We start from the raw sequence: 144,179 nt of genomic DNA on the forward strand, positions 1-144,179 counted from the left end.
CTTGTCCCTCTGTATTTCCCCCTGATGTCGCCAGGTGCCGGTAAACTATAACAGCAACCGGCCACGTATCACACCGATGTTAAAGGACGTCTTTTTTCGTCTGTGTCTGACACCACAAGTCACCGCCCAAGTGCTGGATTTCAACAACGTCGGAGTGAGACTAGGTTGACACATACTAGCACACTATGTTGTTATTAAAATAGGGTGACTGACTTTTGGTGTCACACAGGACAGGAAGAACAGTCTCCCGGGTAAAAGTCCAGAGTTTGATTGACCCATCCACTTCACCTCCCACCTGCCCAACGGTCACAAAGCTTCTCACTCTTCATACTACGGCAGTTGCGTGGAGCATCAAAAAATGTTGCCTCCTGGTGTGCCATAACACCACTAAAGGTTGCCACCTGGGTGTATTGGTATCCGACACTGAGGGCCACTGAGAATGAGTCAAGAATTATCACCCAGCTCTACAGCTAAAGAGATTTTTACCCTATTATTTTGGTCTTATGGCCCAAAGATTAGTCTTGTTTCCAGCAGAAGCACCAGTTGTCAGAATAAAATGTCAAAATAAAGCTCTGGAAAAACCTTGCACAGTGGACAAACAACTTAGCAACTAGCTGGTAAAGACAACGGATCATAAAGCAATCTAAAGGCCCACACTGTATACAGTATGTTTCTCAGGAGTTGGTGGAGACACACCTGGAGCTAAAAGGCAACTGTTCAGGCTGCGTCTTTGCTGGGTGCTGGCATTTATTTGCCAACACAATAGCTACAGTCACTTTATAAGGTGATGATGTGTCAGAGCTGGGGGTAAGGTTGAGGTTGAGGTGGCGAGCTAAGTGCAAAGGGAGTGTGATGGATCCAGTCAGGGTGTACAGATGGAGTGAGAGGCTGCTGTGTCAGTGCCTCATAAAGAATAAAAAAAGCCACTGAGGCCATAAACTGGAACAAATTGCTGTAACATCCTATAATATAACACAATTCAATAGTCCTGAGATGGACAACCTCATATAACATTAAATTGTTACTGAGATGGTGCCGCGGAGAAGCCATGATATGACTATGATAATTTCTGAGGCTGTGGAGAGTGGATGCTTTAAATTATTTTCTTTCAAATTAAGTGGCTCTGTGGTGTCCTCACATCCCGCCACCACACCCTCCTCCGTCTTCTGTTTCTCCCCATGTCTCCTGTCTCCCTCTCAGGCCCTCTCTTCCCTCTTTATCTTCTCAGGATCTATAGCACCCAGTGAGATGACAGATTAGTAGGAGAGAGGCTCGCTCACGCCTCCCTCTAATTGGAGTCTCCTGAGTTGTTGGCTCTGTCTGCATCTATCTCACTCACTGTGCTCAGCCAGGAGAGAGGGAAGAAGCAAAGTTTGGCCTCAAAATATTTCAGTAAATCCTTTTTAAATCTAATATCAGCCTGAGTGTCACAACCTCATGAACGGGAAAGGTCAGCATATAAGAGGTGCTAAATGGACCTGTATGAGTGACAGGGTTACACCTGTGTGACAGATAAGTTGGTAGTTGGTTCAACAGTTTGAAAGATGAATGGATACCAGAAGAAGGTAAATGTTAAATGAAGTGTATGTTGTGTGTGCAACAGGCCTTAAAAACCTCTTTACTATTTAGGCTGTCCTATGACTTCTGATCTAGCGTCACCAACAGGTTGACATTTTTGGTTTTTGAATGTTTCAGCAACGACTGAGCAGAATGTCATGTAATTAGCTGTTTTTGGGATAATTTGTCATTTTTAACCAAATAAAAGTAAAACAAGTCACGTTCTCATCAGCCCCATCGAGCAGCAACCACTGCGGCTGAAAATTTAAGCTAATGCTTAAGTGACAAATACTGCAGTTCTTATAATGGCCACTTGAGGCTGGCTCCAAAAGCGAGTCAATATGCATGTTAAAATGGCAACACATTTTCACTCCGACCTCGTCACACATCGATGTTTGGCCGTGGACTTTCCACGTCCAGATACAACGTACAAGGTACCCTGGGTCTATTGGTTGTTGACGTTCAGGGACATGTCAATTCAAGTGTCAAGTTCTGCCTGTTACATGCATTGTCTTCTTTCAAAATACAATTCAGCTTTCACAGGAAATGTACCATTTGCATACAGTCTCTTTCAAAATAAACGCACAGCATTGGTACAACACCGTGATTTGACTTTTTTTTTTTTTCTCCTTTGGTATAGGAAAAAATAACAGGGTTTAGCTTTGAAATCTTATGGGATGCAAACACTGCTTAGCAGGGTGAAAGACGGTATTTGTTTAACTTTCGTCTTGTCCCAGCGCATTTTCCCCTAATGGCAACTGGCCATGTATAATGCCAATATTAAGGGATGGGTTTTTTCGTCTGTGTCTGTTGCAGAAGTCACTGCCGAAGCACTGAATTTCAACAACTTCAGAGTGAGACTGGGTTAAAAATGCTCAACGTTAGCCCAAAAATAAACACGCTTACAGCCTGGTACAAAACAGTTTTGGTCTGGTCTAATTCCTCGCTTCATGACAACTGTGCAGGGGTGAATTTTATATAACTCACTCATTTGAATATTATCAAGGCTTAAAGTTAAGCATAATTAAGGGTGTGGCCTTATGAATGTTATCTGTAACATTTTGGTCACCTAAAAGAGTCTTGTTTAGTATCTGATTGTACTGACAGACCCTCTAAAGAGGGGAACTGCCCATTGGTCCGACATCCCATTGTTCCGACCATATTAAACCCATTGTTCCGAAGTCCGTTCCGAAATCATCATGATGCCCTGTGGTTAAGGTCTGGTTAGGTTTAGGCACAAAAACCACTTGGTTAGGGTCAGGAAAAGATCATGGTGTGGGTTAAAATGAAAAAGAAAGTGACAAACATATAAGCCGTGAGCCTGCTTCGCCTCAAGCCTTTCCCAGCTGTCCCAGAGCTGGTCACGGTGCACCATCATGGTAGAAATACGCCCGCCAGGAGCCGTTCAGCACCGCGGACCGTCGGACTAATGGGATGTCGGACCAATGGGCTGTCGGACCAATGACATGGACCCCTAAAGAGGTGGATGTTCAGTTTACTTGGGAAGTTTGTTTTGTTTTAGCAGTTTTAAGCCTGTTTTTAGCTAGTGAAAATAAGCATTAGCATTAGCATAATTATAGTTAACCATAGCTGTAAATGAACAGTCCTAACCAAGCTAGCTGCTAGCATTAGAATTAGCTCATTCTGGCGCCAAAAATTCAAAATGGCAACAGCCAAAGTGCCAAACTTGAGGCTTCAAAGTGGGAGTTCACAAACAATTGGGTGGCATCACAGTGGCTACTTTAATTGTTTCATCCAGTCTATGTGTTTAATGCTAATTTTAAAGAGGAAATATCATGCTAACATGCTAAGCTAAGTTGGTGAACATGGTTAACACTATACCTGCTAAACACCAGCATGTTAGCATTGTCTTTGTGAGCATAGTAGCATGCTAAAGTTAGCATTTAGCAAGTCTAGTTCCTTGTTTAGCCACAAATATGATATGATGTAAAGTTCTTGAAATATCTGAAAGGAACAAGGGTACTTAATATAGCCTACTGTATGTGAAATAGCTTCACTAATAAGACTTATGCGCAAGAGTACATATGTGTTTCAGGGGTTTGAATAATGCACAACAGCTCTTTTGTTTTCAAAGATCTAGAACGAAGAAAAATCACCTAATTATTTTTATATAACCTCTTTAAATTATACTAAAAACTCAGCCCACATTTATTTAATGTCTTTGTCTACCAAAATTAGCACGGCATCATATTCCACAAGTTGTTGCATGTTTTGCATTGGGAGAACAAATAAGATCACAAACCACTGCCTCAGAAATGACCACAGAATCCAACATAAGCAGCTCCATAATGTTTTGCATTCTGAGGCATTCATCATGTGATCATTCATTGAAAGCTATACTTGCCTTTTGTAACTTTTTAAAATTCCACAACATGTCGTAACGGTGACCAGCACATTTTACTAATCAGATTTCACAAAGCACATTTGGCATCATTAGCTGCATAGGGAGAACAATCCTCCATCAGAACAGGGCTGAAAAAGACAGACAACAAGAATCTGGCAAAGGAGCCGAACTTCTTCCTCTGCCAGGCAGGAAATACACAGGGGTGACACACAAACACGGACACAAAACACACAAACATTCCTCTCTATCTGTGTGGAGATAGAAATATATATCCTGGATACACACACACACACATACGCCAGACACACACGCTTACACAGAGAGTCTCGAAGGAGTGATGAAATAGATGAGAAGAGGATCCACGGTGAGCCTGGAGGACTGGATAAATATTGACCTGAATGAATGAGGTCTGTCACAGTACATAAAAGGGCTGTACACTCACTCTAACACACTCACACAAACACACACACACCGTCTAACCGACATCCACGCCCTCGAAGAACCTCTCGGCCTCTAAACTACACCTGCACTTCTTTCACTGCTCGGCCGTGTATTTTAACGAAACCTGGAATCAATATTAATATTTATGGAGAAACTGAGATTGCTTCACTGGAAGTCGTATAAATAATGCAAGTGGCTGATATGTGTCAATGCCCACGTGCTATTGCATGTGCCAGGAATTCAGCCAGCCCTCAACCCCCCCTAAAAATCTGAAACTTTTAATGCTTGCCTCAGGTGCAGCTACTGGTGTATCAGTAAAAAACAATATGCAATGATGTTTTTTTCTTCTGTAAATATGACAGTGGTGTATTGCTGCCAACCTACAATTAGTCTGTAGTCCATTTGAAAGCCAAGAAATAATAGATAAGAAGAGCGGCTGACAGAAATGCTTCATGGTGTGTGGGGAGGAAGATGCATTAAAATGGTTCATTAAAATAATTGCCGTGTTGGGTTGGAAGCAGCAACGTAATGCAGAGTAGGATTGAAATAACATTTACATTTTGTAATCTTGTTGCACTTCTTTGAGAAAACTCTGAGGAGGTTTCTGAAATCCTCAAAACACTCGCAGTAATATTTGTAAAAATGTTGTGTAGTCATAAACATATAGAGACATGTTGTCGATAGTGTGCACAGCTCGTGTTGAGATTGTAATGAGTGCATTTTTAATTTCTCCTGACTATTTGGGATCAGTAGGACCCAATAAGTGAAAAAACTGAACATTGTCAATGATATTTAAGTCCCAGTGTCCTGAAACAAGACAACAATAAAGTCCCAATGTCTTCAAGTGAAATGACAAAAAGTCCCAGTGTCTTTCAGTGAGACAACAATAAAGTCCCAATGTCTTCAAACGAGACAATAAAGTCCCAATGTCCTCAAACAAAACAACAATAAAGTCCCAGTGTCCTCAAACAAGTACTTGAGTAATTAAGAGCGTCTTAGCTTGTTACTGTCATTAAAATTGGTCAAATGTGTTGCCGTATCAAACTACAAACATTATTAATTATAAATAAACAAGTTATAACCATTAGATGTGATCAGGTTTTGGACCTTGTCCACATTTGTGTCGGGATCGGCTGCAGACTGACTTGGCAGAGATGGCTGCCATCTCTTTTTACATGGATTAGTGTAATGTGCTCTTACTACCACTAGATGGCACAAAAAGTGTCCATGAACGAGGCCAACAGGTCTGAGTTAAGCAGAATGAAGTATTAGGTCAAGTAAACCCAAAATGTGATGTCCTCATATGAGGACACAGGGTCTCAGGAGGATATTATTTTGATTTAACCCAGTTTATTGTTTTTATCATTATGATTTATTTGCTTCTATTTTATCTACGTATTTATTTATCACTTCTATCCTGCATAAACATTGTGTCAAACCTGACTTAATCTCTGTTTTTACTTCCTCATCTAAGGCACATCCCCGTCCTCACAAACACACAGGACAAAACATTCTGCGTGCAGTAACAGGGACTGTGAACTGCAGTGATAAACCTACATGCTGTCCTTACTTTATATATTTCTTTGTGACCTAAGGTTATTGAATTTTCAGATTTTCAACAACACCAAACCAAGATCCAAGATGGCCTCCAAAGATACCCACGGTCTGGGCCTCTTCATATCAACTACATGCTACATATAAGTCAATCCTTATTTATTTTATTTATTATTTTTCCTGCCTGGTGTAATTAAATTCAATAAATTTAGTCACAATAAATATTCATTAAGATAGCATCAAGTTTATTGCTGCAGATCGCAGTCCATGTCGCTGCACACAAATTGTTTTGTCCTGTGTGTTTGTGAGGACGAGGATGTGCCTTAGCTGAGGAATTAAAATCAGCAGAGATTAAGTTAGATTTGACAAGTTTATGCATGATAAAAGTGAAATCCACCTTAAATAAAAACGTGCTGAAATTGGGTTGGGGTGGAGAACAGACCTTTTTCACTGCACACACACGTTTGACATGTCAAGGCCGGAAGAACACAGGTGAAACTAATTTAGTTAACGAAGGCTCTGAATCCATTAAGTGTCCCAGTAAGCCATGAAACTGAGCCAGCATGCACAATACAGCACACTGAAGCTCAGCTTAAATGGATGGATTTCAAATGTAATCAGTTACACCTGCATTTTCCCAACTATGACAAACCAAACTGTGTGCTGTGAAAAAGGTCTATTGAGTCAAAGGTTCCTCTGATCAGAGGTTACTCTGGGGAGAAATAAAAGGGAAGGTGAGGTCAGAGTAAATGATGCAACTCTAAGCAACAAGAAGCTTCACCATAGTTTCATATTCATCTGTCAAGACGGGGCAAACAAACCCTGGTGTGTCCAGCACACAAACATTTAAACTCACACTCACACATGCTGGTGCAGTTTATTTAGTGATAGTGAAAACAGGTGTGCATCATTAGGCTCTCTAAGCAGATGGCAACTGGACACCATCAAGTGGGGGAGTAAGGGTAAAAGTCGTCTGTAGTAAATAACCTTCTACATAAATCAGTGTGTGTGTGTGTGTGTGTGTGTGTGTGTGTGTGTGTGTGTGTGTGAGAGAGAGAGAGAGAGAGAGAGAGAGAGAGAGAGAGAGAGAGAGAGAGAGAGAGAGAGAATGTCCACAGGTGCATTTTCATGTACGCAGCAGCTGAGAAATCTTAAGTTATTTTTCCTTTGATTATTTTGAGTGCTTTGCAGAGGTTCAGCCACCCCTGTGCTTACCTGAGCAGATGGTACATTCCAGTTTAAGTAGACGAGGCTGCTCTTGCAGTCAGACCAGAATCCACCTAGGGAATGGTACAGGGAGCAGGGAACAGGAAACAGTGTGGCTAGGGTTGTAAAGCAGTCTAGAAAGTTGCAGGCAATGTCTGTCAGCATCCTGTGGGTGTTTTCACATTTAGGGCCTGTTTATTAGTGATGGTGAAATTAAAGCTTCATGAAGCAGTGAACCTCTTTGACACAACTGCTTCAAGAATGACACGCTGCTTCGAAGCATTTCATACAGTCAGAAGAGTGACATCTGCTGGCTGTTTGTCAGAACTGCATCTAAGTGGAAGACCTGGAAAAGCCTGTAACGAGGCCTCGCTCTCGGTAGTCACGTGATTGTGGGCGTGCGGAAGCAGGGATCGAAACACTGTCTCGGAACACTTGAACTTCAAAAGATCGACACTGTGTCGAGCAAACTGGCTCGAGCGTAACATCACTACTGTTTATATGGCTCTGTATATTTCTGAAAACGGGTATTTATCTTTGCGTTTGCACCTATCATTTACACATAACTGGCATTTTTCTCGAAGAAAATGGAGATTTTAAAAAACGGCTTCCAAAGTGAAAATTTTTAAAAATATCCGTTTCCATGGGGACGTGTAAACAGGATAGACGGAGATTTTGGAAGACGATGACTTTGCAACCCAGTTCACGCATGCCCATTAGGCGCCTGGGAACCACAACAACAATGGCGGATATATGCCGGGTTGTTTAAATTATGTTAGCACTTTTGGGACTACCTACGAGCTTACACATGAACTTAGCACTGCTGCATCAACATCAGCGCACAAAGACGTCTGCTGTGCCCAATATTAGTAAGTGCATAGCAGCTAACTATGCTACATAAGGTTAAAATGTAGTTCATCATTGTTTTTATCACTAGCGCCAAGAGGAAAACAAATCACTGTGCATGCGCAGAACATTCTTCTATGGTGTTTGACATATGGCGTATCGCCACCTATTGGCCTGGCATGCTAAGTGCAGCAAAAAGCTGCTGTGATCATGTAAACCCAGAATTTTTTTTATACGGGATAAATAAAAATCCATTTTTATTTGTATCGGTATCTGTGTAAAGAAGGCCTTAGTCCTTTTTAAACAAACCAAACTCAGAGCTCTTAAAGTGCACCAAAAAGTGGAACAACAGAAAAGGGACTCAGTTCTTTTTGTGTTCACACTATAGCCTATATATAATATATATACTGACATAGTTTTGTTTTTACTTTGACGTGGCAGACAGTGTAGACTGTTGCTGTTTGATGTATTCTACATTCCACATTTGGAGACGTGCAGTGTCTTCCATGGACCGAACTACTCACGACTCATCCTGCGTCCTTGCAAGCATTACAGGCTAAAGTAGTTTCATCTGATCTTTCAAGCACCCAGTGCAACAGCATGTGATCTAGAGGGCTAAATAGGGCCAAGTGTGAAAAACCCTAACACTCTTCTCTGCTGCTGCTTGTGTTATTTCACCATGTAGTTTATGAAACAAGAATATAATCAAACACCATTTCCTGACTGAGAGATCAGTCCCATTCCCCAGCAAACCAGCTGGACAATCGAGAGCTTCTCCTTTTTTAGTTGTCTACTCCTTTACATGGTGTTCTGAGTAATATTGTCTGTCAAAACTCTGACATTATTGCACTTTCCACATGGTACCACACTATCAACATAATACTAAGAAACTATTGCAAGCCTTAATGTGAAATTTCCGTGACACAGAAACATCTGTTTTAGTTACAACACTAAAAGGATATGGAGTCAGGTTTTATCTGAATGTCTAGACGGTGTTTTGCACAGAGACGCCGGAGGAGTTCTGGCAGGAACAGACAGTTCTGAGGGAACTATTAGTGCGGACAGCAGCTCTAATTGATTTCCAACTATTTGTGGACTGTTTTTAATGTTTCCGCCTCCAACACGTCTGTAGATGTGCAGACGCTGTGTAGAATAATGTATCAAAACAAGCAACAAGTTAGATGTGCAAATTAGCACAGACGTCTCCATGGTTATTTTGCAGCAGTCGGGAGCTAGTTGCAGAAAATGTAACCAACTAATCTGCTGCACCGTGGCTTGGCAGTGACAAACATTAGTCCAATTATAGGCTGCATGTGGCACCTGCCGCCTTCAGAGCTACCAACTAACTGTTGTGGGTTGAGGAGCTGGTGAGACTCTTTATTCAGTCTGGCAGATATTAATGACATAATCAAAACTTTTTTCATCTGCGTGAGGTTGAAAAACGGGATAAAACTGGGAAGACAAAGGCGTTTGTGTGATTTCAGAGGTTTTTTGGCTGCAACTTCACAAAATCAAGTGACAATAAAATAATGGAACAAAAGTGTGCTGAGCTGTTTACCTGCTCTGAGCAGGGGGACAGCTGACCACGCAAGACACACTGATTTTTGGCACCGAGATTGCAGTGCACTGCTGCGCTCAGCAACCAGCGCCAACACAAAAAGCCTCTGCAAGTTGGTTTTTATATACTGAAATCTGGCCTCTTGGAGACTAAATCAGAAGTAAAACAGAGAAGGGATCTAGTATGCTTGTCCTTGTTTTCTGTCATATATTTAATGTTACAATGTCAAATGTTAAAAAATGTGGCCAAAGTTTCACATAATGAGGTAAATATATGTAAAAACCTGAGGCTTCAGATGATTTCCAACTTTTTCTTTTTCTTTATTTTATTTCCAAGATAAGCTGATGTCAGCTCATGACAGATTTCTTATGGTCATGTGCTCCTGTGTGTTTTTATGATGTAGCCTGCCCTGCCACATGCTAAAGTCAGGGACACATGTACTTTTGTTTGCTAATGTTGTTAGTTTTTCCCTGTTTTTTTGTTTATATTCCTGCTGGAACATGTCTGTTTTTGAAGATTTTGGTTAAGAAGCTCTTATTGGTGCCATTTATGGTACAACGTGATGCTTTATGGTAAATTCCCCATCTGAAAGTACACTGCTACGTGTAGCTACGTGCTAATATTAGGGAAGCATGTTTCCAGCCTTTTTTATTATATTTTCAATATAAGCTGACGTCAGCTCATGACGGATTTCGTATGCTCATCTGCTCTGGGTACACTGTGTTTTCATGATGTAGCCTACCCTGCTACGTGCAGCTACATGCTAACATCAGGGTAATGTGTAATTAATGTCTCCCTGATGTTTGTTTTTATTCCTGGTGGAGCATGTCTCTCTGTGAAGATTTTGGTTTAAAAGCTTATATTGGTGTTTTTTCATTGTAAAAAGTGATGCTATACAGTGATTTCCCCAGCTAAAAGTACACTGCTACATGTAGCTACATGCTAACGGAAAGGAAATGTAATCTTGGTTGCCAGTGTTGCTAATTTCTGCTGGATTTCCGGTCATACTCCTGCTGAATTATGTCTGTTTTTGAAGATTTTAGTTAAGAAGTTATAGTGGTGTTTTTTTATGGAACAAGGTGATACTACACAGTAATTTCCCCCCGTCTAAGACTACACTGCTACATGTAGCTACATGCTAACATTAGGGAAACATGTTTCCAACTGTTCTTTATTCTATTTTTGTATTCTTTTTTCAAGATAAGATGACGTCAGCTCATGGCAGGTGGTCATCTGCTCCAGGCAAGCTTTGTGTTTTCATGATGTAGCCTACCCTGCTACATGCAGCTACATGCTATAGTAAGGGAAATGTGTAATTTAGTTGCCATTGTTGTTAATGTCTCCCTGATTTTTGCTTATATTCCTGCTGGAACATGTCTGTTTGTGAAGATTTTGGTTTTAAAGCTTATATTAGTGTTTTCCATGGTACAAAGTGATGCTGCACAGTAATTTCCTGGCTGAAAGTACATTCCAACATGTAGCTACATGCTAACGTTAGGGAAAAATGTTAATCTTAGCTGCTGATATTGTTAATTTCTCTCAATTTTGGATCATATTCCTGCTGGAACGCGTCTGTTTTGTCTGAAGATTTTGGTTAAGAAGTTTTTATTGGGGTTTTTTCATGGTGCAAGGTGATGATATACAATAATGCCCCTGCTGCAGGTACACTCCTACATGTAGCTACATGCTAACATTAGATAAACATGTGATCTTGGTTGCAGATGTTGTTAATTTCTCCCTGATTTCGGATCATATTCCTGCCAGAACATGTCTGCTTGTGAATATTTTGGTTTTAAAGCTTATATTAGTGTTTTCCATGGTACAAAGTGATGCTATACAGTAATTCCCCAGCTGAAAGTACACTCTTACATGAAGTTACATGCTAACATCAGGGAAAAATGTTCATGTTGGTTGCTGGTGTTGTTAGTTTCTCCCAGTTTCAGATCATATTCCTGCTGAAACATGTCCAGCTGTCAAGATTTTGGTTTAAAAGCTTTAATGGTCGATTTTTAGTGGGAAAGTGCTACTGTACATTCATTCCCCATCTGAAAGTACAATGCTACATGTAGCTACATGCTGGGAAACATTATCTTGGTAGCCAGTGTTAATGTCTCCAGGATTTTAGATAGAAGTGCAGTTAGAAACTTTATTTGTGATTTTGCATGGTAAAAGTGCTACTATACTCAGCGACAGTCATTCCCCAGCTGCAGTGACGATGCTGAGATGCAGAAGACCAGGAAACACTGATCAATCAGAGCAGAGTGGGCTTTTTCAGCTGTTTTTTGAACAGTAAATCATGTAAACATGTTGACTATGAACCTGCAAATGAGCGTGCCTCTAACTCTACTGCCTGCTTACATGTTTAGGCACATACACACTTACATACTGCATCGTGATGGGAAATCCCCAGCCTGCTCATGAAATTCTAATTTTCTCACTGTATTGCATTCATCAGTTTGAGTGTTTTAATGCTTTAGTTATCCATTATCTGGTACTGCTGTTCCACAACACTGGTTTTAGCTCCCTAAAAAGACAATTATTTTCCGGAGGTAAATAGGAGCAGGTCATGTAGTGACACAGTGACTGTGTGTGTTTATGGATGGCAGCACCGAACATCTACACCGAGAGTTATTGGGTGCAGCAGAGTGGTGTTTATAGATATAAAGCCCATCTGTACGCTCCAGGACACACACTCACACAACGACTCGCTGAAGTGCCCTTGAGCAGAATACTGAGCACCTATTTGCTCTGTAGGGTATTATCTGGAGCTGACCCTGACCTCCCTGCTGAAGGGGAGAAAGTTTACAAGCATCTTTCTTTAGCTCGGGTGATAAAAAGAAGGGGGATTGCATTTAAAGGTATTGATATAATCTGCCTCACTTTTTAAGCAACACTACCATCTGCTGTTGCCATGGTGAGAACACACTTCAGTTAACATGCCAAGAATTATCTTGGGATTTTTTATTTGCAGCTGATAAACACAAATCATCTTGGTTTTACCCGTTCACTTGTACTGCTTAATGTAATGTGGTTAGAGGCTGCAGGTATCTTAATCCACATGAATCCTCCAGCTCACTGGGTCTTTGCCTGCCTCCTCTCCAGGGCTCTCTGTAATCCCTTTAGAGCTTTTATTAGTTACAACACAGTATTTATTTGATTCCTCTGCATAAATCTTTTTGGAAACAGCAGATATTTACATTCTAATTGTAGAAGTAGTTAATTATAATAAAGTCATTAGAATGAACATTGCAGTGAAGGCATCACTCTGTCTCTGATTGGCTCACCCTGACATTCCAACCCTAACCAGTCTCACTCCTCTTGCCCAAACCTAACACCTAACCACCCCAATGAATAAAGGCAATGAGTACCAACCAGTCATTCACATCTTTCTTCCCAGTGGACACTAACTCTGCAGCTGGTTTACAACATTGTGATGCTGCCTATCCATGCTTCCTTAGTTTGAACAATAGGTTCATTAGAGATGATCTGCGTCTCGCCTGCTGCAGCAGGAGGCGGTGACAAAAAGCTGACAGTTTGCAGCAGACTTGAGTCTCTACAGGAAGTCACAATAACACTCACATCCTGTTAGATCTGATGCCGATTATTTAAAATGTTATCAGACTCATATCAGTTTGCTCGCAGTATACAATTGTTTTGATTATGACAGAGTAGCCTATTACAATGCTTTACAGGCGATCTGTAATTTATGTTCATGGTTCAACCTCCATTTGACATGAACTCTCCTGTAAATCAGCATCATATGAGTTTGACCTGTCCCCTCCACTACACAGGCTGAATAAATTGTGTCTGACTGAACAAAAACACAAGACAACAGCTGTCATTACAGATCAGTCAGATACAGTGAGGGCTTCACATCTGTACACGTGTTATTTTAAACATCCTCACATCCCACTGACCACAACTAGTCTTTGTGATGTTAAATACTTCAATAATTAAAACAGTCCAGTGTTAATATACAATAGACTCTGTATAGTTTATGATGAATGTATTTAGTCTCTCTGATGACTAAACTTCACCATCAGTCACACAACATGTTTTCTGTTCACAGAATAAACCTTCAAATCAGACGAAAAACATCTAAGTCTCTGAAATTCAACAAAAATGAAAAGTTTATCTAAAACGTCATATTGCTGAGTCAAAATCTAAGGCAATCAGCTGTTTCCCATCATGCTCTAGGTCTTGCAGTCGGTACAGAGCAACTGTGTGATGGATGTGATAGACACGATGCAAATGACTCAAATTAGGATAATTAAGCGACACAAATGAAGTGAGTAGTGCTATTTCAGATCATACACTTATTCGGGAATTGAAAAATCTGACCAATCAGTATTGAGATCCTCTGGGGACATATGACGCAGAGGACGTATGATGCAAGTTATTTGTGTGCATCAATCAATCAATCAATCAAACTTTATTTATATAGCACTTTTCATACAAACAGAATGCAACACAAAGTGCTTTACACAATAAAAGCACACAGATGTGGACCATAGTTAAGAAATTATGCCTCACCGTGGGTTTTTGTTCTAACTTTGGGAATGACTAAAAAGCCACTACCAGAAGACCTGAGGGTTCATATGATAAAAGCAAATCTGATAAATAGGTAGAAGAGCTTTATAAACCAATGAAAGGATTTTAAAACCAATTCCTAAGCTCACAGGAAGCCTGTGCAGAGAAAATTGGTGTAATGTGTTCTCTCTTTCTGGTCCTTGTCAGCACATGTGCAGCTGAGTTTTGTAATCACTGTAACTGAGCAGTGTTTTTCTTAGGAACACCAGAAGCAAGTAACACAAAATATTCTAGCATTCAAATTGCATTTGGTGCATTAGAGCTGTCTGCTTGTGATTCGATCGCCCAGACGTACAGTACAGGCGAAAAGTTTGGACACACCTTCTCATTCAATGCGTTTTCTTTATTTTCATGACTATTTACATTGTAGATTCTCACTGAAGGCATCAAAACTATGAATGAACACATGTGGAGTTATGTACTTAACAAAAAAAGGTGAAATAACTGAAAACATGTTTTATATTCTAGTTTCTTCAAAATAGCCACCCTTTGCTCTGATTACTGCTTTGCACACTCTTGGCATTCTCTCCATGAGCTTCAAGAGGTAGTCACCTGAAATGGTTTCCACTTCACAGGTGTGCCTTATCAGGGTTAATTAGTGGAATTTCTTGCTTTATCAATGGGGTTGGGACCATCAGTTGTGTTGTGCAGAAGTCAGGTTAATACACAGCCGACAGCCCTATTGGACAACTGTTAAAATTCATATTATGGCAAGAACCAATCAGCTAACTAAAGAAAAACGAGTGGCCATCATTACTTTAAGAAATGAAGGTCAGTCAGTCCGGAAAATTGCAAAAACTTTAAATGTGTCCCCAAGTGGAGTTGCAAAAACCATCAAGCGCTACAACGAAACTGGCACACATGAGGACCGACCCAGGAAAGGAAGACCAAGAGTCACCTCTGCTTCTGAGGATAAGTTCATCCGAGTCACCAGCCTCAGAAATCGCAAGTTAACAGCAGCTCAGATCAGAGACCAGATGAATGCCACACAGAGTTCTAGCAGCAGACCCATCTCTAGAACAACTGTTAAGAGGAGACTGCGCCAATCAGGCCTTCATGGTCAAATAGCTGCTAGGAAACCACTGCTAAGGAGAGGCAACAAGCAGAAGAGATTTGTTTGGGCCAAGAAACACAAGGAATGGACATTAGACCAGTGGAAATCTGTGCTTTGGTCTGATGAGTCCAAATTTGAGATCTTTGGTTCCAACCGCCGTGTCTTTGTGAGACGCAGAAAAGGTGAACGGATGGATTCCACATGCCTGGTTCCCACTGTGAAGCATGGAGGAGGAGGTGTGATGGTGTGGGGGTGTTTTGCTGGTGACACTGTTGGGGATTTATTCAAAATTGAAGGCACACTGAACCAGCATGGCTACCACAGCATCCTGCAGCGACATGCCATCCCATCCGCTTTGCGTTTAGTTGGACGATCATTTATTTTTCAACAGGACAATGACCCCAAACACACCTCCAGGCTGTGTAAGGGCTATTTGACCAAGAAGGAGAGTGATGGAGTGCTGCGGCAGATGACCTGGCCTCCACAGTCACCGGACCTGAACCCAATCGAGATGGTTTGGGGTGAGCTGGACCGCAGAGTGAAGGCAAAGGGGCCAACAAGTGCTAAACACCTCTGGGAACTCCTTCAAGACTGTTGGAAAACCATTTCAGGTGACTACCTCTTGAAGCTCATGGAGAGAATGCCAAGAGTGTGCAAAGCAGTAATCAGAGCAAAGGGTGGCTATTTTGAAGAAACTAGAATATAAAACATGTTTTCAGTTATTTCACCTTTTTTTGTTAAGTACATAACTCCACATGTGTTCATTCATAGTTTTGATGCCTTCAGTGAGAATCTACAATGTAAATAGTCATGAAAATAAAGAAAACACATTGAATGAGAAGGTGTGTCCAAACTTTTGGCCTGTACTGTATGTTAATACCAGGTGTAAACACGCTGCTTTCAGAGGTGGGAATGACGTCACAACCTAATTGCTTGAGTTCCAGAACAAGAAGTCGGAAAACAGAGATGTTGTTCGCAATACCACAAGCCAGGTTAGCTATTTTCAGCATTATCAGTTGATGACAACAATAATGCTGTATTTTGCCTGGCAAACACCGTAGCAACACGTCCACAGATGGTAGCTGTGCTATGTATACGACTGTTTTAATGAGACACAAATAAGACAGAAGTAGCAATAAACAATTCTCTTCTGTTAATGTGCGGAGCAGCCATATTGGATTCTGAAGTCAGTGTTAGTGAGGTTCCTCTAGCTTTCCAAGTCTGATCTTAGAGGATGTTCCAGTTGAAATTTTCAGCTGGAAACTTCAGACTACACCAACAGTCTGCATACTGTCTCTGTCCGTGGTGCTGAAGTACTGACACCCAGGCTGTGTCTCTCTCCATGGTGCTGAAATATTCAACTCCATAATTTGCCCCAAATCACTTCTTTATTCATTAACTAGCTATCCGCTACCTCTTTTCATCCCCCACGTTTGGAACACTTGTGATTCAGTGTCACTTTGACTCACCCACTGGCAGGCGTAGTGTCAAATAAGTGTCATCAACAGATTTGTCAGTGAAGTAGTGTAGTGTGGATACCACCAGAGTATCCCAAACACTCTACAATTCTGTATTTAGTTCTAGTTATGTTCCAACTTTATTAACAAAATGCTTTTAGGTATATCAAACTCTGAATTTGAAGTGTCCGTGATGCTGATTCAGTATGATAGTGACTCTGTGCACATAAACAGGCGACACGGCATCTTTCAAATCATTTATTTCCTCCATAAAATTAACTGTCACACCTTTAGGGCTGAAAGCTGTCAAACAGTTAACTACTTCAAGAATTACTTTCCATGTAAAAACATTCGCAGGAAACAAAGGCATTCATTTGAATCACAAATAGCTCATTGTGTTGCTGGAAGACAAAGCTTTGTGGTTGAAAGGCTTCCAACGTAACCAAACAACAAACAAAGTTTGTTTAAATTCAACAGAAGGGACAGCGGGGAAGAAAGGAATAATGTTCCCTCATTATCTCCTCAAAACATGGATGAGCAGTTCCATAGCACATTTTGTTTGAAGTCCATTTCATAATTACAGTGAGGAGTCCAGGACCAACTCTGTGCACAGGGATATGTGTTGGAAATATATATACATTTACTCTGTATTCTGCAGGTGAGATTATCTCAAAGTCCTGTGTTCGCAAAGGCACATTGTCACTCTGGAGAAGTCACGTATCAGGAAGTTTGAGAGTCATTTTTACAGAACTTTGGAAACAAAAGAATCACATATATCCCAAATAAAATACTGTGGGTTTAACAAGGCTGTGTTTTCCTCTTTTCTTTGACTCACCAGAATAAATGTTGGCATTGTACATTTCTGAAAACCCCAGATATATAACATTTGCACTTTATTATGTAGCAGATACATTGAAACTAAAATGCTAGGGTTAAAGTGGGAAACGATACTTGCTTTTGCTGCCACAATCACAGCTAGAAATGCTGCCAATGTTACTCTAAAAAGATGCCAGTTTTGGTGGCACCTTCATGACAGGAAATGCCTCCCATGTGTCACTAAAATCAACCGGTGTTGGTGGCCTTATAATGGCTGGAAATGCTGCAGATCGTTAAAAAAACAACCCATTTTGTTGTCTGTAGGACTCAAACGACAGTCTGCAGCTTGGCAGCCATCACACCTAGGTGTCACACCATCCAGGCCTGCTGTAAGGGGGGTCAAAGGGCACAGATGACTCCAGCCCATGGGCAAGGGGGGCCCATGAAAAGGTCCACGGTCGTGGGGTCAAGTACAACAATTTACTGACTTACAGTAAATCACTGACAATATGTGATTTACATTATACATATTTGCATGATAAATACGTGTATTTTCATCTGATACTGATGATGTAAAAATGTGAGGCGAGCTGCTGCCTGATTCGCTAAGTCAGAATGCCTTAAGAAAAATCAGGGACCCCTAATAGAAACATCAGGGTACAAAGAAAGGTGGGAAGTGAAAGGAGGAAAGAGGCCACATGGCTGGCAAAAAACACATGAAGAAGCAGCAGGTATGACGGTGAGAAAACCTGCTCAGTCGGGCTCAGTTTTAAAGCTACAGTAAAGACGTGTATCATATTAAACTAGAGGACCTAAGGCATCCATTGGTGCAAACCATGTAAAGCTATCTCATTGGAAAGGGGGTCAAATAACGCTCCAAATTTGTGCTAAATGTTTGCGAGGGGAAAAAGGAACACTCGATTCCCGTCACTAAAGAAACATCTAAATAATAGGTAGTATGAATCATACTAATTTAATGTCATGTGGTTTGCAGAGACACACAATGCCAACATTTTCATTTTCATTTTCCCTTTGCTCCATCTTCTGTCTCCTTTCCTCCTCCCTTTTCCAGGTGCCCTCTGGTTTTATAGTGCTCCTCTGGAAGGTTCCTCACCTTCTCAGCTGCCTAAAAACACACAAACAACAGTGCCAATTTTTACCCTGTTAAAAGACAAATAAAGGGACAGGGAGTGAATCCAGCTGCATTGTCATTAGTATGCTGGGAAAGGGTCAGCTTCTGATGGCCTGGGGTGAAGCAAAGCCCCGAACACATATCAGATCTCACTGCTTAACAAATAAACAACACAAAAATTCAAGAGACGTCCCCGAACTAACAGCCAAGTTTAGTGTCTTAAGTGATGACTGCGAATCTCCACCATGTGGGAAAGAATAATGTGTATGTTAAATCATTCACCTGTTCAGGGGTGAGGTCTCTCTGCTCCAGGGCCAGCATCTCATACCCCACCATGAACTTCTTAACTGTAGCTGAGCGCAGCAGAGGAGGGTAGTAGTGAGCGTGCAGCTGCCAGTGAGAGTTGTCTTCCTTTAAATGGGGGCCAGTCGGGGCTCCTGAATGAAGACAGGGAGACGTCAGACTGGAGACACAGATCCAGTCAATCAGAGGGGGTTTTACAGCCTTCAATATTATACCTAACCTGCTTGTGATTGTCTAGTAAAATAGTACACCAGACATATTTCTCGTCAACTGTTAAAAAACTGTTTTATCAGTGTGCAAGGTATATTAAAGTATGGGTAACCATAGCAACAATACTTCTTTTTGTGTTGGAAAGATGATCTTTTTAAATACTCTCAAATACATTTGAAGTTGGCGCCACATGATGAGAGAGAGAAAACAAAGACAAAAATCTCATATTACAGCCAAACAGGGCACTAAAATATGTTTCCAAAGACATTTCAGGCGAGAACCAGGCAACACAGTACCAGAATCCTGGTTTATATTTGATCAGCACTACCCAGATTTACAGTTTGAGTTTAAGAGAGAGGGGCAGGTGTCTCTGTCTTGATCTTCTTCTGTAATCTTTGTGTCCGTGATGGCAGGTGTAAAAAAAATGCGGAAGTACAATCTCTAGATTGAGCAACAGCAGTGGAGCCAGAAAAAACCCACCAGATGACGCATTTGAGATTTGAGAGGAGGAGATCTGGGTGCTTGTAAGATTGAGGGAAGTTTACCTCAGTTCATTTACTGATGATACAGAGCTGGTTGAAAATTGGCAACCTTGCTGAGCAGGAGCCCCATTTACAACGGCTAGATCTTGCTGCAGCGGCCGCAGGACAGATTCTAACCCACGGGCCTTCGCTGCAAAACCACCCCCCCCCCCCCTTTGGACCTAATCACGATTTGGCTGCTTTTAGACCTACAGTCGTCTCCTTTGGTCCGAATCAGGGACAAAGTTGTATAATTGCCTAGAGTTGGTTTGTGTTCTCACGGCAGCATTTACAAGCGGACCAGATCAAATGCCTTGTGTGAGAAAGCTGCTCTTGATTGGTCAGAATTTCCATGTGGCAAAAATCCAGGAAGTAAAGCAAACGTTGAAGAAGAGTATACTTGCAAGATAAATGTGACACTTTCTAATGTCACAATGGAGGGACAACTACGCAGGTTGATTTTAGCGCTGCTCATCGTGGACTATATTGCTGTCATTGTTCATTTTAGTCAAACCATACAGTTTGAAAACGAGGCGCGGCTCCAACTAGAAAACAATGTTTTGATGCATTGGATGTGCTGAATGTGCATATTAAGGCAGTACAGGAGGAGGTGCACATTAATAATCCTCCAGGACTGTAACATGCTCATGTTTAACCCAAACAATGTGTCATGTGACTGCAGATCGAGTTTGAGACACGTTCTCACCACAAACCAACTGCACCAGAGTTCGTTTGTAACCAGACTGAGACCACCTCTTCAAGAAGGTCTCGGTCTGGTTGTTTTGGTGCACACCTGCCCAAACGAAGCGCACTGAGGGGGCAAACAAACTTGAGCTGGACTGAACTGAAACAAACAGCAGAAAAGACATGTGGCCATGTAGACACACACACACACACACACACAAACAGATTGACAGGACAATCAAACACTAAGAGCTAATTAAGGATATGCATGGCCTGGACACAACAACCTCATTTGTCTCTCAGCCGTCCACACCACATGAACAAGGCCCTCTGCTCATTAACGCCTTTAGGCTGCAGACCAGACAGCCCCCTATCAGGTAGCTAACAAGCTAAATTAAAGAAGCAGCCAGTGTTGACTCCGAGGGCAATAAAGCAATGAGCGTAATACAAAACACAGATTGTATAGTGATAAAGTAGTTTGTGTGAGGAGACACCCATGATCCATTCTCTCAGAGATTGTTTGTTTTATATTGCAGCCGTTGAGAAATCTGCACTCTGATTAGCTGGCAGGGGTCCACTAAATTCTGGTAATTGGACAGTATAACCAGGCAGCACTGATGCAGGTGTTTGCATTCGAAATGAATGCATCAGTATTAGAGTGTAGGCAATCAGCAGCAGTTCAGGCTTCAGTGGTTTGGCTAAAGAGCTCTGAGGTTGTGTTGTTTAGTTTGTGTAGGAGATACTGAAGTCGCCGGCCAAATGTGAGGTGGACAAATTTGATTTCAAACCTGTTTGTGGGAACGTGGATGTCCAAATCAGGTAATGCTGAGAAAAAGAGACACAGTTCCCTCTTTTTGTGGGGACTATCTCCTTGTCTGTCTGTGTTGTACAGAATATAAAGAACTCTTTCAGGCATCTGCATTCAGTAAGTTTTCCCTTTCATTCGTCACCACCTCTACGTCTATCTTCACAAAACTTGCCGATTACCGCTTGGAAAATTGCGCCATTACACAACTCCCTAAATCCTCTTGAGAGAGCGTCATTACCACAGATACATCTCCAGTGATTTGCGACTGTATTTAACATTTAAATACCGTCTGTTGCCCGTGTTGCTTTCTGATCTTAGTGGGAGGTAATGAGGTGATCAGATGAAGAAGGAGAAACATGTTTCCTCTTTAGAAAATACAAAAAGAATTCAGAAATAGATCCCTGGAGAAGCTGCATTCACAATAAGAGCTATTTCTTTGGAGTCAGTTTCCTGACAGCGGGGGCTGATGAGACACAGATAGAGACGACGGGCGGTCGACATAAAGGAAACTAACGGATGGGAAAAGGAAAAGCAGGAACAAAGGAAAAGACTGAAGAGTCCAGATAAGGGATGAACAGAGATGGAGCCTGCTATTAGGAGACGATTACACTGGTTTTAAAATGTTTCTTTGGGTGTGTTTGTTCTGCTGCATGTGTGTGAGTGTATCACAGTGTATATGTTAGCATAAAGTTACACATATCCCTGGACAGGGGACAAAGTGTAACTGATGTCTCACTGAGAGACAAATCAATGTCCTCCTGAGACCCGAGCTTTTGTTTGGTATGCATTTTTAATTTCTCCCGACTGTTTGGGATCAGTAGGAGCCGATAAGTAAAAAAAAATGTCCTGTCCAATGTCCTTAAACAAGACTTATAATAAAGTCCTGATGTCCTCACACCAGACGACAAAGTCCCACTGTCCTCAAATGAGACAACAATAAAGTCCCAATGTCCTTAAGCGAGACAACAATAAAGTCCCAATGTCCTCAAAGTCCCAGTGTCCTCAAACAAGACAACTATGAAGTCCTAGTGTCCTCAAATGAGACAACAATAAAGTCCCAGTGTCCTCAAACAAGACAACTATAAAGTCCCAGTGTCCTCAAACGAGACAACTATAAAGTCCCAATGTCCTCAAACCAGACAACAATAAAGTCCCAATGTCCTCAAAGTCCCAGTGTCCTCAAACAAGACAACTATAAAGTCCTAGTGTCCTCAAATGAGACAACAATAAAGTCCCAATGTCCTCAAACGAGACAACAATAAAGTCCCAATGTCCTCAAAGTCCCAGTGTCCTCAAACAAGACAACTATAAAGTCCCAGTGTCCTCAAACGAGACAACTATAAAGTCCCAATGTCCTCAAACGAGACAACAATAAAGTCCCAATGTCCTCAAAGTCCCAGTGTCCTCAAACAAGACAACTATAAAGTCCCAATGTCCTCAAATGAGACAACAATAAAGTCCCAGTGTCCTCAAATAAGACAACAATAAAGTCCCAATGTCCTCAAATAAGACAACAATAAAGTCCCAATGTCCTCAAACGAGACAATAATGACATTCCAATGTCCTCATACGGGACAACAATAAAGTCCCAGTGCCCTCAAAGTCCCAGTGTCCTCAAACAAGACAACAGTAAAGTCCTAGTGTCCTCAAATCAGACAACAATAAAGTCCTAATGTCCTCAAATTTGATGACAAAATAGTCCCTATGTCTTCAAACTAATACTTCCTAATCAACAGTGTCTCACCTTGTTACTGTTGCTAAAATTGGTCAAATTTGTTGCCATATCAACCTTCAACCATTAGATGTGATCAGGCTTTGGACCATGTCCACTTTTGTGTCGGGATCGGCTGCAGACTGACTTGGCAGAGATGGCTGCCATCTTGTTTTTACATGGATTAGTGTAATGTGCCCTTACTACCACTAGATGGCACAAAAAGTGTCCATGAATGAGGCCAACAGGTCTGAGTTAAGCAGAATGAAGTATAAGGTCAAGTAAACCCAAAATGTGATGTCCTCATATGAGGACACAGGGTCTCAGGAGGATATAATGAATATCTGAGTCCATATATCCATGATATTGCAATGTTATGTCCCTAATTGTCTGTCTCTCTGCGTCCCGGTCCTTCATCCATCCAGTTAATACACTCAGTAATGCGCTGTGTGTTTTCCTCCTGAAGGAATAAGCAGGTAGCTTTATCTAATCCATGATTTCCCAAATGACTCAAACACCATCCAACCACTTGCATCTCCACACTGCCACTAATAAGCCGAGCCCAAAAATAAAAGCTGGCTGCTTCGAAATGAGTTAAAATAAAGCACAAACACAGATGGGGAGATAAGGCAGCTCATTATGTGCGCCAGGTCTGTGTATGTGTGTGTGTGTGTGTGTGTGTGTGTGTGTGTGTGTGTGGATGAGAGCGTGTGTTTCCAAAATAGATGGTCAGAGTGTGCAGTTTGAGTATGTGTGACAGACACACTGTGTGTTAAAGCACAATGCAACACATCAATTATAATCTCAGCAGTCCTCTTTCCCTTAATCCCCCTTGATCATGTTAAAATAACACCATTAATTTGGGAGTTGAAAGTTCCTGTGCTAATTAAAAAAAAAAAAATCAGTGGAAGTATAGCAACAGTCCATTAGGATGGGCAACATTCTACATTGCCAGAGGATCATGAAACTGCTTTTGGCAGTGAATATTTAGGGCTATTTGTTGCAACAGCGGGAAGTAATAAATTAATTAAGTAATTAATTTAGCTCTTATTCACACTACAGGTGGTATATTAAACTAAGAGATCCACGTACTGCAGGGTACTATCTCTGAAATGTTTTGAACTAGGGGGCAAATGTGAATTTAAAAAGTGTTTTTTTGTTTTTTGAGAGCTAACACGCCTCCACATGCTGCTGTGTGAGAGATTTTAGACAGGAAATATTAGCCGTGGGTGTTTGGAAGTTAGGGTAGGGGCGTACTTCTTTTTGCTTTCAGTGGGTTGTTGTAGTGGCTGTAATGGGTGAAAACAAATCTTTTTGAACAACTCTTTTTGGGGTCCCAGGTCAGCCTGTCGAAGGTATAGTACTCACGAATCCCCAACTATCCCACTCACTGTTATCGTAGGGCACTGCTGACATCGTCTGCTACAGTGAGCAAATGAGAGGCGACTGAATCAGACTTGAGTTGAGACCTCCACTGCCTAGGCCAATGGGGCATTCTTGTGGTCGTCAGATGGTAGTTCTTCCAACTTGGGTGTGTTCATAAGCTTTAAGTTATAATGAGGAAACAGCAGAACATAGTTTGGCGTCTAGACATTGGCCTCAAATGATATATTACAGTATCGCAAGATGATTTTACCCCCATTGATAGATTAATGCTATGTTTACAAGAGATAAATGTATGGATGTTAAACAACTCCCTTCAGTTGATCAACGACAATACTGATATATTAATATTTGGGGCAAAAGCCCAGAGAGAGCAACTGTCTTTACACTTTCACTTCATACCAAGGACCAGGTCAGAAACAATGGGGTTATCTTGGAGTCTGACCTCAGCTTTGAAACACACATTAGAGACATCCCTAAGCTAGTCTAGTCTTTGGCATTTTCTGTGCTCTTTTAAATGTTATTTATTTTAAATATTTTGTATTTTATTGTTGTTGTTGTCTAGCTGTTAACCTGTCACTTTTTCTGTGCTTTGATTTGAAATATCTTCCCCCCTGTAGCCGTAGCCTGCAGTTGGATGCTGGCTGGACGTGGGGCTCAAAGAGCGGGCAGCAATACTGATGCAGGGCAGCTGCAGTTTTGACAAAGCAAAAGGTGAGCTGGGAAATTGCTGCAGCTTAAATAGACCGCCAAATTGGGAGGGTGTGTTTGTCGATAACATCAGCTTGTTCTAATTCCAAACTTGTCAGATACCAGCGCATAAAGGCACCTTTTGCAGTGATATGATATGCCGGGCGGCGTCAGCTTGTCACGCTGCCAGCAACAACGTTAAACAAAGAGCTGGAAAGTTCCTATAGAGCAGGCAGGAGGGGAGGTGGATGTGTCAACAAACCCAGGACTTTGACCCTGGAGCCCGCTGTTCACTTTTGATCTGAGTTTTAAGCCAAACCATTGTGTTTTCTTTTCTAAACCTGACCATGTGCTTTTGTTGCACAAGGAAATAAATGTAAAAACGAGGTGTTTTACAACATTCTAAGTGTATCATGAAAAAGACATAGCATTGAATGAGCAGAAACTGAGTACATTTCCTGTGAAAACAGAAGTGCACTTTGAACAGACATAATGCATGTTACAAGGATGAATTGATACGCCATCCTAGCACATCAACAACGGATGCAGGACGTCACCTAGCGCGTCCTATTCAGAGGTGAAAGTTGGCTGATAAAGTGGCGATATTTGACGAGTTGGGAAGAGAATACACTGGCTCCCAGTGTGTTTTAGAATAGATTTTAAGATGTTACTGATTACTTTTAAGGCTCTTCATGGTCCCACTCCCAGCTGTATCTCTGACTTTTTAATACAGTACACGCCAGTATGCACGTTGAGGTCCTCAGGCAGTGTTTGTTGTCAGGACCCCGAGGCTGTGGAACAATCTGCCCGTGGAAATCAGGTCGGCCGAGTCAGTGATCAGTGAAGTCCCTTCTTAAAACAAACTTTTATCAGAGAGCCTTTCCGGATTTTACTTGAGTTGTAAGTTAATTTAAACGGTCTTTTATTTCCTCAGTTTTTATATACCAAAGTGTTTTCATCAGTTCTTCGAAAATTTGTAGTTTTCATGTCTTGTCTGTTTTAATTACTGACATGTAAAGCACTTTGTAACCCTGTTTTTCAACACACAGAGAAACTGACACCATATTTTGCCAAAGTATCAAAACTCAAAGGTTTAAAAGGTTCAATAATGGAAAGAAACATCCGCCCATCACTATACTATAGCTCAGATGTGTTAAAGTGATGCTAACATATTGTTAGTCGTTTCAAAGTTTTCAATTTACCTCTTGTTCTGACTACTTTGGAAGATGTTTCTCCCCATTTCTCCCCCAGCCTTGAGGAAAGAAATCCCCTCAGAATATAAGGTGGACCAACTACCTGCTTATAACCTTCAATACTTAACATGACCTACGAGTTTTAGTCTCCATCTAAAAAATAAAACAGACTTGAAGATTAAAGCCAAAACTTAACAAGAGATCTGTAGGAGCCTTCACCACGGGCAACTTTAGACCGAGATTTTACTTCAAAGATTTGATGTCTGATAAAATAAAAAGAAGAAACTAAGTCGATGACTGTGTCCTCTCATACCCTCTGTCCTTTCCTCCTCACTAAAGTTTGGGCGCATCATCTTTCTTTTTAAAATCTTTCATGTGCGCTTCCTTGGAAAGAAAAAAAAACATTCTGGCAGCAGCAAGTCAGGGACTCAGGTGATGAGTGTTTACACAGCTACAACGCTTCATTCTCTATAATGTACCAGAGACAATATAATCAATACAAATTGTCTCCCTTTAACAATCTTAAATTTAGATTAGTCTCCTCATGACTATGGAGCTGTAGACTAAATTGAACAAGATTAATTTCAACCTCGCCGTTAGTCCTAATTAGTCAGACTCCGTGTACACCTCATTGGCCTCAGGCTGTTTATGAAAGATGAAAGAGATCACAAAAAGCCCATCATTTGGAAGTGGAGGTGTAAAAATAAGCAGTCACCAGAAGAAAATGTTGGCACTGTACATCTCTGCAAACCACTGATATATTATATTTGTACAGTACAGGCCAAAAGTTTGGACACACCTTCTCATTCAATGCGTTTTCTTTATTTTCATGACTATTTACATTGTAGATTCTCACTGAAGGCATCAAAACTATGAATGGACACATGTGGAGTTATGTACTTAACAAAAAAAGGTGAAATAACTGAAAACATGTTTTATATTCTAGTTTCTTCAAAATAGCCACCCTTTGCTCTGATTACTGCTTTGCACACTCTTGGCATTCTCTCCATGAGCTTCAAGAGGTAGTCACCTGAAATGGCTTTCCAACAGTCTTGAAGGAGTTCCCAGAGGTGTTTAGCACTTGTTGGCCCCTTTGCCTTCACTCTGCGGTCCAGCTCACCCCAAACCATCTCGATTGGGTTCAGGTCCGGTGACTGTGGAGGCCAGGTCATCTGCCGCAGCACTCCATCACTCTCCTTCTTGGTCAAATAGCCCTTACACAGCCTGGAGGTGTGTTTGGGGTCATTGTCCTGTTGAAAAATAAATGATGGTCCAACTAAACGCAAAGCGGATGGGATGGCATGTCGCTGCAGGATGCTGTGGTAGCCATGCTGGTTCAGTGTGCCTTCAATTTTGAATAAATCCCCAACAGTGTCACCAGCAAAACACCCCCACACCATCACACCTCCTCCTCCATGCTTCACAGTGGGAACCAGGCATGTGGAATCCATCCGTTCACCTTTTCTGCGTCTCACAAAGACACGGCGGTTGGAACCAAAGATCTCAAATTTGGACTCATCAGACCAAAGCACAGATTTCCACTGGTCTAATGTCCATTCCTTGTGTTTCTTGGCCCAAACAAATCTCTTCTGCTTGTTGCCTCTCCTTAGCAGTGGTTTCCTAGCAGCTATTTGACCATGAAGGCCTGATTGGCGCAGTCTCCTCTTAACAGTTGTTCTAGAGATGGGTCTGCTGCTAGAACTCTGTGTGGCATTCATCTGGTCTCTGATCTGAGCTGCTGTTAACCTGCGATTTCTGAGGCTGGTGACTCGGATGAACTTATCCTCAGAAGCAGAGATGACTCTTGGTCTTCCTTTCCTGGGTCGGTCCTCATGTGTGCCAGTTTCGTTGTAGCGCTTGATGGTTTTTGCGACTCCACTTGGGGACACATTTAAAGTTTTTGCAATTTTCTGGACTGACTGACCTTCATTTCTTAAAGTAATGATGGCCACTCGTTTTTCTTTAGTTAGCTGATTGGTTCTTGCCATAATATGAATTTTAACAGTTGTCCAATAGGGCTGTCGGCTGTGTATTAACTTGACTTCTGCACAACACAACTGATGGTCCCAACCCCATTGATAAAGCAAGAAATTCCACTAATTAACCCTGATAAGGCACACCTGTGAAGTGGAAACCATTTCAGGTGACTACCTCTTGAAGCTCATGGAGAGAATGCCAAGAGTGTGCAAAGCAGTAATCAGAGCAAAGGGTGGCTATTTTGAAGAAACTAGAATATAAAACATGTTTTCAGTTATTTCACCTTTTTTTGTTAAGTACATAACTCCACATGTGTTCATTCATAGTTTTGATGCCTTCAGTGAGAATCTACAATGTAAATAGTCATGAAAATAAAGAAAACGCATTGAATGAGAAGGTGTGTCCAAACTTTTGGCCTGTACTGTATATTCCCCCATATCATATTAACATTCTCCAAAGTGACGTACTTCTGATTACATGAATATGAGCTGACTTCGTCATCAGGAGGTGGAGGAAAAAAGGTGGATGGTGTGACATCTAGGAGAGACTGCTGCCAAGCTGCAGATCAGTGTTCAAGACCAACAAACAGGGCTGTTCATTAGCGAGACATGGGTGGCATTTCCAGCAGCTATTGTGCAACCAGAACTAGTTCTTTTTTAGCAGGACATCCAGAGCATTTCCAGCGGCGACTGTACCACCGAAACCAGTTCTTTAGCGAGACACTGGTAGCATTTCCAGTGAGACAGCAGCATTTATAGTCATGACTACACCACCAAAACTGGGGATTTTTTTGTGAAATATCTGTGGTATTTTCAGCAGAAAACTGAAACTGGATCTTGTTGATTTTTAGCAAGACGTGTTATTTACAGCAGCAATTGTGCCATCAAATAGTATTCTAGACATCTGCAGCATTTCCAGCTGCGATTATGCCACCAAACCAAGTTGTTGTTTTTTTTTAGCGAGACATCCATGGTATTTGTAGCCACAGTTGTGCCACAAAACAAGGGGTTTATTTAGCAAGACATCCGAGGCATTTACAGCATCAACTGTGCCTCCAAAAGCAGGTGTCTTTTAGGGAGACTGCAGCATTTCCAGCTGCGATTGTGACCACCAAAACAAGTTTGTTTTGGCGAGACATCTAGGGTTTTTTTCAGCAGCGATTATGCAACCTAAACTTGTTGTTCTTAGCAAGACATCAGCAGCACTTCCAACGCCGACAGTGCCACCAAAATAGGGGTTTCTTTTAGCAAGACATCAACGGCATTTCCAGTGACAGCTGTGCCACCAAAAGGGTCCATGTCATTGGCCCGACAGCCCATTGGTCCGACATCCCATTAGTCCGACGTCCTGTTGTTCCGATATGTGATTATACTAGGCTATACTGTATTTGTATACCATAGAGGATCAGCAAATGCAACAAAAGTAGGCTACTGGTCGAGATACAAGTGTCATAGAGAAAAGAGAGTGAAACACCATAACCTCCTGTTATTAACTCTGGGGTCCAGGTTGTGTGGGGAGCTCTCCGCGGTGCTAAACAGCTCCTGGCGGGCGTACTTCTGCCTTGATGGTGCGCCGCGACCGGCTCTGGGTCAGCTGGGAACGGCTTGAGGCGAAGCAGGCTCACGGCTTATGTGTTTGTCACTTTCTTTTTCATTTTAACCCACACCATGATCTTTTCCTGACCCTAACCAAGTGGTTTTTGTGCCTAAACCTAACCAGACCTTAACCACAGGGCATCATGATGATTTCTGAACGGACTTTGGAACAATGGGTTTAATATGGTCGGAACAATGGGATGTCGGACCAGTGGGAGGTCGGACCAATGGGCAGTTCCCCCACCAAAAGCTGGTGTCTTTTAGTGAGACAGTTGCATTTTCTGCCGTGACTGTGCCACCAAATCTGTGGTATCTTTTAGCATCAACTGTACCACCAAAACTTGTTTTTTAGGAGGATATCCGCGTTATTTCTAGCAACAATTGTGCCATCAAAACAGGGGTTTTTTTCAAGACAACTCCCCACCATAACCAAGTGCGTTTTGTGCCTAAACATATCCACACAATAACCACAGTGTTGTAGAAATTCAAAGTCTAAATAAATAAATGTAACATATCCATGGTTTGCAGAAATCTACAACATCAACATTTATTCTGGTGATTGGACTGACAAAAAGGCAAAACAACCGAAGCAAAAATAAATTGTTCACAGCACAAAAGCAATGATCTTAAAGTGAACAGCACTTGGTGAGGAATAGGTATACAGCCTGATGGATGGATTTCATCAAAACTATTGAGCAGGTTGCCCCTGATCATTTATCTCTGTTGAAATAGTGCAAATGGGATCCATTAATCTTAAAAGTATAATTTGTCTGATTTATGAAAGTTCTCTTATTTAAAAGCCAGACAAACTCTGAGACAATTACACTTTATATCTGGACTAAAGTAAGAGTCTACAGCCATGCTGGGGCTGTACACAGGGACAGATATAGTGTTTATCATCTTAGCTTCATGTGTTAGCATGCTAACATGAGGTAATTAGCACAAGAATAGGCCAAATATCTGTTGGAGAAACCTGCCTTATAGTCAGAGTTGTCTTGGTGGTGCATCTATAGCTCCATGCTGCAGTGTTTATGTTCCCAGGTTGTGCATCAGTCTGACTAAGAACGCCTCAGTCAGTGAGCACCGAGGTGTCTTGTCTCTGAAACAACTCAGCGGAACACGACTGCTGCAGGGATTGAACCTGCAACCCTTTAGCTTATACAAGGATCGCTCTGACTACTCAGCCGCGATGACACCACTCTCCTTTCTGTCACACATCACTCATCGCATCACTGCACTCTGCTAACCTTTGTTCCAGTTTGAACCTGCTGCAAGGAGTCTGTCTGACAACACTCACAATAGGTATTTCCCTCACTGTCTCGGCACAGGTAAGTATCAGTCAGTGCCTGCACTGTGTTTGAGATGCACAAGAGGAACAGCTGTCTTGACAGCAAACATCTTTCTGTACAAGGCTTACAGCCTTTGCATGTTTGTGCCAGCTGCTTCTTAACAGGAATAAATGAAATGAAATGAAGGCCAGTCAAACACTCGCCTGGACATAGTTAAAAGCAGATTAATCCCTGCATCTTGACTGTTGTGAGTTATTTTAAAGCAGATTTGGGATGTTATAGTCAAAATCAAAAGGTAATTTGGCACTCATTGCAAAGGTGACATCTCACAGCATTGTTTGTGTATTTGCTCGCTTATTCACTTGCTCCCTGTCTTGTACTGGTTTTATCTTTTCCTCTGACTGCAGTGTTTTGCTTTGATGCAAAAGTACAGGAAAAAGGGGTGCAGGCTCCAAACATACAATTGTAAAAAAATAAATAAATAGTCAAGCTGAGCAAATTCAAGATGATAAACTGCAACAAACACTGATCTGTCTTGCCTAAGAAAGGCAAAACGCCGAAAAAAAGGGGTTGGGTGACCAGATTGCAATCAGATAGTGCTTGATCACACCCAAATGCACTGTGGAGAGATTGTTATCTGATTGGCCAAACCACCTTCAGACGCGGTCAGGAACGCATTGTGACTACATTAAACATAAGTGTAAATGCAATTCCGTTTTCAATCCACATACATTAATTACATGGGCAGAAATACATGACCGCACGCGACTATTCCAAACCAGCAAGTTAACAGCCATCGACCAGTTAGCAAGCTAAGCTACTAGCAAGGAAGCAGTAAGAATGAAGCTCCAACGAAAGATCAGTCAGTTTCATGCTCAGGCTGTACGTTTTCTCTCTCACCCTGCCATACACTCCTTGCATATATGCTCACTCACGATCTCTAGTTGTCATTGTCTGGGTCTGTCAATTGAGTCATTGACTGATTCACAATCAACCAATGGCACAGCGGCACACCTTCTCTGTCAGCCTATCATCTTACTGCTCCCCATTTAAAATATGGTTCTTTCTCTGCCATAGTTCTATCTTGCTGCCGTCCTGCTCACCCTCCATCTCCCCATCACCACCTAGTTTTTAGGGATTCATCAGCCTCATCTGCCTCATCATCCATCAGCCTCAGAGTCATCAGCCACCTCCCCATTAACACCTAGGGCTGTAGTTTCGCAGACCGGGCACGGCGGGGGTGCAGTGCACCTGCGCTTCGCCAACTGGGTGTGGCCAGGCGGATTTTGTAAGTTTGGCACACCGTGTGCCCTGGCGCAGCTACTCCTCTATCCCACCTCCATCCCTCCTACCTGCGCACCAATCAAATGAGCCCCTCTCCTCGCCCTTAAATGCGCCGCGCAAAGGTGTAATGAGAGTTTACTCAATTCGCCATTGCAGAAGAGAGCAGTAGCGTCAGACAGCCAAACTTCTCCCAGGAGGAAACTTATGTTGTGGTCCGGGAGGTCTGCTCGCAGTGTCCGAATATACAGAACTGCGAGCAGACCTCCATGGGCTGATGATGCAAAGGTAGCCTGGGAGGAGGTCACCACAATTGTAAATCAATGTTGCGTTTCTCTTGTGCGCGCGCACGTGCTCTCTCTTTCTCTCTCGCAGTCTCACTCTGTTTCTTTTCTTTTGACTTTTCTAAGATGACAGATGCTGAATATATACTCCCTATCTGATGCTGTGGCTGTTTGTGGTTGGCTGAGAGGGATGTGAACTCATTAGTTTGCAGCTGTTTAATCAAATCAGGTTGGGTTTCCATTACACGTGCCAAACGGTGCCAATCCCCTTTGATCTGACATCAGATGTGACGGGACAGTCGATACAGAGATACATTTATGTGCTGATTGCAGATAGTTGCATTGAATAGTGGTTTTGTGGCTATTTATTGCATCGTTAATGTGCCTGATATTCTGGAAACCTGCCTGTGAGGTTTTGGTGACGTGTGCGCACTGTCCGCTGCCAAAACTTCGGCTTACACCGGCTGCGCTCCACCTGCGCTGACAGTAGACCTGGTTTCAGATGGTGAGCTTTTAGCGCACCTTCGGCGAAGCCTTTTGGCACGAAACTGTCACTGCGCCAAGCTGGATCTGTCGACACCTTCCCCTGCTGTGCTGCCACACCCATCTCAGCGCACCTCAGTCTGCCAAACTACCAAACTGAGCGCGCCTCGGGTTGCGCTGCTCGAAACTAGCTCTGCACGGGGTTCGCCACCCTGCGCTGCGCCGGGAAACTACAGGCCCTAGTCTTTACGGACTCATCAGCCTCATATGCTAAACAGCCAGCAGCCTCAGAGTCATCATCCACCACCACCACCAGTGTCTGGACTCCATGGAGGGATTTATCCTGCTGCCGCTCAGATGTCCCTCCATCACAAAATATGTCCCTCTGGTGTCCAAGCGCCAAAGACCTCTGTTAAATCTTAATCAGCACAAATCATCCGTAATCTGTACACCCATATTCTGTATTAAATATTACCTTCACTTCACTCTTCTGTCTCTCCTGATTGAAATGATTATGGATATTCAGGACATATATGTGGATGGAGTCAAGATGAGACCAGTGTGTGCTTTCAATTTGGTCCAATAAAAGTATCCAAGTGAAACTTACAACACAGCCATTTATGAAGCAATGGTTAAGTAAATGGTGGAAAATGGCTAGAACCAATCTGATCTCAAAGTAGACCCTGGAGACACATCTTAACACCAGGTGTAAATTTAAGCAGACTAAATTATATCTGGATACAAGATACATTTTAATGCAAGGTGTAAGAGGGTCTTACAATGCTTATATCCCTATAATCTAGTTCACAGTCACAGAAATTACCTGCAATTGACCTCCAGCTCACTAAATCGAGCATTTGTTAACTTAATGTTTGTTCACTTAAGTGATGCTCATTGAGATCAGAATTTAAAAAAGGTAACCTGGATTTAAAAGAAAAATGTTGATAAAGGAGATCCCCATACAATATCTAATGACATTTTAATTGACATTTTTAATTATTAAGATTCCTATAAAGCCAGAGGTACATGACATTCACATCTCTGATTTGTCAGTTATTTCTCAAAATCAAAAAACAGGATTAAAACTTCTCTCAGCACCAGAGGCCGGGCTAAGTTCAGCAGACGAAAGCAAAACTTTCTGGCATTCGGCCTAAGATGATTATTGCATTTTTCTCGGGATATATGAATTTGTGAGTCATATCCTGAAAGAATAATCCAAACAACACCTGAAAGGACAGGCAGGAAAAGACAAATAACTCTAAAGTACATAACTCACATTAAAAGGGAGACTGTTCCTCCTGGTGTAAAATATCCAGCAAAATTAAAAGATGGGTTGTGTATGTTAACATTGAAGACGCTCTGATCAATATTTCTTATCAGCAATGGATCAATTGATTGTGTAAGCATCAATTGGTACAACACCTAAGTTCGTAACTAGCTGTTGAACACAGAGGAAAATTCAGCAGCTAAAGAGCTTGATATTTCTCTCAGGAGCTGGTAGAGACCAAAACAGAGCTAAAAGAAAACTCAATAATGGATTAATTTCTATCAGGTGGAGAGACCAACGACTCCAAATGAATGCTAATGTTGCTACATGTCTGCTCAGTGTGCAAATGAGCCTGATAACAACTTGTTAACCCCGCAAATCACGTTGCACACTTTCTCTGTCTCCCCGTGTTAATTTAACTGATGGTAAAAGCCTAGAATTACACCACGAGTGCTCTTAACCTGCGAGAACTGCTGCTTTCCTTGGTGGTGATGTGCGAGACAAAACATGAAATATGCTGATGTGTCTGAGTGAGCATTGAAGTGGTAATAAGTGGGTGGCATCAAAGGCTGGAGTCTCTCATCTGTCAATTTATTACAGCAGAGATGACTGAAATGCAACAGGAGTTATGTAACTTGCAGGGAACGCACACCGCACATTAATGCGTCTTTCCGATGACTTGGGCAAGCTAATCAATATCCGTATGTAATATTAATGCCATTCTGGTGCATAATAGAAGCCAAAGTGAAATTATAAAGACTTGGTTCAATGCTAGAAGTCTTTTAAAATCCTTTTTTTTTGCAGATTATGACACTGCCTTCAGACTACTGGGAGTGGAGCTCATTCACATATCAAACCGACTACGCGAATTCATTTATAGCCGGCCTGATACGTGAGCAGCCTCCCGTTTGTAGCAGTTATTTGTTTTCCAATCCACCCACAGATTTACATGCATTTAGATTAAAACTATCTTAAATCTTTCCCACCATCTGCCCCTTTCTCCTTCTGTTGTTCTACCAAAGAGACTTTAAACAGGTTATCAGAACTTTTGTTTTGTTTTGTTCTGAACCCTCCAACTCTTTCGTCTTACCGTGCCAGCCCATGGAGTACGGGAAAGAGATCTCAAACAGATTGTCGTACTTGGTCAGCAGTCGCTTCATGATGTCGGCCAGACCTGGTGAGAGGAGGAGGACGAGGTGGGTAGGGAGAGAAGGAGATATTGTTTGTTAGTATTGTTAATAATGAATGACGTGAGGAAAGGGAGCTGAAGCAGAGGGCATGTCAGGGTAAAAACCAGCAGATATTAACTTAGAACGAAGAAAAGACTGTGTGCATCAGCGGAACACTCAGTAAAGCTGTGAATTGAAAACAAGATGAAACTTTTATGATTCTTGATCGGACATGAAATATAAAACAAAATGCCTGAATACATGAGGAATGAGTCAGACAGATCAGAGACAGAAAAATAAGGCACACAGCTGAACACATACAAAGACAAAATGTCTGTCTGACTCTCGAGCCGCCAGATAAAGAGCATCAGGTTGGAGATTCAAATCAAAAAATGTCCTTCATTTATCATTTATCACAATTAAGAATGAATTAATTATAAAGAGCAAATAAATCGTAAAAATTTAGGCTCTACAAAATGTATTTTTTTCTTCTTTTTTTTACATTCAAAGCATATATCAAGCATCAATAAAGCTTTGAATGAAAAAAGGTCTCAATCTGAAAACAGTGATTCATCGGATTCAATGAATCAGTCTTTGTGCTCGGGTTTCAGCTTTGCCTCTTTCTTGTGTTTCCCGTCTCACTTTCCTAGTGTCTCAAGTTTGGCTGAATCCAAATGTCCGGACTTCACTGCACTTGCAGACTTTGCGGGCGCTTTCACGGGAAGTCTGGGAGTGCTTAGCGTTGTCCGAATCCACAATTTAACCAGTCAACAGGGGGGGCACATGTGGACTTTCTGCAGACTTCCACAGAGTCCACTTGGGGTGCAGACTTCAGCAGACTTCACTGATTTATTTACCCACAATTTATTGCAATACAGATGTGACGTTGTGGGTTTTTCATTTGCCGAAAAAAAAAAAAAAAACTATGATTGTGTAATATAGTTATTGATAGTTAGGTCTATTAAAATGTTACTTGAACTGTGTGGGCCAGAAATAATACTCAACCACATCATGATACAGAGGAGTGTCTGGGCTCAGTCTTAGATATAGGGTAAGGAGCTCAGACATCCTTAGGGCGCTTGGAGTAGAGCCGCTGCTCCTTCGTGTCAAAAGGGGTCAGTTGAGGTGGTTCGGGCTTCCAGGATCCTCCTGGGCGCCTCCTGTTAGAGGTGTTCCAGGCACGTCCCACTGGTAGGAGGCCCCGGGGCAGACCCAGAACACGCTGGAGGGATTACATGTCTCGTCTGGCCTGGGAACACCTTGGGGTCCTCCAGGAGGAGCTGGAGAGCGTTGCTGGGGAGAGGGATGCCTGGGGTGCTTTGCTCGGCCTGCTGCTCCTGCGACCTGGCCCCGGATAAGCGGATGAAAATGGATGGATGGATCATGATACAGAGATATGTGTAGGCTGCAGAGGGACTGAAATGCTAGGTGGTGAAATATGCTAAAAATCAGCCGTTTGCAGTCTCCCTCGCAGACTTTACGTGATGACAGTAAATTCATCACACTACAACTGAAGTCTGCGAGGGCTCAGTCTGCAAGTCCAGATTATGGACATTTGGATTCAGCATCTCTGTCTCTGTGTGTTTGCTGGGTGTGGCCTCCTGGTTCGCTCCTCCTGCCGATCCTCCAGAGTGCCAGCAGCTGGTGAACCTGCACACCTGAACCACATCTACAATCAAGCCACTGCAGTATAAAACCCCGGCTCAGACATCCAGACATCCATCGTCTCCTTTGCCGTACAGACATCAGGGCCAACTTCAAGTTTTTCAACACTTTGTTTTTTGTACTTTTGGGCATCAATTCACACTTTGTTCTGTGTGTCAGGTTCACCACACCAGCCTCAACCATAACCCTGCTGAAAACCATCTGACAATACTCAGAGAATTAATGTCCCAGTGATGAGCAAACACTGTTCTTCCAACTTTGCCCACTCTTGATTGATCTAATTCTCAATGGTGATTAATTGATTCCTGAATAATCATTAACACCCCTACATTAGACTTTACCCTCAACAATTCCACTTCTTGTTTTAACCGCTGTGGGCAAACTGAGGGCAAAAATAGTTTCTGGCATCCACTGCCTGCAGCATCTGATTTTGATTTGTTATTCTGTGTTGATCCTTCAGTGTGAAACAGTGGTAATGGGCCGTGTCTCAGAAGACACCTATCGTACCAATCCGTCTTATCTATGTGCCTTGGGCTTCACACCGCCACTGCACAATAGCTCAATCAGCTAAACAGACTCTCAGCTGTCAACACAAGTCTCTGCAACGAGCCCAGAGTTGATTCACAGATGCAGTGAGGTTTGTCCTTGAGAAGGAATCTCACCAGATCCCCTCCATCTTAAGAGAGCTATTCTCTGGCAACAACAACAACAACATCTGCTGGAGTCATTTAAATACAATAATGTTCAGGAGAAATGGAAGTGAATGATAGTTAATAACCAATTTATTTAATGATTACCGAAGCATTTTATTGTTTGACAAAACATATTATATTAAAGGGGGTGACAGCAAACAAATACATGCAACAACTATAAACTTCAATGTGCTGCCATAACTTTACCACATACACACACACACACACTCACAGGAGGCCCCCTGGCCAGGAACCAAAGCTGCAGGTTCCCCACTGAGCCACTGAGTCACCTTAAACTGGTCTTAATTGCCTTAGCGCTCTCTCAGTCACTCACTCTGTCAGCATCTTCACACACACACACACACACTCACTCTCTCTCTCTCTCTCGCACACACACACACACACACACACACACACACAATCACCATCCCTCTCCTCCGCTGTCAGGTCAGTGAGCCTGAGGACATGTCGTCGTGGTAACAACAGCGTCTGGTAGGGCCACGTCGCCCAATATGGAACCACCGCCAGCCAATCAGAACTCTCCACCACCACACGTTCCTACAGAAGAGACACAATTACGATGTTTTGGATTTTTCGGGGAAGTGGTATTATGCATGTTGTGTTCCAGGAGTAGGAGAACACGTCTCACAGTCACATTACATTTATAATAATGCACAATCTACAAATCCAGCCTGAAGTCTGATTTATAGTAGGACGTTTGACACTTCTGATGAGCGTTTCTCGACAGACATTACGTATTTTCAACACTTTTCTGTCATGTTGCGCACCTGAAGAATTTTGTTATGTCATGGACACTGTCACATTTTGTCACACAGTGTGGTAAGACACAGCGAGCCTCTCTGACACATCTACTTGAGGTTTGTGTGTCCCAGTGTGGGCAACACAGGGCCACATCTAGTGGACCAGATCATCAAAATGGTTGGTAGACATCAGAAAATAACAAATCTTCTTGTCCATGTCCTACATTTGTTGGACTAAGACTTAAGGTGTGTTCCAAATCCTATACTTATTCTATCCTTATACACAATTTGGACATACTACTTTCTCATCACATTATGCCCTGAACTTTGACCCTCTTGCTTTTGTATCTGTTACCTTGGAAATTAAAAAAACGTTGCAATTGATGTGGTTTAAATTTAAAGTTATAATTGCACAGATTGTGGATCCTAACATATTATATTTCTGACAGTGAAATTACACCTGCAGCTCTCTGTCACTGTTATTTTCGTAGGTATGTCCTTTTGTTGATTGTGATATTTCTGATTATTTTGTTCACTTAAACAATCAATATTACTTTTATTATTATTCCACTTGTCATTAGTTACTTGAATGTGCTGTCATCTGTCATTGCGACTTCTGAGAGCTGTTAAACAGCTGTTGATGTGTTGTCAAGCTGTCATCTGTTTGCGGCTCAGAGGACCGTGGGTCAAAAAAGCCAGAAAAGCATGCTGACTTACATACTGCAAAATCGGACCGGATGTAGTAGGACATCCTGGTATTTTTGGCAAACTGTATTTGACATACTATGTATTGGGACATACCAAATCTTTTTCTGGCATACTACATAGTATGGTAGTTATGGGGGTTAGAACACACAGATATTCATCCTGTAGCTCCCTTGTTTGGCCTGATGGACGAACTGACCACCTTATCTCTTACACTTCTGTTGTCCTTTTCGATCTGGATCGATATATAGATTTAATGATCAATGCCCGAGCCACCTCAACTGACCCCTTTCGACACGTAGGAGCAGCGGCTCTACTCGGAGCTCCCTCCGGATGTCCGAGCTCCTTATCCTATCTCTAAGGCTCAGCCCAGACACCCCATGGCGGAAACTCATTTCCACCACTTGGATCCGCAATCTCATTAATTCGGTCATTACCCAGAGCTCATGACCACAGGTGAGGGTTGGGACATAGATGGACCAGTAAACTGAAAGCTTTGTTTTCTGGCTCAGCTCCCTCTTCACCATGACGGACCGGCGCAGCACCCGCATCACTTCAGAAGCCGCACCAACCCGCCAATCCATCTCACGCTCCATTCTACCCTCACTCGTGAACAAGACCCCAAGATACTTGAACTCCCTCGCTTGAGGCAGTAACTTTCCCCCAACCCGGAGAGGGCAAACCACCGGTTTCCGACAGAGGACCATGGCCTCAGACTTGGAGGCGCTGACTCTCATCAGCCTCCTGGGCGCACGTCCCACTGATAGGAGGCCCCGGGGTAGACCCAGAACTCGCTGGAGGATTACATATCTCGTCTGGCCTGGGAACGCCTTGGGGTCCCCCAGGAGGAGCTGGAAAGTGTTGTTGGGGAGAGGGATGTCTGGGGTGCTTTGCTTGGCCTGCTGCCCCCATGACCCAGCCCCGGATAAGCGTATGAACATGGATGGATGGATGGATGATCCAATATCATCAATGCAAAATGAAAACATTGATACATATCATCATCTTCAGTATATGCTTTTATTTTGAAAGTCTGTACCGTCATCAAAAGCAGAGTGTGTTAAATGGGCAGACAATATCATCTCATATTGATCCCAGGTCCCTAAATCGCATGGAATCGAAATCGTATCGTGGCAGACTTTGTAACATCTGCAAAAATCGTATTGTTGTCCATAGAATCAATATAATACTGTGATGACCCCAGTGATTTACACCCCTACCAGCTGAAAGACAACGAGAATCTTTGGCAGAAGCATAAACTGAAAATGTTACGCAGCTCTTTCATTTCTGCCAAGTGACACTCAAAGTGTGTCAGACTTGCACCTATTCGTCTCGACAGGGGAAGTATATTTAAAAAGATAATGTTACATTGTTTTAATATTGTATTGTAAGACCAAACCTAGTGCTGGTTAAATGTCATCAGCCAGTCAAGTGGCGACCTTTGAGAATGGACAGGGAAGACGAACAACTGACAATCGACATTCATGGCTCTCAGAGGATGAACCCAACTGACTTTCGTGGTGGCGCTAGAAGAGGTGGCTTTTAGAACGTTACCACTCAGAAGAACTACAATGGCAAGGTCAAAGCATAATTAGTACTTACATCTGCTTTTTGCAGATCTCAGAAGTAAACTGCTGCTTTCTAAACCTCTTTAGAATCGTTCACATCAATGGGAGCCAGTGGACCTGACCCAGAAAATCTGAAATTAGTGTATACAATCTGAGCATAATGAACATCATCCAGCTAATTGAGCTCATGAACACATCTCTTCAGTGAATCTAAGTTCTTAAAAACCAGTTAGAGCCATCTTAACAGCCAATTTACCAACTACAAACCTAATATTTCACATTAGAGAGGACTGCTGGTCCCAGAACCATCTGCTGCTACGACTCATCTCGTTTCATGATTTTGCTTTGCCTGTTTTTTCTTCAGTCCGTCTCTTTTTATGTCTGCTGTTTTTCTGACAGTCCTTTAGATAATTACTGTAAACTCTTTCAAAGCCAAATGTTGATTAAAACGCTGATGAAATGACCATACTTCAGGAACATTTACCCACGTACATCATAATGAACGCACAAAAACAAACAGGGAAAGACAGCGCACACATGAACTTGATCAGACCGCTCTGGCTTATTAAGTCATCTCACAGCGTGTACTCAGACAAGAACAACATGAATCAAAACAGGGACTAAGTCTGACAGAGAACGCTCCTACTTTGCAACAAACTGAGATCAACGTGGCAATAAAACAGGTCAGTCAGAAATAGCCTGTTGCAGGAAGAAGCCCAATTATCATAAACTGTTTAAATGCAGAATGTGTCAGAGGCTGGGATTTAACAAGCTGATGAGTGGGCACAAACACGACCTGACCTTGGTATTACAATCCATCAGAAATAGATTAGCTCAGTGTGTGTGAGTGTGTGTGTTTGTGTGCTAAACAGCAGCGGTAGGAGTCTGATGAAATTCAGTTCCATATCAATCTCAAAACACCACCGACAATCTGTCTCTCTGTCTTTCTCTTTGCATTGGGTTTCCAGCAACTGCACTTTAACATATATTCCCCAGCACAAATCCACATGTGCCTCAGTCTGATCATGAACTGAAATGGAAATGCTGGTGTGCAGAGGCCTCAGAGCACAAACAACAATTTGCAGCAGGGTCGATCGTCCGTACAGTGTAGTCCTTAACGCTGTCTTAATTGATTTTTTTTGGCCACATGGGGGCAGAAGACCCTCACAACAAGCTGGTAAACACACAGTCCTGACAGATAATCATCTTATAAATTTGTTATGGCAAAGGTGTTCGCAAACAACGGCCTGTTTACACAGACAGCAGATGGAAAGTAATATTGGCATCCATATGATTTTGGCCACCGGATGAATGCAAAGTCAAATATTCTGTTTCCTTCAAGCTAGCTGTTTGGTGCTGAGCAGGTAGCATAAAGTGGATTTATCACAGCTAGTGTGCTAAAAAGAGTTGTCAGGTGCTGCTCTTGTGCTATCTTGTCAGACAGGGGGCCAATTAACGCCCCAAAGTTGGAATAAATTTTGGCAAAGGAAAAAAAGAATACTACCTTTCTCCAAAATGGTGTATTCAAATATTTCTGCATACTGAGGTCCCTAAACAGTCTTGGAATTGCATAAGCTGGGTCTGACTGGAAAACTGAGGGTTGACAACCATATGCTCTTAACTCTATGTCAGTTCAGCACGCAGTTTATCCAATATATGATTAAAATAGCCCTTAAGATTAAATGAATAAATGAAGAAAATATGTTCAGCCTTTTTGTTAACTCATGATTTGACAGTCTGATTTAATACCTTTTTTAGTAATATCTTCAGTTAATGTTTAATCATTCATTGGAGGGCATTTTTTGTCAGGGACAAATATGACTTCCTCTGCTTTTTGAAATACAAGGTCTTGACATATAGTGGAGATAAAATACACATGGAAATATGATTAATTGGATTATATTCATAGGGAATATAAAATTTTGCACAGTGACACCATTGTGATTTTGTTTAGTGATTTTGCACTACTGACCCCCCCAGCAATGAGTGTGGATGAGGTGCCCACTTAGGAAATATGAGCCCGGGGAGACAATATTTTCCAAATGCCTGGCCTGAGAGGGGACTTCATAGCAGCCCTTTGGCATGATCTTTGTGTAAATAGGGCTACTGACACATCAGGCAAACATTTACCATAATCAAGTACTAATGTTAGCTCCATGTAAAGTAAATTGAGTGATGTTTCCCAGATAAGGCTGCGCTTGTCTGCCTTGATGCAGTTTACATGATTGTATAACTGCTGATTCTCATTCCGGCCTTGTTACATATTGACGTTAAGTCGTGGACTTTCCATGTCCACATATGACGTGCAAGGGATCCTGGGTGCATTGGTTGCTGACGTTCTGTTTTCTGTTTTTGCAGGAAATGTACAGTTGAATACAGTATCTTCCAAAGTAAAAGCACTGCGTCTGTGCAACACTGAGAATTGACGCTATTTGTCCTTTAACAGCAAAAGCACGTGGTTGGGTTTAGGAAAAAAGAACAGGGTCTGGCTTTACAATCTTTTGGGAAGCAAACAGCGGCCTCCCGGGTGAAAGTTGGTGGTTGTTAGACCCACCCAACACCCCTCACACCCACCCTATTCGAACTTCTGCTGCCTTAACTTTTGTTGCTGTCCTACCGTGTTTCCTCCTGACGCAACTGGGCCCTTTTAAACAACAACAACCAGCTGCGTATCATGCCAATGTGAAAGGTGGGCTTTTTTCATTGGTGTCTGACACCAGAAATCACTGACCAAGTGGCGGTTTTCGATGACTTCAGAGTGAGACTGGGTTGAATAAATCGCCACCATGATTAACTGCTGGGACTTACCTTTGATAGTCTGTAGGAATAACTAATTTATTGCTACTTCTGCTAGCTCATCGGGAGTTACACCCATAAACATTTCTACAGTGGCACCCCTAGCATTAAAGTTGATCAGAAAATTCTCATTGTTAGATGGAAACGTGCATACTTTACATATTAGTCGGTGGGCTCTTTTAGTTTTAGATGTATCCTGCCTTTTTTCATTTTACTTCATTTTTCCTATCCTGCATTTATACAGTATGTCAGTCGACTGCATTAATATATGCTTGTGCTGTTCTGTGTGAACAGTATAAAAACTAATTAAAATCAAAAAACTGATTAGCAGTAAGCATACACCAAAGCAAAGAGAGAGTGTTGGGGCATCCCGGGCCATAAATCTCCCAGAGGTTTGAACAAACTTGTCCAGGCATTAGTGCATAATTAAGGCATCTACAGGGAATGCTGTGGTGTTTAATAACTGTGGAGGAAAACATCGAGTAATCTAACTGAATCCCAAAGTGTTCACTTCTCTTAATGAACTGTACTTGCAGTATAGGATTCTACTTAGTGCCTGCTGCAATAAGACTTTGACTAACAGCTTCAATTTCAGCATATATTTTTGAAACAAAGAAAATGAGCATGGAATAAAAAGGAGGATCTGTTGACACCATTATGTATGACATTTTGTGTTGTTATTCAAAACACTGAGTTTACATATTACACTTCCTTTCAGCATTTTTTTCTGGTCAAGATTTCAGCTGTCTCAGTCATCCTCCGTAACCTTCCTCACAATCTTTTCTCACCACATTTGTCCTCTGCTGCCTTTAACAGGATTATAAAGGAGCAGAATGAAGATAGAAAAATAAGAGGGAATCAGGATGGAGGAGGAGGAGGAAGAGTGGAGTGAAGAGGGAGAAGGAGGAAGAGGAGGATGTTCTAAAACAGACACCTCACAGACTGCAAATCCCAAAGAGTTTTATTCAATTAGCTTAGAAAGTTTTTGTTTCAAAGTCAAGAGTGTCACCAAGGAGCCGAACCCCAATTCAAACTCCTCCAAACACTGCAGTGTGCCAATTTACGGTCCTAACCCTGGGTCAGAGAGACAGAAGCAAAAAAAGAGAGACACAAACACACACACACACACACACACACACACACACACACACACACACACACACACACTAGTGGACAGGAACGAGTAGTTTAAGGCATTCTTGCAAACACACACACACAAAGACGCACACACACACACACACACACACACACACATACTTGTGCTGATTTTATAAAGGTCAGTCCCCATGAGCAGCTGTCTAGGAGATTCAAGTGTCTTCTCTTCTCTAAACCTTAATGCTATCCCCCCTCTCTTTCTCACACACACCCACACACACTCCCAGTGGAACAGGTATCAGCTCGCTCCCTGAATGAATCAGTGGCTGTCTGATTTCTCTTTCTCTTCTTACCTCCACATCTGCGAGACTTTGAGTCTTGCTTCTCTGCCTCCTTCTCACTTTGTGCTCAAACTCCATTGTTTTTTTGTTTTTTTTTTTTTTACTGTACCATCAAACCCATTCTCCCTCTTCAACTATTCTTAAAGGTAACTGAAATGCTTTTCTTTTAGTCACTCAAATGAATCAGCTTTAATTCAAGTGCAGAGACCCTACTCTTGAGACAGACCAAGTGGATTTCAGCTTTGTGTGTCGCGGCTAATCAGCCAAAAATAATGACGCTGATTTGTTGCAGATTTGTTGTGAGAAAGAAAAACAGCAAAGTAGTTGCAGGTTTCACTTTGTCCCCACTTTTTTTCAGGCTACTAATCATTTTGTGCTGTTATAATGTCTAGTGTGAATGCTAAACTCTGTAGTTGCATACCTGGTGTAAAATAAAGCTGAAATGATGTTTGATTCATTGATTAGCTCAGCCAATATCTGACCAGTAATTAATTTCATAGAGTCTCCACTGGTCGCCCAGCCCAAAAATGGTCCAGGGTGTGAATCTGTGAACCCTAGGATCGTGAAGGCATGGCCCACCTTACTCTGCCTTAGGCTCCGATCAAAAAGAAAGCATTTTGCAGGTGTTGCCAGGCAACCACCCCATCACGTCCTTACACTAACCTTCTTGTGTACCATTTTTCTACCGTTAAAGGGATAGTGCACCCAAAAATGAAAATTCAGCCAGTATCTACTCACCCATATGACGAGGGAGGCTCAGGTGAAGTTTTAGAGTCCTCACATCACTTGCGGAGATCCAAGGGGAGAGTGGGGTAGCAACACAACTCTACCTAATGGAGGCTTAAGGTGCCTCAGATTCAAACGTCCAAATGTGTTTTTAGCTTGCGCGCGAAACCAGCGAAAAAACAGAGTTTTTCCAAACAACTTTTTATGTCGGGGCTTCAGGACACTTGGATCACTACAGACGAGCAGTATGGAGATATTTTGTGGTTTCAATTATGTGTTTTTGGACATTTGAATCTGGGGCGCTGTAAGCCTCCATTAGGTGGAGTTGTGTTGCACTAACAGTCTGGTTAAATCAGTCTGGTTAAATAAACACCTGCAAAAATATACTTGCTGTTGTTTGCTTTTCAGGACTTTCTCTGACACAAACTTTTAACGAAATGCTAAAAAGTAATAAAATGAAGGCTTTCTGTTCAATCTAAAACAGATGTAAGAACGTGCATACACAAACACAGCACAAGAAACAAAGAGTGACATCAAATGCTCATCTATAACCTGCCATTAATACTAAAACTCGGACGACTTCGAGGTGGAAGCCTAAAAGGTAATAGAGGACTGCAAGGACTGTGTTTATCTCATCAAGAGTAAAGTGGCTGCACATCTGATTGGCTTATCACTGATAGACAAGTGAACCCAGTTTCAAGAGGAGGTTTAGTTGCGAATATAACCTGAGATTAAGTGCATCACATAGTAAAGTATCAAAAAAGCCATGTCTCTGAGGGAGCAAAGCAAAGAAGCCATGTCTCTGTCAGGTCTAATTCTCCTGCAGAGACTTAGTTCACAGCCTCCACCAAATGTCTGCTTACTAATTAGACGTTTGCCATAAAGCTTAATGCGCTCAGTGCTCCGTTAGCCGCTGCCTTTGATGGTTACTGCTGCTGATGCTCCGCACACACACGACTGGAACATCACTCTCACACACACACACACACACACACATAGTTGGTTCTCCTAATATTCACGCAGGTTAAAGATGGATGCCGCAGCATTATGCTAATGAGCATCTCTGCTGTCCAATGACACGCTTCACCGACTGAAAGACAGGCGGTGTGCTGATAGGAAAAAGGAGAAAGATGAAGTGAGAGAAAGAGGGGGAAGCATGATGGGGAAGGTGGAAGAGGACGGATGAAGGGAGAGGCAATGAGGGCAGGCACGGTGAGAAAAACTCTCATATTTAGAGACATTTAAAACGTTCCACCGATGTTTATTATAAACTATTATCACACAGTTAGCTGGAATGACTCCCCATGGTCATCAAATCCAAATTTTAGTGAGGTAATCCATTTACCAATTTAAAATAAGCATGTGCCTTTTAAGCAGCTTCTATTGGTTGATTCACTGTGTCTGACCTTTGTAGACTGGGATGCCAGATTTGCTGCATATATTAACTAAAGCGGACCTAGATGAGACCAGAGAGACCGAAAACTACAACTTTCTGAGGGTAAAATTTACCTCAAATGTTCTTTAATAAGATGAATTGCCGGTAACACTTTACTTGAAGGTATCTACGTAAGGGTGACATGACACTGTCATAACTATGACATGACACTGTCATGAACTTGTCATAAACATTATGTAATGTCATAAATGTTTATGACTGCAAGTGTCATTTGGTTTTTGTAATGACAAGTTGACATTGTTTGGGTTGTCTTGATTATGACAACTTGACATTAACCAGCATGACATTACCAGAAGATGTCTTTGTCATGACAAGTTGACATTAAGCTTGTTTGGGATGTCCTTATTATGACAAGTTGACATTAACCAGGATGACATTACCAGAAGATGTCTTTGTCATGACAAGTTGACATTTAATTTGTTTGGGATGTCCTTATAATGACAACTTGACATTAACCAGGATGACATTACCAGAAGTTGTCTTTGTCATAACAACTTGACATTAAAATTGTTTGGGATGTCCTTATTATGACAACTTGACATTAACAAGAAATGCACCTCTTTTTGTGTTTATGACAAGTTGACATACTGATTGATACAAAGACATCTTCCTGTTATGTCATTCTGGTTAATGTCAAGTTGTCATTATAAGGACATTCCAAACAAATTTAATGTCAAGTTGTCATGACAAAAACATCTTCTGGTAATGTCATCCTGGTTAATGTCAAGTTGTCATAATAAGGACATCCCAAACAAATTTAATGTCAACATGACAAAGACAACTTCTGGTAATGTCCTTATAATGTCAACTTGACATAATGATTATTATAATTAGTCTTATGCTTCATGATATCTTAATGACAAATCATCAAAATGGTACCACTTTACTTTAGGTCAAAGAATGTATTCATTACACTGTCATAATGGTGTCATGACAGCCAGTTTTGTGTCGTATCCTGCCAGACATCTATCCAACCGAGTGTTAGAATCAGTCTGTAACCTTGCGCATCTAATTATAATAATCATTATGTCACCTTGTCATAAACACAAAAAGAGGTGCATTTTTTGTTAATGTCAAGTTGTTATGACAAAGACATATTCTGGTAATGTCATCCTGGTTAATGTCAAGTTGTCATAATCAAGACAACCCAAACAATGTCAACTTGTCATTACAAAAAACAAATGACACTTAATGACAGCAGTCATAAACGTTTATGACATGTACATAATGTTTATGACAAGTTCATGACAGTGTCATGTCATAGTTATGAGAGTGTCACTCTTATGTAGATACCTTCAAGTAAAGTGTTACCATATTGCCTTTGTGTTTATACGTATATGTCCGTACCTTTTTCTCAGCCTCTTGTCTGGCGTATTGCAGCAGCAGCGGTTCTCCATATTTCTGATAGTAGGCTCTCTGACAGCGATCTGACAGAGCCGGCTCATTAGGCAGGAAGTTGCTGGCCCACACCTACGATATCACAAGAAGCAGGAAGAAGATGGAGGAAGACGTTGATGAGACATAACAGAAATCTAGAAAACCTTGACATTATGTATGTGTTTGTCTGTTTAGAGAATTAACGTGGTAACAAGCAATCTGCCCACATTTCCCCCTCTCCCCTGATTTCAAATGACCTCATTAAACCTGTGATTTAATGGGGTTATTTATCAATACTATTCAATCAATGGCTGTTTCACAGGTGCAGGGATTTCTGAGTTTCAAAACTCACTTTCATTTTCCCATTCGGGCTTTTTAGATTGATAAATGAGTTTCCCCCTGCAGCCGCTGGCCTTCATTTATTTCAATACAGTGTAAAAAATCAACTTGCAGACACTAAAATGTAATTGAGATAGGTACTTCATCACAGCGAACAGCAAGGGGCCATACACAGGCCCTGAAAACACATTTTCTCAATCAGCTTCTCACTGTGAGCGTTGGGGTGTTTAAGTACACAAACGCAAAAAATTCTGCCAAACTTAAAACAGTTGTGGTTATTTCACAAGATGTTTTCTCTGTCACTGGTTTGAAGTGGATGGGGATATGTTGGAAAAAAGTTGATGTCTCTCATTTCCATGCATCAATCATGATTTAGCAACATCTGAGTCAGAATCAGTTGTTGGGTTGTTTGTTTGCTGGCGAGCGACTGTCAATCAGATCTGAGCAAACCTCACCCACACAGTCCTGATGAAGCAGATTAGCAGAGGTTTCACTTAAACTCTCACTAAATACCACGAGGAAGTTAAGTATTATAGAGAAATGCTTAAGATTTAAAACTAAGATTTAAGGGGCTTTAAAGGGAAACTTCGGGACTTGGTATTTCGGTAAAACCTGGACCCTATTTTCCTTTGCTTTTGTGCCTACAGCCCAGTTTCCACCGAACACTGTCGGAATGGTACATAGACCCTCTGCTGAAAAATCAACCAACACTGGACACTCTTAGCTTGCCACAACTACCATCCAACTCTCAGAGAGCAACAACATCACCGACTTCATGTGGACAAAGGAGTGAAGAATGAAGTTGAGGAATCTTTGGGTGAAGCAGAAAGGGTGGCGTTAACTTGTGACGCCTTGACTTCAAGGTCAGTGGATTCATATGTGACTATAACGCCACATTATCTCACAGAGGACTGGAGACTGCTGTCTCACGTTCTCAAAACTAGAGCAGAGCACGAAGGTCACACCGGTCCAAACATTGCACACCTCCTGCAAAATGCAGTACAAGAATGTAACAGACAACGCTTCGAACATGGGTGTTAAATCTGCCAATAGTCCAGTTTGTCAGGTGCACGCAGCATTTCTGACAGGTTTTATGATGGTGTTGGTCAGTCTGTCTGCTTTGCATCCCATTTTGCTGCAGTAAAAGTCATTAGAATCAGATGAACAGACTGACAACTTTATCTTCTGAGGTGAAATTGATGTTGACAAAGTTTAGTTTACAGTTGGGAAAAAAAGATAATTAATCACAATCTATCGCAATAATATCGTATTGTGAGTGACTGATACTCGTGTGGGAGACCCTACACTTGTAGCCTATGCCGTTGTGAGCATTTATACTTGTGCGGTGGTGTGTCTGTGTCACTCTGCAGTTACACCTCCACAACACTAGTTGGCAGTGGGGTTTCTGTGAAGTGCTGTAAAGTTTAGTTGATTCAAAACACACATTAAACACACATTAAACATGGCTCAATAGAGACAATTTCAAACACAAGTACACAAATCAGCTTCACTATAACTTGCAGCATTCACAGACAAACACTTGTCTTTATCTGGACACGTTTTCCAAACAAATACAACATGCTAATGTTTTTAGCACAAGTCTATGGCATTTTACATTGTATAAATTAGCCAAGCGGCTAGCGGACTTTTCCTCTTCTCATATAAAACAAGGGACAACAGCAACATTTAACAGGTAGTGATACAAAATTCAGCTCCATGACAACTCACAAGGTTCACTGACAAAACAACTGTCTCATACTAAACATGTTTTCCAAGTAAATACAACATGCTAACATTATTAGCACAAGCCCATGGAATTTTACATTGTATAAATTAGCCTAGCGATCAGCAGAGATTTCCTCTGCGCATATGAAGCCAGGATAAATCACACACAAGACTTAACATGCTATTTTTGTGGAGGCTTTATTGTCTTCACAATTTATTGTTTCTTATCTGTGAAATTAAAGCAAATAAAAGCTTTGTTTCCACTGAGGGAAATGGTTTCAGCTTACAGAAATAGACAGGAGGTCTGTGTCACTGCGACGTGTAGTTACATTTCTGGGAAGGTGCACGTCAGGCTACTGCGTAGGTTCTACGTCGCCGCAGAGCCTACACCGTAGGTATGGCGTTGATTCGACGCAGAAGTATAAATCCCACATTACCTGCTCTTTCTGGACTTGTTGGCCTGCACTGTATTGTTATTGTCTGCCCACCCAGCGCCCATGGAAACAGGAACCCACGCTCACTGATCAAAATAACTTCCTGATTGTTTAAAGCAGCTGTTTTGATATCTAACTGAAATAAACACATTACTGAAAGTTTCCTCTCATCAGCCACCAACCGGCGTTCTGCGGCACACAGTATTCTCTCTAAATGAGACGCCTATATTAACCGTGATTGGAAAAAAATAAACATCCCTGGAGAAAACAGACAGTCTGATGCTCTAAAACAGATGAGATGCTGTCCGTCAAAACATTCATCTGCGTTAGAGCACTGCACTTCATTTTCAATCACGCTTTGGGGAAAAACACTTTTAGGGCTGCAGAATTAGCTTCATAATGCACTTCTACTGCGTCTCAGAAAGCCCTTTATGGATAACAGTGAACATGATGACAGGCATTCAGATTATTTATGTTCACATTTAATGGTGTTTTAATGGCTGTAAAAGCAGGGAAGGAGTGGCGAATGACTCTAACATGTAACTACTGACTGGCTGCTGCATGATTAATCACTACCTGAGACAACAGTTACTGGGGTTTTGAATGGGAGGTATTTACATAAGGGTTTATTATGATTAGCATCCAAACTAATGCACACAAGTTTATGCAGGAATGCAAGTGTGCAATACATATTCATGCTCTGGTGAGTGAGATCCTCCCCGGAATTTTGATTAGTCATTGCTGCACTGAGGAGCAAAGCTGTTTGTGTTTCAAACTGACAGTGGTCTTTCTTTTCCACTCTAGATTGGTTTCTTTTTAGTATTTGTGAATACTGCAGGGTAGGCATGAATTTAAACGGCTTTCAAGGGGTATTTTTGCCCTTTTGTCTTAATTTTTTAAAGAGATTTCGGGGCTTTTAAAACAGAGATTTAGTGAAAGTAAGATATTTGTGTCACCAGGAGTAGGTTTTTCCAATTATAATATCCCATCGCATGAACAGAGTAATAATCAGAGGCATTCTCTGCTGCTTTAAGGAGCACTGCTTCAGGCTGCATGGCAAATTGTTTTCTGATTAAAAACTCCTCCACTTTTTCACCCAGAATGCAGTGCAGGAATCACACTGTCACAGGCCCCTACAATTATTTCTCTCTCTCTCTCTCTTTCACAAGAAGCCGCATTAACTTCACGGGGGAAAATGTAAAATAAAGGGTCCTCTCGATGATCAAGGAGCTTCATCACTTTTTAATCCTGACGCAGTTTATGAGTGTCCTGCTGGCCTTGCCTCTGGGGCTCATGTCATATAGCTGTATCGTCCTGGGTTTAGAGCCATGAATAATACGTAACAAAGCAAATCCAATAAAATATAATCTTTAAAAAACGATGGGCGTTATTAGTGTTTGTTGGTGTTTTTGCCCTCGGCCTTGGTGGGATTTCTACACAATTACTGCACTGGGAGCAGAAACCAGCTCAGCGTGATGTTAATATTAATGATTTCTGAGTGTCGGCTAAAGGCTGCACCGTGGTTATGATCCTGTGAAGACAGAAAGAGACAGACAAGGTTAATGTGTGAGCTATATGTGTTAATGCAGTATATCTGCAGGCCTCCAGACATCTATAATAGTGTGTGTGGATGTGTTTATGCGCCTGCCAACATCTGTAGCTGCGGCTCTATTTGTGCAACTGTGTTTTTGTGTACACAGATCTCTCATCTATCCAGCAGCAGACTGTTGATTCTCAGAGAAAAGTAAAGATAGCACACAAGAGAAAGTATAAAAGAGAAAGTATATACCATATTCCCACAAGACCGAACTTCAGATAATAACAGTTTTAACTCTTAAAGGTATGGTTTGGATGTTTTGAAGTGGGGTTGTTTGAGGTACTTATCCATACCATAGTGCAGTAGATATGGGCTGGCACGCTCCCCGTTTTGGAGAAGCAGGCAGGAGTACTGACACCAAAGCTAAGCAATAGAGACAGAGCACATCCACGGCTACTCCAGTCCTTATGTCGAAGTATCCTTGGGCAAGACACTGAACCCCAAATTGCTCCCAATGGCTGTTCCATTGGTGTGTGAGAGCTTTTGAATGGTTACTGAGCAGCAGTTGGCACCATGTATGGTAGCCTCATCCACCAGTGTGTGAATGTGACGTAATGTAAAAGCACTTTGAGTGGTCAGAAGACTAGAAGACTAGGCTCTACAAGTGCAGGTCCATTTATCATTGACGTGCATCCCCCCCGTGGTGGGATGCACTACCAATATGGTAAAGAATCCATAACTAACTTTTTACAAGCTGCCGAACCAAATGGTGCTGTGGCCGTCAAATGCCGCCCCCAACACACATTGGCAGCGGCGCGCAGCGGCACCGTCGAGTGTATTTCCCACCCCAGCCCGCTAGGTAACGGAAGAAAAAGAGGAAAAACTTTAAGGCAACAACAACTTGGATTTCACCTTTGAGTTTCTTATCAAAATCATCTTATTAAAAATTTGAAAAACTTACTAACATTAAGCATCCCTTTGAGTTGATACTACGGCGGCTGAGACATACATAAAAGGCTTTTCTCGCAGCGCCGGACGCGCTGGAAATAGAGCAGTGGGCTGGTGCCAGTGTGGGTTTGTTCATAGAATATAATGGAGGCGGGTGTTTTGACGAGCGGCGTATGGCGGCGGTGTGTGTTGCACTTGAGCCTTTCAGCCACAAGACATGAGGTATTAGCAGGAAGACACTCAATGCCTACGTGCAGCAAGCATTTTGCTAACTTGTCCATAAGAACTGTGGAGGTTGATGCTAACTAAGCTATGTAATGCCTATTTTGATCTTAGCTAGCTTAAATGATAATATTACCTGGTGATTGGATAAAATAGTTGTAAATATCAAAGTATGTCACAACTGGCCATTCAGTGGGATCATAGTCTCTATATACAGACTCTACATTCAGTGAATGTACAGTCTGTAGGCAAACCCCGGAGATCTTGCCTCTGGAAGAAGAGCGGAAGAGCCCTGGTTTCTGGTTGTAGGCTGTTTGTAGTCCGTGTGACATTGACCAATCATGTTTGAGCTGGCTGCAATTGTTACCAGGTTAAACGATCCGTGCAGTGAACTAATGAGGCGGAACATAACTGGCGTCACTGCAAACTCTGAATCCATCGCAATGGTTCAGCATAGTTACTTATATATAAACTGAAATCGGAAACGGAAATTCGCCTCCTCCTCAGCCGATGGGTTCCTAGAATGGTGGGATCATTACTCCAAACAACTTGACTTCAGGTGTCAGACACAGGCAAAAAAAGCTGTCCTTTCATGTGGGCGTGATATGCAGCCAGTTGCTGTTATTCTGTAACGGTGCCTGGTAGGGCTGCAACGATTAGTCGACTAATCGATGACTAATCGACTACTAAAATAATCGGTGACTATTTTAGTAGTTGACAAATCGGTTTGAGTCATATTTCATAGAAAAGTACTATTAAAGTACCCCAAAATACTCTTATTGCAGCTTCTTACGTTCAAATATTGGCAGCTTTACACACTCTCCCATGATGGTGAACTAAAACCCTTTGGCGTGAGAACGAAACAAGACATTAAATGACATCATTTTGGGGTTTGGGAGAGACAGACCGACATTTTTCAATATTTTAACACATTTTTAGATAAAATGATTAGTCGACTAATCGAAGAAATAATCGACAGATTAGTTGACAATGATCGTTAGTTGCAGCCCTAGTGCCTGGCGGTGTCAGAGGGAAACGTGGCAGGGCAACAACACAAGTGAAGGTGGGAATAGTCTGAATGGGTGGGCAGGAGGCGTGGTGGATGGGTCCAACAACGACCGACTTTCACCCCGGAGACTTAAAATAAGAGGTGCTCAGCGATAGAGGTGCACATTTGAGGGTCTTTTCATCCTGAGAGAAAGCTGCAGAATTGGTACATCATGACAATTCATAGTGTCATTGTAGGCACTTTCATTACTTCAGTTGTTGCAACCAACCAGTTCTGAGAACGATCCTCTCCTCACATAACCAAATCAGGTCATCTGGCTGAGGTCACGTCAGGTCATCTACACTATAATATTTCCCAGCTTAACAAAAATGAGTATGAGCTTAAGTGTATGGTGTATTTAGAGTATTTTCACTGCTTTGTCAGACAACAATTCGGACAGGGAAATGAAGCTGTTACATCGCACTCTTCAAAGCCAGACTCCATTGAGAAAAACAGCAATTTAATACTGCAAAACACAGGAGCTGCTGGTGTACTGCTGCCTCAGTCAGTTACTTCGTTAGTGCTATTGTGTGACTTTGGCATTTAACAGGGTTAGTTCAGATTCGCCAAAGTCACACCACGACACTAACTAACGATCTGATAGCAGCAAAGGTGGAAAAGCAGCTCCTGTATTCAGTGAGCTAAAATGATAACATGGAGTCTGGTGGCTCTGACACAGCCACAGCAGTACACCGCTTAGCGTCCGTATCGGCACTCCTGACGCTTCTCCAAACTGGGAACGTGCCAACCAACATCTGCTATCTGACTGTTGAGGAGTAACCTGCACAACCCCACTTCAAAAAACCAGAACTATCACTTTAACAACTATTATCTTAACGTCAGCTTCACTGTGTTGCTCCTCTACAGTGAAATACAAACTCAATAACCATCTGCTCCTGCAAGGCAAATGTTTCCACACAACACATTCTGAGCACTTCACAGAATTCACACTGTTTATACTCTGGATTACTTATGTGCAAAAGACGATCACTCTTCCAGAGGCACAAGTTTTTCCTTCCTCCACTTACAGAAAGATACATACAGCTTTGTCCCTGCGAGACCAAAGTTATCAGAGGCAACGCCGCCTGCAGAACATGATTAACATTTTCTGTTCGTTATTCTTCAAAGATTTAGATCTCTGCTTCGTGCGCTCTGGCCTGGAGGGGTTGTCTGGCTGTACACGCACACATTTACTCAACTCTTTTCTTGGACTTTGATGTCTTAAGAAAGGGAAATCTGGACTGCAGGAAAAAAGAAACAAAACTGCTCTAACTTTTTAAAAGCAGCATCAAAGCCCAGATCTAGGTTTGATTTTGTGTCTGAAATTCTTGCACAGTGGACCACATGAAAACAAAACACACATTTTTTGATCTTGTAACATTGATACAAGTACAAAAGAAACTTTGACAGCACCTGAATACATATGGTGTAGGGTTTTTAAATCGTCTTAATCAGGAAGTTGTTTGTTGTACAGTGCTTCTGTCGTCCTCTACCTTTTTTTTAAGCAGCTTTCTGCAGTATATGATACAGTGAGTTGAATCCATGTTATTCTGAGGTCACATACTGCCCTCTGCTGTTTATTTCTATATTACAGCCTCACTAGACTCCACTCAAATGTATTTTTAAGGCACATTTAAAAACCAAAGTGCTGTACAAAAGGAATAAGACGCTAAAACGCTAATGAATTAAACTAGATTTTGAGCCTGGATTTCAAAAAGTCATTGAAAGGGGACGGATCTGATTGGGATTGGGATGCTGTTCCACAGTTTGGGGGCAGATACAACAAAGGCACCATCACCCCTGAGCTCAAAGCTGGAGCGTGGGGCAGCCAGGAGCCCCCGGTCAGCTGACCTGAGGGACCTGGGTGTCGAATACGGTGTAAGGAGAACCTTAAAATCAGTTCAAGCCTTAGAAAACGTCACCTTTGTTTCTACCTGTCCCGCAGGGAGCCAAATATTTCAGTCAATCCAACATCCTGAGGATTTGAAATGTCATTGATCAACTTAGAGAGGAGGAAATCATCAATGCAATTAGCTGCAAAACTGCAGAGTTACAATAACACCTTTAATAAGCTCCTCACCTCGGAGGCTGCAAACTTTCTTGGTTTGTTTTTATGTTTTATTTTTGGTCAACTTCTCTAACACTGCTGCTGTATCTGTGGACAATAGGGCATAAGTAAGAAACTATTTTTTAAGAAACAGTGCGACATTTTGGGATTGAGACATAAACTGTAAATTAGAAAACTTCAGAGGTGTTAGTTGGCAGTTTCTTTTTCTACTTCTCCAAAAATATCAACCTGTTTCTTAAAGTTTTGGAAGAATACTCAGTGAAAACTCTCAGGATTTTACTGCGTGCTGCCTTTGACATGAACGAGACCTGAAGGGTTTCATGTGTTTAACATGTTATATATTGTTTTCTGCCTTTATCTGCAATTAAATAGTTTATTATTTTTCACAAATGTTGAGCAGTGGAACGTGGAATAAAATCGGCGTTTTTTTCCAAGCAGGGGTCGAACCGGGAGATCAAGCACTTAATCCAATGTCCGTAATCAAGAATCAGTAGTCAAAGAGTCCAGAAATAGTAATCAAAAACCAAGCACCGAGCACAGGAAACAAACTCACACTCCTTCTTCAGCGGAAACGGAAACGTGATCAACGTGATGAACCAATAATGTTACAACCAGTGGTGTAATGTAATGTAATGAAGTAATGATTCTTTGTTACAGTACTTTTGGGTTGCACAAAACACCTCAAGTTTGCTCCTTAAGTGTGACACTTAAGGCTTACATTAAATACCTTAACTGACCGGAAAGATCCCGTTGCATAAAATGATGGATGGAAGAGGGCAGCTTTGGAAATGGTCACAATCATAAATTGACTTCTGATCAAATTAAGTGCAAAATCACTTGCTCATTATTAAGCGTGTCCTCTTCTCGAGATGCCTTAATTTTCTCATTACTCTCCATAAACTCAACCATGTTGCGGTTAAGATGGAGTCAGAAGTACTTTATGTTTTTGCCTTGGTTTCTAGGGTTCTTTGTGCAACAGTTTTAACAAACTAAGCAATTCCTTCATTGAAGAACAAGATAAGGAGTAGTATTTTAAGGAAACCTTAAGGAACAGACTTGAGGATGTTTTGTGCAACCGATTTTGTTTTCAAGGGATCCTTAACTCAGACTTTAAGGAAAATCTTAAGGAAAATCGGCCCTTGCACTTTGTTTGAGTTCTTACATTTCTGTTGACTTTCACATTTACTCCATTACATTTCCCCTTAGCATCTTAGTTACTTACAACAAAAGGGGAAGGAAGGAAGAAAGGGAGGACAGATGAAAGAAGGAATAGGAGGAAAGGAAAAACTGGATTTTGTTCAAAGTCAAAGTGCCTTTATTGTCATTATATTGAGAACAATACAACAAAATTAAAAGTGCTGCTCTGTTAGGTGCCAGATTCACATATCTCATCTCATATCATACATACATAGATAAATAAATAAATAAATAGATAAAAAACAGTCAATAAAACAAGAATCTTGCACATGGAGAAGAGTCAATTATTTGTATTGCACGGAAGGAGCATTAGTGGTGTGTGGTGTGTGTGTTATTGAGTCTGTCGGAAAAAAGCTGTGATTGAATCTGGTAGTCGGGGTTTTGAGTGATCTGTAGCGCCTCCCAGAGGGCAGAAGGTGGACCAGATGGTGACCAGGATGCGTACAGTCTGTGATGATGGTTGAGGCTCTGCTGAGATAGCCGTTACTGGCGATGTCATCAAGGGAGGGGAGTGAACAGCTGACGATTTTTTGGGCAGTTTTATTACCCTCTGCAGAGCCTTCTTGTCCATCGCACAACAGCCAGCATGCCAGACTGTGATGCAGTACACCAGTATGCTTTCAATAGCAGAACGGTAGAATACCACCAGCAGCTGTGTATTCAGACCGCCCCTTCTCAGAAGCCTCAGGAAATGCAGACGTTGTTGAGCCCTTTTCACCGCAGCCGTGGTATTGACAGACCAGGTGAGGTTACTGGAGATGTGGATGCCAAGAAATTTGAAATTCTGAACCCTTTCCACACATTCATCCCCTATGAATAGTGGAAGATGTTCCCTGCTGCGCTTCAACTTCCTTTAAGTTATGAAGCAGACCTTTTTCTTTCTTGGAGTGTAAGATATGTTCCATTTTTAAGATGGTTTATACGTTACAAAGAAATAAACTTCATAGTTCTGACTGCTTGCTTTTTTATTGATAGCATTTATTTGTACTTTTACTTTCAATACTTAAAGGATAACTTCGGTATTTTTCAACCTGGGCCCTATTTCCCAATGTTTATGTGTGCGTATGATTCATAGGTACAACTCGTTCTAAAATTGGTTCAGTATTGAGGGAGGTGGATGCAGCCAGGAGCCGTGAAACGAGCTAAAACAGTAACGGGGGCAAATGCGTCCCGTATAAGTTTGCGCATTAAAAGTGCTTTTTTTCGCCACTGACCAGTTCAGATCGCCAGTGCTATCTCTGTAAATAGCATAGTAAACGTTTCGAACATTGTTTATATAACATTACCTCCACTGTGTCTGTAGCTCTCTCTACTCGTGGGACAGCCGTTTTCTTGAGGAAGAGGTATTTCGGGATTGGATGTCTTCTCTTCTTCGGCTGGCAGTAGTCATCTTGGGAGAAGTGAGCACTGCAGACCCGATGGTCTGCAAGGCGCAGTGTCTGCATAGGAGTGTTAGCATCCATTTGTAGCACAACTAGCCACAACTTCAGCATCTCGCCGTCCGACAAAGGCAGCCTATGAAAGCTGTACGGGGTGTTGCGCGACATCCTGTTCTTGCAATTCAGATAAGCACAAACACGAACCATTATTTTCAATCAATGCAGTAAAACTCTCAACTGTACTCCGGGACAACCAGCACCACTCTGAGTGGTGCTCAGCATGGCTCCTCTGTTTTCTTCCGGCAACAAGCAAAGCTCTCGCAAGATGACGTCACAGCCGGGAGGAGGTGAAGGGTCAGGGAAATGCTTAGTATGCTATCTACAGAGATAGCACTGGCGATCTGAACCGGTCAGTGGTGAAATAAAGCACTTTTATCGCGCAAACTTACACGGGACGCATTTGCCCCCATTACCGTTTTAGCTTGTTTCATGGCTCCTGGCTGCATCCGCCTCCCTCAATACTGAACCAATTTTAAAACGAGTTGTACCTATGAATCATACGCACACATACACATGGGGAAATAGGGCCCAGGTTGAAAAATACCAAAGTTATCCTTTAAGTATATTTAATATAACAAAATTCCTTTTGATACTGAAGTGCAGGCCAGCTACTTTAAGACTCACTCAAATAATATTCCAATCGGTGACTGTTACTTCTACCAAAATCATTTTCTGGTGAGATTTTACTCAAGTACTATTGGTTTCCACTCACAGCAGCAACCAATCAGAAAGCAATCTCACTACAGTGAAGTTATGAGCAAAGTAATGGGCATTGTGTGTTCCTGCAAACCACAGATATGCACATTATAAAGGGTTTTTCATAAAAATGAATCCAAGTTGTGAGGATTATTTTGTGGTGGACTTTCTCAGCACTTCAGAAAACACACAGACTTCGAGCAGCTTGTATTACTCTCAAGCTAAAAGCAGGCATTTTCATTTCTGATGGGCCCGTCTTCCTGTTCCTGTTTGACCATATCGACAGTGTTGCTGTTTAAAATCCAACACATCCCTCTGTCTGCTCCAACCATCCTGTTATTGTCATTCTCCCTCCTGATTGTGCTCTCTCTCAGCATCAGTCTGCGCAGTGACATTTTGACAGGAAGCGTCTCTGAGTTGTTAGTTTTATCTGAATCACCTTGCTGAATAGGCAAACATCAAAAGGCAAGAAAATGCCGTAATAACAGCGAGATGTGGTTACGCATTTAAAAAAACATCTGAAAACGGAGAAGTAGCAGACACAGGCTTACACTAAATGTGACAACGGCGCACAGGCATCTGTGATTTCTGAATGTGGAGGCAATTAACAGCCTCTGTGCTGAGACTCGTCTGCCTCAGAACTTTAAATGAGTCCTTTTTAACACATCCAACCTGACTGTCACAGCCAATCTGAAAAGCAAGGATCTTAGACGTGCAAACTGAACCGGTGACATAACACGCAGCGTGCCAACATGTGATGAAAGCATTCCTATTATATCATGTTAATGCTGCACCTTGAAAGCAGTGGTGTTGGAAGACGCTTCCAGTGTGTGTGTTCATGTATGTCTATATGTCTGAACTTGATGCTCGCACTTCAAGGACATTTAACTTATTCATGTGGTTGAAATCACTCAGTGTTTTTAAATTTGCGCATTTGTGCAAGTCAAATGTATACTTTGTGTGTTTGTGCATGTGTGTGCATTTGTACCTGACAGTGAGGATGTGGATTTGAACAGCCCATCATGGCTCCTTTGTTCTCGAAAATCTAAAGGGAGAAAATAAGAGAAGTTAATCCAGAGTTTAGTTTGCCCTTTTGCTCGTACGTAGAGTGACAAGACTAAAGCAAAGCAAATCTAAACAACTAAAGAGATAAGAACAGAAGAAGAAGGTGAGCAGTCCTTCAGTGGTACGCTGCACGTCAGCGCTGTTGTCCTCCATGAGTCAGAGGTCAAAGTGGACAAGTCTCTTTTCAGGACTCCTGAATAGAGCGAATCTTTGCTGATGCAGACGCCCACAACAGGAGGGACTGGGAGAATGGTGCTGTCCTTGGTGCTGATGTTTGGATCGTAATACTGTTTCAGTTCCCCTGCAGCAGCTGTGTACGCCTTTGTTTTTTAAGTGAGAATTTTTAGGGCTCCTAAGCAGTGGTGTAAGGTAGTTACAACGGGCCACAGTGCACGCTACCATGCACATATTGTCTTGTCACATGATCAGACACTTGACATAGGATAACATCAACATACATATTACCCAACAATCATTATTGCCTATCTGTATATAACAAAAAATACCAAAGGAAAACAAGAAATTAGGAAATTACTCATTTAATCTATCTATCTATCTATTTAAAAACAAGCGCAGTTGACTTAAGTGCTGTACAAAATAAAAGACTACACTACAACCACTACAGACAACCAAAGGCAATATATATGTACGTTTTAAGATTTGTCTTTAAGTGTAAAATGGAGGGGCTTCAAGAGCTTTGGAGGAGCCACTGCAAAGGCATGATCTCCCTTAGCCACCAGCCTCGAGAAGAAAATCTTGGGGGATCTTTGGGGATATTTTGATGCGACACTGCTCTCAGGGCATTTAACACATCCCGCCAAAAGTAAAAATATGAATGTGGTTCCAGTTTGTGTGGGCCACATTTTCTCCAACACTTGTCTGAATTGGATAGAGCCCACTCTGCTGTTACTTGTAGAGTCTGAAAATATCTCGTTATTATTTTTGCCATTTAAACTCTCCCAAGATACTGGAATTAGTCAACAAATGTGCCTCACTACAAATTTCCCTCTGGTGTCTGAGTTCATTTCATTTGAACACAGGCATATTTCTAAGGTGGCAGTCACTCACGAGGGCCCATTCTCCACCCAACACATTGTCGGAGGGCTCAATCTCTCTATGGGCCCCCCACCTCACTGGCCCTTAGCGCAACCACACTGCCTGCTTTGTCGATATTTACACCCCTGATCCCCAGATGCAGCACCTTGCTCTTGGACGGTTCAAAAGATGCATGCATTTACAGATATTTTTCTCTATCAGAAATTAATTTTAATTTGCAGTGATGCAGGAAACAATATCATAAGCTACCACCATCCAAGTTAAAAGAGTGGAGATGGTTTCAAGTTGAAGAATATGAGGTAGAAATGTAATAAAGTGGGAGGTCAGGGTGCAGAAGGAAAAAAATATTCAGTAACACTGAACTTGAAGGTATCTACATAAGGGTGACATGACACTGTCATAACTATGACATATGAGCATGTCATAAACATTGTGTACATGTCATAAACGTTTTTGACTGCTGCCATTAACTGTCATTCTGTGTTTGTAATGACAAGTTGACATTGTTTGGGTTGTCTTGATTATGACAACTTGACACTGATGAAAGTGACATTACCAGAAGATGTCTTTGTCATGACAACTTGACATTACATTTGTTTGGGATGTTCTTATTATGACAACTTGACATTAACCAGAATGACATTACCAGAAGTTGTCTTTGTCATGACAAGTTGACATTAAGCTTGTTTGGGATGTCCTTATAATGACAACTTGACATTAACCAGGATGACATTACCAGAAGTTGTCTTTGTCATAACAACTTGACTTTACATTTGTTTGGGATGTCCTTATTATGACAACTTGACATTAACCAGGATGACATTACCAGAGGTTGTCTTTGTCATAACAACTTGACATTACATTTGTTTGGGATGTCCTGTTTATGACACTTGACATTAACCAGGATGACATTACCAGAAGATGTCCTGGTTAATGTCAAGTTGTCAGTAAACGGACATCCCAAACAAATTTAATGTCAACTTGTCATTACAAAGACAATTTCTGGTAATGTCACTTTCATCAATGTCAAGTTGTCATTATAAGGACATCCCAAACAATGTCAACTTGTCATTACAAAAACAGAATGACACTTAATGACAGCAGTCATAAATGTTTATGACATGTACATAATGTTTATGACAAGTTCATGACAGTGTCATGTCATAGTTATGACAGTGTAATGTCACTGTTATGTAGATACCTTCAAGTAAAGTGTTACCAAATCTCCTTTAATTTTTGTCCTTTAGTGAATGATACGTTTGAGCAAGTTGAAATACACACAAAAACAGTCTAATTATCCCCAAAAATGCAAATTCATTTAAAAACTACAACAGTGTAAAGAAAAAAGACACTGGACAGAAGTCCTAAAAAGCATTTTGGTTGGAAATCAGCAATTCCTGGCTGTGCTACAGACATTAGACGCTGAGCTACAGAGGAACCAGATGGATGTTTAGAGTAATATGAATAAATTCAGTTTGGGATTTTGTATCATTTCAGCAACTAAAGTGTAGTGATTCGTTTATGATTTTATGGCTCTATGTTGAGCCTCTTCAACAGTAATGGCCTCTGTACGTCAGACATGTGTACTTCAGCATCCAGATTCAGCTCAAACACCAGTCTGTACACTGAATAATATATCATCACCAGTTAGGATGTACATCAGCTTCTGACCTCTGAATCTATCGACAAAAACACGGCCTCGTTATTTGCTGTTTTAAAATTCCCAGCATGTGATATAGGAAGAATTTAATTGCTTGTTGTATAAACTTCGACATCTTATCCACATCTTTCTCTCCTCTCCTACTGCTGCTGCTGCTGTTTGAATTTGCAAGTTTGCCAAGAGGCATCATTAAAGTTTTATCCAATCCAATACAAGAAACATTAAAATGAAAAATTGGAAATAGCAGACAACGGCATGATCAGTGACGCTCTAAAAGTTTACCTGCTGCAATTTTACAGGTGTCCAGCCCTGGGAGGAATTACATCAATAATGTGTGGACAGTAATAGGAATGTGTGTGTGCGTGTCCCTTACCTGAACCCAGGGGTACGTGGCGCCCAGTTCTTCAACAAGCTCCGCCCACTTGTCAATCACCTCGACAACCTCTTGCTTTTTCATGAGAGGGAGGGTGACGTCAGACCAGGGGTGGAAACACATGACCTTACTGAATAAGAGATAAAAGAAGAGACAGAGAGGATGGAAGGCGAGATGTTGAGGAAAAAATATATATATATATATATATATATATATATATATATATATATATATATATATATATATGAATATTTTAAAAACTCTCCTTCTGTGATCTGAAACCTGGAGCGGGTGCCATCTTTTTTAATTTTCAAACACTTCAAAGAAGTTGGAGTTTCAGCACTTTGCTCATTGACACCTTGACAATAGCGTCAGAACTACATTTCTCTCCCTGCACCGATCCTAGGTGTTAAAACCAGGGAATAAAAATCTATTTTGAAAAAACTTCACCTCTCATTCTGTCTTTGGGTGTTTATTATTTATTATGATGTTTTTTGTTATTGTTCTGGCTGTGGTTAATAAGTGATGAATGTGTGCTGTTGTCTTGCCAAAGGTGGTCCATGAAATACAGGTGTAGTTTACAAAAGTAAAAGTAATAAAATGTAGGATTGTTTCTGTATATCTCTAACACCCAGCAATGAGTACAGTGAAATTACTGATCTGCACTTGCAAGAGACCACTTGTCTAAACATGTATAGTTGACGTCTTTCTTTGGACTTTTCGTTGAAGCTCTTATTGGTGATGTTTTTCAAATTAAGCGATAAATGGCTACACTTAGAGAACAGCAAGTCTGGCAACTTGCTCTGAAATACAGTCACAACTAAATGAGACCAAACTGAACATATGAAAGGCCAACCACAACTGAGAAATACAAATACTTCAATTACACTCACTGGCCACTTTATTAGGTACACCTTGCTAGTGCCAGGTTGGACCCCTTTTGCCCTCAGAACTGCCTTAATTCTTGGTGTCATAGATTCAACAAGGTGCTGGAAACATTCCTCAGAGATTTTGGTCCATATTGACATGATGACATCACACAGTTGCTGCAGATTTGTCGGCTGCACATCCATGATGAGAACCTCCCGTTCCACCACATGCCAAAGGTGCTCTATTGGACTGAGATCTGGTGACTGTGGAGGCCATTGGAGTACAGTGAACTCATTGTCATGTTTGAGATGATGTGAGCTTTGTGACATGGTGCGTTATCCTGCTGGAAGTAGCCATCAGAAGATGGGTACACTGTGGTCATAAAGGGATGGACACGGTCAGCAACAATACTCAGGTAGGCTGTGGTGTTTAAACCATGCTCAGTTGGTACTAAGAAAATCTCCCCCACACCATTACACCACCAGCAGCAGCCTGAACCGTTGATACAAGGCAGGATGGATCCATGATGCCAAATTCTGCACCTGGTGTGGTCTTCTGCTGCTGTAGCCCATCTGCTTCAAGGTTGGACAAGGTGTTGTTGCTTCAGAGATGGTCTTCTGCAGACCTTGGTTGTAACCAGTGGTTATTTGACTTCCTGTTGCCTTTCTATCATCTTGAACCAGTCTGGCCATTCTCCTCTGACCTCTGGCATCAACAAGGCATTTTGGCTCACTGGATATTTTCTGTTTTTTGGGACCATCCTCTGTAAACCCTAGAGATGCTAGACCAGCCCATGTGGCACCAACAACCATGCCACATTCAAAGTCACTTAAATCACCTTTCCTCCCCATTCTGATGCTCGGTTTAAACTTCAGCAGGTCGTCTTGACCATGTCTTCATGACTAAATGCACTGAGATGCTGCCACGTGATTGGCTGATTAGCTCTCTGCGTTAAAGAACAGTTGAACAGGTGTGCCTAATAAAGTGGCCGGTGAGGTACTTGTTATGAGATATACTTTAGAACCTTAGACGTAGATTTAATGGCTGATTGGTTTGAGAAAATGTGACACATGTCCAAAGTCAGAGCATCCGGTTTATATGTCCAGAGCTATACTGATGATATCCACCATCATATCTGAACATTTTGTGCTGAATTCTGTTAAAAAAAAAAAGAAAAGGAGGGAGCATGACTAACTGAAAAAACACAGCTCCAGGGTGTAATTATGTTTTAACCACTTTGTACAGACTTTAGAAGCGTGTGTATTTAATCCACGTCCTTGTGTGTATGTTTGCTCTCAGCCTAGCCTGTGGTACTCGGGGGGAAATCAGCTCGACTGTCAGAGTCAGAAAAATGAAATTTCTATCAACAGACAGGCTCCTCCTAGGGCCCGAGCAGCTAGTATGTGATCAATAATTGAACATGACTTTGGTGTTTATGCTGTGAGCAAAACTGAATAGTCGTGTTTATGAATTGTTCATGAGTATGATAGGAACTACAAGCACTATGTCTGCGTGCATGTGTGTGTAGGGGGTGTTTGGACCTCCAACGAGCACTACAGGTATAAAACACACGTAAGACTAATATTGGATTCATTTGATGGTACTTGATGGGTACGAACTTCATTCAAACATAGTCCTCAAACATTCTATTGACACTGGATTAAAGAGGACTAAGACGAAGAATCTGCGGCCGCATGAGCAGCTCAGTGAGCAAGCAAAAAAGTGTCGAAGAAGTGTGGGTTTAATAATGTCTTAAAGACTAATAACCAAGGTTTTCAGAAACTACATAATTCAGTGTCACAATAAGAAAGTGTTCTAAGCAGCACACATACTAAGTAATGATCAAATCTACAGCAAGAAATTAGGGCATCACTTTTGATTCTCATCTGAACTTTGAACCACATGTCAATAATCTCATTAAATCCTGCTTCTTCCACCTAAGAAATATTATCAAAATTTAATTAGCTGTGTCCTTTCCTGATCTAGGAAGGCTTACTCATGCTTGCATTTCGTGCCTCGACTACTGTAATGCACTGTTTACATCCATCCTTCCATTTTCATCCATTTATCCGGGGCCGGGTCACAGGGGGGCAGCAGGCCAAGCAAAGCACCCCAGACATCCCTCTCCCAAGCAAAACCTTCCAGCTCCTCCTGGGGGACCCCAAGGCATTCCAAGGTCAGATGAGATATGTAATCCCTCCAGTGTGTTCTGGGTCTGCCCCGGGGCCTCCTACCAGTGGGCTCCTACCTGGTATGGTCTCCCAAGGCAAAGTGGTCCCAGGGGAGGGGCCAGACTAAGGGCCATTCCATAGTCAACGCACGCAACGCAAACAAGCGACGCAAGCAACGCACTTCCTTTCATAGTCAACACATTGAATGCAAGCGACACGGGCGACACTTGAAACGCAAGACATCGCTTGTGCAATGGGGTAGCAGAGTCACCGGTACATTCCAGCTAGCTAATACTGCTGTAGCTAGCCAGTACTGCTATTTCATTAGAGTGCCGGGTGCTAGAACTGTCATATAAACGGGGATGTGCCAAGTTCGCAAAGTTTTTCCTTCTCGCCCACCATATTTCATATATGCTTCTTCTGTGAATAACAAAAAGCGGTTAATTACAAGTATGTCGCTTGCATTATCACCCCCCCTGGCAATGCATGGTATTACACACGTCGCTGCGGGTTAGGTTAGGGGTAGGGTTAGGGTTAGCGTATCAAAAAAATGGACAACACATTTTGTGACGCAAGCACGCATCATGGTGGCCAATGCGTCTCGATGCGTCCCAATGCGTTCGCATCTGCGTGCCTTTGTGTCGACTATGAAACAGCCCTAAGAGCGATTCAAGACCCTGATGAAGCGGACAATTTGGACCTTGAGCACCTCGCACCCCGTGAAGCCAGACCTGGTGTGCTGATCCCTGGTGTCGCTGAGTGGCTCTGGGGACGTTCCACCGTTTACATGCCTCAGTAAATCCTCAGTAGCTCGGCTTCAGTTAGTGCAGAATGCTACAGCTCGTATTTTAACTGGGACAAATCGTAGGTCACACGTCACCCCAATTCTCACCGTCCTGATTTTAATAACTTTTAAAGCTCAGTATGGTTTAGTGCCGAGTAATATAGCTGAGCTTCTGACTACCTATTCAAGACGTGACCTAAGATCCTCAAGTCTATCCACATTAGTTCTTTTTAGATTGAGGCTGGCAACTAAAGGAGATCGGGCTTTTGCCATCAAGGCCTAAGACTCTGAAATTCTCTGCCTGAGGAGATTAGGCTGGCTAGCACATTACCTGTTTTTAAATCATTGCTCAAAATGTATTTTTATTGGAAAGCTTTCCCTTTTAATGCCTGATTTGTACTTGAGTTTAAAATCACCTAAAACTAGGAATCATTGTGTTTTCCTCCCCTTAACCCGCTCAGATCCCCTGTCCATACCTATAGACATAACTTTCTGTGATTACTGTCATCTGACTCCACCCAAGTGCATAATGTTGGGTGTAAGTGGCAACCTCCACAACTGAAAAACTAAGCCAACACGTGTGCAAAAAATTGCACTTCCTTGACTGTCTACTCAAGGCTGGCTCCAGAAGCAAGTCAATCGTCATAGACCCTCATTTAAAATGCCCAACTTTACAGCAGAAATAAACATGTTTACAGCCTGGTACTACAGTTTTGGTATTTGTAGCTACTTTGTCTAGGAGCGATGACTGCACAAGAGATGAACTGTTTATCTAACACACCAATTTGCATATTATTAAGGCGTAAAGCATCACCACAGTCTATAAGTCAGATCCACCCCTCGCTCCTCCACAGCTCCACGCTTTTATCCAAATATTGTCACTTCTGGCTCCAACAATGGACTTAAGGCTTCGAAATGGGAGTCAACACACCAATGGGCGACGTCAAGGTGGATAGGTTCATTGTGGTTGGATGCAGTTTAGAATCAGCTGTTGATTTGCAGAGAAACATCCCTGAAAGAACTCAGATTTTACTTCAGTAAACTTCAAGAACTTCAATGTGAAGTTCACCAACTCACGTGAATTTTCCCTGAAGAAAATAAAGTTGCATAACAGCTCCTTTGGAGGAAATTATAAGGACACTTTTAGGCCTGTAAGATAAAGTCTTAATCTTCTTTTACAGGATTTAGGATCATTCTGCTGAGAGGGAATGTGTGGCTGAGAAGAGGTGATTCGATAAGTCATTAGGAATTTTCTCACCTCTTCCCTCACTCCACCTCTGTTATGTATCCCACAACACAAATCCCCTAAATCCCATTTCCGATTTTGTTTTCCCTCTAATTGGTTCTCTCAATGTTGCTGCAGGGCAGAAAGCCTGAGTCCACCTTCCAAGCTCCTCTGTCTTTGAGGTGGCCATGAGACTGTGTGGACCGAGCGCACTGCAAACAAGAAAAACTGCACAACCACCACTAGATCATGAAGAGAAACAGCACACAAACTCACATGGACTGAATCTGCGAGGGAGAAAAATATCCTGAAATGTAACAATCGATACAAAGACAGCACAACCTGTCCATTGGTGCTGTTTCTCTGCTTCATTACTCTGAGTGCATGTGGCAAGAAATAACTGACAGCCTCTATGTCTGCCAACACGGGATTCAAACACCGAGTTCGGTTTTCAACCAGCTCGTGCAGCAGTGTTTTGATTAAAATCTATTATTCAGCCGTTGTGTAACTCTGCTGTCAGGCAGACTCATCAAAAGTATTCCCGAAATGCGGGACTGTTAAGGAACATCTTTAAAGATACAAAAACAGTCGTCTACACACTGACGACCACGTACCTTTGATGTTATATGAACTGGGAATGGGTTGTAAGTGTGTTTGAAACTTCACTTACAGATCAATGGCACAGTGAGAACCATGTGAGGTCAAGTTTCAAGAGACAGAAAACTTTATTAGCAAAGTTTTTGTGCGGCTTAGCTTGTGTGGATGTCGTAATTACTTACTACTGTGTATTGTGTACGCAAGTGAGCACTAACAGATCTCTAGCACTCCCTTGGGACGCTGACCACACTTCAGAGGCTGTAGTGGGCTGAGGTTAAACGCTGGAGTCAACATACTGGTGTCATATGGAACTAGAAGACCTAAGGAATCCATTGGCAGCAACCATGTCATGCTCGCTGAGATGGGAAAGGGGTTAAATAATGCTCCAAGTTCAGCATGATTTGAATAAAAATGTGTTCTATGGGTTTTCATAAGTCTCCCCTTTACAGACATGCCCAATTTATGCTTGTGGCATTGCAGCTTTGGGCAAAAACCATGTCATTTTGCAGTACAATTGAGTTATTTTTGCCTATTGTATTTGAATATTTCTGCATACTGAAGTCCCTAAACAGTCTTGGAATTGCATAAACTGGGTGTGACTGCAAGGCTGAGACTCTTGTGGATCTAACGTGTGATGATGTAAGCCCCCCTATTCGCCATTTCATTGTGGTGAGACCTTTTTTGGGCAGGAGGGTGATGCAGTGGTTAGCATTGGGTTTTCTCCGAGTACTCTCACAGTCCAAAGACATGCAGGTCAATTGGTGACTCTAAATTGTCCGTAAGTGTGAATGAGAGCTATGTCTATGTGTCAGCCCTGTGATAGTCTGGCGACCTGTCCAGGGTGAATCCTGCCTCTCACCCAATGTCAGCTTGGATAGGATCCAGCACCCCGTGACAGAGTAAGCAGTTGCAGAAATGAATGAGACCTTTTTTCTTTAAACAGACATCACTGTACAAAATGACCTATTGTGACCTCTAGGTTTATCACAGCCTCATGAAACTTTACAGCCACTAACAAGAGCACTCTAGCATCCAGAGAATGTTTGGCTTTTATAGGTCTGTTGACAATGAGAGAGCTTCTCAGCAGATTCCAGAACAGGAGCGCTCACCCTCCAATCGGCAAAAATGCTAGTCTTTGGATCTTCAAATCTCTAAATGGCAAAAGCTTTTGACACTAACCCACAGCATGGGTTATTATGTGGTGTTCCTCGAAATGTTGGTGCCTTAATGTGGTATTTTGGAGGTATGTTTGACCATTTTTAACAATTCTCTAGTTTCAAAAATGCTTCTATTTGGCACCAAATCTGTGTAACAAATGGTGTTGTAACTGAGCATGGTAATGGTCATCATATACGTCCATCATAATGTCCTTTCAAACTTTCAAAGTTTGAATAGGGACCTAACCAAAACACAATGTTTATTACATATTTATGACTATGCTATCCGCATGCCTGACTCTCACCTCCCAAAACAAGCCCTGTACTCCCAGCTAGCTGAAAGGAAACGTGCACGCGGAGGCCACGAGAAGAGGTACAAGGATAACATTAAAACTAACATAAAGAAGTGCCACATAGACCTTAAAGCCTGGGAAGACATGGCAAAAGACAGGGTGACCTGGAGAAACCGTGTTCATGAGGGTGCTGCACAGTATAATGATGACCTCCGCCATGCTGCACAAGACAAGCGCAGACTCAGAAAGGAGAGAGCAACCATCAAACAGGCCCAACCCAAATCCACCACCACTGCATTCCCCTGCCCACACTGCACGAGAACAATCGGGTCCAGAATTGGCCTCCATGCTCACCTGAAGATCCACAGGGACCAAGAAGGAGGACAGTCATACTCGACTACAAGTGACCACCAATGATGACAACTTCTATGTGGCATTTAATGTCAAACTGCTATCTTCCCCTTAAGATCCCCTGCCTCCCCTAAAAAAGACTAGGATTAGTCATCTATTGACTATGACGGAATAAATCCAAAAGCCAGTTCCTATAGATCAGAATGCTTGTTCACACTTTTTCCAGTCCAGATTACATGACTGAATAAAACATACACCCAGGAATAAGCAAGCAAGGTTTATCTCTCACTTCCTACTGACCAACACACAAGGTCAGAAGTAAATATCACTGGACTGAAATAACCCAGTCATCATCACATTCAAGCATCCAGCTCCTACAAAATAAAGTGGTGAGGAAACATCTCCATCTGGTGGCGCCACACGGGAAACACACATCCTAACAAATGCATCAATGGCGTTGATTTGTGATTTTGTTTTGCAGAGTTCAAGATGTCCTGAAAACAAGTGGCATGCAGTGCGTTGATTGACAAAATTACCTTCTGCCTAATAGCTGATTATGCCGACGACGATCACAACAACGAATGAGAGCCGCCTCAGCACGGCTGCTCTGATTGCATTCATCAATTCAGATTTAATTAGTCATAAATTTGAATGTATCATAATTATTTAAAAGGAACACTGATTAAGATGCATCCTTGACTAAATTCTAACCACATGGTAATTTAGATTATGTGTGTGTTTAATATTCATTACACTCTAACACTGTATTCTTTAAAGTTTATTTTTTAAGGATGAGGTGCAATATAAAACATAAATGTTAGAACTTGATATATTATAACGGATCTTCAGCTCCTTGGCATGCTGCAATAAGTAATACATAGGGTGTACTGAATCAAAATAATAACTAATACACTTTACACAAATGCTAAAACCTTCACAGCACGACATCACACAGTGATTATTCCTGCGCTGAGTGACAGGCTTTGTTCTTACCAGACGCCCCTGGCAGCTTTAGATTGGAACAATGGATGCTGATCTGAACCTGAGGAGCAAAACAGCAACAAAATTTAATTGGGTGTTACACTTTGAACTGTTCATTAGCTTTGTAATTATAGGAACAAGCACATTGATCCACCTGCGCCTATCAGTCCTGATTGAACAGTTTATCGTGCCTTGAAATTATCTCAAAAATAAAATGTTTGTGCCTGGGATGCAGATGAAATAATTTGGCAAACTTCTGTGTGTATTTTACATTTCATTCAACAGGAAAAGGATGATGTGAAAGTATAAGTTATGAAAGAAAGAAAGATTAATTGAAACAGTTGGACAAATGTTAATGCTTAAATAAATTCTAATTTTACAGCCTCAGAAATGGCACTCACCAGGATCTGGAGCATCGGGCTGAAGAGCGGGGAAGTCATTATCAAAAAGAAAAGTGCTGTCATAGTCTGAATTAACCTGGAGAGCAACAGAAAGACATATCAGAATATGTGGGAAAAAAACAACATAAAATCATTTTTTATTATCAAATGTTTGGTAGCTGCAGGTGTCCATATACGTATCAAAATTGCCCTCTGCATTAAGTAATATAGGTAAATTATGCTTATTGGGAAATGGTTTATTACAGAATAAATATTGACAAACTGCACAGAGACCCCTTGACTGGATGAAACATCTGTGACATCATCTGTAGGTTTCTAAAGGAGTGTATGAATCATAGGTTCACTGCTTGCTGTCAGTTGTTGGAGACCTGCTGTATGTGTGCATTGATAGCATTAAAGTATTTACCTATTCTTACCTTTCCATTTGCACGTGTGTTCCCAGGACAGAGTGGGTTGCGGGGGTCATATCTGGGTATGTGTTCCTCAGGAGGTTTTTCCACCTGACCTGCCCAGGGTCGCTTCATGCGGTGGGCCGATACCAGCACCCAGGTGTCCCGCAGAGGGTTATAACGCAGGTGCTGGTGCTCTGAGGGGTGTCAGAGACATCAGACAAGGCAGTGTAATTACAGAGAGTGCTTGTTCCCTTGAGAAGTGGAATCTACTCATGTGCATGTGCACAGATGTCAACCTGATCAATTGGTCAGTTTATCCTCTTTATATGTTGTGTTAGTAACTACAGAAATTGCTTATGTTTCTTGCTGAATGGTGTTTTTAAAGAATAAATAATTTATTCCATAAGATGTAAAAAAAATTGTTGTGTTGTAGTTATTACACATTAAGAACTCCGACACACATCCACACATCTGTGGGTTATAGAGAAAACTGGCTGCTGTTGCTGCAACTTACAGCAGTAACTGAAGTCACATGACTACACAGCTGTGTGGACTACAAAGCAATAAGCACTCTGTCAATGCAGGACGATAGGCCTGACTGCACTGAGTGGTTTGACATCAACATATATTGATTACAGCGGATTATACTGTCTCTTTAACAGAGCAATCAATATGACCAAACTCCGATGAAAAACATGCTAATTTAATGTTTCTTCTAGTACTGGGAAAAATAGCTAAGGGATAGAGTATCTGTAAAGACATGTTTTAAATGACTAGGACCTAACAGTAAATTCGGCTTGTATATAATTCACTTTGGTCACATATATCTTGGATAAAAGCATACTTAGAGGGACCCAGTAAGCTGACAATATCAATAGAAGTGCCCTGTAGTGTAATGGGTCCATGCGAAGTCCTATAGTGTATCCTACTTATTTTTAAAAGTCTGTTTGTGTGGATTCGGCGTTTAGAAAGTAAATGTTAAACTACCAGATTTTACACTGAGCTTGGAGTCTCCTCATAGAGGTAAACAGCACCTTAAAGCTCCTGATAACCTGGATGAATGAAATTAGCCTTTAGCTCTCGTAAGTTAACAAAGCTCCTTACCTTTTGGATCAAAACTGACTTCTTTGTTGCCGCTCATATCGGTCGATACTGTTTGATATCTGTCACCTATCCGGTGTTGAATAACTGACCCATAAACTCCTTCTGAACTTTAGTTGACAGCTAGCTTAGCCGCCTCCTGTCCACATAACTCGGCCTACTTCCTGTTTTTCTGTTAAGCGATAAAAAGGTGCTCTTTGGGACAAAACCACGCGTGATCAAAAACCTCTTAAAAACCAAAAATAAGGGCGAAAACGACCAAATAATAATAATATGAAAAGTTTTTAAACAAAACTTCTAAAAATGTGTATTTGTTGGATATTATTTTTTATATGTGTATGCAAAATAAATAAAAAACATCTAAAGAGGGTTTTACAGTATACTGGCAACCCTGAAGCTGCTTAGCCTACTCGGCATCCGATTGGCTGAGCAGCCACTTCCCGCCCCCATGTGACCAGGAAGTAGCTGTCAGTTGCCTGTACACCACTCCTCCTCTCCCTATGGCGTGTTGGGCACTACCTGTCTGCCTCTGTGTGCACGTGTAGTGAAATTTGCTGCTGTGTCTCTGTCTGTATCGTTTTGTTTTCAACATGTCTGTAGTTAAAACGAGTTTAAAGCTGTTCCTGTTCGCCGCAGTCACCGTCCTGGCCGTGCTGCTGCTGCGGCACTGGATGGCCACCAAGCAGTACGTTTTCAACAAAGAAGACGTCGCCAAATTAGCCAAACAGTACGCAGGTGAGTTTGGGGATGAGGAGTTATATATATAAACTAGGTCAAGAGCAACTCACAGTTTACTTAAATGCAGATTAAAGTAAGAATACACGAATGTAAGGCGTCCTCCATAACGTTATGCTGTTCTGTCTGTCCTCAGGACAGGACCATGAGCAGGCCTTCTCCAAAGTGGTGGTGGAGCTCAGGAAGAGGTAAACAACCACATTATTTTGCATCAGAAATATATTCAGACACGTATTTGCATGTCAGCACTCACAACTGCAACTAGTGTACTTTCTGTACCAGGACATGTCTGGTTGTTGTTATGTAAAGTGATGAATGAAGTGTCAAAGTCATGATTGACACACATCCAGTTAATCCAGTTATTATTTAACATTAGACACAGTTATGTTCATAATCATTCATCACTCTTCCGAGGCATTTTTTAGGTAAACCTTCTATTGTGAATTTGTGTTATGAAGTCATTAAGTTGTGTTGAGTGTTTAAAAGCCAGCTAATGAAGTGTAACTGAACTAGGTATCCTGGCCACATCCTGCCAGACGAGGACCTGCAGTGGGTGTTTGTGAACGCCGGAGGTTGGATGGGCTCCATGTGCCTCCTCCACGCCTCGGTCACAGAGTACTTGCTGCTGTTTGGTACTGCAGTGGACACAGGAGGACACTCAGGTAAGGAATGAAGAGGGTCGAAAGTCTGTTTGCCTTGCTGTGATTTTGTCCTACTGAATTACTGAGTTAAAAGTTTTCCTGAAAAAGAAGAATCATCCAAATAAAACAATTTTCTCAACAATTCTAGAGAGTACGCTAAAACAGTGTGAGATTTTTTGTCATGTTCGAAATCTCAGTTTGAAATCAGTGGTGTGTGAATTGCAAACACTGCTGCAACATAAATATACATACATCAATGTAGTAGAGGACAACGTTCATAACAGACAGCGAACAACAGCTCTGTAACATCAATAACACTTCAATTTAAAGGTCCAGTTTGTAGGATTCAGGTGGATATATTGGCAGAAATGGACTATAATATAATAAGTATGTTTCCTTTAGTGTTTAATCACCTGAAAATAAGGATTGCTGTGTTTTTGTTATCTTAGAATGAGCCCTTTATATCTACATAGGGAGCAAGTGCTTATCCATGGAGTTTGCCATGTTGCACCGCCATGGACAAACCAAACCCTGGCTCTAGTCTGGATAGGGCCATTCACATTTTTGCTTTGGCCACTGTAGGGACAAGAGCGTTGGAAAAACACTTGGGCCAGTTGCACAAACACCCTAAGTTTTCTCTTTAAGTATGTCACTTGAGATTTAATTTTTCCTCAGCTGAGGGACTTACACAAGAGTGCTGGACAGAATTGCTGAGAAGGTTTCCTTAGTTGAGTAAATATGTTAAGGCATTTACTGCATTGAAAGATTTTACAGTGGTAAAAACTACAGCTACCATGATAACCATTTGTTTGCTTGCGCTCAGACTTGTGATACCTTAAGTCTTTTGTGCAATGGTTTCACTAACTTTAAGGGTTTAAATCACCTGGTCCATTTGTTTAGAGAGGGAGAGACCTCTGTGGATAATTCAGCTCCCAGTTAAAACCTGCTGAACAATGAACACTTGTGGAATTCTAACCGGGAGAAGTTTCAGCTGGTTGCAATCTGCAATCCTCACCACTAGATGTCACTAAATCCCACTAAATCTTACACACTGTTTTTTAAGTCTAACACCTGGGATCCACTGAATCCCTGAAAAGGATGCTTTGGAGGCGGATCCCGGAAATATGCGGGAATACAGATGGACGCGGCTACTATAGGAAAGCTCTCACCACTGCTACGATTAGCTTATCTTCCATTGCCATGTTGTTCCAGAGAGGGAAAGTAAATGAAACGTCACGACAGACCACCACTGAGCTTGCTCCCCATTGGATAGTGTCCTCGCGTCTGACGGGTTAATTTGCATAAATTTGAGCCACGGTCAACTTTTGGATGCGCCGTAGCTGCTCAAACGGCCACGCCACCTACCCAAAATGCTTTGTGGGGACTTCAGCAACAGTTTGACGCGATCCATAGGAAATGAATAGGCATAAGCGTCACGGCGTACACAAAAAACGCCAGTGGATCCCAGGGGTAAGTCTGTAAGAGGTGTTAAGGCTTCACTTTGCTAGGTGTCATGTAGTTTTAAAATGATTCATAAATTACCAGTAGGGCTGAGGTTGGCTTGGGTTACCATGGTTATATGTCTCTAACTGGCAAGGAGGCTCTCATGAAGTGACATGGTAATTACAGCTCAGTGTGTCCGAAAAGATACCTACTACTGTTTATTTACACAACAGTATGTTAACAATAGTACACACACTGGGTACAGTACACAGTGCATAGTATGTGATTATATTTCCTGTTAGAATGATTGTTAATGCAGTAGCTTACAAGATTTAAGGAGGGGCCAAAGCTGTTCCCCTACTGACAGAATAGTCTGCTCTCCTCTGCTGTCAGGTCGTTACTGGGCCGAAATTTCTGACACCATCATATCCGGCACCTTCAGGCAGTGGAAGGAGGGGACAACCAAGAGTGAAATATACTACCCAGGTAATACCTCAAACACATTCTTATCTGCACTTCTTTGTATGTTTTGTTTGTAAATAAATGGTTCTCTGTCTGTCTTATTTTTAATGCTTCACTTCCTCATAAATCTTACTTCTCAAAGGTGACACCATCGTACACAGTGTAGGCGAGGCCACATCGGTCCAGTGGAGCGCCGGGACATGGATGGTGGAGTACGGCCGAGGTTTCATCCCCTCCACGCTGGGATTCGCTCTGGCAGACACCCTGTTCAGCACTCAGGACTTCCTTACATTGTTCTACACCGTACGTGTCTACGTTAAGGGTATGCTGCTGGAGGCCGGTACACTACTTACAGAGGCCGGAGTTTTCTGAGGCTCGGAGGCCTGCACAGGGACAGTAACATCAAAAGTTCGCCTCATCATCACAAACCATTTTACCCCGAGACCACTGACATCTAGCATGGGGGAAACTCTGTACCAGATCATTCAAGTTCAGATACTATACCTGGAACTGTAGACAATCCAAATTTGCATCAGTACACTACATTCAAGTTCTTGCCCCTCGTCAAGGCTGTCTGAAATAAAGTGTTTGTCGCTTTACCCTGTGACATCAAACTGCATCAACAACAGTGCAGCATATATCACTGACGTCTATAAAGGCTGTACCACTCGACGAGTCCCTCAGTGATACTCAGCGTCTTACTGTAAACAATAAGCATTCCTTGGAAAGCTCAGACTGCCGACATCGCCAGTGAGGTCTTCATTAGTTTTTAAAGATCTGGCTTAAAGATTGGAGCCCCAGATACCTTTGTTGCAAGTAGTTTGCCAAAACTGAGATACGTATTCTGGAAATGAGACAGCATTTGTAAAAACCACAGACATATATACGTAGTGTCAGCCCACTGCAGCTATACGTCAACAGCGCCGCCATATTGGAGAGGTCAAGACCAACCTGTAAACAAATACAAGTAAACAGGGGAGCTGCATTTTTTCTGGATTAAAAATGAAACAGTGATTCCAGAGAGAAGCAGACAGAGCGGTCTACAGTGTGTTTGAAGGATATATCCAGGATGTCAAACTGACTCAGCAGCCAAACTATAGGCTACAGATCACAGTGTAAAAGTGAACCACCACATCACTGCTGATCGCCACACAAGACAATGAATATAAAGGGAAACTTTGCTGATATTGAACCAGCTGTGTGGCATCGCCGTGTGTGCAGATGAATCATGTTTGGCTTCACCCTGTGCCACTGGATGGGCAGGGATATCCGGAAGAAGTCATAAACCCCAAAATATTGCAATCAGCTGGGAAATATAAACGTTGAGGTGCTTTTTACCCAGAAAATCTGCAGCTTCCCCTTTTATTCTCATTGCCTCTTCAATATGGCGGCGCTGTTGACGTACGATTAGGCAGCCAATGCGGCATCTATGTTTCTATATCTATCGTCAAAAGCCTTTTGATGAATAACTCTTTAGCAACCAATCCAAAAGCTGTTAATAAAAAGAATAGTTGTCGACAACACATTTGGGGACCAAGGAATCACTTTAAAACAAATATGCAACAATAATTTGGCTTAAAAAACAAGTACAAAATATCTAATGCAAAGCCAAAGCACAGTATTTTATTAGTAAATACTCATTTCATATTTTCATGCATGTGGATTCTCAGTAAATGAGGATCTCTCTGAACATCTAACTTCTTCAACCAATAACAGAAACCAGCATCAAGAAGCATGTTTGCTCCAAAGATAAAACCTCTCCTGACATCCGGCTCCATGTCTTCACTCACCATTGATGATGTGTTTATACTATATATTTTTTTGAAAATGTTGAAAACCTGAGGGGATGTGGTGAAAGAAAACTGCCAGGATGATGTGTGTGCAATGTCCCACTTTTTTTGGCTCAGTATGAGTCATAGTCAGGTTTATATACCAGCTCAGTGACAGCAGTGCTTTAATGATTACAGATACTCTGTCATGATGTGCGCTTAACTGCTTCAGAGCTACTGTGCAACAGATTGCAACTTTCACATTTTTCCTCTCGTCTCACAACTTCAACTTTTTTTATGTTTAATGTACAAAGGTTCTGTCATTGTTTTGTCTTCTCAGAACATTGGTAGAGGGTTATCCATTAAGTACAATTACAGTTGTAGCCCTGTGATGACTTCTTCTCAAACTGTGAAGCAGAACATGTACAGCACATACTGTAAACACTCTATGGTGCTGTCAAACACCAACAGATATGTTATTGGGAAAAACTTTGAGAGGGCTTTGAGAGTTTTGGCTTGGGAAATTGTGAAAAAAGCAGTGTTGTTCTGTACATCAGACCTGTTGTGTAAAACTGTAATTGTACACATTTCATTCATTTATTCATTCATTCTTTGATTTAATGGGATGGATTGAATTTATGAAACGTGATTTAATTCAAAAACTGTATCTGATATATTTCAGAGAGGTGTTGCCACGATACTGGAACTGCTAACAGCACTATACCCTAAAAATGTCAACATTATTAATATTGATCGATATGTATCAATAAAATCAGTATTTATGACAACACTAATCTGATATAGTTCAGAGCAGGGGTTCCCAAGTGGTGGGCCAAGGTCCAAAAGTGGGTCGTGGGTTCATTCTGAATGGACCACAAATGACTTGTTAACATGTCAAGTAAAAACCACACTTTATTTTGACGTACAGTGAATTTCCAGCACACAGCTTTTATTCTGAAGTGCCGTTTCCTGCTGTAGAGTGAGTAACTATCAGACAGCTACGTGACAGAGACAGCAAACTAGCTCGACGACATGACATAACGAAAGTATGATGCCGAATACATTAACCTGTGTGGACCTTGAACTCTTGACGAAGGAGAAATCTGGTGGCCGGACCAGTTGGGAACCACTGTCTCAGAGATTTATGAGCTTAAACAGACTTGGTACAATCATTTTTGAAAATGTAACTGTAGAGATAAACTTGAATAATATTGTGCTCTGACTAAGTGAGACCACTTTGCTGCAGTGTCCTCAGCCTCTAATAATTGTCTGGAACTTTGCACTAGCCCAACTGGGCAGAAACATAATGGTATCCACAGGCTTCATCCTCTACAATCCCACATTGTAATACAGTATAATGTTGAGAAGAAGTGGCAGAAAGTCAATGCCTTGTGGAAATAATATTTCACTCAGAATTGCACTGTACAAGCAAACACTGCTACCAAATGCATTGCCTCCTAGTTCAGATGAAACAGCCTTATTATGCCTGAAGCTGGCAAGGATCATGTCGGGTTTCTGTGGGAGTGAAATTATACTGCACAACCACCCAAACTGGAGTTACTTGGTTTATACAGCAGCATCAGTAGCAGTGTGGTCCCATGGATGGATGGCAAAACATACAAATGTGTCACTGTACCTTAAACGTTGATGAGCGATGTGCAATTTACTGTAAGGTAAAGATGAAAACTGACAGTGCCAGAGGAAATAAATGTTTTTGAAGGAAAATGACACAAGACTGGTTTGTTATTACTTATTAAAACATGCACATCAAATCAAGATTCATACATTTTCATCTGCTTATCCGGGGCCGGGTCGCAAGGGCAGCAGGCCAGGCAAAGCACCCCAGACGTCCCTCTCCCCAGCAACACTTTCCAGCTCCTCCTGGGGGACCCCGAGGCGTCTCCAGGCCAGATGGGATATTTAGTCCCTCCAGTGTGTTCTGGGTCTGTCGCAGGGCCTCCTACCAGTGGGACGTGCCCAGAACACCTCCAACGTGACGGACGAAAGCTTCGGACTCAGTGTGCAACCGGGTTAGACGCAACGTGAAGATGAATTTATTTTTAGACATGCAACAATGTCTGACAACAAAAATGGACTCAGTGTGCAAAGGCCTTTAAACTCAAACCAAACTCCAATCAAATGATAAAACTAATCAGTGCTGATCAAATGTAAACCAAGATTCTCTTAGTTTGTTGCCTGTTCTCACCTATGATGTTTTCAGGAACATCCATCCATTGATCCACTTATCAGGGGCCGGATCATGGGGGCAGCAGGCCAAGCAAAGCACCCCAGACATCCCTCTCCCCAGCAACACTTTGCAGCTCCTCCTGGGGGACCCCAAGGCCAGATGAGATATGTAATCCCTCCAGCGTGTTCTGGGTCTGCCCCAGGGCCTCCTACCAGTGGGACGTGCCCGAAACACCTCCAGCAGCAGGCGCCCAGGAGGATACTGATCAGATGCCTGAACCACCTCAACTTTTGGAGCAGCGGCTCTACTCTGAGCTCCCTCCAGATGTCCGAGCTCCTTACCCTATCTCTAAGGCTGAGCCCAGACACCCCACGGAGGAAACTCACTTTGGCCGCTTGTATCCGTGACCTCATTCTTTTGGGCACTACCCAGAACTCATGACCATAGGTGAGGGTTGGGACATAGATGGACCAGTAAATCAAAAGCTTCACCTTCTACTCAGCTCCCACTTCACTTTGACAGTCCAGTGCAGTGTCTGCATCACTGCAGAAGCCACGTCAAACTGCCGATCCATTTCACGCTCCATTCTGCCCTCACTCGTGAACAAGACCTCAAGATACTTGAACTCCCTCGCTTGAGGCAGTACGTCTATCCCAACCCAGAGGGGGCAATCCACCAGTTTCCGGTGCTGACTCTCATCCCAACGACTTCAAACTTGGCTGCAAACTGCCCCCTTGCATGCTGGAGGTCACGGTGTGATGAAGCCAACAGAACCACATCATCTGCGAAAAGCAGCGATGCAATTCCGATGTCCCCAAACTGGACCCCTTCTTCCCCCCAGCTGCGGCTTGAGATTCTGCCCATGAATAACACAAACAGGATCGGTGACAAGGGACAACCCTGAATCAAGATTCAATTTGGTTTTATTTATATAGCGCCGAATCATAACAAAAGTTATCTCAGGATGCTTTTCACATAGCGCAGCTTTAGTACCAAACCCTTAAATTTAGATCAGTTCATCTGTACAGAGTGATCCATTTAAGGTGCCTTTGTTCCGGCAAAACAACAACAGGTAATTTTGGGTGGTAAACACAAGCTGAGTGAAATAACAAAACTGACCTTATATACTCCCGAGAGTTAATAAAATAGAGATGAGATTAGAGATTGTGGGTAGGTGGAGAGATGCTGCGTGAACAGATGGTGTTATTCAATAAAACAGGCCAGCAGAACAGAGGAGAGACGCATCAGTCCTCATCTTCGTCTGTAAATGTCAAGAGGATGCAGACAACCTGATTTGTTGTCATCATATCCATGAGAGAGGTCCAGGTGATGATGATAGAAGTGTGTGTGTTTGCTTGTCTCTGTGTATGTGTGTGTGCACATAGTGGTGGAAGTGTGTGAGTGTGCATGCCTTAGAGCACATCCTACATGCCATAGCACATGTGGCTTCCTTCCTCCCTGCCTATCTATCCATCTGTGTATGTGTATGTTACCATATTACCCCACGTATAGATTTAATGTCAGCCTAACAGACTAGCCTGACCCCGCTGCCCTCCATCCCTTTAAGCCCTTTAAAGGAGATGTATTCAGAATCGAAGCTGGGCGACCTGCGCTAAAATACCAGCATGCCCAGGCAGCGGCAGCACCTTAATGGGATAGATGGCAGCCTCTTTGACTAATCGCTCGGTGTGTTCCAGGTCGATGATGTCCTCCCACTGCATGTTGGGGCTGTGCAAATAGATATTCTTTAGGGGTGAACACACACACAAACACACAAAGGGATGGATATAAAGAATACAAAATAATGCAAAACAAGATTCACAGTCACACTAGTAAAAAGCCAGTCTGTGTGTGTGCATACACAAACACTCCACACACACTCTCGTGCAGTTAGGCTGCATAAATTGGTGTCACTTAGACATCAGATAAAGGAAACACAAAGAAGACCTGGGCCTTCATTATTACAAAGCTTTAATTTGCTCACAGCAAAGCTCTACCCTGCTCTCTAGTGGACACATTCAGTATCACATCGCTTGATATTTGGGGATAGAAATATTTTTACATTATCTCAGCAGGACTAACATATGACCCCTAAATGAGGCTGAAGTTTAATTTTATTTTTTATTAAATAAAAGAGCTAAACTAAAATATCACAACAAGAATACTATTCATTCATTAATGTTAGAGTTCTGTGTGTAATATCACTCTGCATAGAAAACCATAGAAAAGAAAAATGTATTCAGGGAAGTTACTGTTATTTAATTATAGTTTAATTATAGTTTTGTTATTAAATGGTTGGTTTTTGAGTTTGAAAAGTGAGAGAGATAATGATGATGTTTATTGTATATAATGAAAAATTAAAATAAAATCTTGTAAAAAAAAAATACTGGTCACATAATATTTTTTCTTAGACAAAATAATTTACAGTATTAAAAATAAATCTTAACCAAGGATCTGTCATCACATGTCTTGACCAGAATGTTTCCCCACATACTTTAATTTATAAATGTGTTTGACTTTGTAAGTAGGCATTGAGAGAGCTATTTTATTCTATTAATCTTATTTTTTTAATTTTTTTTTTTATTGGTAAATCTTTGGCAGTTTTGTTGAAGTTTAGCAGTATTTTGCTCATTTCCACTGCTGTTTGTATTTAAAAACATTCAGGGAAACATGGATGGATTACTGAATGGGTCTAACGGGGACAGGCCCTGGGCCCACAGTGTCAGGGCCCTCCTGGACTTTACCTGCAAAATGGTGGTCAAATTAACACCTATCAACCAAGAAGAGACTTAAAATGACCACAAGGAGATGCAAAGGAACTACAAAGAGACACATAACCACTAATAAGAGATACAAAATGACCAAAAAGACACAAATGTACCTTGAAGAGACTCAAATTGACCTTTACATAAATATAAAACAACAACAAAGACATGCAAAGGGCTATAAAAAACAAAGACACAAAATGACCCAAAAACATATAAATATATGTCAAAGGGTCGGAGTAACTTCTTTTAGAATTTTTTTTAGAACAGTTTATAAAACAATAATTGATTCTTATTCCAGAATCTTTTGACTGAAGATTTTCTATAAAATTATTGCTTCTTAAAAAACAGCTTCTTATGTTTAATATTAAAAAGTCAAGCTCTAGTGACTATATAGAATTATAATTACACTCTACCTGTCAAATGAGTTTAATTTATTGATTTTTACTATTATCATTATTGCCATTCACTGAATTACTGATTTGATCCTACTAACTTTTATGTCCTTTGTTTTATTTACTTTGGTCTGTATAAGTCTAAGTCTTCAGGTGGTTTGTTTGTTTTTTTTGTTTTGTTTTTCTTTGTTAGACCATATTTTCATGCCATGTTGTCATGTGTGCTTTGCTTAGTATTATTTGTCTGTAATAAAAAATACAAAATTCCTGCGTCAAGAGTAATGACTTATCATTATTATTATTATTATTATTATTATTATTATTATTATTATTTAAAAAATAAATTAAAAAAAACAACAACACGATTTTGGAAAAAGTAATATGATTAATCAAATAAAATAGCTTTCTAAATGCCTACTTGCAAAGTCAAACATGTTTTTAAATTAAAGAAAATGAGTATGGGATTAGGTCTGTTTGAACATTCTGGAAAAGATAATGGGATGACAGATCCCTGGTTAAGATTTATTTATTTATTTATTTATTTATTCATTCATTCATTCTTGTGTGTATTTGAGTTGCATAAGTTTGAAATTGACCTAAATAAACTAAACTAGTGTAAACAAATGTACCCCTCGAGTCACAAACTGACTATAAAGAAACACAAAACAACCACAAAGATGCGCAAAGTTACCAAGAAGAGACACAAAATCACTTAAAAGATGCCGACAACAACAAACAAGCAAAACAACAACAACAAAAAGATGCAAAGCCAGCACCAAGTCTGTGTCTCACTCCTGTTGTATGTAGAAGAGGTGGTGGGACCTTTTTCATGTCTGTGCCCAGGAGCCCATTGTCTCATGATCCGCCCGTGCAGGGAAATCAAAGACAGTTACATTACACCTGTGTGTACGGGAGCCCCGAGGGACAAACCGCAAGACACCACACACACACACAAAGAAACACAGTGAACACAGTAAGCAGTTGGTGGACTGTAGGAAACTGAGCCAGTATAACCACTGCGTCTCTAACCTGTCAGAGTCATGATGGAGCTTTCATACCAGTCTATGAAAGTCGCCCATCAAGCCCGGGAAGCGGTGAGTCAGTACAGGTTTGGTTTTTGAGTCTGCTAGCAGAGTTAATGGACAACTGTTGGTAAGCTAACAACTTTAAGCTAACTAGCACTACTTGGCAGGGGGGCATGTAACGTTAAATACCTCTGCTTATGGAGAAATAAACCGTCCTATATGAGAGGCAACGTTACAGTAATCATAACCAGTGTCCAGGGACAGGTCGTCGTATGTTAGACAAATGGTTAGCAGCTAACAAGCTGTCACAATTAGCAGTTAGCTGGTGAGCTAATCAAGCTAGCAGGTGTTGCACGCATCCTGTGCCACAATTAATCGGCGTCAACAGGTTGCCTGGATACTCAGTCAGGTGGTTGTCGTTTGTGGCAATCTGTCGCCCTCTGCTGGGGATTTGTCTCCGCCCATCCAGGGTGTCTGCTGCAGGTCAAAACAGTCTGACAGTGTCTTAAATTTAATGTTACAACTAAAGGGCTTTAAAGGTCATTAAATAATCTTGAATTTATGAGGTCTTAACTACTACAAACATTTTATCTAATTTCATTTATCCTTGTTTTATTTTCTTTTTGTGAAAACAAGTGAAGCCTTTCTATGTAAAAGTCCACATTTCTGATAGTCATTTTACTTGATACTTGCACTTACCTGTATGTAAAATGTCTGACTTAACTCACTGTAAAACACTGTAATATTATGTAATATTCCTACATAACACTTAAATCTGCACAAGACCACATATGTGCTACTTACCTGCAGTGCTTTCTTCAATAAGTAAAACATGATTTGTCCAAAATTCTGTCCTAAATTTGGTGAAAAGGTGTCTTGAATGGGTCTTAAATAGCATTAAATTTAACTGTCTAATACCTGTATTAGTGTTGTCACAATACCAAAATCTTTGTTTCAGTACCAATACCAATATGAATTTCGATACTTTTCGATACTCTTCGGTACTTTTCCTAAGGAAAAGTCCTTTTGGATACAAACCTTTAGAACAATAAATAGTAGGGGTGTAATGGTACCAAAAAAATCATGGTTCGGTAAGTACCTCGGTACAGACGTCACGGTTTGGTAACTCAAATGTTCCACCAAGTTTGTGTTGTCTCGTGTTGTCTCCCTTTGCGAGGCAGACTTTCTCTTGTCTTTTTTCACGTGCGCCAGCTGCGAATGTTGATACAGGTGTTGTCATACACACCACTTGTGCAATCTGTGCTCCAATAGGAACAAGGAAGGTGTTTGTGTGCATAAATGACTAAAATAAATTAACTAAATTAATGAATTGAATCAATTTTAAAGTACCGGTATTTTCAAAATGCAGTATAGTACCGTTTGACATTTGGCAGACATTTTGACTCGTTAAACGCGGTAGTTGTGAATTCATTTTATTAATGGTTCCGATTTTTGTACTTCTTTTCATAGTAACAACTTTAAATGTACCACGTCTTCATCTTTTCAACTGAAAGAGAAGATTATTTAATAAGGGAGCTGTCACCACAAAACTCTAATGAAAATGAAAACTTGTTTTTGATTTGTAAACTAAAACTCAACCATTTAATTCAATAGAACTTCATCCCAAAGGAAATTCTTGTGCTGGAGAATGCAACAAATTACAGGCTCACAAATTTCAGTAACAACAATTAACTTTCACAAATCAGGTATCATCCAGTAGGTTCCCCTGGTCAGGGTCACACTCCGGGCAGTGGTTCTCAAATGGTGAAATGGTGTGTTGCAGCACACTGGTGTGCTGTGATGCCAATCCAGGTGTGCCGTGGGATTTTGTGATAACCACACTTATTATTGCAGTATTCAGCTGGGCCTATACAAGAAGTTATGAATGAATTTTTAAAATGACTGAATCAGTATGTTGTGTGCACTGATTTCCTAATAGAGAGATGAACTCTAGCTCTTTCACAGGGGACCTGTTTGTCGCCATTTACATGTGGGAATTATTTTTATGTGTGTGACACATCAAAAGCCCTGATTGGCAGCCAGGGTGAGGGATGATAACATTCAAAAGGTGAAGGTCATGAGTGGGACGATGGATCACTTTATTGTACAGAGCAAATTACAACCAAGCACCAGCGAAGAAGACCTACCACTAACAGAAAAGAAAGAGCAAAAAACTCCCAGTAGACAGTATCAAAAAAGCTTTTATTTTGTTTTATTTTTATGTCATGATAAGAGGGATAACACACGTTATAAAAGCCATTGTGTGCACATATAAACACAGGTGTGCCTTGAGATTTTGGCTGACCCTTTGGTGTGTCTTGGACATAAAACGTTTGAAAACCACTGCAATAAAGCATGAGATCTAAATATTAAAAATATACAATATATAAAGTGTTTAAGGAGTAAGGAAAGGACAAGAATAAATGAACTAAAACAAGGACAAAACTGAGGTTCTAATCATAGGTATGTGTTTTGAACCCCAAGTGAAAAACATGAAGACTCGAGAAGACGTGACTACTGTAATGCCTTGTTCTCAGGCCTCTCAAAGAAATCTTAAAACACACTTCAGATGATCCAAAATACAGCAGCACGTCTGCTCACCAAGACTAAACATTGAGAACACATTACTGCGGTTTTTAAGGCTCTTCATTGGCTTCCTGTTTATTTTAGAATTTATTTTAAATTTTAATCTCTACCTCTACTAAATGTCCCCCAAAATAGAAGTAAAAAGTACAGTGATGCTGCGTTGTGTCGACATTACTGCAGCAGTTGTGTGTGAGTTGCTGCTGAGTCTCCGTGCTGAGTGTGTTGTGTTGTTGTCCAACAGGATGAGCTGAGGACTGAGATGAGGAGAAAGAGCCTCCTCAGCCTCATTTACCACCACCTGCTGGGGCAAGGGTCAGTATGAAGTTCTGTGCTGGGACACACGTGTGGTTGATGTGTAGTTAAGTCAAAATGTACATATTTTATATTTAGCTTGTTACTTAGAGTAAAAAGGCATGTTGGGTTTGTTTGCTGCACACAAAGGATTTTTCAAACAGGACAGCTGTTAATGACGTGAGATTTTGCAGGTTTCAATAACTAGTTGTTGCAACAGAAGCACAAGGGCTGTGCCAGTTTATATCTGGTCCATTGTGACAAGCCACAGAAGGCCATATGTGTGTGTCGATACAGAAAGTGTCTGACTGTATCTGCCACATGCAATCCATCAACACAACTCAATAAATCTAAATCATATCAAAGTCTCCAGGCTCACAGCACAAGGCAGTAGACTTAAAGTAGTTGACCTTGTGTTACTTGTTGATCTTTTCAAGTAGCGTGAGTGCATGTCTGTTAGATGTTGTGTGTGTGTCCATTCACCAGCTACGTGGCTGCAGCAGTGGCCTTGGACCAGGAGACTAATGGAGGTGTGAGGAGGTTCGAGGTCTGTGACAACATTGATCTGGAGATGGTGCTGATGGAGTACGAGAGTTATCACTACGTCAAGTTCCAGAAATATCCCAAACTTATCAGAAGAACAGCAGAACCAGGTATGAGACCTGAAGTCATATCTCCGACTCAGTGCGATAAACTGGCTTATTGGCTTATCTGTATTATTGGGATGTACTGATTAAATCTTTTTCTTATGTCAAGGTGAAAACAGAAATGCAAGAAGTGGTGGAGTAAAGAGGTGAGTCTCTCCATCTCTCACACCAGCTTTGTCAGGGTGTCCGCGGGGTCTTAAAAAGTATTAAAAGTTGATAAATCAAATGTCGGAAAATTAAGGCCCTTAAAAAGTATTAAAAAGTCTTAATCGCGATTTTATGAAGTATTAAATTTTCTTGGCATTCAAGGTTTGACAAAAAGTATCCATGAATGTACAATTTATTTTCCTCCTCACGACTATTACAAACAACAATGTGTAGGTAGGCACACTCAGAGTGCCACTCGGGGCCGTGCACGTACCTGTGCGACATCACGCGACGGCACACGTCCAGGCGCCAAACAGAGGAGCAAAAGACAATAAATAATCCTTCTCATCTTATCTGAGTTCTGTTGTATGTTTGTGCTCCACAGATTTAATTGCAAACTACAGCTGTTTAGTAAGTTAAAGATGCGTTGCTGCTAACGACAGCAGGTCTTAAGGTATTTTTGGAAGGTCTTGAAAAAGTCTTAAAAAGTTATTGAAATTAACCTCAGGATTCCTGCGTATACCCTGTTTGTTATTTCATGTTCAGGACTTAATAGTCATACACTGTCCATACATACTGAAAATATAAATGACATGATAACACAACATTAACAACATTGTGATGATGTATTTAACGAAGCATTGGACTGATCTAACAGAGGTAGTGAATAAGGTCTGCTGTGCTTGAAAGTGCATGTATGATAGATTAATTTCAGGGGGGAAAAATCTCGCAATGCTAGCTCCCATAATTTCTTCAGTATATTCCATTCAGTTTTTTCATGTGTAATTTATATTGATTTGATTTTTTTTATTTTGTGTCATGCACACTTACATGCACCCAGCCCTCATGGGTTTACAAGACACCAGTACAATGATGTTGCAGTAACAATCCAAAGTACATGTTATTTAACTGCTCAGTCCAGAAACAGAATACCCTGCCTTCTATCCCAGGCATGGCAAAGAAACTCAGCAAAAAAAAAATCCCTTTCTGAAACAAAACTCAAATTTTTCATGATCATCTGCCAAAAATAAATCAACATAGATAGAGGCAATTTTACCGGAAAGTACATTCCTTGTATCGTCATATACAGGACAGTAAAACAAGAGGTGAACCTCATTCTCAGCTTCACCTAAATTACACAACAAACAAATTATGTCCATAGATCCTGTCCAGTCTCTAACATCCCTGAGTGCAACTGGGCACACAGTGATCTTTTTTTTGTTTAGATTATACGTCACGTAAGCTAAAAATTGTTCAAATAAAATATTAATTTCAAACAATGATTTCCTAACCCCAGGGATGACAGCGTGAGGTGTCCCAATTAATTCATTTAGTGAGTCTCTGATCCGACAGCTTCACAGGTCTATTCCACAGCCGGAGCATTTGACATTTATGCCTGATGTTTGGAGGTTCCCATCCCATATCTCCACTTATGGCCAAAACATGTGAATTTATGGACACCCAGGAAGGATCAGATTGCTCTATAGTGCAATGTGGTACAACTTGTATGTTCGTGGAAACCCAAAACACCAGAGGCATAGTCCGACACAGGACACACGCATGAATTATAGAGTTTCTTTTTACCAACATGATCTTGTTTTTCTTTTTAATCACCTCCACCAAGGAGGGTATTTTTTCAGCTCAGTTTGTTTCTGTTTGTCTACAGGATTACAGAAAAACATCCGGCCTGACTTTAATGAAACTTGGTGGAGGGGTGTAGCTTAGATTTAGTAAATTTTATAGTGGATGTGAATGATGGGGTAGAAAAACAAAGTATTTTTCACTTTGTTAACTTTGTGAGATTGGCATTTATTCCACAAAGGCCAATTGTCCTAACATCTTAAAATCAAGTGAAAGGAAGTGAAGTTTAATAGTCAGAAAAATAGCCTGTGACTTCATAACACAATGCACATTCAGGGAAAGCAGTACTCGTCTGGGGTTAGTGTACACATGTAGCTGCTCAAACTTCATACAGAGAGCAATCGTTAGGAAACACTCATCTGACGTATCTCTAATAGTTTGGGGAACGTATCCAGACATATATAATGGTTGCATTTGCACATTTGCATGCCACAGAAGACTGGACTTCTAGTTAGCATTCTTGGACAGAGCCTGAGACTTACCATTTTCATTGCCAACGACTGTTTCTATGTAATAGTTTTGCATATGAGAACTAAAGAACTTGAGATGTCTTCTGTTCCTCTGTGTCCCTCAGGAGTCCCTGTTCAGCTGTAAAGCCTCTCCCCAAAATCAACCAGTGCCAGAGCGCACATTCAGGAAATGGAGCCAAGAGGACAGCGGCCAGTTCACACACGCATGTATAGCACTAAACACAAAACAGCAAAGATCAGAATATTGATATAAAAGGTGATGATTCTGACGTTCTAATAGCTGTGTTTCCAGGAGAACGGCTCCTCTGTTCCTTCAGAGACGTCAGTGTTTGGCCTCAACGTTTCCTCCATCAGAAATGGACCAGCTGGGGAGGCAGTCATGAACAGAAAGGTACTGGGGAGTGACTTGATATTTATAGATGAAGGTGATTATTATTTTTTCAGGATGTTTTATTTGCTTACATTTCATTCTATACTAACCCTCATCTAGTCAGACTAGCAATGGACAGCAAATCACATCATTTTCCCCGTCATCTGTGATGATTGTACAGAAATGATTTCCCACATTTACTAGTATGTTTTAATCTTTAGTTTTTTACTTTAAGATTTTCCTTTATCTAAACCAGCACCTTGATATTTTGAAGTAGACATGAATAGCAGACGATGCCAAGTCCTTCATTAATACAAAGCGTACACACAAACTGAAGAAAAAAATCTCAATTCTCTGATTACAGATTCTTATAAGGGAATATTTTCTGGTTTCTTTGCTCCTCTGTGACAGTAAATTGAATATCTCTGGGTTGTGGACAAAACAAGACATTTGAGGACGTCATCTTTAACTCTGGGAAACACTGATCATCATTTTTCACCATTTTCAGACATTTTATGAACAAAACAACTAATGCATTAATCAAGAAAATAAACAACAGCCACTGTTTGCAGCCCTAATTCTGCCTTTCTTCATCTAAATGAGTGAAAATCTTATATTGCCTGTCTTAGGGCCAGATGACTGACGGCAAAGTTTCAGTCCATGACACTGCCAAAGGAGCTGGCAGTGACTTAGACCACATGGTAACTACAGTCTGTAAAACATGCAAGAATATTAAATTTAAATGCTATTTTGATAACACTTGAGTGGCACAGAATCCATGAGAACAGTCAAACTTAAAGAATTGTAAAGCTACTAATAGCACAAACATGCTGTGTTGCAGGAGCGGCTGCTGAAGCCTCTCAGTGGCTTTTCTGGGATGAGCGGTGAGATGAAAGAACTGGCTGCAGTCATCAGCAGGGTACTACATACACACTCAGATACACTGAGAGACATGAAACACGCTCAAAATATGTAGAGAGGCTCCTGAATCTAAGAAGTACACACTCATAGGCCACTTTATTAGGTACACCTTGCTAGCACCAGGTTGGACCCCTTTTGCCCTCAGAACTGCCTTATTTCTTGGTGGCACAGATTCAACAAGGTGCTGGAAACATTCCTCAGAGATTTTGGTCCATATTGACATGATAGCATCACACAGTTGCTGCAGATTTGTCACCTGCACATCCATGATGAGAATCTCCCGTCCCACCACATCCCAAAGGTGCTCTATTGGACTGAGATCTGGTGACTGTGGAGGCCATTGGAGTACAGTGAACTCATTGTCATGTTTGAGATGATGTGAGCTTTGTGACATGGTGCGTTATCCTGCTGGAAGTAGCCATCAGAAGATGGGTACACTGTGGTCATAAAGGGATGGACACGGTCAGCAACAATACTCAGGTAGGCTGTGGTGTTTAAACCATGCTCAGTTGGTTGCATGCTCAGAAAATCTCCCCCACACCATTACACCACCAGCAGCAGCCTGAACCGTTGATACAAGGCAGGATGGATCCATGCTTCCATCTGAATGTGGTTTTTCCAATCTTCTATTGTCCAGTTTTGGTGAGAAAACCCGTGTGAACTGTAGCCTCAGTTTCCTGTTGCCTTTCTATCATCTTGAACCAGTCTGGCCATTCTCCTCTGACCTCTGGCATCAACAAGGCATTTTGGCTCACTGGATATTTTCTCTTTTTGGGACCATCCTCTGTAAACCCTAGAGATGGTTGTGGTGAAAATCCCAGTAAATACTCAGACCAGCCCGTCTGGCACCAACAACCATGCCACGTTCAAAGTCACTTAAATCATCTTTCTTTCTCATTCTGATGCTCAGTTTGAACTTCAGCAGGTCGTCTTCACCATGTCTACATGCCTAAATTCACAGAGATGCTGCCACGTGATTGGCTGATTAGCTATTTGCGTTAATGAGCAGTTGAACAGGTGTACCTAATAAAGTGGCCGGTGAGTGTGGTTCAAGTAATGTAGGGACTACCAAATATGTCCACTAGAGAGCAGTGAAGAGCTTCATTGTGAACCGATTGATCTGCTGTATTAATGAAGGCCCAGGTTCTATCTATTTCTCTTATCTGATGTTTCACTCTAAAGGACACCTACTTACACAAGCCTAATCGCACCAGGATGCGCGTGTGTCTATTTCAAGCTGATATCTTCCACATGCATCCCTCACTCTGTGTGTTTGTGTGTGTTCACCCCTAAAGGACATCTATTTGCAAAGCCCCAACGTGCGGTGGGAGGACATCATCGGCCTGGAGGACGCAAAGAGATTAGTCAAAGAGGCCGTCGTCTATCCCATTAAGGTGCTGCCGCTGCCTGGGCATGCTGGTATTTCAGCTGCGGTCGCCCGTCTTCGATTCTGAATACATCTCCTTTAAAGGGCTTAAAGAGACGGAGGGCAGCAGGGTCAGGCTAGTCTGTTAGGCTGACATTAAATCTATATCTGGGATAATATGGTAACACACACATACACAGATGGATAGATAGGCAGGGAAGCAGGAACACACACACATGCAGTGCCATGTAGAATTTATACACGCAGCCATATTCATACAATTTTGTCAGTGCATACAGAGATTGTGCATACAAATAAAACCTAGCACACAAACACATCATAAGAGGACACACACATTTCTATCATCATGATCTGGACCCCTCTCATGGATATGATGACAACAAATCAGGTTGTCTGCATCCTCTTGACATTTACAGACGGAGATGAGGACTGATGCGTCTCTCCTCTGTTCTGCTGGCCTGTTTTATTGAATAACAGCGTACCTCCACCTTCCCACAATCCCCAACTTCTGTCTTCATTATTATTCATTCTGTGGGGTATAAGGTCAGTGTGGTGATTTGACTCAGACTCTGTTTGCCACCTACAATTCAGACTAATTTGTGGCGTGTGGTATTTGCAGCACTGACTCAGCTATACATCAAGCAGAGCCATTTTCTTTGCACACAGCTCAGCGTCTGATTGGTTTGCAGAAATGGAAGGGCATGCTTTGTTGCTGGAAGATTATGTTTAGAGCAATACAATATTTTCCTGTCGAATTATGTGATTTACTAAAGGTTTGTCTGTGCTGTAGTTTTTGTATTTGACTCCCCCTCTCTGTCTCTTTACAGTACCCCCAGCTGTTTACAGGCATCCTGTCTCCATGGAAGGGCTTGCTGCTCTATGGCCCCCCAGGTGAGACCTCCAGATCTTTCCAACAATTAGGAATTCTTACTGACATGCTCTGTAATGACCACCTGACTCACACACACACAGGGACAGGTAAGACGCTGCTGGCCAAAGCTGTAGCTACAGAGTGTAAGACGACCTTCTTCAACATTTCAGCCTCCAGCATCATCAGCAAGTGGAGAGGAGACTCTGAGAAACTGGTCAGGGTAGGTTACTCTTCAACAGGTGCAACATATCTTACATTGTCTCCTGTACTTTGCATTTCTAAGGGTGGATTTATGTAAGTGGATGTATCTGTATGTGTGCAGGTTCTGTTTGAGCTGGCCAGGTACCACGCCCCGTCCACCATCTTCCTGGATGAGCTGGAGTCAGTGATGAGCCAGAGAGGAACCAACACGGGGTGAGCTGTACCACAAAGTGTGGTAAATGAACAACCACTCCCTGCAATAGGACATCAACATTGTTACGCACAGAAACCTTGCACACTGATTCCGATGCAATTATCATTTTATTTGTTGTGAAAATGTGCAGTACAAGACTAAATAAAATGACACATTTCCCCCTTTGCCTCTCTCCACTGGAGTTACCTATCTGGCTGTCATCACTCCCTCCCTGTTTTTCATTTGGCACCACAGCTGCATGAAGGAGCGGAGCTGTCCTCCCTCTCTGTCTCCAAATCCTCCTCCTCTTCATCATCATCCACCTGAATATTACTATCTGACCTGTTGACAGTGAGCTGTCCGAGTCATGAAATGATTCTGCCCCGTGCTTGTGTCTTGTCACGGCTGTGTCCCACGGTCATCTTTCCTTCACTGATTCTTGGTCAAACGTCTCTAAAGGCTCTGACGGATGCAAAAAACGCAGAAAATCGAACCTGTTCCAAAAATTTGAATGATGGACGAAAGTTTTGGACTTCGTGTGTAAATGTGATTGACACCACGTGAAGTTGTATTTATTGTTAGACAAAATGGTAAAACTAAGATTCTCTCACTTTGTTGCCTATTTCTCACCGATAATGTTTTCGGCAACATCCACCCAGCAATGCTTCCCAGCTCCTCCTGGGGGACCCCAAGGTGTTCCCAGGCCAGATGAGATATGTAATCCCTCCAGCATGTTCTGGGTCTGCCTCGGGGCCTCCTACCAGTGGGACATACCTGGAAAACCTCTAACAGGAGGCGCCCAGGAGGATCCTCATCAGATGCTCGAACCACCTCAACTGATCCCTTTTGACATGAAGGGGCTGCGGCTCTACTCCGAGCTCCCTCCAGAGATATTTTAGCTTACAGAACACTGTGCGAAGACTGACAAGGTTGATTTTGTAGTTGCTGTTTACTCAGGTCACAATAAAGAGCATTAGATAAGTTGTGGTGTCAATTATAAATTTGATGTAAAGGCAGCCTGGTGTGTGTTTTCAGAGGAGAGCATGAGGGGAGTCGCAGGATGAAGACTGAGCTTCTGGTTCAGATGGACGGGCTGGCAAGATCAGCGGACCTGGTGTTTGTACTGGCTGCCTCCAACCTGCCTTGGTAACAGAAACCACACCACATATGTACAAACCTCAGCGGCCATCAGCACTTTCTCTTTAGTAGTATTGGACTAAAAGTGCACAATGAATAAACTGCAGTCTACAGATTGTAACCGTTCCTGCTTTTCTCTCAGGGAACTGGACCATGCCATGCTGAGGAGGTTAGAGAAGAGGATCCTGGTCAGTCTTCCCTCCTCGCCAGCTCGCCAAGCTATGATCTCTCATTGGCTGCCTCCTCTCAGCTCCACAGGAGGTGTGGAGCTACGGACTGAGCTGGACTATGAAACTCTGGCCGAGGTGTGTTACAGCAAGTCATTCAGACAGTTTGAAGCATTTTAAATTGTGTTAATCATTTTGTAGTATTTAAACATTTATATATAGATACAAATCTGTTTTGTTGTCCTGGAAAAATGTGTCACTCAACGTGGTGCTATCACTATTGACTCGACTGTATCTGTTTCAGGGGACAGAGGGTTACTCTGGCTCTGATATCAGATTGGTGTGTAAGGAGACCGCCATGAGACCAGTCCGCAAGATCTTTAATGCTCTGGAGTCACATCAGGACGGTAGGACAACACAGACACACATGAACTCACCCTACAAGAAGAAGAAGAAGAAGAGAAGATGAACCCCCAAATCAACCGCGTTTTCTGTTAACTGTGCCTGAATGAAACACTGTAGACTCACTGTGATTCTTTTTACAGGAGACACCAACATGCCCGCCATCCAGCTGGAAACTGTGACAACAGCTGACTTCCTGGAAGTCATCACGCACACCAAACCCTCAGCCCGAAACCTGATGGACAGATACACAGCCTGGGAGAGAGAGTACGAGTCTGTCTGACAGAGGCATGTTTTAATGTAAGAAAAGAATTTTATACTGACGGCTGAAATACATGGGCACAGTCATGTCGCGTCACGTAGGCAGAGTGAAGCAGGGTTTTTCACCTGCTACACTGACTCCATCTTTGCAGTGTGTGGTCGCTGCCAGCCTCACTATGTGTGTATTGAGTTTTGCCAAGTAATGATGCAGGTGTTTCTGCAGGGTTTGGAAGCGCACACTGTATTAACTGGTAGTGAAGTAATTACCTGCAGCATTTAAACCATAGGATGCATTGACTTGATTTGTTTTAATGTGAAATGTAAAAACACAACGTTGCTCTGCTGCTTCACATTGCTTCTGTTACAAGAAATATTGGTTTTTATTTTTGAACACATTGTCATTTTTTAATTAGCTCTGTGTAGCTGTTGGAGGGCGACAAGGCCGCGCTTATAGAAGAAGAAATAGACCAGTGCGTTATATTAACATTGAGCAGTGCGGTACCAGTGCAGGCGAGCACAGCTTCCGTGGTTAGTGTAACAGCTTCAGTTGATTATAATAGATGTGCTCTGCTGAGAGCATGCCTCGGCCGAGGTGTTGAGCAACAACGTATCTCATGTATTTTGGCCGTGATATTACAGCATCCACTACAAGACTGTTTTGGTTACTGTGTACAAACTGACCCGCTGTTACAGTCTGCGGAATCCATGGCAAGATTGTGCTCTTTATTAGCGCTTTGCTAATTCAACTCATTTTGGGCTCAACCACTGACGTTTCACTAGTATTACAAAAACATGATTACTTAGTCAACTCAATGTGTCCCCATAACACAATATAACTTCTGCTGGAAGGTCAATAAACAATCTTCCCAAACCTTAAATTTCTTACACTGCCTCATATATACTATGACTTTTTTCATGGTTTTGGACGACATACTATACTATGACTTTTTTTCATGATTTTGGACGACATACTATACCATGACTTTTTTTCATGATTTGGGATGACATACTATACTATGACTTTTTTTCATGATTTGGGACGACATACTATACTATGACTTTTTTTTCATGATTTCGGACGACATACTATACTAAGACTTTTTTTGATTGTTTCTGGGACGACAGACTATTCCATGACTTTTTTTTCATGAATTTGGACGACATACTATACTATGACTTTTTTTCATGATTTCGGACGACATAGTATACTATGACTTTTTTTTCATGATTTCGGAGGACATAGTATACCATGACTTTTTTTCATGGTTTTGGACGACATACTATACTATGACTTTTTTTCATGATTTCGGACGACATAGTATACTATGACTTTTTTTTCATGATTTCGGAGGACATAGTATACCATGACTTTTTTTCATGGTTTTGGACGACATAGTATACTATGACTTTTTTTCCATGATTTCGGACGACATACTATACTATGACTTTTTTTCAGGGTTTGGAACGACATACTATACGATGACTTTTTTCATGGTTTAGGACGACATACTATACTATGACTTTATTCATGATTTTGGACGACATACTATGACTTTTTTCTTCGTTTTGGACCACATACTATACTATGACTTTATTCCATGATTTCGGACGACATACTATACTATGTCTTTTTTCCATGATTTCGGACGACATGCTATACCATGACTTTTTTTCAGGGTTTTGGACGACATACTATACTATGACTTTTTTCATGGTTTTGGACGACATACTATACCATGACTTTTTTCCATTTCGGACGACATACTATACCATGACTTTTTTCAGGGTTTGGGACGACATACTATACTATGACTTTTTTCATGGTTTTGGACGACATACTATACCATGACTTTTTTCAGGGTTTGGGACAACATACTATACTATGACTTTTTTCATGATTTTGGACGACATACTATACTATGACTTTTTTCTTCGTTTTGGACGACATACTTTACTATGACTTTTTTTTCATGATTTTGGACGACATACTATACTATGACTTTATTCCATAATTTCGGACGACATACTATACCATGACTTTTTTTTCAGAGTTTGGGACGACATACTATACTATGACTTTTTTTCCATGATTTTGGGACGACATACTATACTATGATTTTTTTTCATGGTTTTGGACGACATAGTATACTATGACTTTTTTCCATGATTTTGGACGACATACTATACTGTGACTTTTTTCATGGTTTTGGACGACATACTACACTATGACTTTTTTCATGGTTTGGGACGACATACTATACTATGACTTTTTTCATGATTTCGGACGACATACTATACTATGACTTTTTTCCATGATTTCGGACGACATACTATACTATGACTTTTTTCATGGTTTTGGACGACATACTATACTATGACTTTTTTTCAGGGTTTGGGACGACATAGTATACTATGACTTTTATCCATGATTTTGGACGACATCCTATACTATGACTTTTTTTCAGGGTTTGGGACGACATACTATACTATGACTTTTTTCATGGTTTTGGATGACATACTATACTATGACTTTTTTCATGATTTGGGACGACATACTATGACTTTTTTCTTCGTTTTGGACCACATACTATACTATGACTTTATTCCATGATTTCGGACGACATACTATACCATGACTTTTTTTCAGGGTTTGGGACGACATACTGTCCTATGACTTTTTTTCATGGTTTTGGACGACATACTATACTATGACTTTTTTTCATGGTTTTGGACGACATGCTATACATTGACATTTTTTCATAGTTTTGGACGACATACTATACTATGACTTTTTTCATGGTTTTGGACGACATACTATACTGTGACTTTTTTCCATGATTTTGGACGACATACTATACTATGACTTTTTTCATGGTTTTGGACGACATACTATACTATGACTTTTTTTCATGATTTGGGACGACATACTATACTATGACTTTTTTTTCATGATTTCGGACGACATACTATACTATGACTTTTTTTCATGGTTTTGGACGACATACTATACTGTGACTTTTTTTCATGATTTGGGACAACATCCTATACTATGACTTTTTTTTCATGATTTCGGACGACATACTATACTGTGACTTTTTTCATGGTTTTGGACGACATACTATACTATGACTTTTTTTCATGATTTGGGATGACAAACTATACTATGACTTTTTTTCATGATTTGGGACGACATACTATACTATGACTTTTTTTTTCATGGTTTCGGATGACATACTATACTATGACTTTTTTCATGGTTTTGGACAACATACTATACTATGACTTTTTTTCCATGATTTCGGACGACATACTATACTATGACTTTCTTCCATGATTTCGGACGACATACTATACTATGACTTTTTTCATGGTTTTTGACGACATACTATACTATGACTTTTTTCCATGATTTCGGATGACATACTATACTATGTCTTTTTTCCATGATTTCGGACGACATACTATACTATGACTTTTTTCATGGTTTTGGACGACATACTATACTATGACTTTTTTTTCATGGTTTTGGACGACATGCTATACATTGACATTTTTTCATAGTTTTGGACGACATACTATACTATGACTTTTTTCATGGTTTTGGACGACATACTATACTGTGACTTTTTTCCATGATTTTGGACGACATCCTATACTATGACTTTTTTTCAGGGTTTGGGACGACATACTATACTATGACTTTTTTCATGGTTTTGGATGACATACTATACTATGACTTTTTTCATGATTTGGGACGACATACTATGACTTTTTTCTTCGTTTTGGACCACATACTATACTATGACTTTATTCCATGATTTCGGACGACATACTATACCATGACTTTTTTTCAGGGTTTGGGACGACATACTGTCCTATGACTTTTTTTCATGGTTTTGGACGACATACCATACTATGACTTTTTTTTCATGGTTTTGGACGACATGCTATACATTGACATTTTTTCATAGTTTTGGACGACATACTATACTATGACTTTTTTCATGGTTTTGGACGACATACTATACTGTGACTTTTTTCCATGATTTTGGACGACATACTATACTATGACTTTTTTCATGGTTTTGGACGACATACTATACTATGACTTTTTTTCATGATTTGGGACGACATACTATACTGTGACTTTTTTCATGGTTTTGGACAACATACTATACTATGACTTTTTTTCATGATTTGGGACAACATCCTATACTATGACTTTTTTTTTCATGATTTCGGACGACATACTATACTGTGACTTTTTTCATGGTTTTGGACGACATACTATACTATGACTTTTTTTCATGATTTGGGACGACAAACTTTACTATGACTTTTTTTCATGATTTGGGACGACATACTATACTATGACTTTTTTTTTTCATGGTTTTGGACAACATACTATACTATGACTTTTTTTCATGATTTGGGACGACATACTATACTATGACTTTTTTCATGGTTTTGGACAACATACCTATGGCTTTTTTTCCATGATTTCGGACGACATACTATACTATGACTTTTTTCATGGTTTTGGACAACATAATATACTATGACTTTTTTTCCATGATTTCGGACGACATACTATGACTTTCTTCCATGATTTCGGACGACATACTATACTATGACTTTTTTCATGGTTTTTGACGACATACTATACTATGACTTTTTTCCATGATTTCGGATGACATACTATACTATGTCTTTTTTCCATGATTTCGGACAACATACTATACTATGACTTTTTTCATGGTTTTGGACGACATACTATACTATGACTTTTTTTTCATGGTTTTGGACGACATGCTATACATTGACATTTTTTCATAGTTTTGGACGACATACTATACTATGACTTTTTTCATGGTTTTGGACGACATACTATACTGTGACTTTTTTCCATGATTTTGGACGACATCCTATACTATGACTTTTTTTCAGGGTTTGGGACGACATACTATACTATGACTTTTTTCATGGTTTTGGATGACATATTATACTATGACTTTTTTCATGATTTGGGACGACATACTATGACTTTTTTCTTCGTTTTGGACCACATACTATACTATGACTTTATTCCATGATTTCAGACGACATACTATACCATGACTTTTTTTCAGGGTTTGGGACGACATACTGTCCTATGACTTTTTTTCATGGTTTTGGACGACATACCATACTATGACTTTTTTTTCATGGTTTTGGACGACATGCTATACATTGACATTTTTTCATAGTTTTGGACGACATACTATACTATGACTTTTTTCATGGTTTTGGACGACATACTATACTGTGACTTTTTTCCATGATTTTGGACGACATCCTATACTATGACTTTTTTTCATGGTTTTGGACGACATACTATACTATGACTTTTTTCATGGTTTTGGATGACATACTATACTATGACTTTTTTCATGATTTGGGACGACATACTATACTATGACTTTTTTTTCATGATTTCGGACGACATACTATACTATGACTTTTTTTCATGGTTTTGGACGATATACTATACTATGACTTTTTTTCATGATTTGGGACAACATCCTATACTATGACTTTTTTTTTCATGATTTCGGACGACATACTATACTGTGACTTTTTTCATGGTTTTGGACGACATACTATACTATGACTTTTTTTCATGATTTGGGACGACAAACTATACTATGACTTTTTTTCATGATTTGGGACGACATACTATACTATGACTTTTTTCATGGTTTTGGACGATAACTACTATGACTTTTTTCCATGATTTCGGACGACATACTATACTATGACTTTTTTCATGGTTTTTGATGACATACTATACTATGACTTTTTGTCATGATTTCGGACGACATACTATACTATGACTTTTTTTATGATTTGGGACGACATAGTATACTATGACTTTTTTCCATGATTTTGGACGACATCCTATACTATGACTTTTTTTCAGGGTTTGGGACGACATACTATACTATGACTTTTTTCATTGTTTTGGACGACATACTATACTATGACTTTTTTCATGATTTGGGACGACATACTATGACTTTCTTCTTCGTTTTGGACCACATACTATACTATGACTTTATTCCATGATTTCGGACGACATACTATACTATGACTTTTTTTCAGGATTTGGGACGACATACTGTCCTATGACTTTTTTTCATGGTTTTGGATGACATACCATACTATGACTTTTTTTTCATGGTTTTGGACGACATGCTATACATTGACATTTTTTCATAGTTTTGGACGACATACTATACTATGACTTTTTTCATGGTTTTAGACAACATACTATACTGTGACTTTTTTCCATGATTTTGGACGACATACTATACTATGACTTTTTTCATGGTTTTGGACGACATACTATACTATGACTTTTTTCATGGTTTTGGACGACATGCTATACATTGACATTTTTTCATAGTTTTGGACGACATACTATACTATGACTTTTTTCATGGTTTTGGACGACATACTATACTGTGACTTTTTTCATGGTTTTGGAAGACATACTATACTATGACTTTTTTCATGGTTTTGGACGACATACTATACTATGACTTTTTTTCATGATTTGGGACGACATACTATACTATGACTTTTTTTTTCATGATTTTGGACGACATACTATACTATGACTTTTTTTCATGGTTTTGGACGACATACTATACTGTGACTTTTTTTCATGATTTGGGACAACATCCTATACTATGACTTTTTTTTCATGATTTCGGACGACATACTATACTGTGACTTTTTTCATGGTTTTGGACAACATACTATACTATGAATTTTTTTCATGATTTGGGACAACATCCTATACTATGACTTTTTTTTTCATGATTTCAGACGACATACTATACTGTGACTTTTTTCATGGTTTTGGACGACATACTATACTATGACTTTTTTTCATGATTTGGGACAACATCCTATACTATGACTTTTTTTTTCATGATTTCGGACGACATACTATACTGTGACTTTTTCATGGTTTTGGACAACATACTATACTATGACTTTTTTCATGATTTCGGACGACATACTATACTATGACTTTTTTCATGGTTTTGGACAACATACCATACTATGACTTTTTTTTCATAGTTTTGGACGACATGCTATACATTGACATTTTTTCATAGTTTTGGACGACATACTATACTATGACTTTTTTCCATGATTTTGGACGACATACTATACTATGACTTTTTTCATGGTTTTGGACGACATACTATACTATGACTTTTTTTTTTCATGATTTCTGACGACATACTATACTATGACTTTTTTTCATGGTTTTGGACAACATACTATACTATGACCTTTTTTTCATGATTTCGGACGACATACTATACTATGACTTTTTTCATGGTTTTGGACAACATACTATACTATGACTTTTTTTTTCTCATGATTTCGGACGACATACTATACTATGACTTTTTTCATGGTTTTGGACAACATACTATACTATGACTTTTTTCCATGATTTCGGACGACATACTATACTATGACTTTTTTTCATGATTTGGGACGACATACTATACTATGACTTTTTTTTTCATGGTTTTGGACGACATACTATACTATGACTTTTTTCATGGTTTTGGACAACATACTATACTATGACTTTTTTTCATGATTTGGGACGACATACTATACTATGACTTTTTTTTCATGATTTCGGACGACATACTATACTATGACTTTTTTTCAGGGTTTGGGACGACATACTATACTATGACTTTTTTCATTGTTTTGGACGACATACTATACTATGACTTTTTTCATGATTTGGGACGACATACTATGACTTTCTTCTTCGTTTTGGACCACATACTATACTATGACTTTATTCCATGATTTCGGACGACATACTATACCATGACTTTTTTTCAGGATTTGGGACGACATACTGTCCTATGACTTTTTTTCATGGTTTTGGATGACATACCATACTATGACTTTTTTTTCATGGTTTTGGACGACATGCTATACATTGACATTTTTTCATAGTTTTGGACGACATACTATACTATGACTTTTTTCATGGTTTTAGACGACATACTATACTGTGACTTTTTTCCATGATTTTGGACGACATACTATACTATGACTTTTTTCATGGTTTTGGACGACATACTATACTATGACTTTTTTCATGGTTTTGGACGACATGCTATACATTGACATTTTTTCATAGTTTTGGACGACATACTATACTATGACTTTTTTCATGGTTTTGGACGACATACTATACTGTGACTTTTTTCCATGATTTTGGACGACATACTATACTGTGACTTTTTTCATGGTTTTGGAAGACATACTATACTATGACTTTTTTCATGGTTTTGGACGACATACTATACTATGACTTTTTTTCATGATTTGGGACGACATACTATACTGTGACTTTTTTTTTCATGATTTCGGACGACATACTATACTATGACTTTTTTTCATGGTTTTGGACGACATACTATACTGTGACTTTTTTTCATGATTTGGGACAACATCCTATACTATGACTTTTTTTTTCATGATTTCGGACGACATACTATACTGTGACTTTTTTCATGGTTTTGGACGACATACTATACTATGACTTTTTTTCATGATTTTGGACAACATCCTATACTATGACTTTTTTTTTCATGATTTTGGACGACATACTATACTGTGACTTTTTTCATGGTTTTGGACGACATACTATACTATGACTTTTTTTCATGATTTGGGACAACATCCTATACTATGACTTTTTTTTTCATGATTTCGGACGACATACTATACTATGACTTTTTTCATGGTTTTGGACGACATACTATACTATGACTTTTTTTCATGGTTTTGGACGACATACTATACTATGACTTTTTGTCATGATTTCGGACGACATACTATACTATGACTTTTTTTATGATTTGGGATGACATACTATACTATGACTTTTTGTCATGATTTCGGACGACATACTATATTATGACTTTTTTTTCATGATTTCAGACGACATACTATACTATGACTTTTTTCCATGATTTTGGGACGACATGCTATACTATGACTTTTTTTCATGAATTTGGACGACATACTCTCCTATGACTTTTTTTCATGGTTTTGGACAACATACCATACTATGACATTTTTTTCATAGTTTTGGACGACATACTATACAATTACATTTTTTCATAGTTTTGGACGACATACTATACTATGACTTTTTTCCATGATTTTAGACGACATACTATACTATGACTTTTTGTCATGATTTCTGACGATATACTATACTATGACTTTTTTCATGATTTCGGACGACATACTATACTATGACTTTTTTTCAATACTTTGGGACGACATACTATACTATGACTTTTTTTTTCATGATTTCGGACGACATACTATACTATGACTTTTTTCATGGTTTTGGACGACATACTATGACTTTTTTTCATGGTTTTGGACGACATACTATACTATGACTTTTTGTCATGATTTCGGACGACATACTATACTATGACTTTTTTTATGATTTGGGATGACATACTATACTATGACTTTTTTCATGGTTTTGGATGACATACTATACTATGACTTTTTGTCATGATTTCGGACGACATACTATACTATGACTTTTTTCATGGTTTTGGGCGACATACTATACTATGACCTTTTTTTCATGATTTCGGACGACATACTATACTATGAATTTTTTTCATGTTTTGGGACGACATACTCTCCTATGACTTTTTTTCATGGTTTTGGACAACATACCATGACTTTTTTTTCATAGTTTTGGACGACATACTATACTATGACATTTTTTCATAGATTTGGACGACATACTATACTATGACTTTTTTCCATGATTTTAGACGACATACTATACTATGACCGTTTTTTTTCAGGATTTTGGACGACATACGACTTTTTGCCATTTTTATAACATACTACACAATGGCTCTTTTTTTCCTTTTTATGAGATGATCTGCTGAAATTATTTTGCATTGCATACTATACTGTTTCTTTCAAGAACAAGAACCGGAAAACTTTGTTTCTACATTTTGTTATATTCTAAAAGAAGTTCAAACACAGTCAAATAATACACAATACCAGTTGTTTTTTTTTGTTTTGTTTTTTTTTTAATTCATTTATTTAATCTCATATACATTACCATACAATAACATCACATTTTTTAAAGTGGTAACAGGTGCCGGAAAATGCATGTTTTCCTTTTACTTTTTAAGCATTCTGACTTGAAAAAGTCATCCCACACTCAAATTGACATTTTTCTTTTAATTTATCATTTCAATTTTTTGCATAATTAATCAGATTAACAGGATGTTGATATTTCCTTAATCAAGTTGAGGGGAACAATTGAATGATTTCCTTCCCTCCTCTGTTACAACACCAATAATTTTCTAACATTGAAAACTGGCAGCTGGACTGTGACATCTCATAGCAGATTCTTCAAGATGTGTTCAACAGCTTCTGGGAAACTGTCACATGTCAGGTGGGGAGGAGGGTTAATTTTCTTCTCGTCTCCTTCTCTGTATTTACCTGGGAGGAGATAAAGGAGTATTTTAGTGGTAGTAAAAGTATAGTATGTTATAAAAACCATGAAAAAAGTCATCGTATAGTATGTCGTCCCATATCATGAAAAAAAAGTCATAGTATAGTACGTCGTCCCAAATCATTAAAAAATGTCATAGTATAGTATGTGCTAAAAAAAAACTCTGATAAAAGTCATAGTATAGTATGTCATCTAAAATCATGAAAAAAAGTCATAGTATAGTATGTTGTCCCAAATCATGAAAAAAAGTCATAGTATAGTATGTCATCGGAAATCATGAAAAAAAGTCATAGTATAGTATGTCGTCTAAAATCATGAAAAAAAGTCATAGTATAGTATGTCGTCTAACATCATGAAAAAAAATTCATAGTATAGCATGTTGTCCCAAATCATGAAAAAAGTCACAGTATAGTATGTCGTCCCAAATCATGAAAAAAAGTCATAGTATAGCATGTTGTCCCAAATCATGAAAAAGGTCACAGTATAGTATGTCGTCCCAAATCATGAAAAAAAGTCATAGTATAGTATGTCGTCTAACATCATGAAAAAAAGTCATAGTATAGCATGTTGTCCCAAATCATGAAAAAATTCATAGTATAATATGTTGTCCCAAATCATGAAAAAAGTCATAGTATAGCATGTCGTCCCAAATCATGAAAAAAGTCATAGTATAGTATGTCATCGGAAATCATGAAAAAAAGTCATAGTATAGTATGTCGTCTAAAATCATGAAAAAAAGTCATAGTATAGTATGTCGTCTAACATCATGAAAAAAAATTCATAGTATAGCATGTTGTCCCAAATCATGAAAAAAGTCACAGTATAGTATGTCGTCCCAAATCATGAAAAAAAGTCATAGTATAGTATGTCGTCTAACATCATGAAAAAAAGTCATAGTATAGCATGTTGTCCCAAATCATGAAAAAATTCATAGTATAATATGTTGTCCCAAATCATGAAAAAAGTCATAGTATAGCATGTCGTCCCAAATCATGAAAAAAGTCATAGTATAGTATGTCGTCCCAAATCATGAAAAAAAGTCATAGTATAGTATGTCGTCCCAAATCATGAAAAAAGTCATAGTATACTATGTCGTCTAAAATCATGAAAAAAAGTCATAGTATAGTATGTTGTCTAAAATCATGAAAAAAAAGTCACAGTATAGCATGTTGTCCCAAATCATGAAAAAATTCATAGTATAATATGTTGTCCCAAATCATGAAAAAAGTCATAGTATAGTATGTCATCGGAAATCATGAAAAAAAGTCATAGTATAGTATGTCGTCCCAAATCATGAAAAAAAGTCATAGTATAGTATGTCGTCCCAAATCATGAAAAAAGTCATAGTATAGCATGTCGTCTAAAATCATGAAAAAAAAGTCATAGTATAGTATGTCGTCTAAAATCATGAAAAAAAGTCATAGTATAGCATGTCATCGGAAATCATGAAAAAAAGTCATAGTATAGTATGTCATCGGAAATCATGAAAAAAAGTCATAGTATAGTATGTCGTCCCAAATCATGAAAAAAAGTCATAGTATAGTATGTCGTCCCAAATCATGAAAAAAGTCATAGTATAGCATGTCGTCTAAAATCATGAAAAAAAAGTCATAGTATAGTATGTCGTCCCAAATCATGAAAAAAGTCATAGTATAGTATGTCGTCCCAAAACATGAAAAAAATTCATAGTATAGTATGTTGTCCCAAATCATGAAAAAAAGTTATAGTACAGTATGTCCTCACAAAAAACGAAAAAAAAAAAAAAGTCAAAGTAAAGTTTGTCAATAAAAAAAAGTCAAAGTATGGTATGTAAAAAGTCATAGCTTAGTATCCATCAGTCAGTTGCTGTCAGGTAAGTTCACGTGGAGACAAGAAAAGGAAGAACTGAAAGTGAAACTGGTGGAAGGATTAGAATAAACTGGAGGAGGACGTTTCGTCTCACCAGTTCTGACCAGGATCCCCAACATCCCTGCGTTCTGAGCACCACCCACATCATCTCTGGCATCCTATGGGAAAACAGCAACGGGGCACAAACCACAGCAAACCAGCTTTTAATAAAGTGTACACATCACTGCACTCATGTTCACTGGCTGCTGTGGAAATGGTTATAAGTTGTTTAAAATTTGTTTCTTCCTAATCAAATTTTATTTTATTTGGGGTAGAAGTTCCAACAGTTCTCTACAATCTGATAAATATTTTTTAGAGAAATTTAGTCTCATAGAACAATATTTAGTTGAAAAGAATTTTCTATTTTGCGTGACAGGTGTCAAGTTTGGAAACATACTTACATCTCCTATCATGACGGCTTCATTGGGGCTACATCCCAAATCAGACAGAGCCTGTTTAAAAAAACAAACAAAAGAAAATGAGGGCTTCTTTAGAGGTTATCAAGTTTCATTAATATAAAATCAATTCGGACAATACTAAAAGGAAAAAACCCACAAGAAATACTGACGTCAGACATGAAAGGACACTACAGTTTGTCGAAAACAGCAAATCATGAGTTCAGTTTCAAATAATATGTTTCAAATGTTTGTGATAAATACAAATTTTGCCTCCCTTTCTTTTTCTTGAGTAAAATGATCAATGTCTAACCTGTGTGAAGAAAGTCTTTTCCGGCTTTCCCACCACAGTAGCTTTACAGTCTGTAGCGTACTCTAGTCCTGTCACGAAGGGCCCGGGGCCCAGGGCCAAACCATTCTTCCGTTTGTAGTACCGAGCCTTATGGATGGCGATGAGAGGAGCTCCATCCAGGATCATTCTGGGGAGAAATAATCAAATCAAGTTTATTTATATAGCACATTTTAAAACAATGGAAGGAGAGCATTTGATTTAGAGCGGAAGGCTATTCCAGCTGCCACAAAGGCACGATCTCCCTTACCCACCGGCATTGATCGCGGGAAAGTTAAAAGACAATGTTCGGAGGATCTGAGAGGTCGGGAGTTGGAGTAGGGGCAGAGAAGTTCAGCAATTTACTGGGGTGCCAGCCCATGTATGGCTTTAAATATACGTGATTAACAAGCTTCACTGTATGTGTCAAAAATAATAACTTGGAGAAAGACAAAGTACAACAAAGTTTAGACGGCATTTACGGAGTAAAGCCTTGTTCCCTCCCAGCAGTCCGCTTCAGTTAAGTTCGTTACATATTAGATAAGATAAATAAAGGTTGTTTTTTGTGACGAAGTGACAGTGACCTTGAACTTTGACCATCTAATTCATATCAGTTCATCCTTGAGAATGAGGCAAAGTTTGTGCCAAATTTGAAAAAACTCCCTAAGGGCTTTCTTGAGATACTGCGTTCACAAGAATGAGACAGATAAGGTCACAAAGATGTTGACTCAGACCTATAACCCCCAAAATCTAATCTTCTTGAGTCCAAGAGGACATTTGGGCCAAATTTGAAGAAATTTCATCAAGGCAATCTTGAGATATCATGTTCCTGTTTGAGAATGGAACGGACGGACAGACAAATGGATCAACAACCAAAAAACATGAAGCCTCTGGCCAAGGCTATCGCAGGTGCAGATGCATAAAAAGACAAATTAAAAACTTGATTTTGCTTTTTTTTTTGTACAAGCGAGATTAGAGACTAGACAGTAACATAACCCGTCAGGAACATCCAAAAAAATAGGAACTGATATGTTCTGTGATTCACTGAACAACGAGTCTCCCACCTGAAAGCCTTGTTGAGTGCTTCATAGTTGAAGTGATCGGGAGCAAGTCCGATGACGACCGCGTTTGGCTCCGACGTGGAGATACCTGGAAATGGAAAGACAAGATTAAGATTATTCCGTTGGAAAACAGTTGCTGAATAAAAACTGCAGTCACAAATGTAAAGTGTTGTTGTATTTATTCATCTCATATCATTTTAAATTGATCAGTTTGGGTTCTCCAGTGCTGAGTGAATGGGCTCTTATAATCTTTATTCATCCCAGTGAACTTCTCTCTTTTTCAACCCTATCCACACAGAGGTCAGAGGTCAAGATCAGCTCTAACAGCAGTAGTTTACTCTTTGGCTCCTGACCTCTTTAAACAAACTATTGGCAGCGCAACAGGTTGAATGTTGTCACTGTTTGTTTAACACTGACAAACCCGCTTTAAAAAAGGCGGTAAGGATAAAACAAAGGTTTTGTAGCAGCTGCAAAATCACTAGATTGGAATGGAAATACAAGGTTTTCAGGTTGCTGAAACAAATACATGTTTTCTCTTTGGTGTAAGATAGTCCAAAAATATTAGCAATCATGAACAACTCTCCCAAGCCCAAAAGCAGGAGTGCTGAAACTCAAATCTGTGATGTCGTAGGGTATAAAGTCTGGAGCTGCTCCACAGAGATGAACAGGGGAAGATGTTCAGTGGTTCCCAACTGGTCCTTAGTCATTAGATTAAGGTCCTTCACAAGTCATGTGTGGTCCATTCTTAAACAACCCTCGACCTACCAGTTGGGAAGGACTGATCGAAAGGTGCGTTCGTTTTGTACTCAGAGGTCGGTAATTCCCAGTTCCCAGTCGGAAGTTTAAACTTGAATGCACCCTGAGATCGGATTTCCAACTCGGAGATTCGGAGCAACTGCATCAACCCCGACTTACGAATTCAAGATGGCTGCCGGTCACATGCATAGTGAGTAAACACTCTGCTAAAGTACTGTTTATAGCAGTTTTATCTTATTTGTTTTACATTAGGTCAGCCTCATCTGCGGCGGTCATCAGTTGGAGTGCATGATGGTTTTGAAGCTGTCTATGCTCCGAAAGTGCGAGGGCAACAAAGGCTTTCTTGCGGGCGTCCATGTTTTTTTCCGACTTGTCCACCGTTGTCAACTAGAATGCAAAAACTGTTGACAACTCGGAGGTGACGTCATTCACTTCCCACTTCCGACCTCCGAGTACAAAACGAACGCAGCATCAAGCATCACTCTATTACTTGAGTAGATGAGCCTAACAGGCACACTGTACATCAGTCTGGGCTTTGGTCTCTTTATAATGAGACAGATCAGTGATGATGGAGCAAACAAAGCAAACAGCTGTGACAGACACACACACACACACACACACACATCTATACTCACAGCTCCGTACCAGTGAAGTCTTCCAGTGCGCTGTCCTCCACCAGCAGCAGCGGCCTGTGTTGCTGCTTCTCTAACAAACTCCTGGCTGCACTCAGTGAAGTGAAGATCTCTTTTTCCTGCAGAGTGATGTTCATTTTAAAAAATAAAGTCATGAAAAAGGAAGAAAAAGCAAAAGAATCTGTGTTGATCTGTTATGAATCACCTCAATTAAATCATCTGCCCTAAATTAAACATGGCTTTGGATGTTTCACCTGGAGGTCAAAGTTGAGCCGCTGCAGTCGTTCCAGTAAGATCCTCTTACTCTCCTTTGTTGTATTGGTCACAAACTTCACAGCTACAGATGCCTGCCGTAACCTGACGGCGCCAAACACAAAACCAAACATCTTGCTTTAAAAGCACAATTAGAATTTATATGAATCTACAATAAATTTAAGGATGACTCTACACCCTCCATTTTGTGCTGTTCCGTACCTCTTCAGGGCATCCTGCGCCCCGGGCACTGCTGTGTCTTCTATATGTAATGTTCCACTCAGGTCGATGAGCACGGCTTTCAGAGCCCGTTTGCCCGCCATGCTGGACACCTGCAGAGGAGGACGTGATATACGTAACCTATGGTTCAACGGGCGTGAGCATGGTGACACAGGGTCCTGCTTTGGAACCATCTTAGAGGCAGTGTTGGACACTTACAATTCATAACATCATAGATTTAACCAAGATTTTGATGTGATATGTGTAATAATAATCTTTGTTATTTGGTTAGTGTAATTCTACTTTCACTCACTTTAAATAAACAGCTGAAAACCGGCAAACACTGAGTCCGCTGTTAGAAAAGAGCTGCTGGAGCACAGTCCCCGATTAGGATTTTTTAAACTGCTAAATATGGCCAAGGTCCGCTGTAAATGGAGATTTACTCCCTTTAAAAAAGCTTATTCTTTCATAATAATATATTATTTTAGAGATTACACATTCATAATCATAATTCACAGAGGTAGTAGCAGAACTGATCAGATCATCAGGACCAACTGAGCCGATTATTGACCGCTTTGTCCCCAGAACTGATGGCTTCCTGCCTGGACTACAGATTTTGGGATTGTACTTTACTGCTCCCTGACTGTGTGATCCCCTATTATTTAGACATGCTTGGATTTCTGTCATGTAGTTATCAATGTGAGAGTACAATTAATGCTCTTAATACCCACCCAGAATAGCTTAAACACACACACACACACACACACACAGACACTCACACACAGGCTGTAGGTCATTTATCTATTATTTGTATTGAGCTCAACTAATAACAGGAAACCGTGCTGTGAGCAAAGTGCCAAGCTGAGAATAAGCTTATTTTCCTGCGTGTGTGTGTGTGTGTGTGTGTGTGTGTGTGTGCGTGCGCTTGCATGTGCGTGTGCGTGTGCGTGTGTGTGTGTGTGGTGGGGATGTTAAAGGGAAACTGGGGTTGTAATTTAACAAACTTCACATTTCTCTAACACTGACCTCTGGTGTGTATGTGGTATTGAGTTTTTAGGTGACTTTATTATACTTGATATAACTTTTGTACTTATTAATAATCATTTTTAAGTGTTCATTCAGATTTGTTTTGTTGAATTGTAATTTAGGGAGGCAAACAGCATGAAAAAATATTTTTAAAAAATGAACAAAAAAAGACAACAATACTGAGTTATTTTCTTGCTCTACAAGCGATGTACTGTTGCTCGGGTTGAGAGAACATCCCTGTGTCATGCCAACAATACCCCTGTAGACACTGAAAGGGCATCTTATTTTCTCAGTTGTATAGCAACAGTTTACAGCGACCTCTGGTTGTGTAAATAAAGGTTGAAATACATAGAAAATAGTTTTTAAGTTCCTCAAGATATCAGATATATCAGATTGATTTTACGGGAAAAGTGTATGACACGGCACCTTAGGTTATGGGCCTTCTCATCACGCTGAGCAGTGGTGTAACCAATAACATAAAGATACCTGCATTTCATTTTCTGCAAGTGCCCCAGTCAGCCATGCCAGTTACCCTGCATGCCTACTAGTATGGCCATAGACCTGAAACACCTAAACAGGCTTTTCTCATAGCAGACATTCTGACTTGTCAAGAGTAGGAAAAGCCCAGGTGTTAATATAATAACATCAACGATGGCTCTGTTGTTTTCAAGTGTTCCAGTGACTGTCACAGAGTGACAGTGAGCGACAGTAAGCGCCTATGGCACTGGTTCCCAAACTGGAGGTCCCATCCAGGTCACCGAACCTTCACAAGGGGTTGCGAGGCCCTTTTGATTTTTAAGGGGTGTAGGAAAATCTTTAACACACAGTGGGCCTATATCACAACCTTTCATTCATGTCTGTGGAGAAAACTAAATGAAATTGATATTTTTAAAGTACAGATTATCATTTAAGATCTAAATGTTCCTTTAAACAGCCTTGTCCTGCATCAGAAAAGCATGCCGTTAAAACAACCAGAGAGCTACAGGCTAAGCGTCTTTGAATTTGTCAAAAAAATACAGACAATTGTATAATTACATCTCTGATATAATGCTCCAGGAAATGCTTGTTGCACACAAACCTGCAGTTGCTGTGCTCATTAACTTAGCAGTTTATCCGTTGTTCTGTACTCACATTGTTATTTATGCACTGATATGTACAATACATAATATAATAAGATATCCAAATTGTCAGTTCACACAGTGAGAGAAAAGGGGTCCCAAAAGGAAAAACTCTGGGAGCTACTTTTCTACGGTGACCATGCACGATACCAGGGACCTGGAAGCAAAGCAGCTACAAATAATTCAGCCATAATTAATTGTGTTAATAACACCTGTGCTTTGCCTACTGTGAAAAGTCATAGTATCTGCTATGAAAAATTATATTTAACCCAGTTTAAGCACTGTATAACTTCAATGGAGGTGTGTGTGTGTGTGTGTGTGTGTGTGTGTGTGTGTTTTAAGGATTTTAAAATTAAATTCAAGGGGACAAATTAAGAGCCTTTGAGAGCACCACTAACCCCACAATACAGCATCATAATCATTGTATTATTTCTTTATTCCTTATTTATTGCCTCTACTCTCAGTTGCACTGGTGTTGTCTGGGTGTTATCAACTGTAATATTGTGATATTTACTGGCCTAGCACCTCTCAAGCTGATTACAGTAAGATTACTTTATCAAATACTTGTCAACCGCCACTACATGTACAAATAAAACAACTTACATTAAGCTAAAAGCCTCATTATCACCATCACTGTTCAACCTGCTCTCATTGGACCTGCATGAATGCTAAAAGCTAAAGTGGCGTTTATTTAGCGTTAAATTTGAACTTTTAATTCCCGCACAGTGAGCGACTCCATCGCTGTCACAAAATGTCGCGGTTTAAACCGCACAAAGTCACAAAAAATAAAGTTTACATGTTTAGAAAGTCAGCAAACTACTAAGCTAACCTTTAGCAACAGCTGCTCCTCTTCCTGCTTCCTGATGACGTTTTCTTCTTCGCTGGTGTCAAATGGGTTTAGTCTCGAAGGGCGCACTGCTGCCACCTGCAGCTCAAACACCGCAACGACCTCTGCTCTCTTTCTTTCAATGCCTGTAACTCTATAGAGATAGTTTTTCTGTTTTGTTTTTTGCTGTTGTTTTTTTTTTTAAATTTAAGGAAAACATCTTTAATAACACTCTCACTTGTTTATATCACTCTCTCTTCTCTCTATTATTTTATTTTTTATCAATTCATATGTTATAATCAGATAAGAGGGTTATCCTCAACCACTTAATCACTCATTAGAATAATAATAAAAAAACAAAAACATATGTGTCCCATCCTACTAACAACCAACAGATGTATCGCATTAGTGGGTCTTTTTAGGGCATTCAGATAGATTTGAGGGGAGGTATTATCTAAACGATAAAAACCATCTCTCTGCATGGCGCCAGACAACACTGATCAAATCCTCTTTTCATATACCTCCAGCGAACAACACGTTTTCGCAGTTTTGTTTTTTAGTTTTGGTTTCCACACAAATATTTTGCAGCCGATCAACTGTGGAAAACATTAAACTAATCTTATACTATGCATGTTTTTGTTCAGATAAAATATTTTTTTTAAATCCCCTTGGTGTAAGTGTTTTTGTTCCTTTTTTTTATTCTAACCTCTATTATTTTTTGGTTTCTGTGCTTTTGTTGTCTCCTTTCCACAGTTGTGTGCCAGTAAATAACATAAACGTGCAAAGATATTTTTCATTTACTTTTCATTTTAATATTTATTCTAAATTTGAACTACCTGCTACCTCTGTTGCTCTGATGGACAGCCTCTCGGTGTGTAAAGTCTCAAACCGTCAGGCTCAGTTTTCTTTCTTTAAATTCTAATTCTATAGAGTTATAGCCACTGTATATATCAATTATCAAAAAAATAGAGTTTATGTCAAGCTTTCAAATGTTGAGCTTGTCTTTTTTGGGTTAATTCAATTCACAAGTGGCACAAAAAAAGGAAATATCTTCAAGTCCCTTAAAAACAAACTCTACTGATTTATCACCCAAACACATCGTGACCTGTGAAGTGCAGATACATTCTCATGTATGATCGCTTACAGCTTTGACCGTGAACCCCCGGCTAAACTCGGACTAATCACAGATCAAAGTGGCTTTGCGGTGCAAATCTCCCTGATAAACATATGCTTCTAATTCCAACAGATCCCCTTTTCCCGCTCACTCCCCCCTCTCACGGACTCAAAACTACAGTAGTGTTAATAAAATGTTTGTGGAGCTTAGCAGAGGGAGGAAGTGGTGATAATTCACAACATACGGGGATTATTAAGGAAGTGGAGCAGGGATGGATGGATGGGGAACAAACATGGAGGCAAGAGAATAAGGTAATATTCACACAGAGCAGCAGAGATGCTGCAGTAGCATTCTCAAGACTGTCGAAATCAAAACACTCCAGATTAAGCTTTCACAACTAAAGCTAGTTTTAAATGGTTATGCATTTCTAAAATGTTAGGAAGAAGTCTGTGAACACTCCTGATGTTCTTACTGTTCAGGGAAAGAAGACAGACGCTGTCAATGGTTACAAATATCTCCCTGTCTTTTAAACCTCAGGTTGATAATCCCTCATAAAAAGCTGAGGCTGAAGTTAAGGTTTCCTTAAAGAAAAAAGCCCTCACTCATCACTGTTTGTCTTACTCCAGGACTGGCTGGCCTTCTTTGACCTTTCTCAGGCTCAGTCACTAGTATTTGTTGATTTATAAAGCCACACTGGGTTGACTCCCTTCGTACATCTGTACCTTGATTGAACAGAGATGAGACAGTAGCTACAGTCTAAGATCTCAAGACTTAGTTTTAATGTCTGTTCCTGGTGCAGACTGACCCGGGAAAGAAATCTTTAATGTGCACTGCTCCTCTCACTTGGAATAACCTTCAAAAAGATTTGAAACTATGTGAACTGGTCTCTCTGCCTGATTTTAAAGCTCTCATAGGTACAAGAATGAATGAGTCTGTTGGATCTTGTCATTGTGCTTCAGTGTTCTAAGATTTCTGTATGTCTTGTATGTTTTTATTGCACGGTTATTTGGCTGTAACTTTTTGTATGTGGCCATCGTGGCCAGGTCTCCTTTGTAAAAGAGATAATTGATCTTAACGGGACTTACCTGGTGAAATATGGGTTAAATAACAACTATTAAAGTTCTATTATTTAGCCAAGATTTGCTTGAATTAAAGTAAAAGTACTGCTGTAAAATGCATTCTCATCACAGTAAGACTGGCGTCATTTGAAATGTACTCTGGAAAAAGTGACCTTTTTATAATTAAAGACAATAAGAAGACTTTCATTTCATTAATCGTCACCACCTGTCCACACTGCTGCCCTCTGGAAGACACTACAGGGCCCTGATATGCTTCACCTTCAGACTGAGAAACAGTCTTTACCTCACAGCCAAACACAATCTGAACTCTCTACCCCAACTTTTTATTTTAGCCTTATCTTATTTTAATGTTTGCAAATATGTGTTGAGTGAATGTTTTCTAAGAGACAGTGAATTTCGTTGTATGTGAACATACAATGATAATAAAATCATTAACTTCATTTCATTTCAACTGAGCACTACGTTTATTTCAAGACAACAAACATCTCATTACCAGCCCAGTATTTTTGGCACTGAGAGGGTGTCGATGTGTAAACGGCACCAAGGTGCATTGCTCTGAGCTGTGTTTGGCAATATTGCTTCAAATCTACATTAAACCCACATTTAACTGAATTCTCTCAGACGGATGAATCACAGAACGTCTTTACACATCAACAGAGACGACTGAGAATGACAAGCAAATATTAAACGTCAGGTAGGTCGTGGATTTCCTTCCTTCAGTCACCAACGACTCTCCATAAAGTCCGTTAGGCACAGAGAGAGAGAACAGCAACAGTAACAGTCTGTTTGACAAAGTGTCGACAAATCCTGAATCTCTTGGTCTGTCGGTTTCCAGGTGAATTTGTTAGGCTCCGTTTTCATCTGCAGTCAACTTGAACTCAGCGGAGCGGGCAGACGTGAACACGGCTTAAAACAATGTTCAACTAACCCAAATTAAAGTCAAGAAGACTACACACTCTTCATCATATTAAACTGAAACAGTTCATGAAACATCAAACTGGAACTGGACTTTTTTTTTCAGATTTCATTAATTCAACAGTTTATATTGTCAGTAAATAAAATTTTCCGACCTGAAGGTGGAAATGTTGAGAATTATTTTAAAGTTCAGAACAAAATGTTGCACTGTCATACTGGAGTCTAAAATAAGACTTGGAGGCAGCCTTAAAAACACTTTGAGTAACTTTGATCTGGTTTCAAAAACTCCCAAACTTCTATTAGAACAATAATAATAAAAAAAGACAGCTGTAGCCTTGAATAAAAATGTAACGGCACATGATAAATATTTACATGTTGTCCAACCCTACTGCTGACAACACTTCTTTACACAGTCTGTGGTAACAACATGATAAAATAACAGCAAAAAACATGAGTTTTGGATGATCATCATCAAGTTTTGTGTTACAATGAATAATTATTTCATCAGTCCGTTCTTTTTGTTTCACACAGACGAGCAGGTCAGGTCAGAGTTAGACCCGCTGTTAGTCTTCACCTCTGACCGGGTCACATGACAGTCCAATGGACAAACATCTCCACCCCGCTGATGTCTGGTGAAGACAGAAGTCTCTGAATGACGGATATTTGTGTGTGTGTGTGTGAGTAACGTCGTTCCTTGGCACGTCTGGTCCTCTGGCTTCCTTTTGGCGCTCGGCGTACCGCTGTCACCCAAACAGTAACAACAGGACGATGCAGGCTGAATTCACTATTATCAAAGGAACTGTGGAAACAACAACAACAAAAACATAATTAGCATATTGTAACTTCATAAGCCTCTAAATACCATGGCTGGCTATCAAACCGCAGCACTTTTTGGGCACTGAGTTTAATGTATCGGTGGCACAGAGAATCCAAAACGGTCAAGTACTGAAGATTAGTAAGTTTATGTGTTCTGTGATGAGATATTTCCTGATTTAAAACAGTAAGTTTGCTGATTTTATCCTGTTTTTGCTTCTAAAAGTTCTTGTGTTGCTACTTTGTGTGAAGAAAAATATTAAACACTGATTCATGTGAGAAGTTTGGTTTATTTTGTCAAATAGAAATAAGGTTTTAAAGGTCCTGTGTGTAGGATTTACAGGGGATACATTGGCAGGAATTAAATACAATATGCTTTCTTTAGTGTATAATCACCTGAAAATTAGAACTGTGTTTTCATTACCTTAGAATGAGCCGTTTAAATCTAGATAAGGAGTGCGTCGTTGTTTACGGAGATCACCATGTTTGTACAATAGCCCATAACAAACCAAACATCATTCATTTTAACAGCCTGCCCGCAACAAGCAGCATCTGAACAGATTTCTTTAATGTGAAACTGCTTTATTCAGTGTTTTTACCTGTTTAAATCACAGAGTCTGTTTGTGTTAGAGAGGAAGAGACCTCTGTGGGTCATTCAGCTCCTGGTAAAACCCCTTTAACATCTGGATTTTAAGTTATAAATAATTATAAATGGAAGATAATACAACAACTATGTTTTCGTTAGTGTATAATCACCCAAACACAAGACCTGCTGTGTTTTTCTTACCTTAGAATGAGCTGTTTATATCTACATAGGCAGTGGCTCTAGATAGGGACATTCACGTTTTCGCATTGGCCACCATAGTTACCGCCTCCACAGCGAGTGGCATTGGAAAAATACAGCTTTTTTTTTTTTTTAATTAAACTTTCTTCGGTGTTTTAAAATGATTTAAATCAACAGGTCTGTTTGTTCTGGAGAGGAAGAGACCTCTGTGGATAATTTGGCTCGGTAAAACCTCCTGAATTCTAACCAGGAGAAGTTTCAGCTGGTTGCAATCTGCAATCCTCACCACTAGATGGCACTACACCCCCCTAAATCTTACACACCTTGGACCTTTACAGAAAACTTTATCCACTGTGAGGTAACAGAAATGACTGTTACAGTATATGTACCAGGAAATAGGGATGCACAACATTGATATATTTGGGGTTTTTTTTGCCTGTACTTAATTGGTCGTTAACTGATACTGATATAAATATAGCTACTTCTTTCCCCACCTAACTTTATTGATCATCAAGTCTCTTCTGTAGTGGAATCAACATCATATTATGCATGTATACTCTTATCGTGATTTGGCCCACCAGCAGCAGATGGAGACGTGAAATACAATAATTTTCAATGTATGTGACAGTCATTCATTGTGCAAAATAAGTAAAAGCATGCTGGCTGAGTCTGATAGCTCATTTTAAAGCCCATAGTGGCTGATACTGATGATGTACTGACATTATCGTGCATCCCTACCAGGAAATCAGGCATTCACTGGAATCTGTGTCTAAAATTTCAGAGGATATACACCCAGCCCTACGAAATCTGACATTCACTCAGGATTAAATCTGTATTTTTCTAAGAGACATAATGAAACAAGCTCTCCAACCTCTCATGACAGTCCGGATTGAGCGGATAAGGGTCAGAATCTGGGCTTTGATTCCTGGATCATCCCCAAAACCTCCAACTCCCTGTTCAACACCCCAGCCGACTGGAGACACAGACACAGACAGACACCAAAAGGAGGAGAGGGAGGAGGAGGAGGGGACAAATATAAAGAAAAGAGAAAGCAAACAGGAGACAACAGTTGGTTAGAGGACAAAAACTTGACAGAAATTGTACGTTTACAGTTATTTTAAACGCTTTAACAGCTAGTTTTACCCTTAATTTTCCCCTTAAGTAGCTCTAAGAAAAGCAAAACCATCTTATCCCACACTGAACATCTCTCTGATGAACAAACCTCAGTTTTCTCCCCCTGACTCTGCTCTGTGTGTGTGCCACCCAGGCAGCTAACAGAGCAGCAGCTAGCTGCTTTAGCTCCGGTATTTAAGCTAACTGTGATGGACGGTGTATTAAATATAAAATAAGACTCACACTTGCTGAGAAACCTCTCCTCATGTAACACAGCCACTGCATTAGTGCACAGGATAGCGGTCTGGATGAGAGAGTAGAGTGTAAACGCCATGCTGGCAACTTCTTCTTCGTCTCCCCCTCCTTCTTCTTCGTGTACCACTCCCAGAGATGCAGCTGCCGTAAACAGGCAGCGGAGGTCGTAAAGTAAAGGAAGTCCCCAGTTAGCGCTCTGTGTCAGCAACAACTTTTATTTCAATTAACTTATTAAAAAATATATAATAATAATAATAATAATAATAATAATAATAATAATAATAATAATAATACAAAAAATAAGAATTAAATTAAATTAAATTAAATTAAACTGAATTAAATTTAAAAACAGATTTATGCGGAAATCAGGTCCCAAAACTGCTATTAAGGCTAATTTTTTATTTAATTTCTTATAAACTTTGTTGAACTATTAAGAATTAAAACAATAAGGCCATCATACTATTAAGTAAATGGGCATAAAACAGACTAGAAAAAAGAGAGGGAAAAGGATGTCAACCAAAATAAAGGACAAAAATAAAATACTTACCAGAAAATAAACAAATAAATAAATAAATAATATATATATATACAAAGTCTAAATAATACAACATTAATTATACAAAACAAATTTAAAGTGGATCGTATTATTTTCAGGGTCAGTTAATTTGTACATTTCTACAGAGTTGAGCAGTTTGTTTGCATAATTTGATTTTGTACATTTTAGGGCTATTTTTAAAATGAGAACCAGACAGGAGATCCACACACTGTATTAAAAGCTCACAGTAATCTTCATCAGGCATTTTGCAATTTTTGCAATATCCAAAATGCCTGATGAAACTGAGACGTACAATTAAAATTACTGCAGCTCTTCTGTCTTGGTCTTGCTTAAGTTTGGATTTTTTGATCCAGCATCTGTAAAAGGTTTTTTTTTTTTTTTTTGGGATGTGTGTGCCCTCCACCCTGCTTGTTTTCTAAAAAATGAGCCCATAAAAAGACAGAAAATTATTTTAATTTATGAAAAATATTTTCCTCATTCTTCTACTGAAAATTGGCTAATAAAGCTGTAATTGAAAATAAATACAACATTTTAAAAAGCAAAACGATCTAATGTTTTCACAATATTAAGCTCAGCGTAAGTTCAATCAGGAAGACCTTTCTTGTGCTCACCCTTTCACATTTTTCTCCATCCCACTCTCACTACTCCCTCCAATCAGCTGACTGTGGGTGTTCACTCCTCTAGTTATCCAATCACACTTTGCCACAATCTCTCAGCCAATCAGGATGCCACTGCAAAATTTTAAATCTGCTCTCTCTTCTGCTGCTGTCAGCCATCATTGTAGGCAGAATCTTAGCACCCTCCTCCACCCTGTTCACCTCCAGCCATCGTATAAACAGTCCAGGACGAGCTCTCAAAGACTCATTCCTCTACTCATCCAGATCATCGGCACTTCTCCATCTAATCGCCAAAGACTTGTCCCATTCTTATTCATTCGTTCACGTTAATAAATATTCTTTAACCATAAAAACATCTCTCTCTCCTGATTGAAATATTCATATTATCCTATCACTGTCGACTGACTTGTGCTGCTGTTTGGGACATCTCTCATTTGCTTTTATTTCATTTGTATGTCAGCTACTGTTTGTATCTTTATCTTTATTTTACCAATCCATGTGTTTTATACCCAGGGGTGATGGAGTTGGGGGGGAAGTGGGAATGATCGCCCCAAAAAACTTTGCATTTATAAGTTCAGTTTTGTTTTTGTGGCAAAACTAAACTATGTATGTGTATATTATATGTATATGTGATAATATGTATATTATCATGTCTTTCGGCCAGAGAGGGAAATTTGGGTTCCAAAAAAATAAAGAAATGAAATGAAACTGGTTCATAAAAAAAAGAGATATGGATCAAGACAGGAAGGGCGGGGGCTTACAGAGACTGCTTACAGGGTCCTGAATTTGGTGCTATGTCCCTGTTTATATCACATTTATTTCACTTCTTAATTTGAGCATGGAGCTAAAAGGATTATTTTCCCATAAGCAGCAGACAGGCCTAATCATGAAAGCACATTCTGGTTATTGTATAGACTTTTAATTTACACATAAATAGTAGAGAAACTACAAGAACATATTTAAATACATCTGCATTAACAGTTTAATATGATAACATCTCTCTCAGTAGATGACAGCTTTATCCATTCATTCATTCATCGCATTCTATAAACAAGGTGGGTGAGTGCTCATTTTTATTCTCTCTGACATACACGTGACTGCACCATCATCATCACCATCATCATCATCATCGACACATTGCTTTCTTTTTCTTTTCACATTATAATAAATAATATTTCCACAATCGGGGTCTTCGGCCCCCGGTACTCAAATAAATAAACAAACAAACAAACACATATAGATAGACTGACTGTGAGGTTCAATACTCTCACATTATGACTTTTATACAGTCGGGTGGAATCATTTACAGGTAGATATACAACACTGACACGCTTCAGTCTTTTGCTCCTCATGGCCCCGACACCTTTAAATGTCAATTCACCACCTTGAACATTTAGCCGATGGCGGCGATATTACCTTCACTTCCTGGTGGAGGTGACGCCTGTCTGGGTGGAGGGTAAAAATCCCTTTGAACAGAGGATTCTCCAGCTGTTTGATATGCTTGGAAATTAACAGTAGAAGGCGTTGAACATTGTTTTAAGGGTGACTTTTCCTGTTTAAATAAATGTGAAAATGTTTTATCGGAGCATTTAACATAATACTGTTGTTTTTTTTGTACACTCGCTCCCAAATACCAACACTACAGGTACAAACTGCTCTGCCAGTGTACAGCTTGCTCAAAGTGTGACACCACCCTGCTCTTGTTGCATCTTTGGGCTTAAAACCCAAAGAAACACTTCCTTCCTGTTCCTCTTTATTTTGTTCTTCATCTGGCATATTCAAGTCAGGGATATCTAAAGGACCGAACATGGGTGCATCAGGTCACCACTGACACCTGACCTGGTGGGAATGGTGATATGTGTTCACGGGGAACGTTTGTTTTGGTCAATAAACACAACTGGACGTGGTAAGGATAATCCCTTTGGGATCAAATGTTGCCAATACATGAAGGTTGGTGTGTCTGTTTCGCTTCAGGGCAACCACAGCAATAGCGATACTAACAACAGCAACGATCTTAGTGTGAAGACTGTCCTCAGCCGCAGTCTGGTGTATGTACAGTTGGGCCAGCAGCAGTCATGGACGCCCAGTCTGACTCTCTCCTTTTGCTTTTTGTCTCTTAAAGAGGTCTAAAAAGTTCAGAGTTTCCTATTCAACGGCCCTAAAATGCGGTCGCTTTGGTCCTGGTTGGTAAAGCTTCGAGTCTGACGATGAGGAAAGAGCGAAGGTCGTTGTGTTTCCCCTGATGTCACCAGTTTGTGCCCCTTTCAGTTCAGTCAGTTTGGGGAATAAACTGGACTCAGGGAGACGGAAACAAGGGTGAAACTTTTACCTCGCTGCAGTACAAACTGGCTCAAATGTGTTCCTAACAGACAGAGTTTAAGTGCAGGGTTATTAACAGAGGCTGTGCTGCAGAGGCTGAAACATCGCTGTCCCAGGAAAACTTAAGAAATGTATTTATAGACTATATAGTGTCATATTCCTCTCTGTTTGTGTCTCTCCTACTTTTCTCTGTCACTTTTCATGACTGTTTTTTTTCTTAATCCACACAGCTTCCTCCTCTCACATGGGGTTGCGTTGATGTAGCCTGCAAAACAATAAATAAATGACATAATTAAGTGTTTTTTAAAGACTAGTCAAGTGAAGTTTTCTGCTCTCGGGTGGCTGTAGTTTGCCAGACCAGGATAATTAACTGTCAAGCACATTAAACACCAAATAGTAATTGAATTTCACAATTTGCCATTAAATCACCACCTTAAGTAAAAGAACACCAGTGTAATTGTCAGATTACAGCCTCGTCTGGCTGCAAACTGTCAAATCCTAAATGTGGCCCAGCTTCCAAAATCTATTAAAACCACATCAAAGGCAATTAAACTTTGTTGAACTTCCTCTGCTTTGTGGTATACGTAATTAAATGTTTAAATCCTCATCTGACACCTACCTGTGCTGACATTTTCTTTTTTTCTATGACTAAGCTGCATTATCAAATTAATTAAAAATCACTCACCTTGGAGCTACTTGTTGAGATGGGAGCTGATCTTCTCTTTTCTGATGATGTTTGCGTAGGGAATCTGAAAGAAACGACATGTGAGATGACGTCTGAGCGAACAAGGACTGGACACATATGTATAAATAGAGTTTATGATCTTGATATGACCTTGCAAACTTTTAAATAAGATACCAAATTTCTTGTTTTATCATTGCAAATAATTGGTCACCTATAAAAAAAGCCAAATCCAAACACTAAGCATTTGGTTTCTTGTGTTCAACTTCAGTGCTAACACCAAGACACCATGCAAAAATGCAAACATTAAATGGGAGGTGGACACTGGGACATTAACCGTACATTTGAGGACTCTGAGTGGAAGCTGATTTGTGATAGCTCTCAGTCATTCTCCCATAACAGCCGACACAGTTTAACGTAACACATGGGGTTTATGTGACCTGTATCATCTCTGCAAGATAAGCAGCAGCTACTCGGAGCACTGTCCTCGATGTAAGACTGAAGCAGGGACTCTTTTACACCTCACCTCGCTTAGGGATACCATTTAAGTAATCTTTCCTTCCCTTTTTTTTCTGGTGTATGTTTTTTGATGTTTGTTATAGTAGTTTCCTTTTTTACATGCATATTTTTGACATTTGGTTCGTAGTAATTTCTCATTTTAGCACGGGGATTTCTTTTTCTTCTTGTTTTTTTAAACGCTTGTGGAGGCGTGTCACTTTCAAAATGGCTTCTCATTATAATCCATTGCTCCTGTCCAACCTTTTGCACTCTGACGAAGACCATAGAGTCAAAACCAGTGGGTGTTTTAATGTCAGCAGCCACGTTTTGGAATAAAGGCTCTTTAACCTAATTCAAATGCATCTGGTGCTGCTCCACGCAGGAGTGCCTGAAGTTCATTTTTTGTTCCCAAGTATTGGAGATCTTTTGGAATTGGAATTGTGTGGGTGGAGATCCCAACCAGCCCAAGACTGACATTACTGGGGGACGTATCAGTTTTACCAGTCAGGCAATATTTGCTTTAAAGATCTCGAAGATTATGTCTGATCTCAGAAAAAAATGCTGGGGAACCTTTGTAAACTTTTTACAATACAGATTTTCTGATGTACATGGTCAAACTTAGGGCAGCACTACAGTCCTCTGCTCCTGTACGGCTCTGTAGACGGGTCAAATTCTGGGATATCTTTTAAAAAGGTTACATGTAGCACAGCATTATGTAAAAGTATAGTATATTCCATATATTATCATGTCAGGATGTCTGTCTCTTGATGTCAATCCCAGATATTTGATCTGTTACTGAACTGAATCTTGTTTGTGGCGGAAAAATAAATGGAAAACTCAATAAACAAAAAAAAAGATGTTCTGTGTGTGAGTTATTAACATTATTTTGTCTCAAAAACACATTTTCCTTTTTGTAAATGAATAAAAATACTGTAAATAATATCAAGATCTGATTACAGTTACACTAGAAAAAGATTAAATTTAAAATTCTAGCAAGTCGTTGAAGTTTCGGAGCAATATTCAGTCCATATTATGAAATTAAGTGCAGCACCATAAATCTAAAATTTTGCCAAATGTCTGTGTGAAATGAACTTGTCATTACTCTCAGACAGATCCATCTGCTGGCTCCAGACACATTAGTCAATTCTGAATGTTTGTAGCGTGCACGTACATGCTTATAAATGAGCCCGACTGCCTCCTCAGTCGTGTGCCTTGGTGGTTACATGACTGCGGCGTGCTCCTTTGTGCGGGGTTTGCGCTCATGTGCACATGAGCGTGTACAGTTGTTGCATGTGTCAGAAGGCAAAGACAAACACCGTCTGTCAGCCTGTCTGCCAGCTGCTCCGGTGATTGATGTGGACGGAAACACTCAGACGGCTGCGGAGGAACTTCTCACCCATGAAAGACGAACTCGATGATTGGCTCTGTCTTTTGACGGACAAATAAGCAATAGGAGAAGTGTCCGGTTGAGTCCGACTGATGGCTCTATTTGTTCTGCATTTAATTTCTGTTTTACTTTTGGCTTCGGATTTCATATTTGTGTCGGCACTCTGCCATAGCTGCAGTGTTAATTGGGTTGTTATTGTCACGTTTCCTCATGCGTTTTTGATTTCCTCTTCTCCTGTTCAAACTGTGTAACTATATTTTCACTGGAAAGTGCTTCACAATTAGTCTTAATTATATTCTTTCTGAAAATCATTACCGAGATTGTTCTCCAAAGCGAGCAGAGAGGCTTTTCTTACATTCATGTATCTATAAAAGGGTGTTTAATTTGTCATTTAAAGGCGTAGCAGTGCTATTTATTTTCCATCAGTGTTGAGCACTGATTGTGTCATTAGGAGTCTTACCATCTGTAACTGTTGGACCATCTCTTCTCTGTAGGCGAGCTCTCGTTTCATCTGGTCTTGGAAATTATCTGAAATTAGCGCCAGAATCTACGATCAGCCCGAGCAGTGCTATCATTTGAATAACTGAACAAGTACAATTATTGTAACACAGCCAATGAAGGATGAAGGAGGCTTAGAGAAAGTGGGGGAACAGAAAGAGAGAGAAAGGTACAGAGGAGGAAACTTCAGAGAGACAGAGAAAGAGAGGTTGCCCTTCAGAGTGTGAGAAAGGAAAGCGCAGTGAGTAAAGAAAATGACTCACGGAAGACAGGGAACGGTGAAGTGCCTTTCAGAGCGTGAAACTCCTGCTCCAGTCTCCTCCTGAAGTCGATCTGCTCCAGCAACACCTTCTGGAGCTCCTCTGCAGGAACAGGAAGGAGAAGGAGAAGGAAAAATGAAAATGGAAAGAGAGAGATGGGATAGTGTGTTAGAAATAAATGCAGTAAAATATCTTCATCATCTTACATCTTATATATTTCAGTTTCTGTTACTCAAATAAAGAACATTTACCTTTCTCCATGTTCTCGACGTCCTTCTTCAGCGGCACAGGAGAGGCAGCACCTTGGCTTTGATCACCTGAAAACACAAGAGACTTCGTTTCTGATTTCTGTTGCATATAATTTTAATAATCGGCTCACCCCAAACTCCTCTATGTGAACTTTATAACCACTCAGTGATCAGGAAAGCCACCCTGATCACTGAGGACCCTTCTCGCCGCTTCCACGACTCCTTCCAGTTACCGGCCCAGAAAAACATCGACAAGAAATCCTTTACTCCCTCTGCAATAACCATCCTGAGCAATCTAAAATATATACTGCACTTTAACCTGCTTTTATTTGTCGTGTTTTTACAGTCCTTTTCTTAAAAATATTTGTTTTAAATGCGTCTTAAATGTGAATCATGTGTATTGATGAGCTTGGTCATTAGTTTCATTTATCGTGAACTGATTTCCCATCACTCCAGTCTGATTGGATCTTCATGTGTCCCTCTTTACTTTGGCATCAACACTGCAAACCCTTCCCCATCGCATCTCATCCTCTCCTGACCCGTCTGCCTCCAGTGCAGCGCTGTAATTCACTCCTCTGCCTCTAGATGTCAGTGTAAGTTTGTGCTAACGACTTGACAGCACTGACGGAGACCTTTGCTGCGCTCGCTCCCTGACATGTTCAATCTCTTCTTGCTCGTCAGATCATATTGCTTTCTATTAAGAAAACAAAGGAGCTCTACTTGCGTTCAGAAACGAGAGCAAATCAATTTTTGTAGCTCGTGAACTGACGTTAAAGTCTGTGCCGAGAAAAGTTTAAAAGGCACATACACAAATTTTGCTTAAGAAGATTTGCAAGCTTGCAGGTTAGTGTGCCGTCAAACTGTTGCATGATAATGTCAGTGAGTTTAGTTTGGGCAGGTGAATTGTTTGAGGCTATGGATAGAGCAACCATAAATTAATGTAAAACTGTATTATCATAGTCACGCAGCATTTCATATGATGTATGTTTTTGTGTTGCCGCTGGAGGCAATCTACTTGTTGCTTTAAAATTTCACCATCTTCTATCAAACAAACATCTTCATCACATGCTGTTTTCAAATTTACCACTTTGAAAGTTTCCATATTGTTCCTCGCCTGTGTGTGTGTGTGTTCGTCTGAGTTGTGACAATGAGGCATCATGCGCCTTAAATGAAGCGATCCAGCAGACTCGATATGTATATTCTACCTCCAGTCATTTCATATCCCGGCTCCTTAAGCCTCCCCATGCCTCCCTCTCCGTTTCTCTCTCATTTAGAGCAGAGAGCGCTCTCGTCTCCTCCTCTCCTCCTCTCCTCTCTCCTTTCCTCTCCTCTCTCTGTCTCATTTGACAAGCAAATTTGCAGACAGTGCCCGAGGATAACAACCTCGTTTGACAGTCAATTAACCGTGAATAGTCAAAGCCAAGGCGGTTTGCATTACATAAATGGAAAATTAGATTATTTTTTCTCCCTAGAAACAGAGGGAGAGTTTAAAGACAGTGGAGGGGGGGTGGTGGGACTCGGAGGAATCAGGCCTTCTAATCACGTAGAGCTTCCCACCGCCCAGGGAGACGTTTGGCAATCAGGGGAAAGGTGGTCTCATTTAATTTGTTTCGTGTAATTTTTCGAAATACATTATACATTATGCGCAGGGATCATTACGGTGTGTGTGTGTGTGCGCGTGTGTGTGTGTGTAGGGGTTGAGGGAGTGGGGGGTGTGGGGGGGTAGATATAAATGTTGGCACAGATGTCATAAAGCACTTTTAATGTCTTCCTGACAGATATAAAAAGGCAATAAGCTGTGATCTTTTTCAAACGGGAAAGGGTTTTTTGCGCTGAGGAGGGGAAAAAAAGGCAATTATGTCGGCGGCGATATGGGTCTAGGATGGAGATTGCCAGCGCGGCTGCTTATCTCTGAGCTGATGTTTTCTTGTTGAACTATAACGGCCCCCCTAAGAGTAACAGCCCCGGCGACAGCGCCGCTAAAGAGAGCAGCCGTGGCAGAGCGGCGGCAGGAGCAGCTTTGCACTGCTGTTTCATCTCTGTGTATTTATATGAATCCCTTAACTCATGTCTGAGAAGAAGAGGAGGAGGAGGAGGAGGAGATTGAGGCGGATGAAGCTGGAGACTGAGGAGCTTTCTCTCGGTGCTTTAAGTATTCGCAGTCTCATTTGTGTAATAAGACGAAATGCCACTGTAACTTATGTATGTGAGGTCATATTTATTTCCAAGTGAGGGTTTTTTTAATCAGCATTGTTTGTTTTGTGTATGGAAACATTCACTGTGTGTGCTGGATAACATCAAGGGAGCCAACTGTAGCTTTTGATGCCACTATTATATATATTTTTATATATATAAAACAATGTGTTCATTTTAATTTACCTTTCCATGTGCATATATTTAAGGTCAGAGTGCAAATAAATGATATTAGATAAGACTTACATTTACAGTCAAGTGTTTTTAATTGTGCTTTTTTCTTAATTTCCTGTTTGATCATGATTTAATCAAAAGTTTTATAAAGATCTCAGCTTTGCTTTTTGAAGGAAAAATCAAATTACACCAGAGTAAAGCCAAACGCCACTCTAATAATTATACTTTCAGGCTCACCTCACATGTCATTTTGTAATTTGGCTGTGCTTTCGTCATTGATTAAGTTGTTGTTTTATCATCTACAGCTGCTCTGCAACCCAAAAAAAGAGAAACATATAAGCGAGTATTCGTACCTGAGCTTTCCCTCCAGTAGTCGGGCGCTGACGTCTCACTCTCCGGCAGAAAGAAAGTACTCTGCTCTTTGTTTTCATCTGTGAGAAAATGAGAAAGTCGGAGACACAGACAGGCAGAGAGTTTCAGTAAGGCCCATTGGTTGAGCTGGTTATCCGGACACATGGAGATAACTAAGTGTGCGCACGGTGTGTGTGTGTCCTTTGTGTGTATGTGGGCCATGTGAGCACAGCGCCACACAACACACACACAAAGACATTTTCTTCGGCGAAAGGGTCAGAGTGGGAGATGAGAGGAGCAAATGAAACGTCACAGGAATATGAGCCTCGCGGGGACACAGAGGGGACTATAAAACCACTCACTCAGACACTAAATGAAACAAAGATGCTATAATACAAGTGACTCGGACGTCTGATGAAACAGGTCGTGTGTAACAGTTTGCTGAAATAGATTGTGTAATGCTGTTTGATGAAACAGTGTAAAAAGCTGGTCAAACATTTGATGAAGCCAAGACATGGTGAAACAACTGTAGGGTGAAAGATGGAGCGTAAGGCAAACAGCAGAGCGTGCAAAGTGGTTTTTTTTGTAGATTATATATGAACGAGAAAGTGTATTTTGGTTTTGCAAATGCTTTAAAGATGCATTTTAACTTTTAAAACAAGAGTATTTTACAATTTAAAAAGGATAAATTATAAGATATTTTCTTTACACTTAGATATATACTGAAATAAAGTCTCAAATAACTAATCTATCTTTTATTTAGCCTGTAATCTGCTGTTATAGACGTCTTTTATGACCTTTGCATTAGAAAATATGAGCAGAAAAGGTTTAAAAACAAAAGATTAAAATGTCGGCGCTCACCAGAGATGCTGGAGTTGTCTTTGGTTGCGTACACAGGTAGTCCTTCGTCTCTGTTTTTGTGAACCTGAAAGCAAAATACAGTATTTTATTTTACGCACCTGCTGTATTTTCTTATTCATCTGGATTTTTTTTGTGTAAAATTTAAGTCGTTATTTGGCAAATGCAGTCTGCAGTATGTTACTCAATAGATGATTTAACTCGTTCTGCTTTAAAATGTTCCTCATAACTCTGCCTCCCTCCTCCTCCTCCTCCTCCTCCTCTCTCAGAGGCCTGGTTAATGCAGGAGTCGACAGGTTAAAGATTAGAGTTGCCCTAACAGGCTGGGGTGACAGAAGGAGAACAAACACACGGCGGCCATTAAACAATCCACACCTGGGCCTATTAGCCGGGATCAGAATGGGGTGACTGTTTCAATTTCTACAGGGAGAAAGCAGCCTATCAATCTGCTTATGCAGATCACATCACTGCCTGACTGCAGCACCATTTAAATAATAATTAGTTAAAGTGGCCTGGGGGGATATTTACGTTTTTGTAAGCTGGGTCCTCTCGGTGAGGCGGGGTGGAGCTGGAGAGAGGCAGGCTGGCAGTAGGGGAGGCAGGCAGGCTGGGGGACTCCTGCTGGATGGGGTCTGAGGAGGAGGGAGGGGAGGTGCCGGCGTACACGGCGCCACTCCCTCGCTCCTTCCCCCTCTCCTCTCCGTGGCTGTCGCTCAACGCGGGGAGGTACAGGTTGGATTGAGTCTGTGGTGGCCTGTTCGTGAAGCTCCCCTCCTCCTCGTCCTCCTGCTTCGATGACTCCACGTCCACCTCCCCCTCCTCTTCGCTCTCCACTCCCTCCACCTCTCCATCGCCTCCGCTTTCACTCCCGTAACTACAGCTGCTGCTGGGCGATAGCCGCTGGTGGCGGTCTGACCTGGCGACCCCAAAGTCCTCCTCTGTTGCCCCAGTGACTCCTCCACTGTTGCTGTGGAGCTTGGCGATGCTCTCAGCATCCTTAATGACAGGTCGGAAGGCTGAGCCGTAGCTCGGCTTCCTGGTTTGGAGGGTCGGGGTGTCTAGGAGTTTGAGCCAGCCCTCTGACGTCACAGGGCGAAGGTCAGGGGTTACTGTTGTGCACTCTGGGTCAAAGAGCCCAGATCTGGGTGTGGTAGTCCCACTGCTGGGCGCCATGGTTGTGCTGACACCATTTGCGTTGCCAGCTACAGCTCCAGGCTCGGTGGGGTCTGAGAGATCCAGAAAGGCCTGCCTGAGAGAGGGGTTGTCTGCCAGGGAGGAGAGGGCGCTGGGCTGAGGCTGGAGGTAGGTCGGGACAGGGATTCCTCCCGCCGCTCTCGGTGGCCAGAACATGCAGAAAGGAGGATAAAAAGTGTCTTTGCGGCCGGGCCATAAAAGACCCGACAGCCCTGCTCCTTTCTGCCCGCCTGAAACATCACTGTCGTCTTTTTTCTGCTGGCAGAGGCCGAACGCTGGGAAGGGGTACGGCGAGGGGAAGAGCGACGTGGGAGGGAACTTCTGCAGCATGCCGAAGCCTTTGCTTGGGACGGGGATGACAGGGTAGCTACGTGGCGTCTTCCGGGGAGACAGACTGCCTCCATCCAGATCATCCTCGTCTTCAAAGCGCGCTCTTTTCTGAACACCCAGGTCAGGTCCCATCATGTGAGGCACTACTGAACCCGGCAGACTCTTCATCGGACCCATGGAGGAGCAGTGGGCTGACGAGGGCAGCGCTCTCTTCCGGCTGCCTCCGTTAAACATCGCTTTGACGTCCTCCCAGGCGTAGACTAACTCATCAGCCGGGTGCTTGTCAGAGAGTTTGAGGTGTCGTCGCCAGGAGTTGAAGTTGGCAGCGTCGGGCTGGGTGTACTTGGCGTCTGGCGTGCGGTGGGAGTGGAAGATGAACTTATTTGGGGAGAAGTACATGTTGCACAAGGAGCACTTGATGCATTTGGCCCTGGAGCTGTTGTAGCGTGCAGGGATGAAGTTACCACGGCAACCCCAGGCGCACTCGTGTGTCACGTCGAAGGCAAAGTTGTCGGGCAGTTTCGGCGGTGCGTTCTCTCCCAGGAAGGACTTGCAGAGGCGCTCAGCTTCACGCTTGGTGATCATGCCACAGCGGCGTGATGAGATGGGCATGGCGCCGGCCCGACGAAGAATCTCCAACTGGACCGGGGTGCACTGGACGCAGGTGATGCCCAGCGCCACGCGGCGATTATGAATCTCATTATAACTGTAGTTCTTGAGGAGCGTGTTGGAAATCTGTGCCAGGCAGAGTCTCTCGTTGTTGTCAATGACCAGCGAGACGATGGGGACGCCGTACAGGATGACCTGGCCGACCTGGTTCGGCTTGAGGGGTGAGGAGGAAGAGGACGGAGAGGGGGAGGATAAAGAGGAGGATGAGGAGTGGAGATGGGTGGCTCTAGGTGGTGTCAGGGGTTCCTGCTGGTAGGGGCCTGTTGAGCTCGTCATTATGATGTCATTAGTGCTCGAAAGATGGGTCTTGTCCATACTTGGAGGAAAACTGCTTGTAGAATAACCTGCATGGAAAGAAAGGACGAAAGATGTGCTTATTTATTTATTTTTTACCATAAAAATGTCCTCTTGTTAAACACACACACACACACACACACACACGTCTCTGTGTTACACATAATGTGAAACAGCTAAATAATTACTTACAATATACACAAACTCTAAAAGATAAACTAAATAAAAAGTGCACATTTTAATATGTAATGTAAATTAAATACAATTAAATTTAATATATTTGTCACCTAATTTATAGATAAACACCAAAATGTTTTCTTCTTTATTGTCTTTAAGGAACTAACTAAATTTGGAAATACCTAAACGTCACTGCACATCACACAAAATAAAATATAAAATATGTCATCTGAACAAGACACTGAAAAAACAATTTAAAAACTGAATTAAAATATTGAATTAACATTTCTCTGTGATACTAAGTGAAGTGTTTAGTTGACAGCAAATAAAACAGCTTTTCCATGTAGTTCCTTTGCATTAAAAAAAAAATCCAATCAGGAATGTTAATATTGTAAATTAATTTATTTTCCAAAAGAAATAAAGCCTCTGTAGCATTTTACAGCTCTCCAATAATGAGTGTGTTTGCCCGTGTGTGTCTTCAACAAGTTGGCCAATAAACTAGAAGAGGAAAACACACTCATCTAGCAGTTACAATTTAAATCTTACAATTTAATTCAAATTTCCACCCAAACATACAAACACAAATTAACATTTTAATATTGTGTTATGATATATTATAAGTAAAGAAGAGGGTGTAACTTAAATACGTCGTCCTTGGCCACCAGTGTTGGATAAAAGGAAACACAAACACAGCACACAGATATTATTTTAACCCAGTTTAAGTGGCAATTTTGGGGGAACAATCAGTTTTGCTACACTATTACAACAACCTCATTTTCCTATAAGGAAGCTGGCTGTGTCTCTTTAAAGTGGTGGCACATTTAGGTGTTGTCTAAATATTTCTCCACCTTTTTTAAAGCCTTTTAATTCATGTAGATATTTTTTAATAGCAGGGGAAATTACTGTGTAAAGAAAGCACATTTAACTGGATATTTTCATGTTCTGGTTGACATCAAAATTAATTTTGCAATTATTTAAACAATATATTGTAACGTTTTGAATGTGCAATACAAAGCACAAATTTTTACTTCATAGTAAATGTGTGCTCAGTGGAGAATGAGTTGTAAAACTGGCTTTGGTATTTCATAAAGATAGCAATGTCTGAAATGCAAACTTTAGAAATTCTCATCTTACATGCAGCACACTGAAATTAAAGTATTTTTGTGCATCACATTTGTTACATCCTTTAAGAACAAAAAACACAAAGAACCACTGAAGAAAGAAAGAAATTGCTTTCTCTTTTAGTCAGTATGAAATGTTTGCTCTAATAAATAAATTCCTAATGCATGTGTTACCAATTACTAAATGCAGGAAGACATCACTATAACAGCAAAATACAGTGTAGAATTACATGTTTTTATTAAACATACAGATGTCGTTTTGAATTTAAACTATTTATTACAGCGCAATAATCTGTGAGACTGTGTGGGCCGAGGAACAAACTGTGAGGCGGAGCTGGAGCCAATAAAACAATTAAAATAAATTAACACTCTAACTCGAGTTTGGCTTCAAATTATACAATAATATAGGCCATTTAAATTAGTATAATAACAGTTTAGCGTAAGTTTAATTCTAGTAACGTGGCAGCGGGCCTTGATTGAAGTAGCACCTGTCATTTAGTCAGTAGAAGAAAATTAAAGTCGGATTTCTAGTAACAAATATGTTATAATAATAATGATAATTATTATTATTATACGCCAATAATACGCAGTAATTTTAAAGTATGGTTAATACAACGGAATGTTAAATGTAAAAAAAATCCACGCGCATTTTTTCCCTCTTTAAATCAATTTTAAAGCTTGTTTTCTGTCGCACGCGCTTTTCGTTAACTACGTACATTTTTACCGACATGTTATCCAACTTTCCAGCAGACACAGAGGAGCAGCAGTTCTTACCTGACTCCTGACAATACTCCCAAAACGGTCACAGCGTCCAAAAAAAAAAAAAAAATCCCCGTCACGAGACAAATCGATTTATCCTACGCACCTTTAAAAAACTCATTTTTACCGCGCGTGCCACACAGACTTCACCGAGTTATAATATCCGGGGGAAACACATGGATGAAACCGGTCACCGGCTTTTGTCTCCAACTGCAGAGTGAGCCGCTCGTCAGATAAGATGTGAGTAAACTGCGGCGCTCGCGCCAGCTTTATTCGCTTTACAGAGCCACCACGCGCCGTCCTAATCCGTCTCTCCCTCTCTCTCCTCCTCCTCTTCCTCCTCCTCTCTCGACCACGCACCTGCCTCGTGTTTGATTGGCGTGTGGCGCGAGCTCAGCCCACCATCCAGGACACACACACACACATGCACACACACACATTTTTATTCCACGTCTCCTTCACGCGCTGTGCAGCCAAAATGACGTCTTGCTATAACTGCCACTCAAATGCTGGAAAAGTCAAACTAACAGAGGCGCACGAGCTTGGATTGTGCACACGCGCGCAGGAGCCTCCCACAGCAGACCCGGAAGTTAATATTATTTCAGCTAATTTACCCACTTAATGAATATTTATTGAAATTATTACAACACTGTAGCAGCTCTACAACCTGCCACAAGAGTAAGGTGCCTCAGATGGGTGTGTGCTGGTCTGCTGCACCCATGGGGGGGGGGGGCTTACATGACGTTTAACAGTTTGTGCCCCCCCCCCCCACAATACACAATGAAGGAGTGTGACTTTTGATACACAACCCCTGGGTTGCAAATTAATTACCAGACACAAGCGGCAGAAGAGAAATCGGAGATGTGGCTTTTAAACACAGAGGCAGTGTGGAGTGAAACATCAGGGGCCCGAGACAGCAGACAGGCAGACAGACAGACAGACAGGCAGACAGACAGGGGATCAGAGTAATGTCTGTCAGTGCAGCTGATTCTCACATTCTGAGACGGCTTTGTGGAAACACGACTCCGTGTGCACGTGCAGGTCGTTCCCAGGAGATGGAAAGGAAGCAGGAAGCGTACTGCAGCTGCTATCATCTGCTGTAATCGAGGGGCAGAGAAGCTCCCAGCTCGAATTCACCTGAAGAGGGCCCTCAAGATTATTTCTTTAACAGGAAGGGGGGCCATATCCGTGTCCCCTCAGAGGGCCCAGGAATCCCTGACTGCACCCCTGCTCCGACTTCTTAAAGCAGGCATGTTTCTCCTCCTGCTGCTCAATTACTCCTTCCACTAAAAATACGCAGGCAAATTACAGATATGAAGGCGCAGACCTAAATGTGACGTCTGTAACCCAGATATCAGCCTCCTCGCAGTCTGGCTGTCTTCAAGGATGCGAGACAGGAAGTGGTTTAGCTCTGCGTGGGATGGGGACGGGGAAGCTTGTCCTAAATAAGCAGTGTCCTCGTTAATTAAGACAACTTGACAAAGTTGTTTTCAGGACGAATTCTGATGTGACCCACGTTCCATGTCTGGGAGAGAGGAGACACTGTAGACCTGTAATGGCTGACATCACAGGCCAGGTTCAACCAATGCTACATAAACACAGGAGGGACAATCTTCAAAATTAATTTAAACATAAATGGACAGTTTAAATATCAATTTGGCAAACACCTTTCTCTGGTTTCTGTCCAGCTCTTTATATCTTCACTGACTTTAGGAATTCTGGTGAAGCCTGTCTGAACTTTTGGTTTTCATGCAAGAGACACTTCTCCAGTTTAAACTCATGCTTAATTTCGACATATATATCACATGATGTCATACTTCTGAGCTCACTTTGCAGCTTTTGCATAAATGGATCGTTTAGCCTCTGCTCAGCAGTTAGTTGTTAATGAACTACAGCACATATATGGTCACACAAATGGACATTTCTCGTGACATGGGGGCAGTTTTTCGCAGTATATGAAATTTTCTCTTTTGTTATGGAGGCACATAGGCCAGTATGCACTCATATTAAAGGTGAAATAATATGTTAATATAGGGTCAAAAAAAGTGGGGATATAATAAAGCAGCTGGTGTAGCTTATACAAGTTTATTTATTATTTTTTTATTTTTATTTTTCTGTAAAGCGCCGTTGACTATTCTGAAAAGTGCTATGTAAATCCAATGTATTATTATTATTATTATTTTTATTATTATTTCAGTGGCACAGTCTGAAACAAAGGGACTTCTTGACATTGTTCCATTTTTTTTTTTAAACAATTTTGTGACTAATTTGCTAAGACATAAATTTAAAGGTGTCAGAACTTCTTTTTCTAAATTTTAAATTATTTATAAAAGCTGCTGAAACTCACAAAAACACTTAAATTTAAGGAAAAAACACCCAACAGTGCCATAAGGGACTTTTTGGCTGTGTTTATTGTATCTTATATCTTAAAAAAATATATATATATGGATGAATGTGTGTGAGATCGTGAGGATGATGTGTGTTGGTGCATGTGTAAAAATATATATGCTGCTAACTAGATTGCACCAACAAGTTCCGCTGTATAACATACAATGAAAATAAAGGATCTATTTATGTTTCTATTTATCTAAAAAAGTATTTAATCCAACTTTTATTTATTCTAAATCCTAATATTTTAAAATTCTAAATGCCTCTGTATCTAATCACTTCTCAGTCTAGGATATTGAGACTGGCTGTAATTTATTCTTCCTCAGCAGCATCTTGATAAACATGACAGGGTCACTCTTAAATCTGCGCGTGCAGCTCCAGTGTGTGTGTGTGTGTGTGTGTGTGTGTGTTTGTGCGACACAGCAGAGAGCACGAGCCCCATCTGCTCCTTTTCAAACCAATTAAGGCTGTCACCGCGCGTGCTTTTGTCTCGCGGACGGACACCACGAGAACACTATAGCTATAGAGCTGCGATGGGACAAGAATGGAAGGGGGCCGGCGCGAGCGCGAGCCATGCACGGGGGGCCGCAGCGATTGGAACGAGTGACGTCACAATAGAGAGATGAGAGGAAGTGATAATAATAATAATAGACTACAGAAGCTTTAAAAGCGAGTAACTAATCATTTTCTTTACGGAAATATGTGTCGGAAAATATTTATATATTGTTATATTTTAAAGAGTTTATAACCTTTTAATCTAGGTGGTATTTTGGGTCTATCAGTAAAGATTAGTGACTTAAAGGTCAGTTCTCAAGTTATTAATCTATATTTGGAAATTTGCTGCATAGTTATGTTGCATATAAAGTTTGATCATGTTTATAGATGGATTTACCTTTTATATTTATTTATTTATTTATTTATATATTTGTGGAAAGCTTTCTCTGGCGCAGCAATTTTATTACAATAATAAAATCCTAATGAACTTATAAGGCTGCACAGACATATAATAAAATCATTGCAGGCGAATTTTAGTGGCACATTTTCTTTTAAACGACAATAATGAAAGATCTTATCAAAGCAGCATAATGACGCACAACTTCCTCCCTCCCTGAGAAAGATGTCTCTGACATGTTATCAAAAGCAGAGCATGTCTAAACCATGTGAAGCATGCAGGGAGAAAAAGGCTTATTGGAATACAATAGCGCTATTAGCCCCTTTGGAATACATTTCACTTTTTTCATAATGCATTAGCCCGTCGCCCTACTGAGAAATTAATCATGCGTTTAAAAAAAAGAATTGCTTGCGTGACCTCGAAGGGTCAAAGCGTGTGAGGGAGAGAGGAGGGAGTGGGAGAGAGCTGCAAACATAATAAATTAAGAGCTACAACACTAAGTGAGCTTGAGACATTTAACATCAAATCTGTCAATAAATGAAACATGCCCCGGGTGAGTGATTACCATATTGAAATGCATCACCTCCTTTTCTCCAAACGCACCGGAGCCAGAATAAGCACAAAGCACCGATTTCATTTTTACCATTAAATTATTTTCCTCCAAAAAATTGGATTTTATCTTAACTGTTTAATCATGTGTGAACGCTTTATTATGAGTCTTAGGATTATTTCTTTATTTAAAAGTGAGACAATTAAAAAAAAATCATAAATCGGTATTTAACCATGTGCCAGCAACCCCACCAGTGCTTTTATTAATTTATTGTGGATTTAAAGGCAGATGTAGGCTACAATATGGTGCACAGTCGCCCTGCACGCCCCAGTTTTAATCCTTACTTAATGCGTCTTCTGTTCAGCTGCAGCCAAGATTTACTGCGCACTGCAATTAATATACATCTTTAATAAACTGGGGAAAATAATTATGATGATTACTGATGTTTGTAAGTGCGCCCATTCCTTTTGATGAGGGAAAAAGGATTGTGGATTTGGACAGGGGAGTTGGTTGTGTGCGCAAGCGTGTGCGCGTTGCAGGGTGACACCATGCGTCTCTCCTTTAATATCTGTTGTGCAGCATTTTTGGACTATAGGCACACTTAAAGCCTTTACACAGCATAAAAATACATTGACACAGGCCTGTTTTCTTATTTAAATCAATGCAGAGAAATAAAATCAACACATTTTGTTGGTTGTTTTAATATTTTGGCCAATTTTCGTTTCATTTCTAACATTATTTTACACGTTAACAGCACACTCTGTATATATGTGATATCCATAGCACCAGTGAGGGTGCGCATGTAGAGCCATCCGTTCTAATTAAGCTTTTATTTGTCATGTTTCTATTTTTACAGTGTTCCCATACCAAGACAGACGCAGCGCTGTGAGCGATGCTCAGTTTGGTAGATGTGAGCTCGCCCGAGGCGCTTGTACCAATTAGCACGGCACACCGACCACTAAAGATTCCCATATTTCATAGGAGATCTGGAACATTAGCCAGAGTGAATTATTTGACTTAAAAAAAAAAAAAAGATTAAAAAAAAAAAGAAAGACAACACATGATGCAATGCTCAGAGAAGCTGAGTGTCTTTATCAGCCTTAAATGCACTATAGGCCTTAAATCTTTTTGTAATTGAATACATAGGCCCCACAGGATTTCATTCATTTATTTTTTGGTTTTATTGCGTTTTTATTCAAGAGAGAATAGTCATTTTTTCCCATCAAGTTTTTGCATAATAATTAATATGGTCAGAATGTAATGAAGGCAGCTATAGGGAGGCCAAAGATTACAGCAACTTTATTTTTTACTCCCTTTAGACAGCAGATCAGATATTTTTATTTGGCGTGATTTGTGTGTGTTACAGTTTCCTATCCAGCTATGAAAATAGTGTAGGTGTTGCATAATGACGCCACATAGGGCTGCAACTAATGATTATTCTCATTGTCAATTAATCTGATAATTATTTTCTCGATTAATCGATCAGTTGTTTGGTCCAAAAAATGTTGGAAAATGGTGAGAAATGTCCATCAGTGCTTTCAAAACCCAGAATGGCATTCTCAAAATTTGTTTGAGGAGCAAGTATTCTTTACAACAGTCACATTTTTTCCGCTATCTGCGAATAACACATATACCAAAAAACATACATGCCCCAAATGCATCTTTCTTTGAAGACATTCTTACACAAGAAGGTTTACGAAACCTTTGGCTCAAACCTTAATTACACTACAGACCACATTGGAAGGCAGTGGCAGACTGACATGGAACCAAGTTCAAGTTCGAATAGAAGATAATGTTTGGGCATCATTCATAGAAAATACACATACTATTTTGAGATGTAATACCGATAGAGAGATGCAATTTAAAATGCTACACAGGCTTCATTGTACACCATTATTGAGGGGTAGGACTGTTCTGAGCTCTTCTTATAAGTAGGCTATTACATGTAATTCAGAAGTTGGCACGCATGTACACTGCTCAAAAAAATAAAGGGAACACTTACATCACACATTAGATCTTGATGAAGGAATTATTCAAGTAGAAAATCTTTACTGTGTATATTGTATAATTTGTTGAGAACAAAGTGACATCTATGATCAGTGGAGCCAAAATCATCAACCCACTGAGGGCTGGATTCAAAATC

General features: G+C 40.6%; 6 protein-coding genes across 8 annotated transcripts; 2 read left to right on the forward strand and 4 right to left on the reverse strand.

The window, feature by feature from the left end:
- Positions 1-16,872: 16,872 nt before the first annotated feature.
- On the reverse strand, positions 16,873-74,921 carry galt (galactose-1-phosphate uridylyltransferase). Its single transcript, XM_033646274.2, has 11 exons — positions 74,740-74,921; positions 73,660-73,829; positions 73,244-73,319; positions 72,855-72,903; positions 64,414-64,543; positions 61,248-61,304; positions 48,577-48,699; positions 38,207-38,339; positions 35,346-35,429; positions 18,859-19,013; positions 16,873-18,570 (listed from the first exon to the last, which is right to left on the reverse strand). The coding sequence occupies exons 1-11, from the start codon at positions 74,774-74,776 to the stop codon at positions 18,466-18,468; spliced, it is 1,119 nt and encodes a 372-aa protein (XP_033502165.1). The 5' UTR covers positions 74,777-74,921; the 3' UTR covers positions 16,873-18,465.
- Positions 74,922-75,206: 285 nt separating this feature from the next.
- On the forward strand, positions 75,207-81,511 carry sigmar1 (sigma non-opioid intracellular receptor 1). The gene is made up of 5 exons (XM_033647523.2): positions 75,207-75,471; positions 75,608-75,659; positions 75,985-76,133; positions 77,949-78,041; positions 78,160-81,511. The coding sequence occupies exons 1-5, from the start codon at positions 75,327-75,329 to the stop codon at positions 78,387-78,389; spliced, it is 669 nt and encodes a 222-aa protein (XP_033503414.1). The 5' UTR covers positions 75,207-75,326; the 3' UTR covers positions 78,390-81,511.
- A 4,559-nt stretch (positions 81,512-86,070) lies between these two features.
- On the forward strand, positions 86,071-98,865 carry katnal2 (katanin p60 subunit A-like 2). 3 transcript variants are annotated; one of them, XM_033646477.2, is made up of 16 exons: positions 86,071-86,228; positions 88,987-89,057; positions 89,523-89,689; positions 89,793-89,829; positions 92,046-92,148; positions 92,222-92,332; positions 92,941-93,012; positions 93,153-93,230; positions 94,528-94,626; positions 95,447-95,510; positions 95,592-95,710; positions 95,813-95,904; positions 96,920-97,030; positions 97,164-97,326; positions 97,493-97,595; positions 97,734-98,865. In XM_033646477.2, exons 1-16 carry the CDS (start codon positions 86,175-86,177, stop codon positions 97,871-97,873), a joined length of 1,584 nt encoding a protein of 527 aa, XP_033502368.2. In that variant the 5' UTR covers positions 86,071-86,174; the 3' UTR covers positions 97,874-98,865. The 3 variants fall into 3 exon arrangements, with proteins under 3 accessions (XP_033502368.2, XP_033502369.2, XP_033502370.2); XM_033646478.2 differs by having other exon boundaries at positions 92,234-92,332; positions 97,734-98,864; XM_033646479.2 differs by lacking the exon at positions 94,528-94,626.
- Positions 98,866-107,994: 9,129 nt separating this feature from the next.
- On the reverse strand, positions 107,995-116,998 carry hdhd2 (haloacid dehalogenase-like hydrolase domain containing 2). The gene is made up of 9 exons (XM_033646473.2): positions 116,952-116,998; positions 113,982-114,091; positions 113,762-113,864; positions 113,521-113,626; positions 112,123-112,207; positions 111,044-111,209; positions 110,737-110,787; positions 110,391-110,454; positions 107,995-108,435 (listed from the first exon to the last, which is right to left on the reverse strand). Exons 2-9 carry the CDS (start codon positions 114,080-114,082, stop codon positions 108,332-108,334), a joined length of 780 nt encoding a protein of 259 aa, XP_033502364.2. The 5' UTR covers positions 114,083-114,091; positions 116,952-116,998; the 3' UTR covers positions 107,995-108,331.
- Positions 116,999-119,581: 2,583 nt separating this feature from the next.
- On the reverse strand, positions 119,582-123,161 carry ier3ip1 (immediate early response 3 interacting protein 1). Its single transcript, XM_033646400.2, has 3 exons — positions 123,010-123,161; positions 122,525-122,626; positions 119,582-120,855 (listed from the first exon to the last, which is right to left on the reverse strand). The coding sequence occupies exons 1-3, from the start codon at positions 123,098-123,100 to the stop codon at positions 120,800-120,802; spliced, it is 249 nt and encodes an 82-aa protein (XP_033502291.1). The 5' UTR covers positions 123,101-123,161; the 3' UTR covers positions 119,582-120,799.
- A 2,479-nt stretch (positions 123,162-125,640) lies between these two features.
- On the reverse strand, positions 125,641-138,277 carry skor2 (SKI family transcriptional corepressor 2). The gene is made up of 9 exons (XM_033646328.2): positions 138,222-138,277; positions 134,191-136,199; positions 133,666-133,729; positions 132,807-132,884; positions 130,090-130,155; positions 129,842-129,940; positions 129,541-129,608; positions 127,199-127,262; positions 125,641-126,778 (listed from the first exon to the last, which is right to left on the reverse strand). Exons 2-8 carry the CDS (start codon positions 136,168-136,170, stop codon positions 127,206-127,208), a joined length of 2,412 nt encoding a protein of 803 aa, XP_033502219.2. The 5' UTR covers positions 136,171-136,199; positions 138,222-138,277; the 3' UTR covers positions 125,641-126,778; positions 127,199-127,205.
- Positions 138,278-144,179: the final 5,902 nt, after the last annotated feature.

The sequence above is a fragment of the Epinephelus lanceolatus genome, chromosome 19 (assembly GCF_041903045.1).
Source record: "Epinephelus lanceolatus isolate andai-2023 chromosome 19, ASM4190304v1, whole genome shotgun sequence".
Classification (NCBI taxonomy): Eukaryota; Metazoa; Chordata; class Actinopteri; order Perciformes; family Serranidae; genus Epinephelus; species Epinephelus lanceolatus.

Bases quoted from the DNA above. Each gene is read 5' to 3' on its own strand.
- galt (XM_033646274.2), bottom strand. From the start codon at position 74,776: ATGAGCGGCAACAAAGAAGTCAGTTTTGATCCAAAAG. The intron at 38,340-48,576 runs GTACGGACATAT...TCTCTTCTGTAG, and splicing joins GACAAGAGGCTGAGAAAAAG to GAACGTGTGGTGGTGGAGAG. The intron at 19,014-35,345 runs GTAAGACGAAAG...GTCTTCATTCAG, and splicing joins GTACTCCATGGGCTGGCACG to GAGCCCCGACTGGCCCCCAT.
- sigmar1 (XM_033647523.2), top strand. From the start codon at position 75,327: ATGTCTGTAGTTAAAACGAGTTTAAAGCTGTTCCTGTTCGCCGCAGTC. The intron at 76,134-77,948 runs GTAAGGAATGAA...CTCTGCTGTCAG, and splicing joins GGACACAGGAGGACACTCAG to GTCGTTACTGGGCCGAAATT. The intron at 78,042-78,159 runs GTAATACCTCAA...TACTTCTCAAAG, and splicing joins GAGTGAAATATACTACCCAG to GTGACACCATCGTACACAGT.
- katnal2 (XM_033646477.2), top strand. From the start codon at position 86,175: ATGATGGAGCTTTCATACCAGTCTATGAAAGTCGCCCATCAAGCCCGG. The intron at 93,013-93,152 runs GTAACTACAGTC...GCTGTGTTGCAG, and splicing joins GCAGTGACTTAGACCACATG to GAGCGGCTGCTGAAGCCTCT. The intron at 95,511-95,591 runs GTGAGACCTCCA...ACACACACACAG, and splicing joins GCTGCTCTATGGCCCCCCAG to GGACAGGTAAGACGCTGCTG.
- hdhd2 (XM_033646473.2), bottom strand. From the start codon at position 114,082: ATGGCGGGCAAACGGGCTCTGAAAGCCGTGCTCATCGACCTGAGTGGA. The intron at 110,788-111,043 runs GTTAGACATTGA...TTTTTTAAACAG, and splicing joins AAAAGACTTTCTTCACACAG to GCTCTGTCTGATTTGGGATG. The intron at 108,436-110,390 runs GTGAGACGAAAC...ATCTCCTCCCAG, and splicing joins GGGGATCCTGGTCAGAACTG to GTAAATACAGAGAAGGAGAC.
- ier3ip1 (XM_033646400.2), bottom strand. From the start codon at position 123,100: ATGGCGTTTACACTCTACTCTCTCATCCAGACCGCTATCCTGTGCACT. The intron at 122,627-123,009 runs GTGAGTCTTATT...CTGTGTCTCCAG, and splicing joins GGAGAGGTTTCTCAGCAAGT to TCGGCTGGGGTGTTGAACAG. The intron at 120,856-122,524 runs GTTGGAGAGCTT...TTGTTTCCACAG, and splicing joins AATCCGGACTGTCATGAGAG to TTCCTTTGATAATAGTGAAT.
- skor2 (XM_033646328.2), bottom strand. From the start codon at position 136,170: ATGGACAAGACCCATCTTTCGAGCACTAATGACATCATAATGACGAGC. The intron at 132,885-133,665 runs GTGAGCGCCGAC...ATTTTCTCACAG, and splicing joins AGACAACTCCAGCATCTCTG to ATGAAAACAAAGAGCAGAGT. The intron at 129,941-130,089 runs GTAAATGTTCTT...CTGTTCCTGCAG, and splicing joins CGTCGAGAACATGGAGAAAG to AGGAGCTCCAGAAGGTGTTG.